Source organism: Myotis daubentonii, chromosome 12 (assembly GCF_963259705.1).
Source record: "Myotis daubentonii chromosome 12, mMyoDau2.1, whole genome shotgun sequence".
NCBI lineage: Eukaryota > Metazoa > Chordata > Mammalia > Chiroptera > Vespertilionidae > Myotis > Myotis daubentonii.
In genome coordinates, this window is record NC_081851.1 from 55,343,039 (window position 1) to 55,486,275 (window position 143,237).

The window sequence follows — 143,237 nt, forward strand, 5'->3', positions numbered from 1 at the left end:
AACGTGAATGAGCCTCCGAGCTTCTTCCAGCTTGGAGCCTCGTCATTACTACATGGCAGGATCTGCGGGAAACTGGGGCTCCACTTAATTCAAGTATTGCCATCCCTACGCCCAGCTGTCACAAACGTGACTCACAAATCCATGGAGGGGTGTTTGTCGCCCACTCTCTGCCTGCCCTGTACACGGAAGGGCACCCGCTCTAGAAATGGACGAAAGGGTAGAAGCTTCCTAGTTGAGGCCTTGTGACGCTGCCAGGACTCTTTCCCGCTGGCCTCCTAGAAACCTGTCATCATTCACAAACTTCTGTGTTAGGTAAGCCCGTGATTGGATTCCGACGCCTCCAAACATAAAACAAACTACTACGTACCCCCCCCCCCCCCCACACACCACCCTAAAGGAAAAAACAACTTGCCTATGAGACCCTATCGAGCATTCAGTTCACGCTTCAAGTCCAGCCCAATTATGCTCCCGATGAGTCCACTGGAAGTGCTCTTCTTCAGGGTCACTTTCCAGTTCTTACTTGATCTCCGTTGCAGTATATTCTATAGATAGACCGCATCCTTCTTGAAACTTTGTCACCACCCAAATGCACACCTGACCCCAGTTTCCCTGGAACTGTCATTTCCCTGAAACTACAACCGCAGGTTGTCTTTCTCTTCAGTCAGTCCAGCTCTGTTCTCCGTTGGCTCTTCGAGTCCAGGAGGGGATCCCGAGACCCCTCCTCAGTCGAACAGAATCGCTCTGTTGCAGAGTAGGTGGCCTAATCCTCTTGATGGCTGGGTGCACCTGCTGTGTGCGTCTGGGCCTCTCCGCTGGAGCTTCACCATGGGAACCCAGACACTTCCGGAAGCCCACCCAATCTGTTCCTTCTCTTCTTTGGTAACATCACCATCCACTCCCTTAGCCAAGCCAGGACCCTGGGAGTAATCCTCCATGCTACGCCCCCACTGGGTAACGCCTCTCTCTCCCTTCTAATTTTGCTCTGTTGATTCGATTTACCAAATGCCCTTTCCTCTCCATTTCTACAGCCACGGCCTCACCTGGCCATTTATTCATCAGGCCAGTATTTACTAAGCACTTTACTAGGTGCCAGGGGTTATTTGAGATGCTTAGGCTGGAGTGATGAACAAAACAGATAAGGTTCATGAATGGGGTGAGACATACAAGAGTCTATCAGTAAAGTAGCAAATAAGATAATTCAGGAGATGCTAGTTGTTATGAAGAGAAAGGCAAACAAACAAAAACCTACCCCACAACAACAACAAAAAGACAGGGACACCTGCAAGACCCTCCTGGAGTTGTGGCCCAGCTCTTCACCTCAGTCTTTGCCCCCCCACCCCCACCCCAACACTCATCCTTTCTTCTTATTCTTAAAGAGAGTAAGGCCCAGAACTTTTCCTTTTATGTTACAGTTGCCTGAATACAAATCCCCCAACCAGAAGATAAGCTGCTTTGAGGGCAGGGATTATGCCTTACTTTATACATCTCTGTGTCTCCTCAGCACCTTGGCCCAGAATGGGTGCTCAGAAAACGAGTGTTAAATGAATTGGTGAGTCGCCTGAGACCTGAATCACACTGCCACAGAAGCATCCCTGGCCCAGATCAGAATGGAAGGTCAGTGAACTCACCTATTAGAATCTAGTGGTAGTGATGCCTCATGGTAGGGGACAGGGTAACCATGAATTTGACGATCTGTGTTCATCCCTTCCAGGCCTGGGATCCCATGAAGCTGTGCCCCATGTGTAGCAGTAGTTGCTTCATAGACACTGTTTCTTGGACAGTGCCAAGTACATGTGGGCAGTTGAAAAGTACTCTTTGTTTCCGATGATGAGCTTCCAACTCAGAGCACTTTGGGTGAATTGCCAGGGTAGACTCTGCAGGAGAAGGTTGCTGTTGCCACTTCACTTTGTATTTCCAGGCCCTTGGGTATTGCACCCCACAGGGAGGGAGTTGTTGCCAGTTCCGGCACAGTCATTGTAATTAAATCCAAGTTCTGGCAAAGGGCAGTACGTAATTATGAAGTATTATTATGGTTTTTATCATTATTAGACACCCAGCTGCCCAGCCCAGGAAACCACAGTAGTAAAACACTGGGAAGCCAAGCTCCTCTCCCAGCTGGCATGAATCAATACCAGGTGTATTGGCACACAGACTTGCAGCTCCACTCATCAAGATGGGTCCTTCTGTCCCCTCTTTTTAACAAGATGCATTTTTAAATAAATGGAAAGAGGAAATGTAAAGACCTTTGCCATCATCTCTGAATCTAGTTCCTCACCCTCCCATCTCCCCAGAACGATCTCTTCTCATCTATGTATGTATTATATAAATCCTTTTCAACTTCATCCTTGACCTGTCAGCTTCCTAACCATCATTCCCTAAATGTCTCCTGAGGATGTATTAGTTAGGGTGAGAGTGCAGAGCACAGGTAAGAGTGCTTTTACATTGAAAAAAAAAATATGATACAGACTAAATAATTCAGAAAGTATAGTCAGGCTTGACAAGATATCTTCCTTTCATTAAGTGCCTACTCAATGCCATGCTCAGCATTTCACTTATGCTATCTGACTTCATCCACACCAGCCTGCAAGGTAGATTTTATTAGTCTCACTTTCTTCAAGGGCTCTAAGACTTAGTAAGTGACAGAATTGAGATGTGAACATAAAGATACACATTTGGTAACTGTATACTCATGGTAGATGTGTCCACGCTGATGGGTGAATATAGGTATCAGCCTTCTCCTCCTATCAAATTAAAAATGTTTTTTGGGCAAAGTAGATATTAAGCTGAGCACTGAAAGGACAATTCGGAAGTGATGCTGAGGGAATGGTGCCATAAAAGGAGGCCAAATTGGCCTTTAGCCTAAAATCAATCAATAAGCAAAGATTTCTTGTTCAGCAATGAGTCATATTATATTCTTCAAGCACCTTTCCTGTCTTAGCTCTTCCGAATACAGAAGTCAACCCAGGTGGCACAAGGTGTGCTGAGGATGGAGGAGGGTGGTTTGGGGAGAGAATACGATTTTGAATGCAGAACTCCTATATGGCCCATAAACTGGCACATCTAGCACTGGTTTCTGGAACAACGGAAACCATGGCAGCTTTCCGTACTGATGTTTTTAAAGGTGTGTGTAGAACAATTTCCCAGTCTCTTCTTGTTTCTAAAAAACAGCTGATAAAAAATTTAAAAAAAAATTATTTATCACTTACTATTTATATAAAGCAGTTCACTTCTATTTTTAGTTTTATAAGGGATTTAAAATAACATACATCCATTTATGTGTAAAATTTTGATCTGTTTTAAGTCATGTATAACAGTGTAACCACTATCATAACCATAACCATGAAATAGAACATTTCCATCAAGCCAAAAAGTTTCCTATGCCTCTTTTGCTATAGAAATTTTTATGCAACTTGTAATTTGATGACTCCAAAAACTGGATGTCTAGCTTCAACGTAGCTTTCAAAGGTTAGGCCCATAATTTTAACTATCTGTGTAACATATCTAACTAGACATTACAAACAGCCACCTCAGATGAAAAAATGAGTAAAAGATAAATCTTAGCTACAAGAAAACCCCCATCTCTCTCCTCAAATCATTTTTCTATATTCTTTAAGTTGGTTGAGAAAATCATCATCTACCAAGTCATATAAGCTAAAAATGTTTAAAAATCTTTACTCCTCGCTTTCTTCCACCTCCCCAAAGTGAGTCTAATCCACACATTCTGTAATCTGTCCTTTTCATTTCCACTTTCCTCCTTCAGACACTTAAACTTGCTTGCACAATCACAGAAAAAAAGAAAAAAATGCCTAACTTGTTTCTTCATGCTCCAATTCACCCACCAATCTGCCGTTGTAATTTTCTTTTGAAAACCCAGATTTGGCTGTTTCAATCCCCTGCATTCAGGGACTACTTAACTGTGTACAAAATGGTACTGAAAATCTTTCACAGAATAGGGCCCCAACCTCTTCTTCTGGACTCCTCTGCTCCCCACCACATGCAACATGCTATACATTTTCATCTTCCTTTTTTTATTAGATCTCTGCCTGAAATATGCCTCTTTCTCTACCTAGAAACTCCTGCTCACCTTTCACAGCTCCATTTATATGACTTTTCTTCAATGAATCCTTCCCTCACCTCCCCAGACAAAAAATCCCTTTGTTATACTTGACCTCCCATAGCATGTTGCACATACATTTATCACACTGAATAGACATAGTGGTAAAGTAGAACAGGAGAGATAGTCAAAATATCTGGGTCTAACTTAAAAACCTTATTCATTACTTGCTGTGCCATCCAAGGCAAGTCACATAACCTCTCTGGCCCTCAGTTATTTAATCTATAAAACTAATCTTAACAATTATAATAATACTCTACCTCATAGGACTCTTGTGGTGATCAAATGAGGTAATCATAAATGTGAATATGATTTTCATTATGTAGATATTAGATATTATAATTATAAAATTATATTTTTTGATAGATTTTTGGCTCCTCAAGTGCAAAACCAATGTCAGGTCATTGTTATATCCCTCTACCTAACATAGTTCCTAGGCCTGCCTGTCGCCTACATTGGTTTATGGCATAAGTTACGATTTCTAGTAGAATTATATTCTCACTATTAACTCTTTTAGCCTACTATCCACAATGTTTCTTCAAAAGCCAATCATGACATCCTCATTTCTTTTTATAATTATTTATTGCCTTTTTATAATTAAACTAGAGGCCCAGTGCATGAACTTCGTACACGGGTAGGGGCCCTAGGCCTGGCCGGCAATCAGGGCTGGCCAGGGTCTTCCTTCGTTTTGCACCTCCCCCTAGTTGTCAGTACACATCATGGTGAGCAATCAAACTCCCGCTCTCCCAGTTGAACTCCCGAGGGGACACTTTGCATTTTAGCCTTTTACATATATAGATAGATAGATAAATAGATAGATAGATAGATAGTTATAGTAAAAGTTCTCTAGAAAATGAAATATTCTACCCATAATAATTTTAAATTCCTTCATTTATTCAACAAAACTTTTTGGAGCCATTACATGTCCAGCATTGTTCTGGGCCAGCCGTGGGCAAACTACGGCCCGCGGGCCGGATCCGGCCCGTTTGAAATGAATAAAACTAAAAAAAAAAAAAAAAGACCGTACCCTTTTATGTAATGATGTTTACTTTGAATTTATATTAGTTCACACAAACACTCCATCCATGCTTTTGTTCCGGCCCTCCGGTCCAGTTTAAGAACCCATTGTGGCCCTCGAGTCAAAAAGTTTTCCCACCCCTGTTCTAGGCACTGGTCATACAAGAAACTTCATAGGACTTACATTATAGTGGGGACAATAAGCACAAACCAGCACATTAAGGTGTTAGTCTATATAGTTACAGGTGCTGCAGATAGAACAATGTTGAGTGCAAGGCTGATGTAACTGGAGTGATCAGAGTGGCTTCCCTGAGGAAGGGGTGTATGAGCATCAATGATAAGGAGGCAACTATACAGAAAGAAGGGCAGGGGGAAGAGCACAGACAGAGGCCCTGAGACAAGAGCAGGCAAGGTAGATGTGAGGAACTGAAAGAAGGCCTATGTGGTATGGAGGGAGTGAGGGGCAGAGGTAGAAGGTGAAGTCAAAGAAGCACACAGGAGCCAGATCAGATCATGTAGGGCTTGGAAGTTCACGGTAAAGAGTTTGAACTGTATTCTAATTGTAATAAAAATCATTGAAGGGTTGCTCTAGATTTGGATCTAGAGACAAGAGTCCCTGGAGTGGCTTGCATCCATGTTGGCTCTACAAGGAGAGAGCTTGTCCAAGAATGGAGCCGATGTTGAAGATGCTGAATAGAGAAATGGAGAGAGATAAATCAAGTCCTGGGTCACACTGTTTGAGCCCTGGATTAAGCTTTGCCTGAATCAGAAACTCTAAATTACCTTTTGATTAAACTAGTTTAGATTACGTTTTTCATCTCTGGCAAACAAAGGAGCTTTAGTTTATGCAGTGTCTTCAAACAAACTTAGGCAAATTAATCTCATCTTGTTCCCATGGCTTGACAAATTGCAATATTTCCCCAGATAATTTTCAGATTCCTCTCTTCTTGTACTTGGGGTGACTCTACCATTGCAACACACCCATCTACACACCAACCCAGAGTTCTGTTCCCCTTCCCCCAAGGACTCCTCCGGTTTATGTTTAACCCAGCCCACTGATGTTAAAGAAGGAAAGGAACAGATGGCAACCTGATTCATGTTCCTCTTACAGGGAACTAAGCCAATTTATTTTGGGGGTCAGAGCCAGTTCAGTTTCAGCAGTGAATGAAAGTTGTTTGAATCCATTCTGGTTCAGGCTTGTAATCATTTGCAGTAATCCAGTCCTTCACATGGGAAAGTATTTTGGAGGGTTAAAATTTGTTTCAATTTGAGAGAACTATGTAACATGGAATCAAGTTGCACCTGTCTTATTCGGCCTTTGTGCTAACAGAGGTAGCATATGGGCTAGATAGGAAGGTGATTAATAATATATTTAATACTAAAATAATCAGCCTAGACTGCATCCATAATAAGCAATCCTAAAATCTACCCTTGGATTTACTTTGAATATTTCCTCCAGTGGAGAGCACATTTTGAGATATCATATCATATAGTATCTACCAAATTTCTAAAATATAGGTTGAAACATCTTTTGAAATTTTTGCCTGTTAGAGAAACAAGGATCTTAGATAGGTGAAACATTTCTGTTTGAGAATTATTTTTAATTAGAGTGATATTCTGTCAATATCTTAAGGCACTAAGACTTAGTGAGCAATTTTGAGACAGGATTATTTTCCGGAAAATGTTATTAAAAATCTAGACTCAGAATATCAACAGGACCATTTTTAAACGGCTTCAGGTAATCTAATGGCTATGTTCTGATATGAAGTATCCTTTGTTTTATTGCTTCATATATATGGAACTACATATATTACATTTATTTATTAAATATATTACTTATAATTTACACATAATTTTGAAACACAAAACGCTCGGCTTATTTCAGGATTTTTTTGTTAGTGGATGGTATGCAAACAAGGGATAGAATGACAGATGCTGTCTACATATTTTACAAAACACCTCTTGTTTGTGCATGTGTAAGCAGGAAGTCAGATTTGACAAGATGCAAAGAGATGTCTTACAGATGGCACACGTGAGCAGGACAGGTCTTCCAAACTGATGAGGCTGTAAAAGCAGTTCTCATGAGTATGTGCATGTCTGTCGCATCTGTTCTGCAAAGAAATGCACACTTGCAAATATGAATTTTCAGAATTGAACCCAGGGCTAGCTGAGCTTAGATCAATTTTTCATTGGTTCAAGAGAGGCTATGACCACCAAAATGGATTGCATATCTTTCTGTGACTCTTCTGAGACTTTTCTGTTTTTACTGGTTGTGTTACTTGAAGTTAAAGTTGGAGATTAAAATCCTTTTACTTGATCCTTGAAGATATAACCATAATTAATCTTATAGCATTAAATTCATTGGTGATGTGCTTTGGAGGAAATAAAGTCATGTTCTGCAAAAGGGCTTGGATATACAGAATTTCAATGCTTCAAATGATGTAATTTTCTATAATATTTAGCTTGCCATTTTTAGTTTGGTACTCATATAATAGGAGATTTCGAAGAAAAGGCTAAAGAGGATTATTTGCTTGGTTGTGCTTCTGTTCTTTTGTTCTTTTAGAATCTAAAATTAACCAACATCTGCAGTGTCAACAAGGACTCCACATGGCATTCAAGTTCGTACTTTTCCTAAATAATGCATTTGAGGCAATGTAATCTGAGAGGAGTAGAATGCTCACCATCTCACACTTTATAGTTTCAAAATGATTGAACAGTTAGTACCTTATTTGATCCTCATGACAACATTAAGAGGCAAGGAGATCAGGTTTTTTTGTTTTGTTTTGTTGTGTGTTTTTTTTAATCCTCACCTGAGGATATTTTTCCATTGATTTTTTAGAGAGAGTGAAAGAGTGAGGGAAAGACAGAGAAATATTAATGTGAGAGAAACATATCGATTGGTTGCCTCCTGCACGAGTCCCAACCAGGCCTGGACTGGGGAGGAGCCTGCAACCGAGGTACCTGACCTTGACCACAATCGAACCCGGGACCCTTCAGTCCACAGGCCAACGCTCTACCCACTGAGCCAAACCGGCTAGGGCTAGATCAGGTATTTTTTCTTCCTGTTGAACAGAGGAGAAAATGGAGGTCCAAAGTATAGAAGAGAAATGACTATAGTCACAAACCTGGTAAATAGCAGAATGAAAATGATACCGAAGCCCTATGGTTTCTAACCTAATGCCTTTTCTACCATATTACTAGGATCGAGTTACTGACAACCCATGTTAAAGTGCCATGTTTTCAAAATAAGAGATTCCACAAACAACTCTGTAAGAAAATAAAAAGAATTCAGTACCAGAAACTAATAATAAACATGTATCTTGGTTTTTAAAGATTAATGGACTTCACTTGCTCAATTGAGTTAGCAAATGATTTCCACATAAGTTCATCTAGTTACTCTTGTGATTTCTTATCTACAAAAAAGAGTTTTCACCAAAATAATTTTTTTACTTATGAAATCACACCTCATAAATCTTTTCATATCTAGAATATTTAAAAACTTTCCTGTAAGAGATGTTGGAACTAAGTGTTTTCTTTGCATTAATAAATTATAATTTATGTCTACTTGAGTTCTGAAACATTTCATTTCAACTCAAACTTCTGTAAATTTCTACACTGTAACAATCATTCAGAATTTCTGGGACGAAAGAAAAAAGAAAAAAGAAAGTCATTTGAAGTTAAGGAATGAATTAGCTTGTGACTAATACACAGGCATAAATTTAGAAGGACCTCCTTTTTGAAAGCATAAATAACATTATTGCCAATCCATATAATATTACAATTTCTACTTTAAGATGCAGAGAAATTCAATTGCTTCTATTTCTTGAAGTTTGAGACTTAAAAATTATGAATGCTGGCGTTCTTGAAGAGGAACACTATGTGTTTGTAATTTCAAAAAGGTACTGGCATTCTCAAACATTGACAGGCAGATGTATTTCCAACAAGTGGAAACACAGAGCTCTACTGGCAAAAGGAGCAGCCAGCAAGAATTTTAATCATGATTTGGCTCAGCCTGTGCTGGTTCTGACTTCACAAAAGTGCATGTTTAGGAAGCACCTTCTACCAATTAGAAAGCTGTCAAGAAGCAACATTAGAGGTTGCTGAGCTTCCTTAAAACTTAAAAAACATTTCCCTCATTAATTGTTTAAATATGCCTCAATGAACCACAAACAAGATTTAAATTTGATATTGTCCAAACATTCTTGTGACTCTAATATCCTACCTACTCTGTGTTTAGGATTAGTGGAAATACACTAAATATTTTGAAAGGTCATCTAACCTAAGTAGAAGAATGTTATCTTTCCATGCATGCAAATACTTGAACATGGGAGTGATAAAAAAGAAACACAGAGAGAAAGAAACAAGTGTAATGATATAGAATGTATTTTGCTCAAAACAAATTGGGAAGAATTTAGGGGAGTTGGAGAACTGGGGTAGGAAAGCCTTGAGAAAGGGGAGGTTTAAATCATTTGAGTAGGCAGTAACTCCATCTGGTTAAGTCATGGAAATCTGTAAGAAGGGAGCAAGAGTGATAGAGGGGAGTGACTGTGGTGGCAGCATTCAGAGGCAATCTGATGAGAGAGACTGGGAATGCAGAGACATGAGAAGCAACTGCAAGAGGAAGGGAAGTGCCCAAGTCACCATGAGAACCCAAACTGCTGTTGTTTTCTGTTCACTTGTGATCAGATCTAGTTTTTTCTTCCCTTGCCCACTATCTCCACACATCTGCCTCCACCACAAGAAAAAGCTGTGATCACAGGCCTAAGTTTGTTTAACTTAGTTCTTATTCACCCACTGCATGATTTGTGGAAACGGGCTGGTAACCATTATTTAGCAATGACTTCAGCATTAATCAATCAGAACTGCAATGATATAACTTTGTTCCCAGTCAACCCATTTACAACCACAGACTTCTTTGGGCTACAGCGCAATAACATGGTCTCTTGGCTATTCTGCTGATGATTAATGGACTAGACAGAAAAATGTTGGAAGGGTCAATGCAACTCTCAGTGCTTTTCTGTCAGGTTGGCTTAGGGGAAAAAAAAAGCATATCAAACCATGTTGGCCAATACCTGTATGTGGTTTGCCTGAATTATAAACACAACAGTACATTCTGTTCTCTCGCAATTTATTATTAGAAGAAAGAATACAAGAAAGTGTTAGACCATGCCTATAGCCAGACAGTCCTGAGCACTCCCACACTGCCCACTGGAACGTGCCCTTTGCACACTGATATAGTAACAATTACTCTCAAAATTAGATGCAATACCACTTCCTCTTCCCTTTCCTGCCTAGAGGGAGGTGAACAGTGACTCTCAGAGGCAGTAAGAAAAGGACAGGGTCTTGCCAGCTGTTGCTAAGAAGGGTCAACGACTTAGCTACATACATATAGCTCATTCACCTGCCTCTTCCAAGTCATCCAGTGCACGTGTATCATTGCCACAGGAGGAATCAGGCTCCCCAAAGCCATCCTAAGGGTGTCTGTGGAGAGTAACTGGGCCTATAGGACTTTACCTTTTCCTCCACAGAAGGACTTTTCCTCCACTCACACCCTAAAAATGGCCTTTTGGGCCTGTGCACTCCGAGGAACCTGATTTCTCTTGTGTGAAAATATCAAGAGCCAGGAAGAATGGAACACTACATGATTTATCCCCTCATCCCTCATCCCTCATCCTGCTGGATATGCCCCAGGGTGGAGCTATTCTTGCTGTCACAGATAATTCAGCCCCGAGTGGATCAACATGTCTAAAAGAAGTTTCCAAATATGTCTAAAACTCTAGGTGCAGAAACTTATGTGCCAATTAACAAGGGAAATGTAGAATAGAACAGGTTGGGAATTAGGAAAAGCCAAGAGGCACTGTGACAGAGTAGAAAGAGCCAGCTCTGTTGGTAACTCTGTGCTGATATGCCTTTGGTTATTATGCTCATGTCCCTGTTTCCTCAACTCTGAAATGAAAGGAATTTGGTGAGAAAAGCTTTTGAGAAATACTGATTTCTGTGGTCTCTCTGTCTTTCCCCCTTTTCCTCTCTCATTCTAACTGGTTCTGTGTCTTTACCTCAGGAGAGACTTGTGGCTGAACTTCCAGGCTTTAGTTCTGAATAAACCCATCAAAGAGAATTGTGGCTTGAGGAGAACCCTATCTCCCCACACTATCAAGATCTATTCTCTGCTTCTTGGCAGCACCCCTGTTCTGCATGCCTCAGGGAGGCCATGTCTTTACCAAAGAGTACCTCGTTTCTAGAAAATAGCAGGGGGCCAACCCAAAGGGATGATGCAGATCGGGACATTCCATTATGGAGTAATGGTGAGAGGGGCCTCCAGATGCTCTTGTGCTTCTTAGGATGCCCGCTCCCTGCCCGAGCCCTCAGTGAGCGCACACAAGACACTTCGGACTGACCAAAGTCGAATTTCCTGTCCGCCCCGCAGCACTGGGGCTCCAAGTTTAAGCTGAATTCAATACTCTGAAGACTCTAAGGAACCATCAATGGTAAGATGACCTTTAATTTAGTTTGTGTCTCATTGTCTATTAAAACGAAGCCTAAACAAATCTTGCACATAGTAGTAAATCTGCTCTCTTGGGGTTGAGTTCACCAATAGTTTACTTTTGCCAGCCATCTTGTCATGCTTTTCCTGCACTGATCCTTTCTGGCCTTCATGTTTTCTCATTTGGGGTATTTTATTGCAAAATATTTTTAATGCAAATACAATGTGTATGCATGTGTGTACACATATGAGATCAGCATAATATTATTTTACATCTTGCTTTTTTTCCACTTAATGATATGTCTGAGATATAGACCTATCTCATTTTTCTTGGCTGCATACTATTCCAATGTGTGATGTACCATGATTTATTCAGTGAGCCCCCATCTAACAGACATTTCCATCACCACCCCAACTTTTTAGCAATTACAAATATATTGTACTGCAGTGAAGATACCTATATTTATATCTTTGCATATTTCAGTGAGTTTATTTTATAGACAAGCAGTGAAATTGCTAAGTCAAAAGATATGTGCATTTAAATTTTTATTATCAAATAAAACAAAAATACAGACACGCACAAAAAAACAAATATAGAGCTTAATGGATTGTTACACAGTAAGCACACTTTTAACCGTCACCTAAGATCAAGAAACAGAACTTGGTCAGCCATGTGAGAGGCCCTCCATGTGCTCTGTGGTGATCATAACTGCCTCCCTCCCCCTGAAAGTAACCACTATACTGACCTCTATAAAAATCCCTTCCTTCTCGTTTTTAGGTTTTAGCAACCAAGTGGCATTCCTGAACACTGTGATTCAGTGATGTCCATTTTTTAAAATCTTTGATATGTCTTTTAAACCTCTTTAAACTTAGTTTTCCTTTCCAAACGTTTATTTTCCATACAATTTATCTGTTAAAGAACCCCGAGCAATTTGACCCGTAGGGTTTCCTGCAGCCTGGATGATGCCAGTGCCATACTCTTGGTGCAGTTCAGCAAGTTCCCCTGCCCTTCGTATTTCCTGCAAATGTAACTGGATTTTTAGGCTTTTTGAGACTCAGGTTTTGAGTCTCACCTTTGGCAAGATAATGAGTGGTACATCAGGAGGTCTCTGTGACTTTAGCATATATTGATGCTCAATGCCTAGACCCATTAATTTATTGTGGGCTATAGGATATTCTAATTCAGTTATATATTTTTCATTTATTAGCTAGAATAGTTCTATAAAAAGATACTTCCTCCCATCTATTGTTTGTTTAATTGGTGGTGCAATTTAGATAAAAGAGGAAAAGTAAGTGCTTGATTTTTTCCCTTTGTTCACTAATATTTCCTGTCCTCCTACAAAGGTGACTTTTTATTTTAGTCATCATAAACTCATGTATTCTTCATATTTTATGGGTTTTGAGTCATTGCTATCATTACTTTTATTGCCTCTCAATTTATCTCCCTTTGGCCACAGAGATCCTCTTCCATTGGTACTTGAGTCCTTTTCACATGATCCTGGTAATTTTTGATAGCTTCTTTGCCATCTGATATGACAAAATATTCTAGGCTCATCTTGTACATCTCATGCCCCAGATCTGGAATCTGCCATTTCTCCAATAGGCCCTGGTTTCTTTCAGTAGGAAATAGTATTTCAAAACCACAATATAGGCACTAAATATGTTTATCACTTCTGTGTTAGCATGGTTTCTAGGCCTTTTTAATGGACAGAGCTAGGAGATATCTATATACTATTAAAAATAAAATACGCCGAAACCGGTTTGGCTCAGTGGATAGAGCGTCGGCCTGCGGACTGAAAGGTCCCGGGTTCGATTCCGGTTAAGGGCATGTACCTGGGTTGCGGGCACTTCCCCAGTGGGGGATGTGCAGGAGGCAGCTGGTCGATGTTTCTCTCTCATCGATGTTTCTGACTCTCTATCTCTCTCCCTTCCTCTCTGTAAAAAATCAATAAAATATATTAAAAATAATAATAATAATAAAAAAAATAAAAATAAAAAAAATAAAATACATGCTGAGTTTATTTTTATACTTCTAATATAAATTTAGAACCATAGGCTTAGGAACACAGTAGGCTCAGAACAATAATAGTACCATCACCACCATGATTGCTAAAAGTTACATTTTTTTTCGTTTGCACTCTGCATTTGCTTCTATTTTTTAAAAGTAGTTTCTACTATATCTACATTTGTCTGAGTATATAGCCACTGCATACAATACTAGCTCCCTTTTATTCCTCACTTTATCCTGATTCTACAAGTAGCTGTATATTTTAATCTTCACAAATCTTCCTACTGATGTGGCATGAGTTACTCTGAAGCTTGTTTTCTAGTAGATACACAGGAAGGACTCACAGGAACAATATTCCCTGAGTTTTTACATGCTGGTAACACTTTGTGTTCCTTGTACCCAAAAGTCAATTTTTCTGAATATAAAAATTCTCAGCTCACATTTAATTATGAATCTTAAATATGTTACTCCATTTTCTTCAGACCTAAGTGTTATTATTGAAACATTTGATGCTAACCTATTTTTTCACTTACAATACTGTCTTTTAAAAACTATATGCCAATCAGTGATTCTCTCTGATCATTGATGTTTCTATCTCTCCCTTTCCCTTCCTCTCTGAAATCAATAAAAAATATTTTTAAAAATGTAAAAATTGGCTAGATATTGCCAAACTACCTGGAGGATGATGTGCTTTTTTTGGACATTTGCTTTAAATTAGTAGACTCCTATTCCTAAATAGCAAAAAGGAAAATAGTGAATGTTCTAAGAAGAGGCTATGCATCCTATGCATTTTCATTCTGAACCAAAAGTCTGTGAATAGGTATCAAAGAGCTTTGTAAATAAGAGCTGGTGGGCTCTTAAATTCTATAGAATCTTTACAGAATGTTTATGGCTGCTCTGAGATAATTAATGCAGCTGGAGGTTGGGGAACATGCTGACTTTTAGGGGCTCATTCAGGAGGAAGATGCATATGAACCTTTCCATTAGCCACAACATCTTTGAAGTAGAAACTGAAATTCTCTGCAGGGTAAAATTTGAATATAAATATGTTGGAGGGATCTATTTGGGTATCTCTCAGACCACAGGTCACATGTCTGTTTTTTTCAGCTTTCTTCAAAAATTAAGTCAGCTGGGAAGGATAGTTGGTTTTTATTACATTATTCTATTTCAATGAGCTTCTCATTAACAACAGGCAGCTTCTGATAGGGACTTTTAGTTAGGTTCTCAAAAAACTTCCACAACAAGTAGCTTTTTTGGACCTCATACTTAGCTTATATCTTTACTGTAAAAATGAGTCCAACGCCTCTAAAATTAGCAACTCACATGGTATTGTCTAGTTAACTAGTACAGATATTTAAGGTAGAAAAAGAAAACATTCTGTATATGACTTATCTTTCCAGACTCATGTATGGAAGAGTTCCTAGTCACTGACTAATTACATATTTTAAAATACTGGACTCCTTCTTTGTACTTGGGTCAACATTTGTTCCTGTGAATTTTATGTTCACTACCGATTCACCAAAATACGATGCCGCCTACTCAGTGGCCTGATCATGTGAAGGTGAAGATCCACCTACATCTTCAAGCAGAACTACTGTCATTGAACCTATCACTGGGGAACTCAGAATGAAACTCAATAGAGGCTTTTGTTAGGGAGTCTTGAGGCCAATGATGATTCTCTAGACTAAAAGTATTCAGAATGGATAAATCAGGGAAAGATGGGAGACAACCCGGAGCACCTATACTACCAATTTTCATCTGCCTTAAGAACAACAACAACAAAAAAACTTTTCCTGAATGAATGAGTACAGTGCTGTCTTTTTGAAGATATTCCAATAAAACCTTAAAAAGTACCAGTTTCTAGGGCTAATTCATTTATTTAAATGTATGTTGCTGTCATAGTTGTATTAATTCTGCAGAATACTAGCTCACAGACTATCTGGAAGGCCCCAAAGGGATTATTACCTTCTAACAGCTTGAAGCTCATACATTTCATTCATTCCTCATCAATCTATCATATGATTCCCATTCATCCAAAAATATTAACGACTTTAAAATTGGACTCCGCAACATTGGAGTCTAGTTTTAAAAAGTTAATTATTACCTAAATGCAAGTTTCCCAATTGGCATTCATAAGGTGTGAAGTATCAAAAACTGTATTTTTAAGTTCCATGCACAGAAGATGCTGTTAATTGGCATAATTTATTTGGCTTAAGAGACCTATTTGCTCCTCACTGCATTGCTCTTCACTTCTTATCCTGCACATTAGTTGGAGAATATGAAGTCTTTTCTTTTTGTTGTGTTTTTAATATTTACCCTGTTTTTTAAAAAAAGATGAGAAAGGCCGAAACCAGTTTGGCTCAGTGGATAGAGCATCGGCCTGCGGACTGAAAGGCCCCAGGTTTGATTCCGGTCAAGGGCATGTACCTGGGTTGCGGGCATATCCCTGGTGGGGGATGTGCAGGAGGCGGCTGATCGATGTTTCTCTCTCATCGATGTTTCTGACTCTCTATCTCTCTCCCTTCCTCTCTGTAAAAAATCAATAAAATATATTTAAAAAAAAAAAGAAAAAGAAAAAAAGATGAGAAAGAACCCTAGAGGCCAGAAGGGAACATGGAGTTCAGTCAGGGAATAGAAAGAGCAAAAGAGAAAATGAAGTGTACAGGGACTAGGAGAAGGTTTGTTGTTTGATATTTTGCAGAAGCAAAGGAGAAACATTTCTTTTTAGTTTTTATTTTATTTTATTTATTTATTTATTTATTTATTTATTTATTTATTATTTTTTTTATTGCTTAAAGTATTACAAAGGGTATTACATATGTGTCCATTTTTCCCCCCGCCCTAGACAGTCCCCTAGCCTCCCCTATCCCCCAGTGTCTTATGTCCATTGGTTATGCTTATATGCATGCATACAAGTCCTTTGGTTGATCTCTTACCCCCCTACTTCCTGCACCCCCACCCTCCCCGGCCTTCCCGCTGCAGTTTGACAATCTGTTTGAGGCAGCTCTGCCTCTGTATCTATTATTGTTTAAAAGTTTATAATGGTCTCTATTATCCATGAATGAGTGAGATCATGTGGTATTTTTCCTTCATTGACTGGCTTATTTCACTTAGCATAATGCTCTCCAGTTCCATCCATGACGTTGCAAATGGTAAGAGTTCCTTCCTTTTTAGAGCAGCATAGTATTCCATCGTGTAGATGTACCACAGTTTTCTAATCCATTCATCTACTGATGGGCACTTAGGCTGTTTCCAGATCTTAGCTATGGTGAATTGTGCTGCTATGAACATAGGGGTGCATATATCCTTTCTGATTGGTGTTTCTGGTTTCTTGGGATATATTCCTAGAAGTGGGATCACAGGGTCAAATGGGAGTTCCATTTTCAGTTTTTTGAGGAAACTCCATACTGTCTTCCATAGTGGCTGCACCAGTCTTCATTCCCACTTTCTTTTTAGTTTTATTTGCACGTGTGGTTTGTTTTTTGTTTTTGTTTTTGTATGTAGATAAGTGCTTACGTGTGTATAGAAAACCAGTATCAGGGAAGATTTGCAGCAGCAGGCAAGGAGTTTTAAAGGAAAGTCCTAGACAGGTATTTGCTACAGGAAGACTGTTTTTACAGTAAGAAAGTTCACACAGCAAGGAAATGCCTGGATAAAAACATGGATTGATGACAAATGGTTGTGTAAAATACTGACCTGTTTATTATTAAAGAATTATGTAAACATCAACCTGGATATATATAGAATCATGGTAGTCTACATCTTGTGTGCTTACCACCTACTCTTTTGGGAACTATACATATATCAATACAAACATGAAGAACTAGAACAGTTCCAGAAAGGCCTCATAAATGATTTGAGGACTGGTAGCTTACCGCAGTAAGAATACTGAACAAAAACATGATTGAATTTTATGAATATGAAGTTTATATACTATATAATCAGGAATGAGTCACCAGACTATCCAACACCAAAACTAAAGGGGATAAGGAACACCTGAACTTTGAAAGAAGCAATTTTAGAACATGAAAGGGGAAATTCTCCTTTACTCCTTGACTTATAAATTTGTTATACCAAGAAGTACTAGAGAGATGAACAAAATAAATGCTATAGAAGAAACTAAGATGGCGGCATAGATAAACACCGGGAAATTGCCGCCTCCCACAACAATTGAAAAACACCGCAAAGGACAGAGTGGACATCATCCAGAACAACAGGAAGGCTGGCTGAGTGTAAATTCTACAACTAGAGGGAAAGAAAAGCACACTGAGAGCCAGAGGAGCTGCGGAGGTGAAGTGCAGAGGTATGGAGGGCGCGCGGAAAGGGGGTGGCACCTGAGGACGCGGCTGTCTTTTTGAATCACAAGCTCCCGACTGCTCTGAACTCCGGTTCCGGGAAGTCTCTGGGGACCCAGGACTCATAAGGGGAGAAGCTGCACTGTCGGGCAGCGGGTGAACTTGAGGGCGGCTTTCCCTCAGAGGTGCTTGCAGCAATTATCGGGTCACTGAGACGCTGGACTCCTTAGGGCTGGGCGGAGAATCAGCCATAGCTGCTTGCTACGCCCTTTGATTCCCTGAGACCCCGCCCTACCCAGGCTGTGGCAGAGGCTTTTGCATGTGAATGTACCTAACTGCAGCCGAGCCAGGCAGACCCGGAACTTCCAAGAGAAGGCCCAAGGCCCCACAGCGGCTTGCATTGCTTCACAGCTGAGCCTTTTCGTGGCTCCTGCTGTGTGGCCTCAGGCAGAGGCTGAATTAGCACCTCCTTAGATCCAGGAGCCACTGTACCCAGTGGTCAGAGGGGGACCATCCAGATTGCAACTCCTCAGATCCATAAAGGACACACTCAGGGAGCAGACTCAGTGAGCACCAAAGCCCCACTGAAGCAAGTCTTGCCCCAGAAGGGTGTCTTCAGCACAGAAGTTCTCCCACTTCAGACACAGCTGATTCTCACAGCCAATTGGCCTGGAGGTCAATTCCTCCCAGTGATCCTATAACAACCAAGGCACCAAGAGTGCACCAAGAGTGTCCACCTCAGGTAACTGGGGAGGCTGAGCCACTGGGCCCTACAGGACACCTGGCGCGCAGGGCCACTCTATCAACACAGGGAAGTAGCCAAAATGCGGAGACAAAGAAACAGGTCACAAATGGCAGAAATGGAGGAAAGCAAACGACTGGATATAGAGTTCAAGGCCACGTTTATAAGGTTTTTCAAGAATTTTATGGAAACCGCCGATAAATTTAATGAATCCCTCAATAAGTATAGTGAGACCATGGAGGACATGAAAAAGGACCAACTAGAAATTAAGCATACACTGACTGAAATAAAGAATAATTTACAGAGATCCAACAGCAGACAAGAGGATCCCAAGAATCAAGTCAAAGATTTGAAATACAAAGAAACAAAAAATACCCAACCGAAAAAGAAAAAAGAAAAGAGATTCCAAAAATATGAAGATAGTATAAGGAACCTCTGGGACAACTTCAAGCGTACCAACATCAGAATTATAGGGGTACCAGAAGGAGAGAGAGGGCAAGATATTGAAAACCTTTTTGAAGAAATAATGACAGAAAACTTCCCCTACCTGGTGAAAGAAATGGACTTACAAGTCCAGGAAGCGCAGAGAACCCCAAACAAAAGGAATCCAAAGAGGACCACACCAAGACACATCATAATTAAAATGCCAAGAGCAAAAGATAAAGAGAGAATCTTAAAAGCAGCAAGAGAAAGACAGTCAGTTACCTACAAGGGAGTACCCATACGACTGTCAGCTGATTTCTCAACAGAAACCATGCAGGCCAGAAGAGAGTGGCAAGAAATATTCAAAGTGATGAATAGCAAGAACCTGCAACCAAGATTACTTTATCCAGCAAAGCTATCATTCAGAATAGAAGGTCAGATAAAGAGCTTCACGGATAAGAAAAAGCTAAAGGAGTTCATCACCACCAAACCAGCATTATATGAAATGCTGAAAGGTATTCTTTAAGAAGAGGAAGAAGAAAAAGGAACTCTTACCATTTGCCACAGCATGGATGGAACTGGAGAGCGGATAAATACCACAGGATCTCACTCATTTGTGGAATATAATGAACAACATAAACTGATGAACAAGGGCTGATCCAGAGACGGAGAGGCATTGATTGGACTGTCGGGCCTTGGAGGGAAGGTAGGGGAGGGTAGGGGTAAGGGGGAAAGATCAACCAAAGGACTTATATGCAAGCATATAGGCCTAACTGCCGGGAGCCGGTCCATCCTTGCTGTTTCAAGGGACCTGGCATATATGGCATACGGTTCTTAATATGTTTGCTCACCTTCTTGGCGCTGTGTTTTAACCAAGGTCACCTCTCCGAGAAAGGTTGAATCCCCAGGTAGGGATTTCCCCCTGAAGTTAGGGAGGGAATAAAACCCCTCAACTAAGTGCCACGCGGGTAATTAATCCCTTTAACTACGAACAATCATGGTTAAACTACATAATCTTTTCTCCCTGGAATGGAGATAAGAAACGCCCTAACCTTTGTAATAGAGATTGATAGGATTGAATCAACTGGTATAAATACAGTTGTAACAAGACAAAAACACTCAGAACTCAGAACTCAGAACTTAGAACAGAATCAAGAAGACAGAACCTACACGGAGCCTGGAGACAGAAGAACTTCGCTGGAGAGAGCATGCCGGAGGATCCTGGAGAGGGACTGGCCTCAGAGCCTAGAGACAGAGCCTAGCGGGAGAACATGGCAAGGGATCCTGGACTGAACCTGACTACAGAGATTTGCAGGAGAACCTGACTGGAACCTGGACACTGAACCTGACTGGAGAGCCTGGACAGAACCTGGCTGGAGAACCTAGCGAGGGAACATTGCTACAGAACCTCGCTGGAAATCCGAAGCAGAACCTCTCTGGAGATCCGGGCTAGAGATCCTGGCTAGGCTGCTGATCAACTGAACACTATCTCCGTGTCATTCCTTCTTCGCCGACTCCGTCCACACCTTTGGGGACCCCTGGACCTGCTGGGGTTGGACCCCGGCACCTAACCAATGGACACGGACAACGGGGGGTGGGGGGGTGAGGGCATGAGCGGGGGGGCGGGGGGAGTAGAGGGTAACGTGGGGACAAGGACACATATGCAATATCTTAATCAATAAAAAATATATTAAAAAAATAAATGCTATAGAAATTTAGGGAGCTAGAGCTGTTTAGGATATATCTGTGATTTTTTAATGATGCTGTACTTTTGATTATTTTTATCCTTCTACAAAAACATTTTTTGGTTTGTTTAGCAGAGTAGTCTTCTGAACAAACATACTAGGTCTTTTCTACTATGAAAAAACTACATTTTGCCAGTATCTAACACAGTACTGGTAGAAAGTCGCCTATTAGCCTTTGCTTGAGTTGTTTCCCTCTTGTACTGGAGAGAGGTATGGCCTTTAGAAAATTGATGTTGTTGACTTAATATCTGAATATTTAATTTGGATGAGGAAGTCATTTGAGCAATGCAGATAATTGTCATTAATAAATAAACAAATTGAATGAATTGCTAATAGCAATGGGATGTTAATGTGTATGATGTAATACTGGGTTAAGACTCCTGAGTTCCATTGTGGCTTCTGCTACTGCCCAACAAATGCTTCATTACCTTTGATAAATAAAGATAAACCAAAACAGATAAACAAGGCTAACCAAGACAGACAGCTGCCTTAATAGGCCACTTTGGTATTGCTTCAACCCATATTCTTTAAATATGTGTTTAATATTTATTTAAAGACAGCCTGAGAACCACAGAGGAAAGAGGGTAGGATCAGTCTTTTTTCTGTTGGCTTGAACAATGTAGTTCTGACCCAAACTTGTACCCTCTGCTCAGCAGAAGACATCTTTAGTAACCACACTCTACCCCTCTTTGAGGGCAGGTGAGTGGACTTCTATTGTTACTTGAGCAACTTTCTTAGGAGTCTACCACCCCCAAGAAACTTCCTGAAAGGATCCTAGTAAGCATAATAATTTCCATTCATTACATTTCAGTATACATATTGACCCAGTATGCAGATTGAGTATACACTTCATGTACAGAATGATGCCTGGAGTTCCACCCTTACTTTAACTCTTCAGATAAAACAAAAAGAAGAGTGCTAGTACTACTATAGCAATAGGCATAGGTAGTCACCAGATTGGCATTCTATGAGGGCAGAGATTTTGTGTTACTTCTGTATCCATAACATCTAGCTCAGTGTGGGCAGACAGATGCGTTTACTCAATGCTGACGGAAATAGTGCATGGATGATTGAGGGAAGATAACACTGGGTCACTCTCTGATTCTCTTTATTTGGTCCATAAAGGCACCTTAATGACCACGATACTTTGTTATTACACTGACTCATGGTGAGAATCAGTTCATGTTTAAAAGAAGAGGCATCCTGGGAAGAGGGCTATTCATTTCATGCTAGCCAACAGCATAGGAATTTCAGGTTTTCAAGCCCAACCATTTAAACTATTCTGTTCTTTCTGAACAGCTCAATCTGCATTGTATTAGATTGAGCTATATTAAAAAGCCTATTTTAAACCATTTTTGACCTACAAAGAGGCTAATCATAGTGGAAACTGCATTGTTTTCAGCATGACTTGGTGGAGTACATGGAGGTCAGATTCTGGTGTTCTGTGAAACTTTAGAGAGCCACTTAACTCTCCTATGTCTACTCATTTCATAACTATTGAGCTATTATATGCAAGACTCTGTGGGGAACACTAAGATATGCGAAACACAGTTTCTGCCTCCTTTAGGCTCACAGTTTACTTGGGGAGATGAAAATTCACCTGAAAAATATTATAATCCAAAGCAGTATATGGTGCCCTCAAAGTTATTGTTTTTTTTTTTTAAGTAACTTCATCCCCAGCAAGAAATTACTTCCTGCTGCAATAATCAGGAGAGAAATATAGGAGAGGACAGTTGAGCTTGGGCTTAAAGAATGATTAAGTTTCATTAAGCAGAGAATTGGAGGAAGGCAGTTCAAGCAAGTCACATGGCAGGAGCAAAGGTGCAGAGGCTGAAAACACCAGCTATTTTTGTGTGGCTGGACAGATGGTTTGTGTGGGTGGGCTGTGGGAGATAAGGCTAGAAACCTGTTTCTTCCGTGGCATGTAGTAGGCACTTTTTCATTTGAGTTGCTACACTGAATAAATGAAATAAGGAAGACTGGTAGAAAGAACCCAGAATGGGAATCAGGAGGCCAGACATGAATTTTGTCACCAATTCTGACTCCTTCAAATAAATCACTATTGGGTGGCATTGTTTTCAACTGTCAAAGGGAGGTAATTTGTCTAGTCCCTAGGTCAGTGACGGCGAACCTTTTGAGCTCGGCGTGTCAGCATTTTGAAAAACCCTAACTTAACTCTGGTGCCATGTCACATATAGAAATTTTTTGATATTTGCAACCATAATAAAACAAAGACTTATATTTTTGATATTTATTTTATATATTTAAATGCCATTTAACAAAGAAAAATCAACCAAAAAAATGAGTTCACGTGTCACCTCTGACACGCATGTCATAGGTTTGCCATCACTGCCCTAGGTGGTTCTGAGAGTTACAAGGGTGACTTGAGCACTCAGAAGGAAAACCTTGGAAAAGGAAAACTGCTGTATCTTTTCTCCGAACATAAATTGCTATGGATTAAAGTAAATTTAGATATATTTGGTAACAACAAGTCTGTGTACCTTCTCCCTAAAATACTTATTGCAGCTTAATCTCATTTCTCACAGTGAAGTAGCTGGGGAGGTGGGAAAAACCCAGAACCCAACAACAATTTTTTTAGATGGAGGCATGGACAGACCATGTGGAAATAGCTGCTCAATGTCAAATGAAAGGCTCATCACCACACCTGAGGGAAGCCAGGGGAGGAAGCCTCCTGGAAGCAGGAGATCAGATGGAAGGATTCATTGAGCCCCAGGAATATCAACAGATTGCAAAAGCCTCCTGGTGTCCTTCCAATTCTGCCCTTGCTCCAACAGCTCGTGACCCATGCACAGGTTTCTGATGCAGAGCAGGGAGAAGTATTTTTTTCTTTGCCTGCGACTTCCCTGGAGCCAATCAACTTTGGCAGCCAGCCGCCAGGGCAGGATGGGTGTGCCTCCATCCTGCTTATTGGATGATGCTTGCTGTTTTCAGCCAGCTTTCCTCAGCTCTTAGGTCCCAGTGTGGACTCTACCAGGCCAGAGTCTAAGAACAGCTCCACATTTCCTCAATGATACTTGGTTTGATAGATTCTCCTCTGCTGACTCAAAACAGGCCAGATGCCCGCTAAGACATACCCTATACAGATCTCAGGAAATGTGCTTTTTTTTGGTGCTTACACTCTGTGGGTATGAGAAGGTTACCGGTGGGGATACCCATCCATATGGAGTTTTCATTGACATTCCTGACCAGTCATCGCCACCTGTCAGGTCCATGACCAGAGGAGCTCATTTCCCACAGTGCAGTGAATTATTCAAGACAATCTAGATTCTAGACCAAACCCTATAGAGGAGAGCCTCAAGGACTCCAGTTTTCATCATGGAGTAATTCTTCAGTAAGTATCTTCCTCCTAAGCGAACACGGAAGCCTCCATCTCAAGTTGAGCTTATGGCTGTTTCAGGAAAGGAAATGAGGACTGAGCAGAGATGCCCTGCATCTGTTGCTTCTGTTCCGTAGGCAAGCTGACTTGGGGCATGTCTCAGGTTTCTCTGATTGGGAAAATCCTGAGCTCCTCCATTCAACCTGTTGTTGAGAAGTATGAGTCACAAAGGGAGAGGTCCAACATATTGGGGAAGTACCTGACATCATGCCGAAGAGCAGTGCTGCTGGTCACCAGGTACGGACAGGATGAAAACAAACATTTCTTCCATCTAAAGAACTAGAGCCACACTTGTCTGGACCCTTGAGAAAGTTTCTCCTAAAGTTCAAGTGAATAAGAAACATTCGGTCCAGGCAAGTTCTGTATCGTGTAAATCTGTTGGTCTGGGAAACAATTTCAAATGCCCCCATTTAACTCTGGAGGGAAAAAATAACTGTCATTTCTTTGTGTGCCTATCAATATTATTCCAGAAGGATTGGCTGGTGCTCATGATATGTGTCAGTTATCACAAGATGATGAGTTGCAGGAAATTATTGTTGATGGCAGTTGAGAGTGTGTCAGTGTCCTGCTTTCGTAAAAGAAGATAAAGGTTAGGCCTGAGGTGTGATTCCAAGAAGACAAGCACAGAGCCCGAGGTTGAGCTATTAGGAGGCCTGGCATTTCACAGCAGAGCTGCCACAAGCAACATCAACAATAATTAATAACACCTCGGAATGCAGCAGGGTGTTGTTTGGCTGTCCAGAAAAGCTCTGTCAAGACAGGTGAGGGTCTGGGCCTCAGGTTGTAGATTTGCAGGCTGACGCATCCAGGAGGACCAGGGTCAGATGAGGTCTCTGAATAACAGGGATAAGGATTCTCTTGTCTGACTCCCAAAAACATAGTGAGATTAAATAGTGAGAAGCATATGGACATGCTCTGTAGAGGTCTGTCCCCCAGAAGTTTGCAGTGTATAGATTTGTGTATTTGATTATTCATAGCTTGTTTTGTATAATGATATATATTTATAGTAGATTTATGTCAAGAATGTTATTCCTTTCTCCCATTGTGGATTATACTGAAATTTTTAAGAAGCATGTTTTTAGCATCAGAAATAGTTGAGGATATATATATGACGTTTCCACTCCTCAAACAAGGTGATTCTGGGGGATTAATTTGATGTGTAAGATTTTAATTCTCTGATATTTACCTTCTAGAAATGTGTCCAAAATAATTTTAGTAAAGCACAGTTCCATAAGCAACACAATGGACACTGGAATGCTTGGGCCAGATTGTACCCAGGCTTCCTTTGTGTCTGACTATTGGATTGAAAGGGGTATTCTTTTTCAGCAACTCTTCTTCCATATTACCCCTGCCTGCTCTGTTCACTTCTTCACTGTACCCCTCAGTATTGATGGACTCATTTCCTATGGAATTGTTTAGCGCATCTGCTTTGTGACACTTCTTTTCTAGTAAGCCTAAAGCTCCCTGGCACTGGGATATGGTGTCTTGTTCACCAGGATTTCCCCATAGCAGGGACTGGTTCTCTCCCATCCAGCCTTGGACACTCATCTGGCAGAGGCACACTCTTCACCTCCTGTCTTCTCCCCGGGCTTCTTGGAGGGGGGCTGTTATTAGCTAACTGGCCTCAGATTACCATCCAACCTCGGGGTTGCAACAGGGCCACAGGCAAATAAGTCTTTCTTCACAGTAAAAAAGTTCAGTCATAGCCAAAGCTAATTCACAGACTATGGAGTCCACTGGGAATTGTCAGGTGGCTTATCCATTGAGTCTCGCTGTTCTCTCATGTGCTCTCCCTTGTCCCTCCCTTGTCTCTCTATCTCATGCTTATTTTCTATAAATCAGTCAGAAAGCCTTGAAAGTGGAAGAAAATCTTCTATATCTATCTTGAACATTGTGCACAAGCTAAAATAAAACAAAAACAAAAAAGCACAATATACTGCCCTGTTTGGTGGTGTTCAGTGGGTAGAGCATTGTCCGAGAACTGAAGGGTCGTGAGTTTGAGTCCCAGTTAAGAGCAAGTACCTGGGTTGGATCCTACCCTGGTTGAGGCACGTGGGGGAGACAACCAATCAATGATTCTCTCTCACGTTGCTGTTTCTCTCTCTCCCCCTCCCTCTCTCCTTTCCACTCTCTCTAAAAAAAATTTTTTTTTTAAATCAGTGGAAAAAAGTATCCTCGGGTGAGGATTAACAACAGCAACAACAAAGCAAATTATACTGTTAAGCCCTGACATTGCCCTTGAGTCTTTATAGTCAGTGGGTGGTGTCATTGCTCAAGAGCTGGTAAAGTTGGGAGGTGGACATAGGTGGTGGTGGTGATTGGATGCCCATTAGAGAATGTTGGAGCCTTTCTCTGAGCTTCACCTGTAGCATAGCCCAAAATTATTTGGATCCATTTTGGGGCAACTGCTTGGCCTGGAATTGTCCCCTGAGTGTATTTTGTTTGTTTTGTTTGTTTTTTATGAATTGGCTGTATTTAGCAGAGTATAGTTAGTGTTTTTAATAGACTGAAAATGATATCCAGATGCTTCACAAAAGGAGGGGTCCTTCCTCCAATTCCAGCCTGCCACAGTCATCCTGAGCCTGGTCCCTTCCCCTGGACAGTTGCCCTGAGCTCTCTGGGGGTCTACTTTGGGAGACCTCCCGGGAGCTCCACCTGGTTCCAAACCCAAGGAAGGAAGGTGAACCATTGGCTCCACATTGCCCAGGCAGCCCAACAGCTTTCTGTGACTGTTCAAGGCTTGAATTTAATCCATCAAGCTCTCCAGTCAGAGGCTTCCAGACGTCTCTTTGTCTCCTTCCAGAATTTGGATTCCACAGAGGTACAATAACCCGACGTAGGTGGCAGGCAGGATAAACGTCGAACACCAAGGTCAAACCTCTGGTGAACATCCATGTAGAAAGAGCTATAACTCAGGGCCAATACACATGACCAGTGGCCCCAGATCTCCAGTTCATTTGCCAGCAAGGGTATGAAGGGAGTAAGCTAGGCACTAGGCCTTTGGGAGTAGGCACCTTAGCTGTGGGAACAGGACCTGATTCTAAGTCCCACTGGGTGATGGGGTGAGTGGGCTGGACTGAGCTATTTATGTACTGAACCAGCAGGGCCAGTGATGTTGGACTGGGGAAGGCAGGGGAAGAGGAAACAATGTAGAGGCTGGTAATCTTCAGCCACAAAGGATAACATGTTTATTATTAGACTAGCACCTCCCTGGCACTCTGGCCAGGCACCAGCCTGAAGTGGTGGGAAAAGCACCAGATTAGAAGTCAGGAATCTCTGTTCTAGTCTGGCTTTAGCCAATAACCATTGTGAGCTCCTGGGTGTGTGCTTTTATTAACTGTTGGGCTTCAGTTTCCTCATCTGTGATGACATCAGGAGGTTGGCCAAAATCAGTGGTTCTCATCAGCATAATTTGGTAACTTATGAGAAATGCAAATCTCAGGCCCCCGCCCAGAGCTACTGAATCAGAAACTCTGGGAGTGGGACTGAGCAATCTCTGTGTTAGCAAACCTCCAATTGATTCTGATGAACAAGGAGTTTGAGAAGCACTGAGCTAAATAATTTCTAAGTGCCTGCATGCTCATACACCTTTGGATCTGTTTGGAGAGATGAAATGAATCTCTCTGTCCCTCTGTTTCTCTCTCTCTACGCGCCACACACACACACACACACACACACACACACACACACACACACACACACACCTCAAGCCACATAAAACTTGGCCACCCATAAAATACCAGTCTTCTGATCATGCAGTTAGAAGCCCCAGGAGCAGGTTCTCACTACATGTCCCAGAAACCCAGACTATGTCCTTTTTCTCCTCAGCCTGTCGCTAAAATCAGAGCCTGCCTCCGAAATGGCTACATTAGTGTTCTAGTCAGCAGGTGGCAAATTGTATGATAAATTCTTGTCTCCCTACCTCCTGCCCAATTAGCCAGAGATAAGATAGGAAGATTTAATCTTTTCCACAAGCAAGGTCACAATCTGGAATCGTAATAGAAGCCAGTTTCCATCCTGACTCCTTGAGGCTGCTCAGCAGCGATTGGCTCGCAGCAGGTGGGTCTGCCTGGTAGCAGGGATATAATAGGCAAAGCGGTGCAGGGAGGAGAACCAAAAGGGAAGAATAGCTGTGCTAAGCCTGTTGCCTTCTAGTTAAAAAAATTATAGATCTATTTATAACCTGTCTTGCTCCACAAAGGATTTGAGGCCCTGCCTTCTTCTTGGAAAACCCCTGATGCCAATACTTGGCATCTGAGACTCTGGACTTCCTGCCAGGAGCCAGGGGCCAAGTTTTGTTCACACAGCCTTGTGGAGGGTGCTCCAGGCCGTCTGCTCCAAAGCACCCCTCTACCTGCCCTTCCCTTCCTTCTGCTTGCTCCCAATAGGGAACATGTGGTCTCCATGATCCTGTTTCTTTTTGTTTTTAAGCCACATGACCTACTCCTGGCCGTACGTTTTCCCATTCAGAGCAAATAAACAAGATCCCCCAGGAAAATGTTCAAAAGCCAGCTTGCGGAGTGGTTGCCAAGGTCCATGCTTAGGGGCATTCTTTACCTTCTCTCAGTAATCTGGGCCGAGTGATTGATCACTCATCAGCTGGATACATTCTCTGAGTTGATTTGGGTTGGGAGGGCAGAATTTAAATAATACATGGTAAGTGCCTACAAGAGAACAAGTTCCATAGTAAATGCTTAATAAGTGTCAGCTAAACAAACAAAAATGGACATGTATTGGAACCATCTACATTCTCTTTGGGAGAAAACTGGCTGGTGCTGTGGATTCACCTAGGTTTGTCTCCCCGCAACACTAAGAGAAGCCTCTGAGTCCGAATCCGCAACTCTGGCCTATTTTTACATTTTCACTTATCTCCTTAGCCCCGAACAGTATTCATCAATTGAATCACTGCTAGTTTTTCTCTTTTTCACAATAAATTATTCCAGTTCCTAAATGAACCTCCCCAAAGGAGGCTTATGATAGAGGTTTAGCACATTTATGATGACCCTGGGCTAATAAAATCAAGCAGAGATAGCCTCACAGCACTTCTGAAATAAGCTCCCGCATACCACGTGGTCTTGTTCTGGCTCCTGGAGGCCTTGGCTCCTGCACTTCAGATATGCTCGGGTTGCTGGTACCACCTTTCATCACCTGCTCTGCTCCAAGCGGCCCTCCCTGTGTTGCTGTAGATGCTCCTGCTGCTCCTGCTGTTTGTCCATGATGCTGCCTGCTAGGGTTCTTTTTGAAACTTGAGACACCATTTAAATTTTTTTACAGGAAAGATCCAAGAAAAAAGAATAGGCAAGACATTTTTAAAAAAGAAAAGAGCCTTAACTTACCAGATATCAAGACATTAATAAGCTATAAAAATTAGAACTGTGTTATTGATGCAGGAATATATTAACAGACCAATGGGATACAAGAAAGAATCCAGAAAGAGATCCACACATATATATAAATATTCTAGAGGCCCGGTGCACGACATTCATGCACTCGGGAGGGGGATGGAGGGAGTCCCTCAGCCCAGCCTGCACCCTTTTGCAGTCCGGGAAGCCATGGGTCAGTCAGACAGCCGTGGAGGCGGGAGAGGCTCCTGCCACGCCGTGAGCCTGGCTTCTGGCTGAGTGGCTCTCCCCCCTGTGGGAGTGCACTGACTACCAGGGGACAGCTCCTGCATTGAGCGTCTTTCCCCTAGTGGTCAGTGCGCATCATAGCGATCGGTTGTTCTGCCTTATGGTCAATTTGCATATTACCCTTTTATTATATTGGATGACAGAGAAGGCTCTAAAGGTAGACAAGGGAGATGAGGGTTCATCAAATAAGTGGTACTAGAAAATTGGTTTCAGTTAATATGGGAGAAAAAATGGATCCCTATTAGGAACAAAAAATAGTTTCTGATGGAATAAAAATTTAAATGTGAAAGGCACAATATAAAAAAATCTTTAAAAATATTTTAAAAGAATAACTGTCAATTCAGGATGGGAAAGAGGATCTCAAATACATCACAAAAAGCACATACCATAAAGGAAATGATTAATACTTTTTTCTACATTAAAATTTAAACTTTTATTCATCAGAATTCACCTTAAAGAGAGAATAAAAAATACATATGACATATGTAATTGGTAAATAATTAGTGTCCAGAACATATGAAGGATGCCAAAGAATCAAAAACAAAGAGAAACACCCCAAAAGAAATGTAGACAAAATACATAAACAGGTGTTCACAGAAAGAAAACACAAATGGCCAATGAGATATCTATTTCATATCCACCAGATCAGCAAAAATTTTAAAGTCTAACAATAACAAATGCTGGAAAGAATGTGAAGAAACCAGAGCTCTCATACCTTTTCAGTGTGAGTATAAATTAGTGTAGGTATAGGAAAACAGTTTTGTATTTCTTGGTAAGGGGTACACTCTACAACCCAGCTATTTACATCCTGATATATACCCTGGACTCTCTATTTCCATTTCCATTTCCATATCCATATCCATATCCATATCCATATCCATATCCATATCCTTATCCATATCCACACCTGGAAACATGTACAAGAAAGTTTCGTGCCACATGTTCAAGTAACCAACCCAAATGTCCAACACTAAATGAACATGCAAATTTTGATTTGTTGATTCAATGCCATACTATACAGCAGTAACAATGAATAATTGCTATACACATTAATATGGATGAATCTCACAAAATAATAATGAGTGAGAAAAGCAAGACAAAGAAAAATACACTGCTGTTTCTTTTATGTAAATGTCAAAACCCGGAAAAACTAAAAATAAATTGTCAGGGACATAGATATGTATTAATCAGTGCTCTGGCAAGAGAGAGATGGCATAACAACCCGGGTGGTTATAATCACTTATTAAAGGGATTCTACAGCCAAAACCGGTTTGGCTCAGTGGATAGAGCGTTGGCCTGCGGACTGAAAGGTCCCAGGTTCGATTCCGGTCAAGGGCATGTACCTGGGTTGTGGGCATATCCCCAGTAGGAGATGTGCAGGAGGCAGCTGATTGATGTTTCTCTCTCATCGATGTTTCTAACTCTATCTCTCTCCCTTCCTCTCTGTAAAAAATCAATAAAATATATTTAAAAAAAGGGATTCTACAAAAATGTGAGTTTAGTTAGGGCATGTCTTCTGAATGAGGGCAGAAAATTAGCTCGTGGGGCAAAAAATATTCTTTTCATGTACAAAGTACAGAAGCGATGTACAGTACATAAACAGATATGCAGTACAGTATGCCTGTGCTATTAAAATTTAATGGTGGGGAAGACGAGTATGGAAAAAACCTGAAAAGGCTACTTAATGGGAGGTGATAATGAAAAATATGATTGAGAAACACTAGGTTTGGGAAACCAGCAAAGAATGGTACAGTGCCCTAGGGCTAACCACAGTCAGGAAGCGTTAGCATCCCCAGGCCTGAGGAGCAAGGCTAGGGGAAGATGGGAATAGCTATGTGGAAGGGCTGCCTGCCTTTGGTAGAGGATTGCAACCAATTTACAGAGGGTGACCCAGCAGGGAGGGAGCACAGGAGCAAACACCCGACCTCATTCTCCTCATCCTCAGATCTCCTGTTCGTGCTTCACTTTTGCCAAACCCATCAGGAAGTGAGGGGTCAGGGGAGCCCCTGGTGGGGCACAGGGCAGGATGGAGAAAATGAAAATGGATCTGGAGGGGCAAGTAGACATCACATAGAAAATACATAGGAAATGTGGTAAAATTCCAAGGGACAAAGGAATTACTGGTACACATTTTAGGACTGGTTATCTCTGGGCAGGAAGGGAAGGGTCTATGGGGGCTTCAATAATTTGATAATATTCTATTAAGTTGGGTGGGTGGGTTCACAAGTGCTTATTCTTTAACAATACATACATATTATTTATTTGCATATATAATCCATTTCATATAATATTTTTAGAAAGTTAACATGGTAGTAGCTAGGTAGGAGAGGTAAAATGAAAAGAAGCAATCATTGGATCTGGAGACAGAAAGAGGATTAGAATCTAGGTTTTACCACTAACCAGTTGTTTGAGATTAAGCAAATAAGTTAGCTTCTTTAATGAACCTCCTAAACTCAGCTTCCCTGGCATTTTTTAAAAATTTCTTTATTGATTAAGTTATTACATATGTGTTTCCCTGGCACCTTTGTCCAATCTGTGCACTGAGGTCAGAATCTAGTCCACAGCTATTTAAAAGTCTTGCCTTGACTCTGGAATGCTGGCAAACTCTAGCAGAATTAAGAGTTCATAAATGCAGTTTCTTAGGAACGCTGATGCTTCATATGAGATGCTTAGCAAATCCCAAAGAGATAGTCAGCATACATGTATACACACACACACACACACACACACACACGGGTGTGTGTATATATGTGTGTATGGATGTGCATGGATATGTGTGCGATCCTTTCCCCCACCTAGGCTAGGTGAGTACAAGTTGCACAGGGAGTCAGGAAGCGGCCTTCCAATTCACGGCTCCTAGAATTTCAAGGTGCACATGCTGCTGTAGATTTTATTGCTTCTCATAAATATTATCTTATTTCCCCCTCATGGGCAGTGCTCTCCCAGGGTGCAGGGGAGGCCATGCAAGTCCAATCTGTTTGTCTTGGCCTGCCCAGGGATAAAGCACAGTGGTGCTGGCCCTCCCCAGGCACTGGCAGCCCGCCAGTGGGGGAGCACAGGCTGCAGAGGGAAGGTTGGCAGGTCGAGGCACACTGGCTCCAGTGCTGGGGCAGAAGGGGTGGAGGAGGAGTGATGGAGAAATCTAGGTGATGTAGAAACCCCTTTAGCGCTCACTGGGTTTTTCCCTTTTCTGCCCTCTCACAGGGCCTGGTTTAGGAGAGTGAGAGCATGGCTATACAACTGCTGCCTCGCTGGGAAGGATGGACTATCTAATGTGCTCCTGATTCATACCCCAGGAGTACTAATCATTTATTTGCTGTCAGTGTGGCCTAGGTTCGTGAGAGATTTGGGCTGGGTAGGAGGAAGTCCTTCTTTGAGAACAGGGGTAATTAATGACTGGGTCAGAAGCTCTTAGATGGCAGCTCCCTGATTTTACAGATGCTCAAACTGTAGCCCAAAAAACTTAATTGACTCGTCCCAGGTCACACAGCTCATTTGACAGCACACCTCATGAGTCCTTTCTTTTTTTAAGGATTAAATCACCCAGGAAATGTTCATTAATTTTTACATGAAATGAGAGCAAATTAGCAACTGGATTCTCTGTCTACCAATCCTGGTACCTCGTGCAAGTTATTCACCCTCCATTTCTTCCTCTGTAGATTGGGATAAATGACACCTCCCAGGACCACTGGGAGGCTAAGTTAATGTGTGAGGCATCTATCTTGGGCCGGCACTCCAAGGGCTCAGTAAATTCTGGTTCCCTTCTTCCCTCACTATGGTTTTCTCCTCCCTGCCCTTTAAACTCACAATAAACAAAAATAAAGCAAGTTCACACTTATTTCATTGACAGGCTCACCTCAAATCCATGCTGTAATGAAATGTAAATAGAAATGTCCTAGGCAGCCCAGATAAGTCAATGGCATTGTGACAGGCATTGTGGGAAGGACACTGGGAACAGGGCTGAGGGGTGGGGTGGGTGTGGATTTACTGAGCAGGAAAGGCCTCCAGATGGAAGGTCAGAGAGACTCTCTTCACAGTTAAAAAAAGAAATGTGCTGAAGGAGGAGAGACCTCAGCGAGGGGAGGGAAGATGACCGTGGCCGCAGAGATGACTAACAATGCTCCCTTCCCTGGTGAGGACTCCGAATGCCATCGTGGGAGCTGGATTAAGCAAGGAGGCCAGTGACGACTGAATGGCCCACAGGTCCCAGGAGGGCAGCAAGCAGGGCACTCAATATCAGTCCCCAGGGAAGGAATGGGGGTGTCATAAGGGAGGGGCTGCCTGGGGATGAAGGCCAAGGAGAGAACCTCCCTCCTCTGCAGTACCATGACCTAAGGAAGGACATGCCCACCGGGTCTGTCTTTGGTGGCATGGGCAGAGAGGGGCTGGCCAGCTTCATATCCCAGCCACCAAATTAGTGATTCTAAAAACTGTTTTATCTATTATGCTTCTTAAGCTCTTTTGTCAGAGATGCTTAGCAATGGAAAGCAGACTACTTGATTTGTGTAATAGTTATTTTCACATATAGCATACATTAAAACAAAAACAAAAGTGCCATAAAAATATTAGGGTGGTCTCTTTGTAACAACAATAGGAAGCACCAAGATTTCATTGTCATGCTATGTCCTATAGGATCTGTAGGACAAAACACAACATTCATGGAAAAGTGTTAGTAAGATTGGACTGAAGAGTCACTCAGGGCAGAAATGCAGACCTGAATGCACCATGCGGGTGAATCACTCTTTAGCCCAGCTGAAGCCCAGTTCCAGTCTCTTCTTGGAAGCTTTCTTAGCAGAACCCTAGAGACACATGATGACTTTAGCTGAGTTCCCCCCAGAAAACATCAGTCTGTGGGAAACAATTCAATGGCCTTTGACCACCAGGGTTCCCAGGTGCTCATTTCCTCCCAAGAAACCTCCCCCTTTCCATTGCAGGGGAATCTCCCCGTTGTTGTGTTCCCTTCTGCCACGTGGTGGCTCCACTCTGCAGCATCCCACCCACAACCCAAACCCAGGAAACCAGGGTTGAAATGCCAGGCACCAAGGCTGCTGCAGCCCTCATCCAAATCCTCCACGCAGACAAGGCGAGGGCTTGTTTATTGTCTCTCTTAGTTCAAAAAAGTAAAGCCTGGAGTTTTGAGACCAATGGTCAATCCTCAAAGTCCTCTTCACCATTTCACCCCAGCAGGGTGGAGCATCCACCCAAAGCAGAGACATGGCACTTGCCAATACTAGATGTGAATGATTTGAGGAGGGCAGCATCCAGGGAAGAAATAGAAATGAAAACCAAGTACCTTTCAATCCAGCTCTCTATCCGAAAGGGTTTAGGAGAGATGAAGAGTCCATTTGGAGGCAAAGCAGTGCAGCCTGGAATAATTACCTGAGCCCAGAGCACAGCTCTGGCCACTTTTTAAGCGATGAAAGAGGAGGGAAGGGATTGTGGCTTGGCTGGACAGCCAGTGTTCACTCACTATTTACTGTTCTTGTAACTCACCCTGGAGGAGGGCTCTTGTTCTCTTTCTGCTGCTATTTACAACTCTTACTAGGTTTCCAAAATGTAGCTTAACGCCCTCTCTGGTAAAGAACTTGGGGTGAGTTCCTAGGGGTTGGCCAGGACTCTAGAGCTATTTGTGAGCATCATTACCACATCTCTTCCTGGAGAGATTCCTCTCACCTCACCCATCCCTGGCCAATCCTCTTTGCCCTCAAGGCCCCTCCACTTAGGGCACATAGAGTAATGTGCCTTGTCTGGAATCAAAGGGCACGATCAAAAATAGAGCGGGAGAAGGAAGAGGGCTGAGTCAAAAATGAGCATCTAAATGGATGAAGCCATAGAGATAACAGTGGTTTCGAGTTGGCAAGCCAGAGGTGGTCATGGTAGGAATCTGGAACAGGAGTGGAGCCTGCCCCTGCCCAGGCTTTCTACCGCAGGAGGCAAGAATAGACCGCAGCGGTCTCAGCTCCAGGCCCAGATACCTTAACTTTCAAATCTGGAGCTTCTGGGGACTTCTTCCTGGAGGTGAGGGCTTGTTTATTGTCTCTCTTAGTTCAGCAAAGTAAAGCCTAGAGTTTGGGGACCAATGGTCAATCCTTAAAGTCCTCTTTACCATTTCTCCCCCCAAAACCTGTAAGGTCTCTCATGCAAATAGGATCTTTAGGCCTGTCCTCCTGTCCCTAAGTTCAGGGTGTCTTATGAACCCCTCTCCCCCAGACTTTCACTGCTTTGCTCATTTGGCCATTTCCTTAAACTGCCAGTTATATTTTTTTATAAATATAGCAAATAATATATGTATTGTCATTCTAAATAAGTAAGGTACTTTATGTTTAAGTATTCATCACTTAGTATGTTCTAGACCCTTTGCTTAGGGCAGTCTATAGATTATTTTATCAAATCCACATAGCAACCCTACGAGGTAGTTATCATCATTTATATCCCCACTTTTCTAGGGGACCCAGAGAGCAGAGATGTCAACAAACTTCTGGCTCCTTGTGTGGGTTGAGCAAGTTATAACCTCTCTGTGCCTCAGTCTCCTCGTCTGTAAATGGGATGAATAATAAAAACACCCACCTGGTAAGATTGCTATGAGAACCAAATGAGCTGATACGTGTCAGATGCTCAGAACAGGGCCTGTCCTGTGTGTGTTTGCTAAATAATAAATGAACATCTAAATGGCAGCGCTGGATATAACCCAAGTGGTCTGATTCCAGAGCACCCATTCCTAACTGCTCGCCATTTCCTTCCGGATTGCATCCTGTTCTGTTTCTTCTGAAAGCTTTGGCAGAGCCTTTGATTTCCACTTTAAAAGACAGGGAAACAGCTATAGACGGTGATTGGTCCAGGACAACACACAAGTTTCTCTTCCTGAGAGCTACATGGTGACACTTTATGTATTCTTCTAGGCTAGGCTCTGCTCTGAGCACTTCACACATATTATCTCATATGGTTCATATGGAGTCTTAGGAGGTAGGCACTGTTATCCCGTTTTACAGATGAGGAAACTAAGGTGCAGACCAGCCTGACTCAGTTGTCCTATTGTCTTCTACCCAAGCCCTCCCTTAAGCCTGAAGCCAACCAGTTCTGCTGGCAGGAGCTCTGGGACAGTAAAGCTGAAAGTCCTGTGCCATGAGAAATCGCTCAGCCCTGACCAAACCAGGGCAGCTGGTCGCCTCCCCATTGCACAGCCCTGCGGCCACTTTCTGACCCAGTAGAGTTTTGTTCATGGTGCTTGGTGATCCTTGCAGCTCCCTAGAGATCTCCATAGAATAACCTCACTTCTCTAAATGATCTCTCAAATCATTTTAATTTAGCCACAACTGCATCCCTTTTTAAATCATAAGCACATAATGCGCATTATTAGGGAGACTCTTTCCTGATGGAAGAGATCTCTAGGGTTCACTTTTCTGACACACTGATGGCACATAACCAGCCAAGTCAGCAGTTTCTTCTCTGCCCTTCACAGATGACCCACAAAGCTATTATTTTTCCCTTCACATTTTCACTCTCCTAATGGTTTCCGTTCAGCCAAATGCAAGCAGCAGAATAAAGAGATCTGAGCTTGGCACTGGGGAGACAGCATGAGTAGAAGAAAGGACATGGACTTTGAGGGCGGAAAGACCCACCTGCGAATCCTGTCTCTGTCATGTCATTTTGTGTAAGTTCCTCAGCCTCTCTGAATACCTTCTGTAAATGGATAGTCAGAGGTCAGTGACGATGTATACACAGGGACTTGCATAGGGTGGGGTGTAATGGTTACTAAATGGCTGATGAAATAGGCTATGGTTTAAGATTGGGGTGTCCGATGGGCTGGCAGGATCCTGATCCTAAAATGAGTTGAGGTTTCCAGAGAGATGCTGCTGGGTGGCTGAGGCATGCCTGGTGTGGCCTCTTAGCCAACTTCTGCTCTTCTTACCTTCAATGTCACCTCCCTAGGGAAGTCTTCTTACAAATTCACAGGATCCTGTACTCCTTTATACTGCTTTTTAGAGCTTGAACTCAAAATTTGGGAAATTATTTAATTTGTCTTTCCCGCCTGCCCATAAACTCTCTAAAGGCAGGGATCATGTCTATCTTGTTCACTGTCGTAGCATCAGCAGCCAAATGAGTGCCTGGCACACAGGAGGCATTCAATAAATGCTTGTTGAGTGAAATCAATAAAGCAATGAAATGAGCATCAAAGGTATGTACTAGGGGAAGACATAGTTGTGTAAGGACGCTTAGGCAGTGGCAAGCCACTAGATGGAGCTAAATGCCCTGCATGTAAACTAACCAGCCACTTCTCAAAGGGACTCAATTTCCAGTGTGAAGCGATTCTGCTGATATTATAACATCTAGCTCTTATTGAGCACCTTGGTAGGCAATTTACAATGCATTTTATACATTTTCTACTAGAGGCCCGGTGCACAGATTCATGCACCGGTGGGGTCCCTTGGCCTGGCCTGTGCCCTCTCATAAGTTTACCTTATGTTCAAATGATTTTGGTACATTCTAATTCTTTGAAACTGTTCATCAACATATGGTTTATGTTGGAAACATGACCAAGTCTCCTCAGATCACTCCCTACCTCCCCACACTGTCCTTCCATCCATATTCTAGGTAAATAAAAGTTGGAATGTGGAATCCATAATAACGCTGATGGAGAAAGTTACATACTTAGGCAGCAACCTATAAATAAGACTTGATTTAATATCTCAATAAGAAGTGAGGGTGGCCCTATGTCTACTTGTGGTCCCATTTCTCTCACCCACTTACTGAAGTTGAGGCCATTCAGAAAGGCAGCACGGTATAAAGAAAAGAACACTAGGAAACTAAGTGAGGAAACATGGGCTCAGGTCAGACACACCATAGCTGCATGTCTTCACTTCTGCAAGTCTCAGCTCCCCATCTATCAACCTGGGAGTTGGAAGTAGATAATTGCTAAGGTTCCTTCCTGGCCTAGCATTATATGAGCCCAGTTAACTAGGAGTTAGAGCATGGGCAGTTAGTTAGTCATTAAACTCAGATTCTATACTCCCAAATAGAAATGGCCCAACTAGTCTTACTTACATAAAAGTTGAGAAGGCTGATTTCCATAGAAATTCACCTTCATGAAGTCATTTATAAATTCAATTCCGCAAAGTTGACAATATTACGTACTGGCACTTGCAAAACTCCCTGTTTCCTTTGCTTCCATTCTTGCTCCCAGCCCCGGTGCCAGGAGTTGTCCTAATCTGGAGAAGCAGTCAGGGCTCTCGAGTTGCCTGTCGGTCCGCGAGAACAGAAGGTGCTGACAGTGGGAGTAAAGGCAGGCCTTCTTTCAGTTTACTTCTTCTGTAGCCGCTCTTCACAAACTTCAGCAAATACTTTGTGATGTTGCAAGGTGTTATGAGAAGTGAAAAGCAAGCTGTGATTCAACTGGTCTGGAGACTTTGCAAACAAAAAGGAGTGATTGGTTTTGCAGCAAACTATTATGTCTGCCAGAGCCCACAGGCTGGAAGACTGACAGAAATATTTATGCAAGACATTGCCATCCTACATATTGGATTTTCCAACTAAGACCAACTTCAAATTAATTGGCCCAGCAGGTCCTAACTGATGAACTTCAGACCCCTGAGAGCTGTGTACCTCCAGGGATCTGCAACCCATGTGCATGTTCTGACTGTAGACTGGATGAAAAATGTGCTCATTCATATGGCTTACTTCTCAAATATGCATACATGTTGTGATGAATAAAAGAAATTAACTTACAATGTTAGTGAATGTATCTTAACTTTTTGTTATGTGTTTTCTTAATTAGCTGATACTAAAAGTAGAGTTATCATGATGCTTGAGTTTAAGAAAAACATTTGTTTGATGTCCAAAGGCAGTGTTCACACTTGTCATCATTTGACTTCATCCTCATCTCAGGGATATGGACACCTTCCATCAGGAGAGAACTTTTTCCCCAGTTATTGGCCCCACTTTCATGGCATATATTGGATAGTATATCACCATTTGGTTTCTAGAAACTTAAAACTAGTTAGAAAGACACGTAAGTGGCTAGTTCTGAGCACTGCTCCTCTATGGGAAATGTCATCCTAGGATATAAACTACAAGCAAGGAGTAGATATATCCCTTAGTTCACAAATGTACATAAACACAACCTGAATTTTATTTCAAGCGTCCATTTCTTTGCATTATCAGAAACTTGATCTCAGTGAACTTGATTTCAGCCTCCCCTTTCCCTAAGATTGTGTCTAGTTTCTGGGAGGGGCTAATGAGGTGCCAAGATATGCAGTAGGGGGAGGGGAGGAGGTGGAGTGAGGAACGGGTCCTCAAGGGCACCCTTCCACACTGGTATTTATTGACCCGTCCTTCACCCTGTTTGTCCGACTCCTTCAGCAAATGGAGCACCCTTCATTTCTCCAGCGGCCTCTTGGGCACAAGGAGACATGCTTCTGTGTCTCACTGGGGCAGGGAAAGCTTTGCAAGCCTTTTAAGGCCAGTGGTGACCTACCGGGCCCCCATTTCTTCTCTGAGGTCTTGTAATCTTCCTGGGGCTCTCCTGAGGCTGCGGAAACATGTCTTCTCTATTCCTAGGCCCCACCAAAACGTCTTGGATTGTGCCACCTTCCCAGGGTTAGCCACAGGACCTGGCGACATCTCTGCCCTTGGTATTTTCCCAGGAATTTACTTCATTCCCCAGGAGTAGGGAACTCTTTCTACTCTAATTATCTTTTCTTCCATACCTTTTGTCTATGCTGTTGATTTTTTCCCTTCCTCCTCCCTCTCTCCCCCCTATTCTTTCTTCTTTCTCCTAAGGGCAGCTTCTAAAACAAAAAACCAGGAAGACACTCTATTCCTCTGTCTTTTGCTATCATATCCTTCCTCTGAGATAAGAAGCACAAAATAGGCTAGTGCCTGAATGAGGTGAAGGAAGGAGGAGGGGTAAACATGGGAAAGGAATCGGGTTGATATTATTCTGCCACATAAACAAATTAATATAGATTTCATGACTGCAAAAGAGGAAGTCAGTCCCAAATGAAATGAGACACTGAGCAAAAATTGAACTTTTATAGAATCATTAAAATAAGACCCCCAGGACTGGTACAGTTTTCCTACATGCTCTCAACATTTCCTGCTGTGTAGCCTCTGGAGCTAAGTGACTTTCATACACAACACTGAAATAGAGGTATCTTTTCTAAGGATTGGGTGAGCGATGAAGGCTCCTACCGTGTTATACAGAGGCTCTTGGGCAAGTCAGACTGGGGTGTGGGGAGAGGGAAGGTGGGATAAGAAGAGGAGGCAGCTGTACACTGCCAGGCACCACATTGAGGCTTTCCTCTCATGCAGGTCCTCTGCAACTTCCCTGTCCTTGGGGCTGTTCTAAAGGCAGTTGCCTCTACATCCAAAGTTCCTGCCCCTACTCCCCCCAAGATCTAAAGTCCCTTCATTCATTCACTTATTCTTTCATTCAAAATAATTGAATTTCCATGTGGGGCTATATACTGGGGAACTGGTCTTGATGAACTTTTAGAGTCTGTTGAACAAAAAAATGGCATGAAGGCATGGGCCCTAGCCAGTTTGGCTCAGTGGATAGAACACCAGCCTCGCAGACTGAAAGGTAGTGGGTTCACTTCTTAGTCATGGGCATGCACTTCGGTTGCAGGCTGGTTCCCCGGCCCCAATCAGGGCCCGTGAGGGAGGCATCCAAATGAGTCTCTCTCACATCGATGTTTCTCTTTCTGTCTCCCCCCCCCCCCACTCTTCTCTCTCTAAAAATCAATGGAAAAATATCCTCAGATGAGGATTAACAACAACAAAAAGGCATGATCTCTGGACTTAAGGATCTTATAGTTCAGTTGGAGGAGGGAGGAGCCCATGCAAAGACAGGTGAAGGAATGATCTCAATGATGGGAAAATGCAGGTTTCCCTGGGACAGAGGCAGAACACCTCACTAAGCCTTGAGGTGTCAGAAAAGGCTGCCTGGGTAGGGCAAGAAGGAACAGATGGCACTGAGATAAGAAACACCAGGACTATGGGACATGATGGCTCTGAGCAGCCAGACAGGCTGGATACCTCTTAAGAGGGAGAGGGAACAGGGAGCAGCTGATCTGGCTCTAAACCAACCTCAAATTTCTAGTAGCAATGATGCTTATACATTTCAAATTTGGTAATTATGAGCACACACTTTTCTCAAAAAGCTAAATGCTGCATGTCCAGGCAAGAAGTTTCTACTTCCATGTTTCTAAACTTGTGCTATTTCAATCGGGAGTCTAGGGGAGGAACACACAATGCAAAAGCCACAACGTCTCCCCCACTCGCTTCTTGGAGAGAGAGTGACATATAACTTAAAAGATTCTGTATTTCAGGCAAAGAAGAGTTTGCTGGCAAAACTACACAGGACACACCAGAGTGCTGAATTAGAGCTTTTGCAAGCAATGCATTTTTACTATTAAACTCTTGGCTAAGGCTCCAAATGGGCTGCCTTAGCCGAGTACGCTCACCTGAGTATGGTGTGAGCTCCTTGAAAATACAAATTTTTGCAAATGATCAACAACAAAAAAACAAATTAACATTTATTTTATTTAAAAAATAGTGTGAGAAGTTAGGAGGCTCTTTGGCTCACTAAGTCATGAAGTAGGATTATATTTCTCCTGCTGTGAAGAGTGAAAATTAATGTCCTGTTTGGGGTACCTCAACCATATTGCCGAAAGGTCAACTCCATGTCATGGAAACAAATCAGAGGTGTATTTGGAGAAAGATCCAAACATTCCATATCCCAGAAGATATTAGTTACATTATATTACTCCTGAGTGAACGTAGTAAGAAGGTATAATCCTTGGGTAAATATCCAGAACAAACTAAAGGCATTTGGGTTACACTAAACAATAATCTAGATCAAATTACTTAATAGTTTAGTTATCAATGTAGAATAATATATGCTTTAGCCTGTGCCAGAAAGATAATCTTTAGAGATGTCTGCGTGACTCCTTGTCCTAAATTGAGTCCATTAAGTGATTAAGGAATTAAGAAACAATAAAAATAGCCTGGGAAAACAATGTACTACTACTGTGCAGCCACTAACCTTCCGTATCAATCCAAGATTTTTCCAAAAATGCTGACCATTTCTAGAACTATTTAGAACATGGGTTAGCAAACCTTTTCTGAAAGGTCCAGGTAGTAAATATTTCAGGTTTTGCAACTCTGCCATTATACACAAAAGCAACCATAGATGATCTGTTAATAACCTAACCTTTCCACCTTGCCCCAGCCCATGGTTTTGTCTTCCATGTGTGTGGTGCCCTTTAAAATACGGCTTCAGACCTTGGGGGATTGGCAGATATTCCTGAAGGCAAGCACTGACTTTGGTGTTAGTTTACCCTTTGAAATTGCACTTTCCCTGTTTCTGGCTTCTGAGGATCATCATTACTTTCCTGCCAGTTTAATTATATACATACTGGAGGCCCAGTGCACGAATTTGTGCACGGCTGGGTCCCTTGGGCTGGCCTGCAATAGGGGCCAATTGGAACTGTCTCAACCCAGTCCCAATCAGGACCGATTGGGGCTGGCCAGCCATGGGAGGTTGGCTGTGGAAGCGCACTGACCACCAGGGGGCAGCTCCTGCACACTGCCCCCTGGTGGTCAGTGCACATCATAGTTACCAGCTGGTCATCTGGTTGTCCGGTTGTAATGGTCACTTAGGCTTTTATATATATATATATATAGATTTAAAAATTACATACATACATAAATTGTGTATACTTACATGCATATGTATGAATGTAAATAAATATTTTCCAGGATTATTATTGTTGTATGGTTAAGTTTCTCTGTTGGCTAGCTTGTTCATTGTTGTTGGAAACTTAAGTCCATCTATTTGAGCTTTTCTTTTTTTATTGTTGCCACTATTACAGATGTCCCCTATTTCCCCCTTCTATTTAATCTTTTTTTAAAATGTATTTTTATTGATTTCAGAGAGGAAGGGAGAGGTAGAAACATCAGTGATGAGAGAGAATCATTGATTGGCTGCCTCCTGCATGCTCCCCACTGGGGACTGAGTCTGCAACCCAGGCACGTGTCCTTGACCTGAATCGAACCCTGGACCCTTCAGTCCGCAGCCAACTGAGCCAAACCAGTGAGGGCATATTTGATCTTTAAGTTGCTGAACTGTAAATCTTTTAGCAAGATGGAAAACCCAGAACACCACTGCCATCTGGTGGAAAAATATACTATTACCACATCTAAGTGAGACCTACTTGAACTCCCCTTCTTCTCAGTCCCCCCAAATTGTCAATAAATCCTGTCAAATCGTCTTTTCATCAGGTCTTCCTAATTCTCCTTTCATTTCCATTTTCCTAGTACTACCTTAGTCTTCTTCTTAGATTTTTTTTTCTAGAATTGTTGCTTTTGAACCAGCCTCTTCCTTTAGTCACTGTTCTTTCATTGTATTTTCCGTGTTCTTATTGTCACATCTTTCTTTTACAGTTTTACCTTAATTTGATGGGTTGGTTATCAATTTCTTGCTCATAAGCAAAACTTTTAGAGCCAATGACAGCAATCTGACTAGGGATAAGAACAAAGAGGTCCAATAAAAGTTAGATGAATTGAAAAAAGTATTTAGTGCCATTTGTTCATTTGCCAAATTTATCTGGGAGGCAGCATATGTACAGAAGTCTCCACGTTTTTTTTCTGTAATAGCATACTGATGAATGACATTTGCATGTGGGCTTACCTAGATTTTTTTTAAACTTAAAATTATATTTGATTACAAAATACAAGACCAATATGAAAAATGAGTAATTATATTGATGATGTTGGGAGCTACGGTTCTTACTGTGGAAGATACAAATGTGGAAGGGGAAAGGCAAGAAAGAACCCTGTGGGAGTGGATTGGAGTTGGAGATAGCAATAAAACTCGTAATTTTTAATATATATGTTTTCTTGCTCTTTCTAGAGTCAATGACATTCCAGCAGGCCCAGATCTTAGGTTTTAAACACCATTCTCCAGAAGAAAAGGGAATTTTGGAGAAATGGCTGATTCTAGGGCTGAGTAGGAAAAGAAAAAATAAAACAGTAAGATAAACTTGGAACATGTATGCTGGAAAATAAGGAATTTCTCAAAAAATGGTAAGAACATGCCAAAAAGACCCAAAAGCCAGCTTGAAAGGTCTCCCACTGGCCAAAGCTGGGACAATTTGACATCAAAACAAATGTAACAGACTGAATAAAATATGAATTCATGAGTTCATGCTAACATAAGTGATAAAAAGAAAAAAAACTTTTCCTTACAATAGAATGCCAACTAATAAGTGTACAAGGAATGATATTATTGGAAAAACCACCATTTGGCAATAATTGGAGTAACAATTAACTCAGCCAAGAAACATTACTGGATGCTAAATAAGGGTGTAAAAGTTTGCTGAGAAATAGAATATTTACAGTCTCAAAGTATCTCCCCACAAAATGCTTAATTCAATAGAAAAGAAAAAGAAACTTTATAGTGGAGAAATCTAGCCAACATCGCCTAAAACGAATGAAATTATACCTTGAAATGGGACAGTTGACACCATGATGATGTACTGAAAAGGACACATCATTTCTAGGACATTCCTGCCCAAAATGCAACCTAATCATTTAAGAAACATAAAAAAAAAACTAAGATTAAGGGACATTCTAAAATAACTGGCCTATATTTTAATGAGCTTGACATTTTTGGAAGACAGACTGAAGAACTGTTCTAGGAGGCTAGAGACATGGCTGCTAAATGTAATGTATTATCTTGGATTGGATCCTGGCCCAGCTTTGTTAAAAAAAAAAAAAAAAAAAAAAAAAAAAAAAAAAAAAAGAAGCCCATTAGTGGAACAACTAGTGAAATATGGAAAATATTATTGCATTAATGTTAATTTTCTGGTTTTTATAACTGTGCTATGGTTATGTTAGAAAATATCCTTGTTCTTAGGAAATACACAAGTATTTGAGGTAAAGAGGCATCCATCTGTAGCTAACATGCAAATAGCCAGGGGGAAAAAGCATTTATTCTACACCGATAAAGGGAAAACTCTTCCTTATAGAATGACAGCTAATTAATACACAAAAAAATGATGTAGTTAGAAAATTATAATTTTGTAAACATCACAGTAAAAATGTTTTTCAGATAAGAATCATCAAAGGGTGCTAATCTAGATGGGGCAGGTTTGATGAGAAATAGAATATCAACATGGTCTCAAAAATTTCTCCTTACAAATTAACCACTAATTGCAAAGGAAAAACAACCATTACACAGTGACTGGCCACATCTGTCCTAAGCGATCAGAGTGAACATTACCAATAAAGCAGTTCTGTGAGACTGGATGTGACATCACTCATAGTATTTCAACCCACACTGCATAACTTAATTTAAACATAAAGAAACATTGGGAAAGGCCAAAGTGAAGGATGTTCTATGCTTTAACTGTCTTATATTCTTCAAATACATTAATACTACAAAAGACAAAAAAGAGGCTAAAGAGTCATGATAAAGTAACATATGATCCTGAACTAGAAGCTATAATAAACAAACAAACAATTGAACAACAGATGAAACTGGAAGAGGGACTGTAGACAAGGGTACTGTTATCAATGCTAAGTTCCTGAATTTCATCACTGTACTTAGTATGCTTGTTCTTATGAAGTACAGATATAGTATTGAAGGGTAAAGTGTATGATATCTGCAATATACTCTCAAATGGGCCAAGGAAAAAATATGTAACAAAAGATAGAGAGAAAATGATAAAGCAAATATGAGAAACATTTTAAAAAGTCAAAGTGCAGAACAATGTATATATTTCTTCTATTTAAAATCCTTAAAACAAAAACACATATGTATATGTAGATATATATTTCTAGGATACTAAAATTATCAGTACTCCCCAGCTAAGGAAACTTGGAGCTAAAAATATTAGGTGGTTGGCATGAGGCTATAAAGAGTTAAGTCTCTCTTTTCTCAACCTTCAGTTCCACTCCACAGGGGGTGGGGGGGGGGAGGGCAGTATTAATAGCTTCCAGATGTTTTCTATGTATATACCCAAAGTTCTGCATATATAGGATGTAGAATTGTTATATCATTTTGATGGCTACATGTTCTATTGATATTTAATGTGAGTTGTGGAAGTCCAGATCTCGGTTAGTACCTGAGAAATGTACTTTTCCCAAAGTTGGCTGACCCAACTTTTGTGTTTGTTTGTTAATCCTCACCTGAGGATATATTTTTTCCATTGATTTTTAAAGAGAGTGGAAGGGGGAGAGACGGAAAGAGATGTGAGAAAGACACATCGATTGGTTGCCTCCCACTCAAGCCCCAACTAAGCCAGGACTGGGACCAAGGCGCAATTAAGCCTGCAACTGAGATAGTGCCCTTGATTGGAATCGAACCCTTGATCCTTCAATCTTCAGGGCTGATGCTCTATCCACTGAGCCAAACCAGTTAGGGTGGCCAACCCAACTTTTAATGTATCTGGGCCACTCTCTAACTGGGTTCCTTTTGTTGATTTTAACTAAAAGTCCCAAATTGATTAAAGCATGACAAGATACTTCCTGCCTTCACAGCTATTGCTATTTATTATATTGTAAATTATCCTTGTGATTTTTCTAGATATTAATAACAACATATCCCAGAAACACTATTTTAAAACTTAAACAGTTAAAACTTTATTTTGCATAATAATTTAAAAATAAAAATGCAATATCTATACTATGTATATCATGTTATCTATTCTACACATTTTATAGTTATAAGTATTTACACATACTATACTTTGCAATAGGGAATACTTTTTTGGTCTCCCCTAGCAGGCTGCAGATTTCCAAAGCAGAAGTCCTAAACCTCTGAAAGTAGCATTAAAAAAAATCTTTCTTTGAAGATATATATATTGGGAATCAAAATGTTTGCTTTGTTTTATTTTTTTTTTTTTGGGGGGGGGGGGGGAGAGGGGAGGTTAAAGAAGTTTCATTTTTGCTTCAAAAACTTTCCCAAAGAGTAGTGATTCATTTCTATTATATATCATCATAATGAACACTGTTCTTCTGGCTTTCATAATAGTGTAAATTTCAGGTTATGTGTGTAACATGTATTTTCTGAAATCCAGTGTATTCATTTGGATATATATGGAGTACCCATTATGTTCTTATTCTCATATAAAAGGTACTAGCACTATGACTTCAAGAACAAACTTTTTAAAATCATAAATAGAACCTGTGTTTGATTTGGGTCTTGGCTAATTTCCAAGGAACCATTCAGCAATTGTGGTCTCAGATAATTAAATACCCTGTGAAGCTGCAATTAATTAAGGGACTGCTGATTCTAAGAACTAGGCAACCAACAAGGGAATGAGGGGGAAATTATAAATCTGAATGCCAAGTTCTGAGAAAATATCAATAGTCCCCTTTTCACTTTCACAATATATGTAAGTATAAGGTAGAGGAAGAGGATAATAAGAATTATATGAATATTGTTAAATAAAAAGTGCTACAGAACTGGGACAATATTTTGTTGTTGTTAAATTTGCCTCTTATTCTAGTTCAATAAGATGCTTGTAAGGCAGATTAGTTCCATTGTTGCTATTCAGAACTTCTAGAGAGCAAAAGAATGAATCAACTTCCCTGGTTTAAACTTAATAGTCTTAAAACATGTTATTTTGTAACTTGAACATGTATGATATGCCTTGAAAATTTAAAGCAGAAAGCAAAATCATACAGAAAGACAGAATCTTCATCAATACATCTAGACAGATGTTTGCTTGTAGTTTTTGGTATCCAACACCTTTTTCCCACACATTGCACAGATGCCTAAACAAAAGAAAACACGTGAAAGTCAAATCACAATACCAACTATAATAATATCAACAAATATCTAAAACAGTGGTTTGGTTAATTTAAGTCAATTCTGAAGCTAAAACCATAATTTATAGCATCAGAAAACAGAAAAAGGCAATACATATTTTTAATGATGAACAAATTCTATTTTGCCTTAGAAATAAGAAGGATTTAACTACAATAGAATTTATAAAGGCAACTCCTTTTTCTATATTATCCAAATCAATACCAAATAAAATAAGTTTGATATGAATAGAAAGTATTAAACTTACCCTTTTTGTACGCACAGCCCTGGCAGTAATTAGAACCCGGTTGGTGCACAGAACTTTTGCAAATTCTGCAAGTGGAGAACTTATTCTTCCCATATGGATCGAATCTAGAGATTTTTTTAAAGAAAGAAGAATGTATAATTCCATAGAAACACTCTTAAATAACCTCATTTGAACAACAAGTGGGATTAATCCATGCTCTCAATTCCCTCTGTCAAACTCTACCAGCTCTGGCTACTCTATAAAATGCCTGCACACTTCTACCCCTTCCATGCAAGCTGTATGCTTACTTAATCCCAAACCAGTTTATAGCCAATGTATTTGTTGATCTATTTGTCTGATATATATGTATACACACACACACACACACACACACACACACACACACACACACATATATACATATATATATTAATATTAATATTATGGAGCCCTGACCTGTGTGGCTCAGTGGTTATAGTGTCGGCCTGTACACTGAAGGGTTGCGGGTTTGATTCCTGGTCAAGGGCACACACCTTGGTTCCCTCCCCAGTTCTGAGGGGTGAGCTCTAGAAGGGAGCAATAAGCACAAACCTCTTCCAGTGGGAGTGGGCTTGGCTTATCTGATGTAGGGATTGCTACAACAGGAAGTCAGAGAGGTGGGAGGGGCCAGATCAGAGAGGACCTTGTAAGAACATGGTAGTGGGCTTGGATTTTATTCAATGTAAAAGAAAACCAATGAAGGTTTTCAGCAAAGAAGTTACATGCCTTTTAAAGGACTGTTCTGGTTACTCTAAGACTTTACAGGGAAATAGAGAGGAAGCAGAGAGATAGAGAATTAAGGTATCCAAGTAAGAAATAATGGTGGGACAGAACTTGGCTGGAGATCCTGGCTAGAGAACCTGGCTAGGCTGCTGATCAACTGAAAAAATAAATAAATAAATAAATAAAAATAATAAATAAATAAATAAAGATTTAAGAAATGAAAAAAAAAAAAGAAATAATGGTGGTTTGGGACATGGAATAACAGTGAGATGCACAAAAGCAGGTGGACTCAGGTTATATGTTGCTAGCTGATGGGTATGGGAAGTGAGGAAAAGGAGGGAACCAGTGAGGAATTCTAGCTTTTAGGTTTGCACAACTGGATTGGACAAAGTGCAATGATGAGAAAACCATGATTAGAAAACTGAAAGAAAAAGAGGTTACCTGTTTGACATCCAATTGGATAAATCAAGTAGACAGGTGGATGTATGTTTGGAGCTCAGAGAAGTCAGAACTAGAGATATACATTTGGGAGTCCTTAACAGATAGTTTGAACTTAAAGCTATTAGGCTAAAGTCAATGAGGAGAAATTATAAATTTATATATATTAAAAAAAAGTCTAAGATTGAGTCCAGGGGCACTTGACTGATAAGAAACAGCCAGTGAGTTGGGAGGAAAGAAGAGTATGGTGTTCCAGGGCCAAAAGAAAAAAGGGTTCCAAAATAAAGACTTGTTAAAAGATTAAGTAAGGTAAAATTAAAGAAGTAGACATCGGTTTAAAGGTCGTATGTGATCTTGACAAGAACAGTTTCAGGGATGTGGTTGGGATAAAAGCCTGATTAGAATGGCTGAAGGAGACTGTAACTTAAGGGCACTGAGAAAGTATCTAGATAAGATTTTTGAAAACTTCTGCTGTAAAGGGAAGCAGGAAATGGGGTGGCAGCTGGGAGAGTTCATGGGATTTTTAAGACTGGATATTATAAAGCATGGTGTCAAGAATTGTTTTTAAGGTGGGGGACATTTTTATCTCCATTCTCATGTGAAAAGTAAAGTTCCGAAAAGTTAAGCAACTGGCTTAACTTGTGTAAGGTCACAGAGCTAGACAGTGACAGAGTCTAGATTCAAATTGTGGTCTGACTCCAGAACTTGTGGTCTTTTCACATTTCTCTGTTACCTGTGATTTGCATGATAATTAAAAACTAGAAAACATGAAAGTCATGTTTTCAGATGAAATTAAAAAATTACCATAGCACTAATATCTTCAGATATTGATATAGTGAGGAAGAACAGGGAGAAACCAGCACATCAACACTAATAAAAGAGAAAAATGGTAATTGGCGTACGAGCTACCCTTTTCATTGGCTAATCAGGGCTATATGCAAATTAACTGCCAACTAAGATTGGCAGTTAACTGCCAACAAGATGGCGGTTAATTTGCATATGTAGGCACAATGCAGGGAGGCGAAAGAGAAAGCAGGAAGAAGCCCCCTGCCACTGACAGTGATCGGAAACCCAGGGGGGAGCTAAGAGCTGGGGGGCAGGGCAAAGGCGACCCTGGGGCCGCCTTTGCCCTGCCCCCCAGCCATGATCAGAGAATCAGGCGCCTTTTCCGCCCTGGCCAGTGAGAGCAGGAAGTGGGGTGGAGCCAGCGATGGGAGCTGGGCACGGTCGAAGCTGGCAGTCCCAGGAGCTAGGGGCCCCTTGCCTGGGCCTAAAGCGAAGCCCACGATCGTGGGGCCGCTGCAGCTGCGAGTCCCCGCTGCCCGGGCCGGACGCCTAGGCCAGAGGAGTCAGGCCTGGGCAAGGGGCCGATCCTGCGATTGGAGGGTGATGGGGGTCAACGCCTGAGGGCTCCCAGTATGTGAGAGGGGGCAGGCTGGGCTGAGGGACACTCCCCCCCCCCCACACACACCCAGTGCACGAATTTCGTGCACCGGGCCCCTAGTTATAACAGAAAGCTTGGTTTTGCATGCTAGGAACTACCTGCTTTATCACAATAGAATGATGTACACCAAATTCACTTCAGTAAGCTTGACGTTAAAAAGTGGCAATTTTATATATTACTAGTGGCCCTGTGCACGAATCTGTGCGCCAGTAGCTCGCTGCTGCCCTCCTGTAGCTCCTTCCTCCCCACTCCCCTCCTCACAGCTTGCTGCCCTGCCCCCTCCTGTAGCTCTCCATAGCCCGCTTGTAGCTTGCTGCCCCACCCTCCTGCTGATCTGTGATCTGGTCGTTACACGGTGGGTGGTTACGCATCAAGGCGTAACGACTATTTGCATATTACATCTTTATTATATAGGATTGTCTATAGATGCTCTTATGCCTACCTTGCTTTTTTTGAGGTCAAAGCTTTATTTTCATTCAGTTTTCTTCCACCACTTTCTATGTCAAAACATACATGTATTTCAATGAGTTATTTCTACACATGTCACAAATAATACATACATATACCATTAAACCAGTGGTTCTCAACCTGTGGGTCACAACCCCTTTGGGGGTTGAACGACCCTTTCACAGGGGTCACCTAAGACCATCGGAAAACACATATGTTCGATGGTCTTAGGACCCGAGACACTGCTCCTCTATCCATCTCCAGGCGGGTCCGCCCACATGCAGATACGCCCACATATGAGTACCCGGCGTATTAAAGGGTTGCAGCATAAGGAAGGTTGAGAACCACTGCATTAAACAATTAAAAAGTTCCCTTTCTGACCCCCTACCAGTAGACTAGTTTATATCAAAGTTTTCAAAAATCCTCATTTACTAGCCAGGTTCTTAAGACATTACTTAATAGAAAACAATTATTTATTAGGAAAACAATAAAAATTTAGATAAAACACAATCATTTTATTTCTCAGACTCAAAGCAGAACTTTAACTAGGAAGGTGATATTGGCTAGGCTTGTAATAAATTATCTTATACCAAAAAAATGAGTAAGAAGGTGAAAACATTTAAATGATTTGTTTAAGAATACAAAAAATCAGATAAGAAGATGGTGGGGATTAGATACCAACTGTAATTAAGCTGAATCAAATCAATTACTAGGATATACTTATTGCTTGAAAGTCATTTAATAATTTTACTGTCGCCTGCCAACCAAATTAGGAACCCCAAAATGTAACTGAGAGAGCTATATAAGATATTAAATTGTTGGGGGATCCATATACAATTTAATGTTTAATAAATGAAATACTTTGTACATATAACATTTCATTTTACAAATAATCTAAAAGTTAAAACATTATTTACAGAAAGTATGGGATTCAACTTCTGTGTTCTAAAAGGAAAAATACCTGTGGTATTCCTTGCACCATCTTTCCATGTATCTGGAGTGATAACAGTACCAAGTTTCTTTTCACCTGTTATAACAAGATAGTAAAAGTAAAGGGAATTAGTATTTACTATCTAAGAAATACATTATATTGTCCAAAGTTCACAATGGTCTCAACAGACATATTATATTAGGATCCTGTTAATGCTGGGGTCAGGGCCAGTGAACTCAGACTTAAGCTATTAACTATGGGCAATATAAAACAGACTCTTAGTAAAATCTATAGTATAATCCTATATAATAAAAGGCTAATATGCAAACTGACCGAACGGTGGACCGACTGGTTGCTATGACGTGCACTGACCACCAGGGGGCAGATGCTCAATGCAGGAGCTGCCCCCTGGTGGTCAGTGCGCTCCCACAGGGGGAGCACCATTCAGCCAGAAGCCGGGCTCCCAGCTGAGGACCCCCCCCCGCCCCCCCCCCCCACCGCAAGTGCACGAATCTCGTGTACCCGCGTCTTGTAGGCTTATAATAGGCTTTCTCTGTACACTTTAAACAAACTAGGTAAACAAATCTGATAAATCTGTTCATTCCATAAATATTTACTAAACATCTATAAGCCATTTATACCAAGTATAGACCATTATACAAAATACAGAGAAAAAAAAACCCTGATGCGTTAGGTAAAGTTCTAAATTTCAAGGAGTTTCCTGATTTCTCTAACAGTAGTCCTTAACTTGGATTTTACCAGTGGACATAGGAGATAACATGAATTAGATGAAATTGTACACACATCTTTGGTATATTCTCTGTATTTATAGAATCTGGTAAGAGTCTATAGCTTTCATCAGATTTTCAAAGGGTTCAGAGAAACAACAACAAAAAAAGTTAACCATTCAATTAAAATATAAGCTAAAAAAAAGTATAATAATTGAGAGCTAAAACAATTTGAGAGTAATATACTAGGAGAAATACCATGGAGAAAGAAACAAGCTGGCTAGGGAAATCCAGGAAAGCTCTGTGGGAAAGGTAATAGAGAGGGTATGTGGCAATGGGGGTATATAAACAAAATGGATTATGTTAATTAGCCATAAGAGGACTTGAAACCCTGTCACAGAAGAGTCAGATATGTCTAGCTTGGGGAAAAAGAGACTTGGGCATATGACAGTTATTTTTAAACATACAGACAGTTTGTGAGGTCAAAAATAAGAAATCTTCTAGGTTGGCATTAGAATCACTGGGTGGCAACTATAGGGAGGAAAGACTCTTTTAAAAGCCAGTGAAGTCTACACAGACTGCTTTGAAAGTGGTGAGAATCTCCTGCCACCTTGTCTCAATACTGTAGGTATTCTTGAAAAAAAGTACCAAAGTCATTGGGTGGGATACTGACTTCCGGTTGTCAGATAAAATACAGGATGCCGTTACCTTTAAATTTCAGATACACAACAAATACTTATTTTTGGAAAGGATGTCCTATAAGTAAGTGCTTTGGGACAAAGAACTCCTCACAGTAGTTTAAGGAGCAACAAACAGAACTAAGTCATAAATATTGCATGGAATATACTTATACTCAAAATTAGTTGTTGTTTGCCTGAAATTCAAATTTAACAGGGCATCGGTATTTTTATTTGCTTAAATATGGCAAATGTTGAAGTGACTTTTTTTTTGTATTTGTTGAATATTTTAATAACAGTGAGAAAATAAGTTTTTATTTTTAAATCCTTACTTTACTGTGACATTTGGTTCCCTTTTTGTAAAAACAAGACTACTTTTATTTTCAAAACCTAGCCTTACTGTTGGTATACCAATAAGACTTTATAACCCCTTTGGTAGAAGAGTTTCTAAATTTCTTAGGCTCAGATGCAATCCTAATAATATTATCTGAAAACAATGGCTCATTTGAGACTTCAGATCAGAGGCTACAAGGTCTGTGGAAGGCGTACCTACTGGAAACTGGCCACTCTTTCCATAAGAATAAGCTCTTAGTAATAATTTTTGCAATACTCAACCTTCTCCCTGAATAAATTCACTGAATAGTCTAGAGAAAAACCTATAACCAAAGCTAGGCAAATGAGACACGCTTCTCCAGAATATTTGAATATTTGAAATGGAAGATATAGGGACCAGGACAGGTTGGTAGGTGGGCCCTGTTAATGGCAGTGCTCTAGGGAGTAGATTCATGAGGGCCCTAGAATTGTCTTAATTTCTGATATGTCATTCCTTCTTGGTTTCTGTGAAATGCCCCAGTATCCAAATATCCTTTTTAGTTAAAGAGCTATAATTAGATTCTGTTAATTAAAATCTAAAGAACCTTAACCAACAGAATAGTGTAGAAAATGTATTGGGTAAATAGGGTATCTGGGATTGTGTGTAGAATATTGCTTAATGTCTGAAAGACCTCAAGAGTTTGGAAAAATCAACTAAAATGGCAACCAAGGAGACTGTCCCCACCCTCACTGACACCACGTTTTCCTTGACATGGCAAAATCAGTGAGGAGAAGCAGCTTTGCCCGAATGCCAAACTGCATCACTGTTTTTCTGAGGACCACCGAACTTTCTCTTCCAGTCAAGTGCCAGGTGCCCAGTACTTTCCATGGTTGTTGGTTATTGTCTAAAGGGGAAACACCGTCACTGTTGAATTTTGCTTCCAGACCACAACTGATTCCTGTTAGATTCCAGTTCTTATACCTCAAATCTAAATCCATCATGCCTTATTGCCCTACCTCTAGTTGACAAGGTAATATAAAAAGTAAGACGTCTCATTTCTCTGAACTCACACATTGCATTCACCACAATTAAAATGGATATGTTTTCACTAAATTGTCTAAAGTAGCAGGTACAATGAATAGTCAGAAATGTTTTTAATTTTTAAAGTGGTATGGTTATTTACTAGTAGTAATATCAAAACTATGTCCAGGACTATCTGAACTACTGATATTTGTACACATAGTTTAAAGCACAGAAAGTGATTCTACAAAATAATTTGATAAGATACTTGAGAAGATTATTTACACATTTCATGATTACCTCTGATGCAAAATTTTGAAAAATGCATTAAAATTAATGCACTGTAGAATCACCACCTGTAAAATTAACTGTGTTAACGTGTATTCAAGTCAGTGCTCCCTTCTTCCTTACTTTCTTATTTTTATTGTTTGAAGTATTACCTATGTCTCCTTTCCCCCCCGATTGACCCCCGCCCCTCCTTCTCTCCTCCCTCCCCCGGGACCAGCCCCCACCGCCCCAGTGTCCGTGTCCATTGGTTATGCTAATATGCATGCATACAAGTCCTTTGGTTGATCTCTTACCCACCCTCCCTCCCCTGCCTTCTCTCTGAGGTTGGACTGTCTGTTCAGTGTTTCTTAGTGTCTGGATCTATTTTTGTTCAGGAGTTTATGTTGTTCATTATATCCCACATATGAGTGAGATCTGAAGTAAATTCATTCCAGCCTTGAGGGTCTGTGGGGTGAGGGAGTCCGTCAAGAAGCTGTATGGGATGATATTCTGGGTTGAGAGGAAGCAACGCAAATAGACAAAGAGGTACAAAAACAGACCATCCGGAAGGCAAAACATATAGGACAATATGATCGTTGGGGTGAGGCAGGAATAATCAAAGGTCAGGGCAGGAGGACAGAGACTAGAACCAGAGATCAATGGCGGAACCAAAAGAAAAGGGGCAAAGTTCCCGGGGAACTCCAGTTAGATTCTCCTACCTTCCTTCTCCCGCAAGAGCGACCCCTTAACTCACATTTTTCGCACACCATCCTTCCGCAACTGTTCCCTTAGTCGCAGTAGCCGGAGCAGCTTGAAAACAACAATACACGCCAGGGAAGGACACCCCTTCCGGGTTACCACAACCCACTTCCGGGCTCTCCGCCCTCCGCCGGCCTTTCCGACACCTGGAAAGCCAAGGGAGGAATAAATTTAAGAGGGAAGGCGGGACTGCTTCCTTTGCCCGCCCCTCCACTTCCGCGATTGGCTGTGCGGCCTAGGGTTTCCGCCCCCTAGGCCTGCGCCTGCGCGAAGTGTCGCACCTGATGGTGGGAGGTGGTAGCTGCCCCTTCCCTTCGGCGGGCGGGAGAGTTAGGTAAGCCCAGCCGAACGGTCCGGCACGCGGGCCTCCGGGGGGTGCAAGCAACCCTGCCAACTGCCCAGATGCCCGCGAGCCTCTGTGCCCCCGGCCCGCCCGCGCCACCCTTCCCGCGTAACCCAGGGGCTGCTCTGACGCCGCCTGACGTGCCGTGGCTGCCTCTCCGTCTCCCCTGGTCTCCACACCTGTGCTTTTTGATTATGTCCCTCAGCTCGGCCCCGCTGCCCGCACTCTGGCCGGCCGAGATTTGGTCTGAGTCCTAAGCGACCCCGTTCACGGTGGGGCCAGGCGGTTCCCGCGAAGGCTCCGGGAGCCGCTCTCAGAACGGCCTTCTCTCCCCCCGCAATGTCTGCGGACCCGGGCCAGGTGTGACCGCGGACGCCAGGGCTGTAGCCTCCCTAGGGGCGCCTGATGGGTGGCCTAGGGGCGCCTGATGGGTGGCCTAGGGGCGCCTGATGGGTGGCCTACGCTCGCTCTCAGGGCCCCACACAGGGCTGGTCTCTCAAGAGGGCCTCACACTTGACCCACTCTCCTTTGTTTGGCCCCTCGTTCATTCATTCATTCATTCATTCATTCTTTCGTTCATCATTGATTCAGGAAGCATTTGAGTTGAGGTATTGCTCCCGGTGTTACATCCAAATCCTCTCTTGCCAGCTGGGATTCTGAGAATGGCCCAGAAGGAAGTGTGCGAAGGGCTGCCTGTTGAGACAGTGCATTGCTGATCTGCTTCCGCCCCTGAGATTGGACCTCTGAGACGTTTTTCCTTTCTCCCTTCTTGCCATTCATACGCTTCTCCGTCCGATCCCTGGTGTGTGTCTTTATTTGAAATGGCGTAGCACGTGGAAGCTTGGGATCTTACGAGTGTCCTCTAACCTGTTTTAGCCCATTTCCTTATCATTAAGATATTTACCTTTGAGAATTATAGTGCGAATTAATGGAGAGTTGTTGGGTAAGTCATGGGCTTGCCCTTTTGTGCTAGCGGGCGTCCCCTCTTCTGTGTGTGTATAAGATATACTGAAATAACCAGAGTTACATAGGGACTATTACTTTAAATTAATAAGGACCTTATTTAACAATTGTGCTATGTATAAGCTCTCTGCCAGGTAATTCATAAATGTGTGTGTGTGTGTGTGTGTGTGTGTGTGAGAGAGAGAGAGAGAGAGAGAGAAAGATAGAGTAAATTATTTTCCTCCTTCCATTTGTGTTCTACTTTTTATTGGAATTTAACACCTGTAACTAACATTGTCATTTTGGTATTTCTGGAGCGCTAGGATCCCTTAGTTTAGCATAATGTTTTTTGAACTCTTGATTACACTAGTCACCGTTTGAGTATTCAAGTGTGCACTTGGTATCGCTGGGCATTTGTTAGAAGATGTGAACTACTATGATATTAGACAAGGATCCATAATGGTAAAAAATGCCAACAATTTAGCCAAAGTGTATTCGTGGAGTTTCTAGAATGCATATGTTATATTTCCAACAGGGCAGATCATTACTCCGTGCAGTTTGTTCTCACCTCTGATTTTGCCACCAAAAAAAAAAAAGGAAAAGGAATCACTGTCTTAGCACATGACCCTTTTGCAGAAACCAGTCACACATATTTAAGAAATTAGAAAATTTGTCCTTCTTAACTATGAGAGCTGTTTACTATATTAGTCTTCATGTGCATACACGCATATGCATTTTCCTATATTCTGAAACTAATACTTAGAAAATTGACTTTGGCTCATAATTATTCTTAGGTGTTGGAACATTTAGAACAATGGAAAAAGTCATTATTGCATATGATCTTCTTAATTTGTTTTTTATTAGATAGCCACTCAAGGAAACACCATGAAAAATGCTGATATCAAGAGACTACTGTATACCCATCTTTTATGCATATTCTCAATTATCCTAAGCATCTTCATTCCATCATTCTTCTTGGAGAACTTCTCAGTATTGGAAACTCACTTGATGTGGTTGTGCATCTGTTCTGTTTTTGTAACTGCCGTCAATCTAGTATTATATGTAGTGGTGAAACCAAATGCATCCAGTAAAAGAAGTTCATTATCATACAAGGTAAGGCTCATTTCTTGATAACTGATTTTTAGATAGAGGTAGTGGTTGTTGTTTTTTTATGGAAAAATAAAGCATTATTCCAGTACTCACTTGAGTTATTTACAGTGGCTAAAGAGAATGTTAGTTGCTGGAAGGCTGCACACAGCACTTGATAGAGCCTTGTTGGGCATTAATTGTGTCTTCGCGAATAATATAGCAACTATTTCATAATAATAAGGGCTATTTGTATTGTATCCTAGCAGTCTGTTATTGGTAAATAGTTCATAGATACTGGTTAACAGCATAGCTCAATACATACCATAGAAACAGAAATGCTTTTTGACTATAGTGCTAGTTGGGTGGGTAGAATATTGGCGGGGGGAGCTCTATTGAGGGCTGTGTACCTACCTGATTGTGGATAAGATGTCATCTGACTTCAGGATACCCAAATCCAAAGAACATTCAACTGTTCACACATGGGAATAAGTTATGTTTGTAAATAAAATGGAAACATGTACTGTCCTTTAGGCATTCTCTTCAGTCTTTAAATTACTCTTTTTTTTTTTTTAAGGTAACCAGATTTTTGAAATGCTGTTTCTACTTTCTTATGTCTTGTTTCGTCTTTCATGTAATTTTTGTTCTATATGGAGCACCATTAATAGAGTAAGTCTGAAATTTCTACCTTAAGCCAATTATATTTTAAAACACTTTTTTGCTAAACAAAGGGCTAATTCTGTTGATGATTAGAAAGAGACTGTGGTGTGTTTTATTATTGGATCAAGGAAGGATACTGACATCATTGCCCTTCCTTAACAGGAATAACTAAATTCATCAACTGCTCTTATTACCTAGCCTTCTATTACACAATTGCATGTGGGGAGTGGAAGGTAGATGAGAAACTATACTATACCAATAAGTGTGTGACCCAATAGTGAAATGGATAACTTAGGTAGTATTAGCATATCAGTTCTTAGTAAATGTGATTCTGAAGTGCTTAAAAAAAGTTTGTTTTCTTAAGAAAAGCCAATAGATTCCAGTATTTAAATATTTAATAAGTTAATGCTTATAGTTTAAAGGTAAAATTTAACTCAATACTTTTTCAAAACTGACAAATTTTAAATTAGTGAAAATTCATGAATATTTCTTATATTAGAATTTGGGAAACTTTAGCAGTGATTAATGATCATGGTGAAATGAGTGATTTATGTATATACACAAATACGTAGCTATGTACATAGTTATATATATTTATACATAGCTTGTTACATATACATATTAAATTAACAGATAACTCTTTTCTAGAGAAGGGAGGACAAGACCTTTGTAATGGTAAATGGATATTTCTATCTAATCCATTTTAGATTAGAATGAATGTCTAGAGCAATGGTGTGCAAAGTGTGATTCTATACCAGCATCAGCATTTTACTTAAATGCAAATTCTCAGGCCTCAGTCAGAAATTCTAGAGGTGTGGTCCTCTAATCTCTAAGTTTATCCAGCTTTTTAAGTGGCTCTGATATAAGCTAAAATTGAACCACTGCAGAGAAAGTTCCAGAGACTATTGAGGAAGAAAGTTAATTATCTGGAAATGAGGTTTCTTGCTTTGGACAGAATGGATCATAGGGTTTTTAATACTTCTGAACTCTACAATTAAAGCCAGATATTTATAGCTTACATTATTTATAGTCATAATTTTGGTAGGACTCATGTTACCTTTCAAAGGAAAGTGCAAGAAAATATTATTATATTAAATCTATTTCTAAGTAACAAAGATTATGTATGTGTACATATGTGCTCCTTTAATACTTTTTAAAAAATTAATGAAGTTTCTTTTTCCTAGGCTGGTGTTGGAAACATTTTTATTTGCAGTGATCTTGTCTACTTTTACTACAGTACCTTGTTTGTGTTTGTTAGGACCAAACTTCAAAGCATGGCTAAGAGTTTTCAGTAGAAACGGGTAAGTTTTAATTTTATATTTTAGTGATTTGAAAAATATTTTAAATTAATGTATTTTTCTATTCATGGCATCTAGCTGATTATTTCATGAGTGTTTCTCAGCTTGTATTGTTCTCGGAAATGCATTAAGGGCCCACTGCAGTTGGGGACTGGAGAGAGGGAAGGAGTTGTAAGCACTTAAGGGAGATCCAGGCTGGCAGAACTACAGGCTCCTCCCTCTGCTTTAGCAAGATCAGCTCTGCATTTTTCCATATGGTAGAATTCCACTTAGCCTTTCGTTTGAAAAGGGGTTTCTGCTACCAGAGGTAATCTTTGAAAACCACTCCTCAGGGATAATTTGTCACTGTGATAAAAATTCGACAGATAAAATTGCTTCCTTATGTATTATAATGTAGAATTGGAGTCCACAATCTCAAAATGTTTAGTGTCATAATTGCCATTTCTTGTTTAGCCTCTTTTGTGATATGACACCTGAGTGCAAGTTTTACAGGATTTTACCTCCTCAGCAGCCATATATATTTTCAGCATAGCTAAATTAAAATTTTAGCTTCTTGAAAGGCATTGAGATGATTTGTATCAGAAATGGTTGGGGGGAAAAAAAGAAATGGTTGAGTCAAAATTAATAAAAATAGAAAGTTCCTTGGTGTCCATAATTTTGTCGTGTTTATCACCCAGTGGCAAAAATTCTTGAGCTCTTATTTCTCTGTGCCATGTGGTGCAAGCTCTATGTGTATTCTTTTTTTTTTTTTTTTTGTACATGTGTGTGGATTCTGAAGTGTCAGCCATGATTCTCTCCCTGTCCCTTGTTCACGGGACAAGAATGAAATGAGCAAACAATGTGAGGCTAGAATTGTGTAAATGAGACAGTAAGTACTGTAGGAACTGAGGGGTGGGAGACCACTGAAGAATGAGTTGGAGGAGGGATAATCTATGAAGGACTTGGATTAGGAGTATGAGGTTTGGGGAGACTGGGAAAAGGGAAAAACACCTCATGCTAAGGCAATGAATGAAACCATAGAAACTGAAATGAACATGGTATTTTTGTGGGATTTGAGAGGGAACAGCCCACCTGGAGCAGAGGATGCCTGATGGGTATCGAGGCTCCATAAATTACTGACTTTTTGTTTTTGAAATGAATACTGTTTGTTCCCCCTTCCGAACCATCTAGTGTTCATAACACCTCTAGAAAAAAAAAGTGTAAGTATTAAAAACTTTTCCCCATATTGTTACCACAATATCCCAAATGGCATTGATTTCTTTTAGCATTTTAGTTTGAAAAATTTAAACAGTGGAAACCGGTTAAACCTTATTGGTTTTATTTGGTGATTTATCCAGCTTTGAATTTTGTTTCTGATAATAGTGTATTTGGGGGAGACATCTGATTCCTGCTATAATATGACATATGCAGTCCTAAAAATCTCTGCACTATGCAAACTTGGGCAATAAAAAATCTCATAAAGAAAGGTGGGAACTTAATAAAAATGGTAGGGACAGTTTTAGACATGTTAGACATGTTAAGAAATGCCTAATTATTGTAATAAATGTGGCACTTTTCCTTGGGAAAAACCTTGAAATTTGCTTTTGCAAGTAGGTGTGGCAATGGTTGCCTCTTGTAAATCATTATAACTTTGACCCAGCAATCCACTTCTAGGATATTATCATAGACTAGTGGCCCAGTGCACGAAATTCATGTACGGGGAAGGGGGGTGGGGAGGGTCCCTCAGCCCAGCCTGCACCCTCTCCAATCTGGGACCCCTGGAAGGAGGTCCTACTGCTGGTTTACAGGGATCGGGCCTAAACCGGCAGTCAGACATCCCTTTCACAATCCGGGACTGCTGGCTCCTAACTGCTCACCTGCCTGCCTGCCTGATTGCCCCTAACCACTCTGCCTGCTGGCCTGCTCATCCCCAACTGCCCCCCGCTGCTGGCCTGCTTGCCCCCAAATGCCCCCCCTCCAGACTGATCACCCCACCCCTAACTGCCCCCCGTGCCAGTGTGCTTGCCCCCAACTGCCCCCCTGCTGGCCTGCTCACTCCAAACTGCCCCCCCCCGCAGTCCTGATCACCCCCAACTGACCCCCACTGGTGGCCTGCTTGCCCCCAACTGACCCCCCTGCTGGTCTGCTCACCCCCAACTGCGCCCCCTCCACCCCCGTCAGCCTGATCACCCCCAACAGCCCCTCCCCCACCAGCCTGATCACCCACAACTGCCATCCCATCCTGGCCTGATCACCCACAACTGCCCTCCCCTCTTGGCCTCTAATCGCCTCTACCTCGGCCCCGCCACCATGGCTTTGTCCAGAAGGTCTCCTGGAAGGTCTCCCAGTCTAATTAGCATATTACCCTTTTATTAGTATAGAGGCCTGGTGCACGGGTGGGGGCCGGCTGGTTTGCTCTGAAGTGTGTCCTGGATCAGGGTGGGGGTTGCCTTGGGGTGTGGGATGGCCTGGGCGAGGGGCCTGTGGTGGTTTGCAGGCCGGCCATGCCCCCATGGGGTGAGGGTCCCCACTGGAGGGGCGTGGCCAGCCTGGGTGAGGGGCTGAGGGCCATTTTCAGGCTGGCCATACCCCCTTCAGGGTGGGGGGTCCCGCTGGTGTGCCTGGCCAGCCTGAGTAAGGGGCTGAGGGCTGTTTTCAGGCCAGCCACGCCCCCCAGCGACCCAGGCCCCCAGCCACTCCTTCAGCAGTGGCCAGGGCAGGTGGGAAGCTTGGCTTCCTCCATCGCCAGGGGCAACCCAAGCCTCCTGCTTGCTCCAGCTCCATGGCCACCGCCATCTTTGTTGGGTTAATTTGCATACTCACCCTGATTGGCTGGTGGGCGTAGCAGAGTGATGACCAATTTGCATGTTTCTCTTTTATTAGTGTAGATATATTGACATATCTATAAAATATTGACTATAGATTATTCCTTGCAGCTTTGAAAATAGTCTAAATGTTCTTTAATAAGATGGATCACATTTAATTTAATCTATACCATGGAATACTATGCAGTTGTTAAAAAACAATCAAGTCTTTATTTATTAAAATGCTGTTAAGTGGAAAAGAGCAAGGTGAAGAAATGTGTATATGATGCTACCATTTATGTAAAAAGTTGAAGGATAGAATAAATATGCCTTATGCCTTTGGAAGAATACACAGAAAACTAATATAGCATCCATTGACTGGGGAGGGGATCTGAGAAGCTAGAAGACAAGATAAGGAGACATTCCACTAACTACCCTTTGGTATCTTTTGAATTTGAACTATATTCATGTACTACATGGTCAAAATGAAAATTTTAAATGAGTAGGATTTTGCCAATAATTAACTTATTTTTCAGTAATTGAGAAAGTTAGATCTGTAGCCAGAATCTGTTAGATTTCTCTGATGCCACCTAACTTTCAGTAGACTACAAAAATATCCTTCTAAAATTTCTAACATACAACCAGATAACAGTTCAGTTGCTAGAAAAATATGACTAAAAATAATCAATATGTAATATAAAACATTTTCGTTAATATCACACAGGGCATGGCATGAAATAGTAATATGCAAAAATACTTTAATAATTTCTAAAGCATTTTCATATATGTTATATCATTTAATTCTCACAGTAGTTTAGTGAGATACTCCTATTTCACCATTTTCTAGATGAAGGTATTAGAAAGCTAAGTGATTCACCAAAGTCCAATAGCCAGAAAGAGGTAGCGATAGGACTTGAATCCGCATCGTCTGATGGTGTAGAAATTTTTAGAAGACTCCACTAGTTGAGGGTCAGAAAACGAATTCCTATCTTGTCTTCACTACTGGCCCATGTTAGACAAGCTATTTAACATTACAGATCCTCATATATAATATTAGAATAATATGAATTTGTACTTTCCAGGATTATTGTCAGAACTGATGAAACGAGTGAAATCAAATAGTAAGTGCTCAAAAAATGTTTATCTGGTGGATTAACAAATGTCAGGGAGCATTTTTGTAACTCAAACTTCCAGTTTGTTTGTCTTAGTAGCCCTTCCTGGTCCAGGTAACAGACCCAGGAGTGCAACCATGAAGAAGGAGGAACCGTTTTTCAGTTCTTTGAATGTAAAATTAATTTGAACTTTTTCGTAAGAGGGGAACTTAATTCTTCCTGTCTCCATCACACATCACTAGTTCACCTTTCTCCTAGCACTTTCATCACACTTCAAGAATCAACACTAATAAAAGAGAAAAATGGTAATTGGCGTACGAGCTACCCTTTTCATTGGCTTATCAGGGCTATATGCAAATTAACTGCCAACTAAGATTGGCAGTTAACTGCCAACTAAGATTGGCAGTTAACTGACAACAAGATGGCGGTTAATTTGCATACGTAGGCACAATGCAGGGAGGCGAAAGGGAAAGCAGGAAGAAGCCCCCTGCCACTGACAGTGATCGGAAACCCAGGGGGCCGCCTTTGCCCTGCCCCCCAGCCATAATCGTAGAATCAGGCGCCTTTTCTGCCCTGGCCAGTGATAGCAGGAAGTAGGGGTGGAGCCAGCGATGGGAGCTGGACACGGTCGAAGCTGGCAGTCCCGGGAGCTAGGGGTCCCTTGCCTGGGCCTAAAGCGAAGCCCACGATCGTGGGGCCGCTGCAGCTGCGGGTCCCCGCTGCCCGGGGCGGATGCCTAGGCCAGAGGCGTCAGGCCTGGGCAAGGGGCCGATCCTGCGATTGGAGGGTGATGGGGGTCAACGCCTGAGGGCTCCCAGTATGTGAGAGGGGGCAGGCTGGGCTGAGGGACACTCCCCCCCCCCCACACACACCCAGTGCACGAATTTCGTGCACTGGGCCCCTAGTTTAGAATAAAAAGCATGTCAAATTTTGAATGACTTAGGAAATAATTAACCCGATAGGTTAACTTGTTTAATGTTAGAGTTGGCCTTAAATGTTCACTGTTAGGCAAAAATCTTTTTAAAATTCAAAGATCTGACTCTTTTGCAGTGAAAATATGAAATACCCACAAAAAAACAATTACTTTTGTGTTATTTTGAAATTGTTCCATTATACAGTTCACATTATTTATGTTAGGTCAGGACTTTAATTTCAGAGAATTCTATTGTTATTTAAAGAGATTACACAAAACATGAATATGTTTTTTCCTACCCAGTAATTATTTACAGAAATTTAAGTTCAGATTTGAAGTTCTTACGTTGTAGTTTAATTAATAAAAGTATTTAAACTACCTTAAAGTACTGATTAAAGATTTCAGAGCTTAAAATATTTTTATTATTCATCCTGTGTTTTAGTGTATAAAACATGGTGGAGTTTTTGTTTTGTTTGTGTAAAGCTGGCCCTTTTAGTATTATTGAAATATGATCATTTAGATGTTCAGTATGAACAGGCCAATTTTGAATTGGGTTTGACATCTCACTCAGTATTTTATACTACTTTTAAGTGAAATAAGTATTGCATCCTAATTTTCTTAATGTACTTATTTGCATGTTTAAATTAAGTAGATAATATCAGTTGAAGACTGACAAACACAAAAGTTTTCATTGTGTTGGAATTATATCCCAAGAGTAAAGGACCTTGGGATATTATCAAGATTTAATACATAATTAAATAACACTATTCTAACAAGACTTTCCCTTAAAGTAAATACAAAATTATTCCAGATTTTTTTTTAAAATGTTGTTTTAAAGAGACCTTTAATGAAGGTAGAAAAGTAATTTGGTTTCTTAAAAAGTTCTACCAACTTTTTGGTGCGCTTATTACTGAATGAATGTACTCAATTTGTACTACTTTAATTCAGTTTGTTGCCTTTGTGTTATAGTTATTATGGGTTTTTTTCATTTGTAGACTTTCTTCTAAAGGAAAATAATAATCCCACTATCTTAAACCTGTATTTGTCATTGGAGTTTGCTTTTTGACTTATTAGTTCGTTTATGTTGTTAGGTAAATGTTTAAGTGAGAATCTGATCACTTTTGGTGAAGTGAAAAAATGGAATTTCTGCATAGGTGCCTGAATCTGTAGTTATCTTGCCAAGGTAAAGACAGTTAGCAGGACCTATTTGTAGACCAAAACAACAAGCCTTTTTCTCTCACCTTTGTACTGAAGTGGATTTTATGTTGGAAAAACCACTGTGGACATTAAGAGTGAAAAGGTCTGAATGATGAAAAATATATACATATTAAAAAATAGGCAATTTCACCTTAATGTGGGCATAGAAATTCAGTGGCAAAGAGGGATTGGTTTTAATATTCATTCAGTGGCTAAGGGGAAAGTTTACATAGAATTCTATAAAATATATTTAGCCACTAGTGCCGGGAGCCGGTCCATGCTTGCTGTTTCAAGGGACCTGGCATATATGGCATACTGTTCTTAATATGTTTGCTCACCTTCTTGGCACTATGTGTTTTAACCAAGGTCTCTGAGAAAGGTTGTTTCCCCAGGTAGGGATTTTCCCCTGAAGTTAGGGAGGGAATAAAACCCCTCAACTAAGTGCCAGGCGGGTAATTAATCACTTTAACTACGAACAATCATGCTTAAGCTACATAATCTTTACTCCCTGGAATGGAGATAAGAAATGCCCTAACCTTTGTAATAGAGATTGATAGGATTGAATCAACTGGTATAAATACATATGTAACAAGACAGAAAGAGACAGAACTTTAGAAGACAGAACTTAGAAGACAGAACCAAGAGAGACAGAACCTAGGCACAGAACCTACACAGAACGTTCTCTAGAGACAGAAGAACTTCGCTGGAGAGAACATGGTAAAAGATACTGGACAGAAACTGGCCTCAGAACCTAGAGACAGAACCTAGCGAGAGAACATGGCAAAAGATCATGGACTGAACCTGACTACAGAAATTGGCAAGCGAACCTGACTAGAACCTGGTGACTGAACCTGGCTGGAGAACCTGGACAGAACCTGGCTGGAGAACCTAGCGAGGGAACATGGCTACAGAACCTGGCTGGAGAACCTGGAGAACCTAGCAAGAGAACATGGACACAGAACCTGGCTGGAGATCCTAACCAGAACTTCGCTGGAGATCCAGACCAGAACTTCGCTGGAGATCCTGGCTAGAGATCCTGGCTAGGCTGCTGATCAACTGAACACTGTCTCCATGTCATTCCTTCTTCGCCGACTCCGTCCACACCTTTGGGGGCCCCTGGACCTGCTGGGTTTGGACCCCAGCACACTAGGAGGAGTTGTGTGGTGTCTCTTTTTAAAATGAAGAATGAACAGTTAAAAAGATCAACTCCATCTAAACAAGCACTGTTTTGATGACAGTCTGTCCAGCCACAGTGTTTAATGTGAACTACCTCAGGTACCTGATACAGTATTTGGCATTCAAAATATTCTATTTACTTCAATTAATATTTGGCATAATGAATTTCAGTGGAGTCAGTGTGGCCAGTTACTTGGGGCTCATTGACATGAAAATTGATCTGTAATATTGCTCATTATTTACTGAACAGTGAGCCATTTATAGTAATTCTCAGCCTTATTGACTATGTGTATACATTCCTTAATTATGAAAAAATTAGCCAATAACCATAGAATTCAGATGACTTTATTATGGAAACTTGTAAAATAAGAATAAACCAATGTTAATATTGCTATAAATTAGTTAATAGGAAGGAATTTATTTTTTATTTATTTTTATCTTGTTTATTACAAGAAACACATATAAAATTTTAAATAATGGAAATATATAGAAAGTTAAAGATCTTGGTAATCCTATCAAAGAAGCAGCTATTAGTAACATTTTACATATTCTAATTTTGTCTATGCATATAACATATGTAATTTGAAAACAAAAATGGCTACACTATCACTGCTCTTATCACTTGCTTTTTTCATTTATTATAAATGTCTTTCATTATATGTGTGTATATAAACTACATCTTCTTGCATAGTATTCTTAGTATATCTTACCCTATAAGCAATGGAAAACTTCAGCTTATTTTGATATGAACAATAAGGAACAATAAGGAAACTGATTATGTCACATAGCAGGTGGTGTGGTTCTAGATAGATAGTCAAGGTGTGGCTGTGCTTCTCACTGATACTCCTGGTTCTCATCCTTGGGCTAGTAGTGAGATGATAGCAGCTCTCATCCGTGAGTTTTCCTAAACTAATCATTGGGAAGGAGAATGGGATCGCCATTATTTAATTATTTTAATCATCAGAGATGAGATGTATGTTGGGCAGTTAATCATTATTACAAGTATTCCATACAGTTTCTGTAACTAGTTTGCTATTGAGATTATTATCACATTTTATTTTTATTTTTATTTTTTTTTGAGGATCAAACCTGCAACTGGGGCATATGCCCCTGACCAGAATTGAACCTGGGACCCTTCAGTCCACAGGCCAACACTATCCACTGAACCCAACTGGCTAGGGCTATAACATTTTTTAAAAAATAAATCTTTATTGTTCAGATTATTACAGTTGTTTCTCCCCCCCGCCCCCCCATCCATAGGTGTATGATTTTTGGCCAGACTCTTCCTGCACCTCCCACACACCCTTCCCCCGGAGAATTGTCAGTCCACTTCCTTTCTATGCCCCTGATTCCTTTCTATTCACCAGTTTATTCTGTTCATCAGATTTTTTATTCACTTGATTTTTAGATTCACTTGTTGATAGATATGTATTTGTTGTCACTTTGTTGTTCATAATTTTTATCTTTACCTTTTTCTTCTTCTTCCTCTTCTTAAAGAATACCCTTCAACATTTCATATAATACTGGTTTGGCGGTGATGAACTCCTTTAGCTTTTTCTTATCTGTGAAGCTCTTTATCTGACCTTCAATTCTAAATGATAGCTTTGCTGGGTAGAGTAATCTTAGTTGTAGGTTCTTGCTATTCATCACTTTGAATATTTCTTACCACTCCCTTCTGGCCTGCATACTTTCTGTTGAGAAATCAGCTAACAGTCGTATAGGTACTCCCTTGTAGGTAAATAACTGTTTTTCTCTTGCTGCTTTTAATATTCTCCCTTTGTCTTTTGCCCTTGGCATTTTAATTATGATGTGTCTTGGTGTGGTCCTCTTTGGATTCCTTTTGTTTGGGGTTCTCTGCGCTTCCTGGACTTGTAAGTCTATTTCTTTTACCAGGTAGGGGAAGTTTTCTGTCAATATTTCTTCAAATAGGTTTTCACTATCTTGCTCTCTCTCTTCTTCTTGCACACCTATAATTCGGATGTTGGTACGCTTGAAGTTGTCTCAGAGGCTCCTTGCACTATCTTCATATTTTTGTATTCTTTTTGCTTTTTGCTTTTCTGGTTGGTTGTTTTTTGCTTCTTCGTATTTCAAATCTTTGACTTGATTCTTGGGATCCTCTAGTCTGCTGTTGGATCTCTGTATATTCTTTATTTCAGCAGTGTATGCTTAATTTCTAATTGGTCCTTTTTCATATCCTTGAGGGTCTCACTATATTTCTTGGAGGTTTCTAGAAGATTATTGAGTAGCCTTATAAACCATGGTTTTGAACTCTATATCCAGTATTTTGCTTTCCTCCATTTCTTTCATTTGTGACCTGTTTCTTTGTCTCCGCATTTTGGCTGCTTCCCTGTGTTGATAGAATGGCTTTGTGTGCTAGGTGTCCTATAGGGCCCAGTGGCTCAGTCTCCCCAATTACCTGAGGTGGACACTCTTGGTGCACCCCTTTGTGGGCTTTGTGCACAGTCTTGTTGTAGTTAAGCCTTGATTGCTGTTGGTAACACTGATAGGAATTGACCTCCAGGTCAATTGGCTGTGAGGACCAGTTGTGTCTACAATGGGAGAACTTCTGTGCTGAAGACACCCTTATGGGGCAGGACTTGCTTCAGTGGGGCTTTGGCGCTCACTGAGTCTGCCCCCTGAGTGTGTCTCTTATGGATGTGAAGAGTTGTGGTAGATGTGAAGATGGTGTGGTAGCCTGCCCATGTGAAGTGTGAACAAGATGAAAAAAATGGCATGGCAACCCTAAAAACACACTATAGAAAAAGAAGAAAAAGGCATGCAGAAGACAAAGAATCCAGCTTAGAAGAAAACACTACACACAAAGCAAAAAAAACTACATAGTTTATCATAGAAAAATGTTATTAAGGATATGAATTTAATTAAATAAGAGCTCAAAGATGAGATAACGAAACAAAATGAGGTGGAGATTCCAAATTAATGAAATAAATTGAGAATCCAAACCACACTATTACAAATCATAAGTTAGAAACATAGATAAATTAGAAAATCAAGTTCCAGCATGGAGAAAAGATTTGAGCTAATCAAAATAAATGAGAGGTGGAGAGAGGGTTTGGAAGAACAAAGCAATTCAAGAAGAAATAATAAATATAGGGAATAGACAAAGGAAATAAACTTAAGATGAGTTAGTGCACCTAAAATGTAAAACAAAAAATAACTCAAAGAAAAGGTAGAAGTAGTTTTCCCAAATGAAGGAATTACTCAGTTTGTATATTAAGAGGCTCACTATATCCTATATAATAAAAGCCTAATATACTAAGTGTCTGGTCATCTTGTTGGCTCTTCCAACTAATCAAAGTATAATATGCTAATGATATGCTAAGGCTGCTCAACCACTTGCTATGGTGCGCACTGACCACCAGGGGCAGACGCTCAACACAGGAGCTACCCCCCCGTGGTCAGTGTGCTCCTACAGGGGGAGCACTGCTCAGCCAGAAGCCGGGCTCATGGCTGGTAAGTGCAGTGGCTTCCGCCTCCGCGGCAGCACTAAGGGTGTCCCATGGAGTGGGCCCAAGCTCTGTTAGTTGGACATCCCCTGAGGGCTCCCGGACTGCGAGAAGGCGCAGGCCAGGCTGAAGGACACCCCCCCCCCCAGTGCACTAATTTCGTGCACCGGGCCTCTACTAAAGAAAATAATTGAATGAATTGGGGTTACAGAATAGAATATATTTATTCATTAATATATTTATAAAAGATTAATATAAGCAATAGGAGTTATACAGTGGGATCTGGGCCGAAAAAAACAAATCTTTAAGTAAAAGAAAATTTCAAGACCTGAGATTGTGGATTAAGAAGGCCCATGTAGCCCTAGCCGGTATGGCTCAGTGGATAGACCGTCGGCCTGTGGACTGAAGGGTCCCAGGTTCGATTCCAGTTAAGGGTACATGCTCGGGTTGTGGGCTCGATCCCCAGTAGGGGGCGTGCAGGAGGCAGCCGATCAGTGATTCTCTCTCATCATTGATTCTCTCTCCCTCTCCCTTCCTCTCTGAAATCAATAAAAAAATATTTTTTAAATCAAGGCCCATGTATTTCCAGCATAATGTATGAGAAGACAGCCACTTCAAGACACATTATTGTGAAATTTTAGATAACCAGTAATAGATGATTCTAAGGGGTTCCAGAGGGGGGTGGTGAGGAAAACATGTTCCCCAGAGAAGTCTAGGAGCCAGAATGACTGAACCTCTCAGGTGGGAATCAAAACAATGGAGCAATGCCTTCAAAATCCTGAAGCAAATGATTTCCAAAATTATAGTCATCATTTTAAAACATCTCTAAAATCTATTTTCCATGTACCCTTTCTCAGGAATCTATTGAAGGAGATACTTAAAAAAAAAAGCGGGGGGGGAATAGGAGGAGGAAGTCTTGGAATCTAGAAAACTGGAGACTCAAAATCACTGAGAAGCAAAGGGAATTTACAAGGTGATGGTGTAGCAGTTGCTTCTGGGGAAAGGAACCAGTAGTGATAAGGGCAGGAGGAAGACTTAGATTTCATTGCAAATGCACTCTCATTTTGTCCGACTTATACTGTGTGCATGTGTTAGCTTTTCAACTGAAAAATGCTTTCTTCTTGCCAATTGTTAATAGTTCATGGTAAGTATATGTCAATTTGAGGTGCCTATTTTAAATGAACAGAGTATGTATGCATAGTGTTAACTTGTGCTTCTGTTTGTTAGATTCTGCAGCAGCTAAGATATATACCACCAATAATTTACATGCTTGTGTTTTACAGAGTTACGTCCGTTTGGGAGAATAGTCTCCAGATCACCACACTTTCTAGTTTTCTAGGAACATGGCTTGGAGCCTTTCCTATTCCACTCGATTGGGAAAGGCCATGGCAGGTTGGTTTTAGCTACTTAAAGCTACAAGATAAATGTTTTTACAATCATAAAACTGATGACGCTAACATAGATTTGATTTATTTATTTATTTATTTATTTATTTATTTATTTATGTAAATTGTTTTGTTTAATGAAGTAGCAGTGATGGTTCTATCTTCCAGGACAATTTTGCTTTTTTTCTACATATATAGGTGAATAAACAAGCTTAGTTAAAAAAAAGCTAGAAGTTGCAGGAATTCCCTATTTTTAACCTTGATATTCATTGCCTTTGTGGCCTTAGAGTCATACTTTTGTTAATGTGATTGATGGCCAAATTATGTTGATCTTGAAATATTTTTTAAAAGCATGTAGCAAAGTGGGTTTTTAAAAGGGGTACATGATATAGATGGAAGCTCATTAACATCAGGTTTTCGGTTTCCTATCCCAAAAGGATTTGGCTAAATAAGCTAGGTAAAGCACTATGAGATAAGTGTTCTTTTTATCCCCATTTTACAGATGAAGAAACTGGTACCAAGAAGATATGTAATATTTTAGAGTTCACTGAGCTAGTAATGCATATATCATTATTTAATTTTTAATGGCTTAGTAGTATGCCATTATAGAGTTATTCTAAAATTTATTTAACAAACTCACTATTGGTCTTTTAGGTATTGTCAATATTTTACTATTATAAACAGTGTTATCATAAACATCTTTGACTCTGTATCTTCACAGATTTTCCCAATTATATCCTTAAGATAATTTTCCCTAAATGGAATTGTGCTTTTAAAAATATATTTTTCTTTTTCCAACATGAAGAAAGATTTTTTCTGATTACAGAGACTGTATATACACTGTATTTAGAAAACTTAAGCAATATTAATAGTTACAAAGAAAGTAAAAATTACTCAATATCCAGCCACTTAGATGTCTTTAAACTTTGGACTTTAATACTACTATCTCCAAAATGGAATTAAACCAGATAACCAAATTTCTTCTGAGCATACTTATTTCTTAAAAAGCAAAATTGATTGAGATTGTCTTTAAAACAATTTAAAGTTATTTTAAAAATATTTGTACTTATTCCCATCAGATACCAGATAAATGAAGCATTGTTATATTTTAAAATCCTTTTTGTTTTCTCTGGTCTTATTAGGTTAAAAATTTAATATTTGGGAAACATATATTTATTTTCCACAGTCACAGATGCCACAGATAATTTTTTCATAAATTGAAGCTAGGGATCATAAGGAATATAACTAAGTGAATTACTACAAATAATGCTAGAGTGAGGGATGAAATTAAAATTATGGATTTAATTGTTGAAGAGGAGCCTGTTTTTAGGTTATGTGGTATTTCTGTTATCGAAGGTATTAAGCAGTGTTTTGGTAGACCAAAATAAAATATTAATTTATATGAATATCCACATTCCAAACATGGATAAAAAACTGTAATACTTAACTGACTTAAAACGGTTTTGTTTATTTTTTTTTAATCCTCACCCAAGGATATTTTTCCATTGATTTTTAGACAGAGTGGAAGAGAGAGGGATAGAGAGAAACATCAATGTGAGAGAAACACAAGGATTGGTTGCCTCCTGCACACGCCCTGAACAGGGCCTGGGCTGGGAGGAGCCTGCAACGGAGGTACGTGCCCTTGACTGGAATTGAAACTGGGACCCCTCGGTCTGCAGGCCGACACTCTACCACTGAGCCAAACCGGCCAGGGCCAGAAAATGGTTTTGGATTTAAAAGGTGGGTTCATTGTAAGGCAGTCCTGTTGACAATGGTCTGCTCGCAGGACTTTCAATGTGAGAGAGAATAGTGCTTTCCAAATTAACTCATTTGCATGATTTTAGCAAGAACCATTTAGCATTACTTTGACAAAAAGTTCCAGACTGGAGACTACACATCTCACCACAGACAGCTGTTCCCAGGTATGTACTGTTCGGCATAGGAGAGTGGTAGAGAATACACGGATCAGTGCAGATTTACAACTAAAGAAATATGTCCACATGGGTAGATCATCTGTATGTACTCCTATATCAGACAATAGCATTTGCTTTAGGAACATCTGGAAAAACATCACAATCAAATTCAGAGGAAAATATGGTCATTTAAAACCAGTAGAAGTGTTAGCAGGCTTTGAAAGATGAATTGTCATGCAAATGCAAATTTGTGATAAGCACAATAAATAAAAACATTAAAAAAATAGCTTGCGAGGAGTTATAACTGGCTGCCTGGGTTTAACCTTCCTTTTTTACCTGAAAGAGCCAGTAATCCTAATGGTTGTTTTTTTGTTCTAAGTGTCCTAGGTCCTCTGATCTGCAGATAGGGTGGTTTCCCCATGATATCTGTGATGACATATATCTCTCCAAAAATTATATATTGCAACACATATTTTTAAAAATTTATTTAAAAATATTCTGAATGAAATAATCTTAGTTTGTACCTTAACAGCTTGGTTTATAGTAGAGGCTCAATAAATAGTTGTGAATGAATGGAGTCATTCATATGAGACTTAAGAATGACTACTGTAAGCAATAAAAAAATAAAAAAAATAAAATAGAAGAAAAAAAAAAAAGAATGACAGATGTCTCCTAGTGGTTGGTATAGAACCAATTTCTGTACTTACACTTCTTAAACTTATAAAAATGACAACTAGGAGCAGGAATCCCCCCCTTTTTTAAGGGGAGGGTGCATCTATAATAATCTATAATAATAAAAGGATAACATGCTAATTAGACTGGATATCAAGGACGTCATTTCGTACGTCCTGGATGAAGCCGAGGCCAGAGGGAAGCCCAGGTCCCGGGTGCCTGTGGGCGGCTGGAGGGAAGCCAGCCCAGGTCCTGGGTGCCAGAGGGAAGCCAGTGCCAGCAGCTGGGGGAAGGAAGGCCTACTCATGCATGAATTTTGTGCATCGGGCCTCTAGTATAGTAATACAGTGAATGAAGTGTGTATTCTCTTGTAAACTTCATACTCTCCAGACATTTCATGTAAAGAATAGCATGTATTAAAAATTACAGCATTGTGAAGGCAAGGGAATAGTTCCTACAGCAGGGTATTAACACTGCTCATGAACAAATTTATTTGTTCTAAACTGCTGGTTCTAATTATTACCTAGCAGTGTCAGTTACCTAAGAAATACTTATATTATTTATCACATAAGTTTAATTTTTTCAAGTTAGGACATGTGATATACAAAATTATACCAATGCATTGTACTTTACAACTTTCATGACAGTTTTAAAATACTATTTTATTAAGTACAATAGCTCCATGCTTTAAGTACAAGAGGTGCTGTTATTCCTGCATTGCACATTGAGAAACTGAGGCTCAGGTGTTCAGTGACCTGACCGGGGTTATACGGACAGTAAGTGGCTGACTTGGCACTGCAGACTCAGATCTTTCTCAGCTCACTGTCCCATGCTCCTTCCCAGAAAAGCAAACTAAAACTCCCAAGTAAAATATGAAGTATTTTTTAAAGTAGCCTAATAATTATTTCAAAACTTTCTGTTGAGTATGTATAACTAGTCTCAACAAAAATCATAATTATATAATAATAATTACCTAATAAATACCTGATCATCACTTTAGGAAATCTGCAGTTTATACCCTGCCAGTCAGTGACATATCAAACTAGCTGTTCCATAGAGTATCAGAAAGTGTGGGTATCACTTTAATGACATTACAAGGTTAAACATCTATTTGTACTTAATATATACTAAATGGACCTATATAATATTGTGCATTTTATAATTAAGTAAAATGTATTAAAATTGTTGACTCTCAAATCACAGAACAAACGCCGTCTACAGCACTGAAAATAATCCTTAAAATGAGGAAACCAAAAATGTAAAGGGTCATCATATTTCTTTGGCTACTAGAACAGTTAGTAAAAATACTTGTTAGAGCGATGGGGTTCTTAACCAGGAGTCCATAGATGGGCTTCAGAGGCCTGTGAACCCCTGAATTATAGGCACTTTGTATATATAGATGATATATCTGGATAGTGCTTGACAAGGAAGCATGAATTCTGTTAGGTATCATTTTTAAAATTTATTTTTAAAGTACTTAAAATTTGGGCAGGACCTTGTTTTTTAAATAGGAGCAGCTTTAGAAATCTCAGCTGTAAAGATTTGGGGAATGAGGACTTTCTGTATTGTAAAAACTTATACAGGATGGGGCAAAAGTAGGTTTACAGTTGTGAGTTCATGAAAGTTTATTCTTATTTATTCATTATTGTATTATTTTCCATACAAACAACTGTAAACCTACTTTTTCCCCATGCTGTATGTACCCATTAGGAATATGAACTAAAAGATTATCATCAAGTATAGCTCACATGTATTAGTCACTTGTACTGTGTGACAGGTACTGTTATAGGTGTGGTTGTAAATTCCGCATAGTGCATTCTCTCATATAGTCATTACAGCAACCCCAGGAGGTGAGTTTTGTGATGATCCTCATTTTGCAGATGAGAAACCATGGCACATAATGATTAGGTGACTTACCCAGAGTCACTTATTTAACAAGTGGCAGAGTTGAGACTCATTCAGTCTAATACAAAAACCAGTGTTCTTAATCCCTATTCTGTACTACTCAGAACATGCTTTGAAAAATATCGAATAAGCCTGGTGGTGTGGCTCAGTTCATTGGGGTGTCATCCTGTACACTGAAATGGTTGTGGGTTCGATTTCCAGGCAGGGCACATACCCAGGTTGCAGGTTCAATCCCTGGTCGGGGCGAGTACTGGAGGCAACTGATCAATGTCTCTCTCATAGTTTCTCTCTCTCCCCTTTCCTCTCTCTAAAAGAAAAAAATCAATTAAAAAAATCAAAAACTACATAGATATATTAGCACATTTCGCTTTCCTAAAATGAGCAGAGTTCTACAGCAGTGCCTGATCAGAGAGAGCAGTGTGGTCTTCAGGTGGGAATAAGCTTGTGTAATTTTGAAGAGCCTTTCAACCAGAAATATATCAGTTTGTTTAACAGAGAAAACACAAAATTATAACTGTGTTATTTATTAATAATTTTTTATCTTATAAGGATGTAATTGTTTTATTTCTGAGAAATTTCCAGATGCCATGTATCCAGAACCTATACTATTAGGCCATTGTTAAAGCTGATTATTTTAAGAGAACACTGACCTTTTCTAAGTGGTGAAAAATATGAATTATTTGGTATAAATGATAATAGTACACTAAGTACGATACTTTCTTCACATGATGTAACTGTTCATTTTTAAAAAATTTTTTTTGCTTGTTTTTCCTTTATTTTTATTTTTTTCCATCACCATTTATCCCCCTTGTACCCTTTCCCACCTCTATCCACCCCACTCCCTCCCCTGCAACGTTAATTTTAATAATTTTACCTACGTACATTGTATTATCTTTGTTATGCAACAGGGTTGTTTTTTTTCTCTATTTTATGATTTAAAATTTTTTTAAACTTATAAAAATTGGATAAAAAGATGACGGTCATTTTGGTGGCAAAGACTTGTGAATGACTTCCTTTACATGAATGTCTTTGAGTTTTCAATTTTCCTTAAACAAAACAAGATAATTAATTATACATAGCCATCTCAGATTACTACAATTTGGAGAAATATTTATAGCAATGCAGTGAATCGTCTGTTCAGTAGATGATACCATGTGTTGTTTTTGGTCCTTTTAGGCATGAAGAATGTTAAATAGAAACATCTTTATATGTGCGACAAGCAAATAGTTTTAAATACAAACTTCAAGATCTAGTTATGAAATACATGATTAAGATAGGATTATTTGACAGGTTAATAGGAATTCTGTTGCCATAGTATAGGTTTAAATTTTTAAAACAATTGTAAAAATGTTAATAAGAAATTGCTTGAGAAAAAACATTATTAGTGGGCAACCTCTCCCAACTCCCTTCAACTACTCCGTTTGCCATTCCCTATCTTGGTCTACAAAAATCAGAGAAGTTACCCTTGTATAAAGAAATTCTCTTTAAAAAGTGACCATGTTACAATTAAGGATCACTCAAGAAAGTCTGATCCATCACTAGGAAACAATCTCACAGCCAGTCCAATATTTTAATTTGCTGAAGGCATGGATTTCTTGAGACATTTAATAAATGTTCAAGAAGCTTTACTTCCTCATTAGACAAAACTTTTTAAACGATATTTGTTTCATTTCTGGCATTCCACCGGAGGTGATGTACACCAACTGCTTAAAGATTGTGTGTGTGAATGTCTGTATGTGTTTAGAAACAAAGAGCCACACTGAAATTACAAAGGGATTAAAATAGAATTTAGTAACCCAAAGTGGAATTTGGCTGGAATTCCCAAGGGGTTATATTTCTCCCTATTCTTGGACAGCATGCTTTTTAACAAAGTGCAGATGCTTACACTTGGCCAATGATGAATAGACTCACAGCATGAGAAACAGAGGAAAGAGTATTATCCCAAATGTTTACACAGGGTGTTAAATTAAACTACTAAGGTAAGAAGTTCAATGCTTTACATATTTAGTAAACTATGCATGTTATTTTATTTGCAACCCCATGTGTTAAGATGGGACACTGTTAAATTAACAATCACTTAAAAAACAACAACCAACAAACCAGTATTTAATTTGGTACTTAAAATTAATAATTAAAAATCAAATGGAAGCAATGTCTAAAGTAACTAAGATAATTCACAATAAAAACCATCATTCAGGCTCTGCTTTTGGAAATATGATAATTTGAAATCGGCTAACCTAAAATGTACCCTTAGAAATAGAATGAGGGTTAAGTTAGCAAAGTGTTAAATAAGATTTCAGGGAGCCACAAAAATTACTTATAAGAACTTCAGAACTGATTATATATAAAAAATATTAACTAAGTTTAAGTTCATTCATAGGTGACCTTATTTGAAGCAGTGTATTTGCACTCACTAGTAAAATTCAAGTCACTAAGGTTTTTTTGAAATATTTTATTTCCCAGATATTTCATTTCTTTGAATTAGTTGTTCAGTGACTAGTCTGAATTTCTATGAAGACCTAATGAAGATGTGTTTCTGGAAAGAAGGCAATTTTCTACAATCTGAAAACAAATGACTAGAAAACAAATCTTTGGTTTTTAGGAAAAGTGGCAGGAAGGATTTTGCAAAAAGAAATACTCAAGAACCAAAGCAATGGAAAGGCTCTTAGTAAGCAATGGGAAACTCCAAACCCCACCAAGGTCAACAGAGTACCTAAGGCACCTCTGGTCTGGATGATACAATCATCTTTGCTTAAAGTTCTAATAATCTATGCACAGGATTGTTCCATCTTAAGAATGTGAAGCTGAAAATAAAAATAATGTGAAGCTGAAAAGGTAATGGCCAACCATTGTTAATTGTGAAGAAGAGAATCATAAGAGTTGATAAAAGTGAGTGACATTGGAGACCACCTGTTCTACGTCCGTATTTATAGATGAGGAAACTGAGGCCCGTTCATGAAACAGGTGATGACAGAACTGTGTTTCCAGGTTCCTAAGTCTATTTCTCTTAGGGTAGGACAAATTCTAGATTTTAACTTTCATTGGCTAGTAAAACAAAACCAGGTGTGAGGAGTTCAGGGATGTGAGTTTGAGAAAAAGTAAATTCCTATCAAATCCCCAAAGACAGGTTGGAAATGCATAATACCTTACTGTCTTAATTCCTTTATACCATGTGTTGGACAACTTAGCTAATATACTAATTGATTTATACAATTCCTTTCAGTTCTATCTAAAACCAGCAAACCAAAAGTAAATGAGAACATTACATGAGATTCCTTTTAAGCATACATAAGGCCATGGTACTTAATATGAACTACCGCTTCATGGGAGAAAGAAGACATCCACTGTCCAGTTCTGAGAGAAAGCTCCTGACTAGTTACCCAGTAGACTCTCTACTCTTCAATGTGGAAGATGATGCTTATGTTTTTAAAAAATCTCTACAAAGCTCACAGACAAGCCAGTGCATCCTAGATTTGTGACTGATATGAGTATTTAAGGCTGTCATTTTCAAGTATAAAAGTTTAATGTTCCATTAACCAATCTATGCAGTAGACATAGCTATAAGCTCAAGTCATGGAAATTAACAGGAGCCTACCAAAGACAAAATCATAATTTTGGCAACAGCAAGTTTAAATGTAGAAAAGGCTGGGTGAGTGGGGGTGGGTGGGGGGGTGGAGAATGCATGGATGAGATTATGCCTTTCTGAACTGCATTGGTTTGTTCACACTGAAACTGTCTAACTCTGTTGTCTGTTGCATGGTATGTGGAATAAGGCAGATCCACAGCAGAAACTTAAATAGGTAACAGATGGTAATAAAATGGTACCCCTCTAACACGGTTCTATAGCCTGTTCCCCCAGAGAAAGGTTAGAAGTGGCTCAAGTATGCCAAATAAGCTTCACAGATAACATGAAGTTTTTAAAAACAGGGCCTTTCACCTAGGGACCAACATGCACTGTTTGTAGATGGAATAAATGAACATTATTTACTTCTGGCTTGGTGTAATATTGTGAAATGTAATGTGGCTGGAACAGAATGGGTGTCTGGAAGCTGGTATTTTGTTTAACTTACACTCTGGGCGTTTGACTTAAGTTGTAGTTCTGTAACTTCTACTAGGGTTCCAATATCTATCTGAAAGGTAACATCAGTTTTATAATGGAAGCAATTGCTTTGTTATAAATTGCATGTAACATGCTTATAATTCTAGGTCATTTCTCCTTAACACAATTTAAAGTTTCGTATGGTTTGGTCATCATACACACTTCTCATTTCATTTGATATACAAGCCAATTTGGAAATTCACAAACAAAATTACCAACTTCAGAGAGCTAAATTGAGTCCAAGATTATGGCAAAGTCTGACCCAAAATTTTAATTTGTAAGTTTAGCATGTGTCTCATGCAGTTTGGGAGCATCAAACTAAATCTACAGTCGCCAGAAGCCTTGTTACAGTTGAATGCACATTAACTAAAACGTGTACATTTTTTAGTGTTTGTGATAAATGCAGTTATGACCTTATTACACTTTTGGCATTCTTTAAGAAAGCACATTAAGCTTTAATATAGAAATATTTAGGTTACACTTAACTTGTGCTCAAGTAATAATAAAACATTTGTTCTCTTTGATCTCATACATTCTCTCCTCAGGTGTGGCCCATCTCCTGCACGCTCGGAGCGACCTTTGGCTATGTGGCTGGCCTCATTATTTCACCGCTCTGGATATACTGGAACAGAAAGCAGCTTACATACAAGAACAATTAAGTGGAACAAAGGAAGATTTTTTTTGTGTGCAGATTCCATAAAGACTGTGCAGAAATGTATATGGTCTAAGCCAGGCAGTCCCATTTACAGCACTGTTTTTTATGTAGTTACATGATGTGATTGTAGCTTTTTAAACTATGAAACCCCTGAGAGATTGTACCTTCTAGTTGAAATAAAGTATTTATAATAGATTGTGGCTTCAGATGCTGTTTGCTGCTTCTTGGACCTTTTAGAAACATTCTTAATGAACTTTATAGAATTCTGAGGACAGGGTTGTTTCTCATTCAAGTTTTAAACTGCTTCAGTATTTATAAGAGGTCTGGGTAGAGCTGTAGCATTTCATATGCTTTCTTAGAGAGAAATGGACAGTTTCGTTGGCCACTGAAGATGTTTTCACGTAATCAAACAACAGTTTATACATCTTGATCCTATTCTTTTTTTTACTGTATGTTTCTTTGGAGTTAAAATGGCTATGATAGCCTCATCAAAAACAGTCTTCAATCCCTTCTGGGTTAAAGCTGAACATTCCACATAGCAGCACGCTCCTATCTGGGAGGGAGAAAAAGAACAAACACAAATACATAAAATCTTTTTCCACAACTGGTATGACACAGACACCATTATAAGGAACATTAAAAATATACTAGTAGCTATGCAAAAAGAATGAAATCAAAATACTCAGAGATAGCTAACTGTTAAGTTACTAGTACTGTATATATCCTTCCAGACATTTTGGGAATAATTCATCAAACATTTACTGAGTACCTACCCTATGCCAAGCACTGCTTTAGGTGCTGGGGATACTGTCAGTGAACTAAACAATTGAGCCAGGTCCCTGCTGTGTGATGCTTACATTTGCTTAAGTTAAGATCTGGGGTAATATTTAGGTTAACACTTAAATAGGGATGGTGGCACATGCTCTGGAGAAAAAGATAGCAGAGTGAGGAAGATGGGGAGAGCAGAGGGCGGTGGTGGTGGTCGGAAAGCTCTACAAGGTGACGTGAGCAGTGAGGGATAACTAGAGGAAGCATATCTAGGCAGATGGAGCCCAGGTGCAAAGGCCCCGATGGAGGAGCTTGCTTGGAGCGATCCAGGAACGCTAAAGAAGCCACAGTGGCAGGAGTGAGTGAGTGAGGGTCAGGGAAGGGTGGTGGATGGCAAGAGATGAGGTCAGTGAGGTGGCCTTGAGGCCACTCTAAAGACTTTGGCTTCTACATTGGGGGAAACCATTCATTCATTGAAAATGTAATGAGCACTTTTATTTGCCAAATGAGAGAATATAGTAAAGAATAAAAAAGTCTCTACTGGTGAAGCTTCCATTTTAGAGGGAGAAGACCATGAACTAATAAATACAGAGGTAGAATGTCACAGGGTATTATGTGGTCTGCAGAAAAATGGAGAAGTGAGATAGGTAATGAGTAGGGATGAAATCAAAGCAAGGTCTCATTGACAAAGTGATTGAGCAGAGATCTGAAAGGAGAAAGAATAATGTTCCAGAGGGAAGAACATTCCAGGCAGAGCGAGCAGCAAAATTCCAAGCCCTGAGGCAGAAGGGAATAACAAGGAGCTCACGTGCCTGAGTAGGCAGAGAGGTACCAGGGGCCACAGTGAGGACTCTGGCCTTGACTTCGTGAGCTGGGAGCCCCTGGTGGATCCTGAGCAGAGCAGTGATCTGGTGGGGCTTATATTTTAAGACTCGCTCAGGATATTGTGTTGAGCACAGGTTAACACAGGGCACAGAGAGAAATGGAAAGGTGAGTTAGAAACGCACAGTAATCAGGCTAGATATGGAGGGGCCTGAACCTGACTGATAGAAGCGGCGGAGCATTTGGATTCTAGATATATTACGAAGGTAGAGCATTATGTAAGAACAACAAGGTCAAGTGTGAGTTCAAGGATTTTGACCTGAGTAACTGGGAGGACAGGCTTGGAGGGTAAAATTAGGAATTGTTTTGGACATGTTAATTTTGAGATGCTTAGCCATCAAGATGGACTTGTCGGGTGAATGGCTGGATAAGCAAGTCTAGAGTTTAGGGAAGAGTTTCAGGCTGGAGATAGCAATTTGGGGGTCTTCAGTAGAAGATTGTTCACACTACAAGACTGATAGAAGCTCACCTAAGCCTGGAGAATGAATGTGGGTATAGAAGAAAAAATGTCCAAGAAGTTGAATGCTGATCCCTGGGTCCTCCATCATTCTGAGACAGGGAGATGAAGGGATAGAGGAAAGGCCGACAAGCGGGGAGAAAAACCAAAGAGAGAGCATTCGAGGAAGCCAAGTGAAAGTATTTCATGAAGGAATCAATCAACTGTGCCAAATGCTGAGAGGCCTAAAAATGGGATCATATTGTTTTGCAACCACTTTTTTTTCTTAAAATACATAATAAATTTGAACATCTCAATGGATATATTAGTATAAATTTTTAATAGATGCGGGGTTTCTTTTTGTGTTTTTTTTTTTTTGCCTTTATAAACAATGCAGCAACTTTGTAGCCATCTCTTTAAGAACATCCAAATAATTTTCTTAGGATAAATTCCAACATATGGAATTGCTTGAACAAGAGTGTGCATGACTTTAAGGCTTTTGCATATCATCAAGACTGTTTTTACTCAACGACCAACAGTACAATAGAGTGCTCATTTCCTTGCACCCATGGAAGAGGGGTTATTGTAATTCATTTCTCAATTTTTAGGCCAACTTTATAGGTGAAAATCGAACTTACATTTGACTACTAAGGAGTTTTAACATATTTTCTATCTTCAATGGCAATTTGCATTTTTTGGTGAATTTTCTATTGATGTTCTTAGCTCGATTTTCTATTGGGCATATAATTCTTTGTCTGTTTAATTCATATGCAAGGGGTTCCTGTATACTAAGCATATTAATTTATTTTTCTGCCATACGTGTCAAGTTTGTTATATGACTTTTAATTTTATTCCTGGCATTTGATGTATTACATTTTTATGTAGTTAAATCATCAATATTTTCATTTATGACTTTGTGTCATTTAGAAATCCCTTCTCCCCAAGATTACAAAATGAATATATGAAATTTCTAAAGTGATTTGTTAGTGAAGCTATTTATCTTTTGCTGTAGGAAAAATTGTCCTCCCAAAACTTTTCCTGCTCTCTTTTGCCTCCTGATAGTACATTTTAAAGGAGCTTATTAGAATCTGTTTCCACCAAAGTCCTATTAAAGTCACATCGAAAAAATAGAATCCAATAATGTTTGGGCCCAATAGAGAAAAAAGTAAGCCTAGCTTTGGGATGAGGAAAAATACAAGTTAAAAGATATTATGTGCATCAGAGTTAGATCTTTTTTAGAATGTTACTATTTCACATCTTTCATAAAAAGACTGGAAGAAAACTCAACTCATTTATTTCAAACCTAGCCATCATTTTTGTTTTTAACTGCAGATTTAATCTGTCACCCAATGCCGCTCCACTACCTACTCCATGAGTGTTAACTGATGACAGAGCCTGATCTGGTGCAGTACCAATATGTAAGTGATTAAGAAGGGCTGAAAGATCAGCACCTTTTTATGATGCCTCTATCTACACATGACTTATTAAGAAAATATTGTTGGTGGTATAAGAGTCTGGCTCTGCCATTATTACCTGCGGGACCTTGCAAGTTACCTGACATCGCCACACCTCCGTTTTCTGTTCTGTAAAATAGGGAGCTCGTCAGACCTACCTCGGAGTCAGTGCAAGGATTAAATGAGATAATGCATGGAAAGCGCTCAGCACAGTGCCCGACATACAGTAAGTGCACAATAAATGTCAGCTCCTAGTATTACTTTAGCTGTTTTCACACTTATTTGTAAATTCTGTAAAGGTTCCATTACCTCTTTTGCTAGTTTCTGTCCTTGTTCCACACATATAGGCTTTTCTTTCATATCATTCAGTCTTGCTAAAGTTTTGGGGTCATCACGGAGATCAATCTAATGAAGAAAGGTCAATAATATCCCATAATAATTACAAGTCTTTAAAGATGAATCAAAGCATGGAGCCCCACTTAATTCCCACATACCAATAAAAGATTAAACAAAGGATCTTAATTTTTTAAACCAACTAAGATAATTGCTTTCTTTCAGCACTGTATTTTCAAAAAATGTGATAGATTTTCGTATAACTTACAACTGAGCTTAAACACACATATTATTTGCTAAACCTCAGGACCATTGGTCTGAGAGCAACACCACAAGATAGACCAGAGAGAGTTTTCTTAAAACGGTAAGATCAAAGCAGACATACCTGAGTTCCTATTAATAAGAAGGGTACATTTGGTGCGTATTCCTTAAGTTCTGGTACCCATTCCTCTTTCACATTTTGAAATGAGGCTGGATTCACCACAGAGAAGCATATAAGGAAGACATCAGTCATTGGATAAGATAAAGGCCGCAGACGATCATAGTCTTCCTATGGAAGGAAGAAAAACCTAATTATTTCTATTTCTTTAATTTACTCTACTATGTCCATTACATTAACATGGTCAAAGACACATGTTAGGACTATTCCACAAGTGAAAAGTATGGCACGCTACATAAAACAAGATAATGTCCACTTGTTTTTGTTATTTCTCCTTTTGAAGTTCTGAACACCAGTGGGGTAAAAATATGGCAAGATCATTGACAACTACAATGAAACTTGGAGAAAATATATTGCGATTACTAAAGCTGTCACTGGAAACATTTTTCACTGAAAAGTCTGCACGAAGAATTGATTATAGCTAGATGTAGTATAAGTGTTAACATTTATAATAACTAACATGTACTGAAAGTTTACTGTGTCAGGGACTGAGCCGTATGCTCTCCCAAGTATAACTTATTAAAGCCCCCTAACAACTATGATAACATAGGTACCATTATCCCTGCTGAGAAAATTGGGGCACAGAAGTTAAATAACTTGGGTGGGGATGTATAAGCCAATAAGTAAAAGAGATGGGATTTAAACCCTGGCAATTTTACTCCAGAGCCTATGCCTTACCCACCATACATTTTCTTTGAAATCTTAAATCTTTGCTTTCCCTATTAATATAGGTTTTTAATTGTGTGTGTGTGTGTGTTGTGTGAACATTTAAAGATAGAAACATATAGAGGAAATTCACACAAAAACCCTTTCCTCTCCAATTTCCATTCCCTTCCTGAAATGGAGATGTTTTCATGTGTATCTTTCCAGTTCTTTTTCTATGCATGTATATACCTACAACTGTACACATTCAAACTTCTGCACTAGATGAGACTGTGCAATCCATGCTGTCCTGCACCCTTCGGTATGTCTTGGAGATCTTTCCAGACCAGAATGGTTAGACTGCCGTGAAAGTCTAAACTGCGGCCTGAATGTGGGGCTAAAGGAACAACTATTAAGAACACTTTGCACTCGGAATTTCGGCAGCAGTATTTCCCTCGTAGAACGCTTTTTCTTGCATGTTATCTCCTAACATTTTTCTCAGTGCAATGTTCAACTCAAGCACATTAACATCTCAAAATTTTTTTAAAAAAATATATTTTATTGATTTTTTACAGAGAGGAAGGGAGAGAGATAGAGAGTTAGAAACATCGATGAGAGAGAAACATCGATCAGCTGCCTCCTGCACATCTCCTCCTGGGGATGTGCCCGCAACCCAGGTACATGCCCTTGACCGGAATCGAACCTGGGACCTTTCAGTCCGCAGGCCGACGCTCTATCCACTGAGCCAAACCAGTTTCGGCAACATCTCAAAATTTTGACTCTGGAGTTAATCCTTCTGTTTCTCTGTGATTCTTCCATAACCCGGAGCCCTGGGCAATAAAAGATTCCTCAGGCGTTGGCTATTACAGGACAAGAAGGGAAAATCCGTCCCCAATCTTCTTCACCCTTTATTTTTAAAAGTGAAGGCTTCTAGTTGGTTTTTAATAAAGCAGTGCTCTGCTACTAAGAAATTAATAAACAGCCCAGCCGCAGTTGCTCAGTGGTTGAGCGTCCACCTAGGAACCAGGTCATGGTTTGATTCCCAGTCAGGGCACGTGCCTGGGGTGTGGGCTCAATCCCCAGTTGGGGGCATGCAGGAGGTAGCTGATCAATGATTCTCATCATTGATATTTCTATCTCTCTCGCCCACTCCCTTACTCTCTGAAATCAATAAAAAAAATACTAATAAATAAATAAATAAATAAAGTAATGTGGGTATGAAACATTGCACCCCAGCCAATTAATATCAGAGGACAGATATTAGAATATGTCTTTAAAAATCAGTTTAGGGTTAAGTGGTATGATTAGGTGCATTAAATATACTTTCTGTACTCTGCTGCCTATTTCAAGCTGATTCTTAAAGACATCCTATCTAATAAAGAGGAAATCTGCTAATTGACCCTCACGCCATCGCAAAGATGGCAGCACCCACAGCCAATAAGGAGGAAATATGCTAATTGACCGTCACGCCCTCAAAGATGGCGGTGCCCACAGCCACAGGATGGCGATGCCCAGTCCCCTCAGCCCTGCTGGGGCGGCAGGCACACGGCAAGGCCGGGCCCGCCCCCAGACAGACCTGGCTGCTCTGTGCACCTGCCTCCGGAGTCCCCCAGCCCCCTCAGCCCCCTGCCACCCAGGCCACCCGAGGCTCAGGTAACCAGGGCCGGCTGAGGCTTGCACTGCCGGGAGTGGCAGCAGCAGAGGTGTGATGGGGTGTCACCTTCCCCTGATCACCAGGTGGCTCCCATCCCTAAGGGCTCCCGGACTGTGAGAGGGGGCAGGCTGGGCTGAAGGAACCCCCCTCCAGTGCATGAATTTTCATGCACCGGACCTCTCGTATTCTAATAAGGGGGGAAAGTGACAGCATTTAATCTCAGCATCCACCCCGCAACTCTACATTCCAGAGAGAATACATAGCATGCTCAGGGAATGGGACACTCTTGTTCAAAACCTCTCCTCATCCATATTTAGATTTCCAATTTTCACAGAATTAGAAATGGGGATACTATCTCATAGGATTATGAGAAATAAATGAAAGAATGCAACTCAATCCCTCAGCATAGTGCCAGGAATGTAAAAACCTCCAATGCTTGCACATAAATTCTTCATCCCATGGGAAACTGACTCTTCTATCCTCCATAAAGCCACACAGCATCCCAGCAGTCCCACTCCAGACCTGGTTTTGCATCTCTCTCCAACCAGAGAAGAAACTCCTTTAGTGAGAAATAAAATTTCTACACTGGCATCAAAACACACAAATCAAACTGAGGTCTCTTGAGGACAGCATCATTTTCAGATTAATAAAAGAGAATATTATTACTGTACTAATTAGTCACTTGAGGACTCAGAGCCTTAAGACTATTCAAAATGTAAATATATATATATATATATATATATATATATATATATATATATATATATATACATATATATATATATATATATATATATTTCTAAGAAAAACAAATGAGATTTCTAAGTGAAATTTTACTTTTCAAGCACATTTACTTCATCTGGGAAATTGGATGTGCACTCTTTCTCTAGAAGGGTATTGCAAAGAATAAAAAGAAAATGAATGCACAATTCTCTGGATATGCTTAATAATATTAATGCAAATATTCTACAGAACATAAGTATTGTATGTTTGCTTTCATAATCATAGTGAGGCCTGACTTTCCTCAATGAGAGACATGTGGCACAAAGAAATTAGACTAATCACTTCTAGATATTTGTTAAATTGCAGATTTTGTTAAAATGTGAAGGATTTGGGTTATAAAAACAAAGACAAAGACAAGTACATTTAGAACGCCTTAACAACAAATGTTACCTCTGAAGTCTGAACTACCTAAAATGAACTCTGCCTGTACTCTCCAACTAAATAATTGGCAGTTATTATAAGAATGAGAGCCTTCTGCTTCCATCTAGCCTGAGTAATTAGAAGTCTAATAATAGCATATTAAAAAAATAAATTATCTCCTATTCATCCTGTACCCTGCATCATATAAAATGGTTTATATCCACTGTGCAGTATCTTGAGTGAACTTAAGGTGAAATTCTGGATTTGAGGATGAATACAGTTCATTTCTAGCTATCTAGTTTAAATGTGACAACACAAAGAAAGTTAAATGTGGAACAACTGCCCTTCATTTTAAATAGCCCCATATCAAAGTCAGTAACTTCCCAAAGACAACTCTCTAGTGGTCTTCTTAATTAACAAACCAATTATATTTTAGTTCTTTAAAAGAAGATAGAGTTTTAGACATTTCAGCATGGTAACTGGAACCTTCTCAGGAGTAGAGAAAACCATATTAAAGATAACTGGTCTTCCATCAAAAACATGAAAAACAATCATGAGTTTGGTCATCAGGATTATTAGAGTGCTTAGTAAAAGCTTTAGTTTCTGACCAACTGGCTAAGTACCAGAAGTGTCAAATTTTTTAGAAATGTCTTTTGGTAGCTTAGTGATTAAGCTCTCGGCTTTTGTCAAGAGTCTTTGATCTGCGATGATGACAGCCTTAACCCTGGAAAAATATCACACACTTACAAACTGACAAGGATCCTCAGACAAAAAGAGGCTGAATAAAAGTGTTCTGAGAGGAAAGAAAAGACCTTTAGGTGTAACAGAACTGCAGCAAGTGACCATCAGGAGGGATATCCCTTTCCACGTATAGGCAGCCAGCAGTGCCCATGACCATCCCCACTTCGAAACGACCTTTGTCCCCTTCATGAGGACCTGGTGCTCTCTCCTACTTTAGTGAATTCTCTTTAAAAGACATATTTTTTTAGCATGTGTATGCCTATTTAAAATACATATCCAAATATGAATTTTAAGTAAACCCACTCACATCAGATAACACAGCCCCTCCCATGCGTTGTTAACTGGTATGCTATCACACACCAGTCACCTAACATCAATTAGCAAAAATTTGAGGTCACACTGCTTGGGAGACATAAATACAAGGAATAATTCCTCTCTGGAGCTTACAGTTTAGTTGGGAGTTCAAGATATAGACATATAAAATGATAGGCATATATAATAATGGGAAAAATAATAGTGGAAACTGGTCAAGTGAACATATAAATGCTTAACCCCGCCCCTCCCCCCCAAAAATTAATAAGCACCTACTATGTGTCCAGAATAGTGTGAAGTGCAATCATTAGGGAAATGAAGAACAAGATTCTGATCATATTTGATTTATATAACACCCTTATAATTTATACATTTGCAAAGCTCTGTCATAAGATACTTGTATGTTAAAAACAAGGCAACCAGCTCAAATGAGCAATAACAGTACCCACTATGTGCTCGTGCACCTCACTAGAACTTTGCAGACCTCAAAGCCGTAGCCTAGAAGAAAAGAAATTTCAGTCCTGGTGTGGGAACATGCATAAGGTCAGCATGGAGGAGGAAGAATTTGACAGGTGGAGAGACACACAAACAGTTATAACAGTCCCTGTTCTAAGGGAGTTCATGGTAATGGAGACAAATATGGGTGAACACTATATTACATGTCAGAATGTGGTAAATACCAAGAGTGGTAATTAGGGGATGCTAAAAGACTTCTTAGAGGAGGTGACCTTAAAGAGTGAAGGGGATTGGCTCATATATGACCTACTAGCAAGGTGGCCTTGGCCAACTCACATACTTCTTAGACAGTCAGTTTGTCTGTAAAATGGGAGAACATCAGTGACAAATGTTTTGAAGGCTATACAGTGCCCTAAGAACATATTATGTACTCCCGAATAATCCAGCATGTTACTTTAAGAGATAGTCATTTATCAAAACCTACAAGAGGTTTCCTCTGTTAACAACCTTGAAAGATAAAATGTGGGACCACAAGGGAATAATTCTTTAACTGACAAGCCCAGACTTCTAAAGTTTAAAACAGCTTCTAACTACCTTAAGAGATGCCCCTGACAACTGGTGGTTTGTGGTATATAAAGGAACAACTTTGTCACTTCCAAAGCACACAGTAGTAATCTCCATCTGTTTCTCGTGAGAAGCCCAAAATAGGTATCAGGCATGGCTCCTGTAACACTGGAACCCCGACAATGATTCTTAGTACTAACAGTCTATGAAACATCATTTCCTTTGTGTGATCCTGTCACTTCTGAGTTCATTTTACATTTGACTTCGTGAAATGAAAATATCACTTTTCACCCCCTTAACAATAATTGTGTTTTTTCACGGAAGCTGGGTTATGTTCCTTTGGGCAGCATTTTGATAAGTTTGGTTCCAAATACATGAGTGATGAGTGTATTGAATTTGCCTACCACCTCCTACTACTACGGAACTAAAGAAAATTTGGGTAGGAAAAAGAATTTTTTTAAGTGCTATAAATTCCTAAGAGGTAACTGTTTTTCAAAAACTTTTGAAATAGTTGGCTTGTTTGTTTGTTTTGTTTTCCCTCATCTTCAGTTCAGCTGTGAAATGGTATTTATGTATATATCACTGGCCTGATCAGCTTTCAGTAAAAGAATTCTTGAAATTGAAGTTTTAGCTTCTAAATTTCAGTAACTGTCATCATATATTTTGATTTATAATAAGTCAGGCTCCATTGATTTACCAATTATTTAGAAGTTAGTGAACCAAATCTTCGGCTTTTTTTCCCATCCCTATCTTCCTTCTGACTGCCTGACTGACCCTAACTCCTGGGTAGGTTGGCTGGAGGAAAAGGAAAGTTGAAATGTACAATCCGCCAGAGCACTGGCCCAGCCCTTGTCCAACAGTGCCATTATGAACCAGCACTTCCTCTTTTCTAAAAGGAGGGGCTGAGCTCGATCACCACATTACATGGTTAAAAATGCTCAAAAGAACACTTTTTACCCTAGTGAACAGCCTTAGTAACAGATTTAATGTGGGAGGAGATTTAACCGATTGGGTAAAAATCAAGCGTTAGGATTCTGTTTTATCTAAGCTGACCCCACAAGACAGGGGATCAAGACTTAGCTAAATATGGCCCTCAGGCAAGCTGTAGTTCCCCATCTGTGAGGGGAGAATAAATATAGCATACACATGTGAAGATAAATGAGAGAGCTGGTCAAGTGTTCTGAGCAACAGACAAGCCTGACTTGCCAAAAAAAAAGACAAACCACAGCTTCGGAGCCAGCGCAGTTTCTTCTGTGCGTGGTGAGATGACTTCCCTCCGTGGTAAAGGATTTAGAGCTGAAACTCTACCCTGTCTGGAGCTATAATGACCAGTCTCTTTCACTAAAACAGAGGTCAGCTGGCCTAAGGCACGCAGACAGAAGGTAAATGTCAGGTCATGCTTCCATGCGGTCTACTCCTTTTCTAACTTTCTTGGCACAAATTCATGCTGATGGAATATTCATTCATTCATTTATTCTAACAAGTATCTGTCAGCTCAGGGCTGAGCACTGTGAATGCTCTAGTGAAAAACAGACAGGGCCTTGCCCCAGTGTGACAGGAGACGGCAAGTGCCTCCCAACTAGGGAAGTGCTTCTGTGTCCCGCCGGGCTGTTTGGAAATGTGGGAGTGTTTTTGATAGTCAACATGAATGAAGGATGAAAATGGGGGGAGGAAAATGAATTTTTTTAAAGTGCTATAAAATCCTAAGAGGTAACTGTTTTCCAGAAACTTTTAAAATATTTGCCCCCCCCCCCCCCCCACCAACACACACACACACACACACACTCTTCAGTTCAGCTGTGAAACGGTATTTTTATGGTGTCCCTATCGGCGTTCGGCGAGCCAGGGTATTACCATAACCTGTGTGCATGACTGGTGAGTGTACCGCCTGGCATTGATGAGCATGGAAAACCCTTTTATAATTACTTGAGTCTAGGATCTAACTCTGGTGCACGTAAAAGTACAAAGTATTTTTTGCACAGTTTTAATGAATTTCTAGGAAGGTAATTTCAGTGCAAGTTGAAAGAGAAAAAATAGGCTGTATTTTATTTTGTTTAAAAGATTACAGGAGTTGCTTACCATTATAGAAAATTGCACACCACCGGCAATATTGCTCTCAATAACTGAATCACCAATAAACCACAACTCTTAGTCAACATCTGTAGCTGTTATAATTCGTGGTAATTCTACCTCTAGGTAGACATAGGCATCTGACCACTTCATTATAATTTCTGGAGAACTCAGCTCTAAAAACTTAGGAGTTTAATACTGAAATAAATATTTTTATGATGAATCACTTCCCTTTTATTTCTCTTTCCTATTGCTGCTAGGATGTTATATTGATTTAAAATCAGGTGCATTAGAGAGGTTATATTACTTGTAGATTTCACTCAAGGATAAGTAAAGGAGAAACATTTTTCATAAAAGAGGGGATGAGTCGGATTTGGTTGAAGCACTGAGCTAGGCATTCAACAAATAGGGACAAAAAGGACTCTAAATGCAAATTGAAATACGTGTGAGGAAGGAAAAGAGCCGGGTACTAGGAGAGAGATCTCAGAGGGAGAGACATCTAACCTGAGATCTGAGGGCGGGTTTACGGAGCCAGATACAGGACAGTGAGTGCAACGGCCTGAGGCACAAAAGCCCTGGCTTCTGTGGGGGGGGGGGGGGGGGAGGCAGGGAGACAGGTGGTTGGAGAGCTAGCAGTCCTATATCATCAGAGCCTACTGCAATGGAAAGTCACCCAAAAGGTGAAAAACGGGAGTCATGTAATTTGGGGAGTTTTTGTTGTTTTTTACTTTGTTTTTGTGGTGTTTTTTTTTGTAAAGGCAATTCAGGCTGCTTTGTGGAGAATGAATCAGAGGTGGGCAGGAGTACAAGGAGAGAGAGTATTACAATAATTCAGGTGAGAACATGGTGGCTTGGATTGAGTGGCAGCAGGTGACAGCTAAAGAAATGGGGGATTCTAGATAAATTCTGGAAGTAAACTCAGGCTTGAGTGATGGGCTGGAAGTGTGGCTAGAGGTCAGGGAAGTCTCTGGAATAATCCGGGGTTCGGCTTATGTAGCTGCATAGGGCTTGTCTCCTACAGGGAGATGAGGAAGACTGAGGGTGGAGAAGCACATTAGGGAGAAAATGCAAGAAGCCAGTTTTGGACACGTTAAGCTTGAGATGTTGAGAAAACTGTCAGAAAAGTGGATCTGGAGGAGCTCTCTGCCTCTTGAGGTCCAGGCTCCTGCTTCAGATGCCTCCTTTTGGCTAAGCCAGAAAAATCTCAAATTCAACATTTCTGAACTAAATTTATTCCCCTTCAAATCTGCAACTTCTCCTGTGTTCACCAGCTCGGTAAAAGATATCACCACTCCATCAGGCTCCAGCCGGACCCCTGGAGGTCCTCAGGATCCACCCCAAACACACAGCACGTGAGTCTATTGCCCAGCCAGCCTCACTGCCCTTTCCCTGTCCACATGTCTGGACCTGGGCAGCTCCTCCTCGTCTCTCAGGCTTTGGTCTAGAAATCTCTTCATCCAACAAATCTTCCATTTAGATTAGGTATCACTAAGTACTTCTGCAGCACCCCAGGCTTTTTCTGTCATTCCCCTTCTTACGCTGTAATAGGATTGCCTCTTTTCTTCTCTGTAATCTGCACAGGACTCCCTGAGAGCAGGGGGCTCTTCTTCAAAGCCTGGCTTATAGTCACTGCTACTCAATGCTTATTGAGTGAATGAGGGTAGCATGTGGAAAGGTGAAATCAAAAAGACCAACTGCAGCCAGATCATGGGTGGCTTGCACAGTGCTGGCCGGCACCTCCTTTCACCAGGTACAAAGCTGGAGAAGGTGCATTGGGTACCTGACTTCTCCAGGAACAGGCTAATTTCTCAGGTTGCCGTCACCACATTCAGCCAAGAATCAAACGGCCTCCTGTGATCAGGGCTATTCTGTGGTGCACCAATGGGTCCAACTCACCTGCCTGAATAATGGGCGCTCTAAAGAGGAGAGCCTCAGAGTGGGCACACTTCCAGCATTGTAGTTCCTGCTACTATTTTTACCTCTGCCTTCTACTCATTGTCTTGACATTTATTTTGCCTAAGTATGAAGGACTATTGTTGGCTGTCAACGAAGCCTCCTTCTCCTATTTCCTTCTTCTTCCCCAAACTGGATTTGTTCAGGACCCCATCACGCCTTCATCCAGACACATGCCCCTAACAGCTAAAAGAATTCCTGGTTGGATTAAGCCAATCATAGAGGTTCATTCCCCACCCCCTGACCAAAGGCATTTGTTCTCAAATGGGCACATGAGCTAAGTAGTCCAATCAGAACGAAGTAGCCTCTGGATTATCCAAGGGACTCATTCCCTGCCCCCTCCCCCAGTCCCCAACCTACCAAAGTCATTGGTTCTCTGTGGGCACATGGCCTAAGAAGTCCAATCAGAAAGAAGCAGTCCCTGGATCATCCAAGGTGGCGCCTCATTCACCCCTTTCTGCTGCTATCCTCTGCTTTCTCTCTCTTCCTCTCTTCCTCCCACCCTTCCTCCTTCTCTCACTCAGTATATAGCTGCCATTCACTGGGCTCTGCCTCTGCAGATCATGAAGACTGTTCAGGGACCCCCTCCGCATCAGCAATACTGTGGTCCCTGAATCACACTGCAGTGCATGCTGCCCAGGACTAGCTATTTAGAGGGAGGCACGTGTAATAACCAGGCCTCACACTTCCCAGGAGCATCCCTCTCACCCTTTTCAACACTTGGCCTACAGAGGACCCTTGGGCATTGTGAATGCAGGTTACCTGGGCCTCCCATTGTGGGGTCCAGGGGAGGGGTCAGCCAATACAGAACTGTAAGTAATAGATGGGCCAAATCCGGAAGAAACATCATTCTCCTCAGCTGTGAACTAACACCTGCCTTTGAGGCTGGGGAAGAGGCTTACGAAGACTAAAGTCTCTCACTGGCCTTTTAATACACCAAGACAAGAGGCCAAACAACAAGAGAAGACCCCAGGAATGACACTCTGGCTTTCTCCATGCCCAGATGCGGCAGCCAAGCTGCATGGAGGAGTTAAACCATGACTAACAAACCCACTTGGAATCTGAGTGCTTAAACCACACTCCTTGGCCCAACATGCAGTGAAATTTGCCATCTGACGATGAGAAAGTCTTCTTGGCAGGCAGGCAAAATCAGGATGACCTAATGCAGTTCACAAATACACAGCCACAGAACAGGCCCTTAGAAAAATACAGCTTCTGGACTGATGAAAATGTTTTGGAACTCGATCAAGGTATAGGTTTGCAACATTGTGAATGTATACTAAATGCCACTGAATTATATGCTTTATTTCATTCTTTTTTTATTTTTCATTAATTTTTAGAGGGTGAAGGGGAGAGAGAGAGAGAGAGAGAGAGAGAGAGAAAGAGATACATTGATTGGATGGTGCCCAACTGGGGATCGAACCTGCAACCTAGGTATGTGCCCTGATTGGGAATTGAACCAGTGATCTTCCAGTGCACAGCATGATGTTCCAACCAACTGAACCACACCAGCCAGGGCTGAATTGTACACTTTTAAATGATTCATTTTATGTTGTGTGCATTTCACCGAAATTTAAGAAAAATACAGGTCCATAAGCGTGCAAAGCTGGAACCTTGCAAGTACTCACATATATGCACACGTGCACACACACACAGAGTAACAGAGATTTCTCTGAAATTCAGAGAGGTGAGGCACACAGCAGAAACACCCTGCAGGAAGTCCCCGGAGCCCAACACAGGGCTGCCCAGGACCCGCACTGATCCCGTGGCAGGCTTCCCCGTTGCTGAGCACCGGAGCTCAGCTTATCCTCCTTCGTGCTTATTTTATACCAACCCCCTGACTGTTCTGCATTTCTTCCTTCATCTTCTCCTGCCAGCTCTGGCCCTCTTGTACTCCCGGAGGCTCCCAACAGAGCCCCTCCATCCTCTAGCAAGTAACCGCATCACATTAGTACAGCCGTGCTTAACTTCACAGCTCCGAGAATCAACCATGTGATTAGAGGAGAAGGAAGAGGGGCTGAAGCGGAATCAATTGCCAATGGCCAATGAATTACTCAATCGTGCCGACTCCACGAAACCTCCATGAAAACCCGAAAGGACAGGGTTTGGAGAACTCGGGGTCAGTGAACTCGTGCAGGTGCATGACCAGCGGAACCTCACTCTCTGCCTCACCACCTGAAAAATGGTTCCTAGAGCCAGGGGCAAGATGCCATTAACACAGACTGACGGAAGAGAATAAAAAGGGAAGGCCAGGGTTACTCAGCCATAGAAAGAAATGAAGTATGGCACATTCTTCAACACGATGAACCTTGAAAACATTATGCTAAGTGAAAGAAGCCAGACACAAAGGTTACATATTCTATGATTCCATTTAAATGGAAGCAAATCCATGAAGACAAAAAAATGGATTAGCAGTTGCTAGGAGTTGGAGGGAAAGGGGAATAGAGAGTGACTGCTAAATGCGTTTCTTTAGGAGGTGATGAGAATGTTCTGGAATTAAACAGCGCTGATGGATGTGCAACTTTGTGAATATATAAGATCCAATGAATGTGAGTTATATTTCAATTTTTTAAAAAAGGAAAGAGGAACCCGCCAGCATGGCTAGGTGGTTGAGCATCGACCTATGAACCAGGAGATCACAATTCGATTCCCGGTTCAATTCCTGGTCAGCGCACATGACCAGGTTGCGGGCTTGATTCCCCAGTGTGGGGGGTGCAGGAGGCAGCCGATCGATGATTCTTTCTCATCACTGATGTTTCTATCTCTCTCCCCCTCCCTTCCTCTCTGAAATCAATAAAAATATATTTTAAAAAAGAAAAATAAATAAAAATAGAAAAGGAAAGAGGAATAAACTTATACAATAAGCAGTCTGGTCCACCAGGAATTCTGAGTGATCGCTTCTTCATGAACACCAGCCTGCCAAGGTGTGGCTGCTTCCACACTGGCCTGCGAGGTCAGGCAGCAGGATGTCAGGGCTCCGCCAGGGCCACAGGCAGCGTTCAGTCTCCCCTCCTATCGAGGCAGAGCTGAGCAGCTCAGCCCAATCTCTGCACCTTCATTCCTGTGCTTCCAACAGAGGGCCACAGGACACCCTGGAGGGACACTGGCCTCCAACACACTGAAGGCTTCCTAAAGATCCAGACTTACTAGAGAACAACACACACTCTGACCAAACAGCCCTGACAGCCTTTCTACTAATGGGCCCCTTGAGTGAAGAAATGAGCTCTATTGTGCTTAAACGAGCAATGCACTAGAACAGTGGTCAGCAAACTCATTAGTCAACAGAGCCAAATATCAACAGTACAACGATTGAAATTTCTTTTGAGAGCCAAATTGTTAAAACTTAAACTATATAGGTAGGTACATTGTTATTAACTTAATTAGGGTACTCCTAAGGCTTAGGAAGAGCCACACTCAAGGGGCCAAAGAGCCGCATGTGGCTCGCGAGCCGCAGTTTGCCCACCACGGCACTAGAACAACCATCAGTAACCTGATGTCATTGTTTAATTTACTGACTGATTTTTAGAGAGAGAAAGGAAGGGAGATAGAGAAAGGAACATTGATTTGCTGTTTCACTTATTCATTGGTTGATTCTTGTATGTACCCCTGACCAGGGGATCAAACCCACAGCCGTGGCATAGCGGTATGACGCTCTAACTAACTGAGCCACCCGGCCAGGGCTATAACCTGATTTTAAAGACTTTCCGTCATGTACAGACAGATCAGAATTCCTTTCAAAGTGAACTGATAAGAAAGCCAACATGGAGGTGGGAAAGTCATGGGGAAGGTTCTTTCCCTAAGTTTTCTGGCAGATTTCCCTAAATCCAACACATACCTGGTTTCCTACTGGGACCCCCCTCCACCAAGTGCTTTGTGCCCCATTACCATCTGGGTGCTGAATAAAGATTTACACGTGAGTAAAACCAAATGCTAACAGACAATTTTCTCAGTTGGAACTGAAAGAAGGGGTTCAACCTGAAGAGAACCTCAGGAGCACCTTCTCCCTTTCTGCAGCTGGATGGAGACAGAGCTACTTCCTGCCAGACACAGCCCCCTCCCCATCCCTGCAGGGCCCAGGAGTCCCCAGAAACACCTTAAGGTCGTAAATGTGAGCCCCGAACCAGCCTGCCTGGGAGGACAGCCCTTTGAAAATTAAGCTGGGGCAAATGGAGTTTTAATTGAACTGGACAATCAGAATTAAATGCTCTTTCTCAGCAGTGGCTCTTAGAGGCAGCACACTTTGAGCCAACTCATTTGTAACCCCAACCATTAGGCCATTTGAAAGCGGATGTCTTTTTCTACACTGGAACAGTTTAGAAGAGAGACGGGGGGGGGGGGGGGGGGGGCGCGCGAGAAGAGAGGAGGATGGAAGGAAGAAGGAAGAACTAATTTTAAAGTGGTGTGTGTGTGTGTGTGTGTGTGTGTGTGTGTGTGTGTGTAGGAGAATGGAGGAATGGAGGAGGACAGCCAGAGAAGTAATTCCTGCCAAGATGGGTGTCTGAGTAACAGCCCTTCCTCCCACCTTTCCTGGTGTCCTGCCTGAGGAGTTTTAAAACAAAAGGACCTCATCGCCATCTGTTGCTCTGGAACTAATTTAGCACAAACCACACTGGCATCCTCTGTAGGGGCAGGCCTGTCACCACCCAGAGTGCTAACCTCAGCTACAGAGAACAGAGTGGGGCCCAGGCCCCAGCCTGTCTGGCTGCTTAATGTACAGGAGAGAAAATAGCTTAGTAAAGAATACCCATGGAGCCTACTGTGTGCACAGCCCTGGGCCCGACAGCATACCAATGGAGCCAAGGGAGGCTTAGAAAGTTCTGCTTCTGTGTTTTCCTGGCCCCATCACCAGGAGAGCTAGGAAGGCTGGATGCTTCAATTCATTGCAACAAATATGGAGAGTCACAACCATGCGCAACGAACTAGAAAGGAGGTGTGTTTGGTGGGGCAGGGCTTAAAAATAAATAAATCTCACACTCAGGGACAGGGGGTACGGTGAGGGTGTGTGTGTGTGTGTGTGTGTGTGTGTGTGTGTGTGTGTGTGTGTTGGAGGAGGGGGAGGAAGGTGGCTTGCTAAGAGGAGGTACGTAAGTACACAAACATTCATGAACTCCCTCTGTAGCTCTGACATCTCCACCTGCATTGGAATGGAGAGCTCATAGTAACAGAGATGTCCCGAAGTTTCTGATTCAGGTCTGAGGTGGAGCCTAAGAATTCGGATTTCTAACAAGTTCACTGGAGATACATGTTGGTTTGAGTTGCACATCTGAAAACCAGTGCAGGAAGTCAAATCCTTCTTAAGCATCTAGTACATGTAAGAATCCAATCTGAGCAACTTTCTCCATTAAAAATTGACCTGGAGAACCCCTTGGTCCACTTAGCTCTTAGGAGCTGTTCATCTCCTTGGAAGGACAGACATGGCTGCCTCTGCGTCCCCAGGCAATAGGCACCCGCTCCTCTCCCATCACTCACTGTTGGCCCCTTCACTGAACTGTGAGCTCCTGGGGGCAGGGCCGGTGCCTGACCTGTCTTATAAGCCCTGCTCCTGGCACAGGGCTCAGCCCAGATCTGGTGCTTGGGGATGTTTGCTGACTGACTGCATGAATATTTTCATCTGGTCCTGACAGCTGGCCAGGCAGGAGGAATGGGAGCTCACGCAGAGGTGGTGCCAATGGGGACAGCCCAGGAAGGCAAGCAAAATGCGTAGCGGGCGACAGAAAACATTCTGGGTGCATCCAGGGCATATTCGAGTGGAAGAAAGACAGATTTGAAATGGCAGTTTTCACCTAAACAAGAGAACTCTTGGAGAAAAGAAAGACTTGGGGCAACTGCTTGGGACAGAAAAGACACCTGTCACTTGCAGGCCGAAGCTGTCCTGCTCAGCAGCCCCCAAACAGCAAGCTAATGCCAAACGAAGGCTGGCAGGCAGAGCAGGGGTGAGAGCTCAAAGGGCAGGGAGGCAGCCCTGCCGAAAAGGCTATACTTCCACACAAATGGCACCGAGCCTCCCCCACACCCTCACCAGCCATTCAGCCACCAGGCATCTCTCTTTTTAAGCAAGAGTTGAGGTTAGTGAACAAACTGACAAAACACCCTCATCTTCCCAGGTAGAAGGGAGTTTTTCTTGGAGCCACTTTAGCAGCAGCCCCTACTGTCCCACTTACAGACACCACTCCACCAACTCTTCTGTTTGTAAAAGCAATGCACTTCTCACATGAAATATTCAACAACAGAATATATACAACTAAAAGAGACATTTGACACTCACTGCCAAGCTGCTTTGTGTAATTTAACATAACCCGGGACCTGAGCTGGACTGGACAGCCTGCCCTGTAATCTTGGCCTTTTACCAGCTGTGTGGCCTGAGCAAGTCACTTAATCTCGCAAAACCTACAAAACGAGGCGGCCATGTGCTAACCACTTTACTTACGGAGAAGGTGAGAAGCCCCAAGTGCAACACGCATTGCAATCTGTAAAATGCAACATGCTTTGCACTCTGTAAAAACGCCACTCAATGACCAGTGTGTCATGACTAAACCCCGAATTCTGTCCTGAGTCCAGGATGGACTGGAGCACTACTCTCTCACCAGCCTCTTGAAAAGAAACTGCAACAACAATAAAGGCCCCTTCCCCTACTTTTTGTCCTTTTTATTAAAATCAACAAGCAACACAGCCCCAGATTGATATCTCCTAATTACCAAGTTGTCAGTTACGGGGTGAAAAAACTCCATAATTTAGTTATCAACCCTACTCCACATGCTGACACTGACAGCAGGGATCTGAGATCCAGAAAAAGACACATTTGAGACACCCCCCCTGCCCACACTCCTCCCCACCCAGAATAGGAGCTCCCGTGGGCCCTCTGCCTGGCAGGACCCCCTTTAGTCCAATGCTTCCCAAGCTTTCACTTCATGCTACAGAGAAAAGAGATGCCATGTTCAGCACACAGCGGGTGGGATGAAGGGGCCATGGGTTAAGTGACCGAGGTTGGACTGCTCAAGTCAGAAGGGACAACCTGAGCCCGGGGCTGTCTGTCCCAGGCTCCACCCAGCCTCCATGAGCCCGAGAAAATCCGTTATCTGGGAGCTGAGCAGCTCTGATTTGATCCAATGGCTCCACAATACAATCCCCTTTATACAAATAAGGAAACTGAGGTTTTGAGAGGCCAAGCTCCTTGCTGGAAAGTGGGCGCTGGCGGTTCAAAGTCGGGGCCCACAGAGGTAACCAGGGTACTCTACTGCTTCCCAACTCTTCCTGCAAGCCTAGACCTCCCAAAAGGCTCACCCCTGCCACCCCTTCCCAGCTGGGACCGGGCAGCGCTCGGTTGCACATAATGAGCTTTCCCAGGTGCACAGGCGGACCTTTCTGCGATCGGATCCCCCCTTTCTTCTCCACAGAAGATCAGAACACAGAGAAGGCCCTGAATCCACACCAACTGCCTTGAACTGGTGTGGCGCCGCCCAGGCTGGCCTGGCCATCACTCTCAGCAACCACAGGCTGAGCATCAGGCCATATGGGGCAACTACACCTCATCCCTACCCCTCACAGCCACCCTGCAAGGTAGACATCATCTCCTCCTACAGGGAGGGGAGGGGGATCACAGGGGTGAGCAGCTGGCCAATAGTCTCACAGCTACAGAGAAGAGGACCTGGGATGCAAGGTTGGTCTGGAGCAGTGGTCGGCAAACTGCGGCTCGGCAAACTGTGGCTCGTGAGCCACATGAGGCTTTTTGGCCCCCTGAGTGTGGCTCTTCCACAAAATACTGACTTCTGCGCATGGGCCCCAAAGTTTCAATGGCACTATACGTGCGCACCCGCATGTGGTATTTTGTGGAAGAGCCACACTCAAGGGCCAAAGAGCCGCATGTGGCTCGCGAGTATTTTGTGGAAGAGCCACACTCAAGGGGCCAAAGAGCCGCATGTGGCTCGCGAGCCGCGGTTTGCCGACCACGGGTCTGGAGGATCTAAATCCCACAAGAATCCATCACTGCCAAGCTGCCTCCTCCCCAGGAGACCGGAGACCTGAGACCTGAGATGCAGAGGCCTTAGCCTGAGAGACAGCTCTGGGGGGACGGACCCACTGGTGAAAATACACGCAGGTTCTGGGTGGGGATGAAATTGATGGCCTGCTGCACACCTCCATACCGTCATTCCTTTTAACCTTCCAACCTACTACTGGGTTAACAAAGCTTTTTTTTTTTTTTCCCCCCCAAGAAAGGGGTTGTGCCTGAAATTATTCTCTAATAGCCATAACCTTAGTCTTTGGTTAACCTTGTAGCAAAAATGAGTTGACAGCCAAATGAGAATCAACTCAACCTAAGGGATATCTGATGTATGCCTTCCATGCCCCAGGTTCTGGGCTAAGTACTGGAAATGTGGCGGAGAAAAACAGACACAGTGGTCTGTTCCCAGGGAGCTTCCGGAGAGCAAGAACCGGCCAGGAGGTGCTGCAGGCAGTGGAGCTGGGAGATCTCTACTGAGGGAGCTGGGAGACCTGGGGGAGCTCCGATGGCCCAGCCATAGCCATCCTGCCACCCCATGCAGCCTCCCTGGCTGGGTGTCCCCTCACTTCCTCAAGCAAAGCAACTGCCAGCCCGAAACTAAAAAATAAAAAAAGGAAGAGCGAACTGCTGAGAGCCAGGAAAGCTGCTCCTTGACCCCTACTTTGCCAAATGAGGGCAAAACCAAGCCCCTCCGAGTGAAAGGAAATTCAGCAGAGGCTCACGAATTTCAGTTTCTTTAAAAAGACATGTGTGGTCCCTGGTTTTGTTTCTGTGTACCTGCTTCTCTTGTCTCCTCCTTGCAGTATTGCTCTTCTGCACTGGAGGCCTCTTGGTAGGAACTGCTGCTGCTAACACGTGTGTCATTGCTAGAAACCGATACCCCCTGGAGAGCTGCTTTGTTTTGTTTCCTTTTAATACTGAAACCCCAAATTCCACAACAAAATCGCAAAAACCCGGCTCTCCATTAGGCCTCTGACCCAGGAGCTTTACAGCAGTGCTCCCCACCTTTCCGATACCCTGGCACACACTGAGAATGGCACACTGCCCCACCCCCTGCGCACACCTGTAACACCCATTCCTGATACACCTGCTGGGAAACTTTGGCTCCCAGAGTGTGTAAATGTCACCAAACCTCAAGAGAATCCTGGCAGAAGTGGAGAAGCCAGATGGATCAAAGAGTCAGGAAGGGGACGGGAGGCACAAAGAGAAACCAATCAGATCTGATGGGACTGCCCCACCCTGAGGTCCCTGCTGCCTGCCTGAGCTGGCACATCCCAAACCCATATCCGAGTCCCAGGGGAGGGAAACACAGGGCATTCAGTCGCTGCAAAGGCTTTGGAGTCAACAAAGGCCGTCCACCTTCCCAGCAGAGAAGGAAGCCAGCATTCCATGTGACGTGGTGCAGGCTGGAGATATAAATAGCTTCTAAAAAGGTTAGCAAAATGCACAGATGACAAATCTACAGTAGGTTACTAAGGGAAACCAGGATGCTTAGTGCCAGCATCCCACCTGTTGCAGCTGATGTCTGGAAGGAACCCTGTGGCTCCTCCTAAACTCTGCCCCCTGGGCCCCTCATGGATATAATGTGGGGCTGCAGGCACCTGGAGCCTGGGTGACATGAGTGGGCATTTCCTACGCCCGACTGATATTCCCCGCAGGCCTTTTCCAAAGTAAAGAAAACTTTTTTCCTAATCACATCTCTGCTTTCTGTAAGCCCAATTTCCTCATCTGGGAAAAGTCTACCTGGGAAGATAGAGTGAGGAACAGAGCCTAAAGGTGGGAGGAGCCCTGGCCCTCCCCTTTCCCCCTTCCCATTACAAAGGGCCCTTGGGGGCGGCCCCAGGAAATGCAGAAGGCGGGGCCTGGCGGGGAATTCTGAGGCTGCCTCCCAGGGAGATTCCCTTCTGGTGGGGAAGTGCTTCCCTGGGTATCCAGAGGGCTTACAGGGCAGCCACAGATGCTAGGCTATGTTAGGAGAGAAACAGATCTCGCTTGTCACTAAAAAAGCAACCCCAAGCGACATCTGAATTAAGGGTATTTATAGCTCTCATGGATGTGCCCTTAAACTTGTATGCGTTGAAGTTAACAGACATAGCAATGGCACGCCCAAAAGCACACATATAGACTTCCACACACAGAGGCAGTGGCTAAATCTGGAACTCTAGAGAACCCAAACTCACCCCCAACGCACCCTCCAGAGTGTGGGTATTCCAGGGCCTGGGATAAACTGGGCGTCAGTCCTCTCTCTTCAGGGTATCAAGTTCTGCCTTCCTGCCAAGGATTAAGAGATCAGCCTGGAGCCAGAAGCTCAAGAGCAGCTTGCCAAGCAGGTCCCCACCTCTCAGCTGCACAGAGAGCAGGAGCTCTTCCCACTTCCCGTGTGCTTCCAAACAGTGCAGAGGCAGAGGGAAAGTCTCGCCTCTTCAGCCCTCCCTGAGCAGACAGTGGGGCTGCTGCAGAGCCTACGCTGATCCTGAAAGCCAAGCAAGAAAGGAGAAGCTGCACAGAGCCCCGGGCCGGAAGCCAGACCCCTGCACAAGGCACCAGTGAGGAGGAAGGCCTTGGCCTCAACTTCCACTCCAAAATGCTAGGCAGTCAAAATGCCAGCTGCTCCTGGACCACCCAGGGGCTTGGCCAGGAGAGGGGGCATCCCTTTAGCAGGAATGCCAGTGAGTGTGTTGGGGATGTTGAGGGATGTCCCCAGGCAGAAAATGTGATGGGGACCAATACTGGCCAACACACGCACATTCCTATTTCTTCCTCTTCCTCTCTCTCTGCCTCTCAGAGGTCTCAGCAGAGGTCAAGAGAGGAAGCAGCCTGCTCTGGAAGGCAAAAGCTCATCTACTATAGGCATACCTCAGAGATACTGTGGGTTCCGGTCCAGACCGCCATAATAAAGTGAGCTGTAACCTTTGCTGGTGGAGGGCCTTGCCTTCCATTTGTAAAAAAGTGCAACCTCTGGGAAGTGCAATAAAGCAAAGCGCAATGAAATAAGGTATACCTGTAGTCATCTCTTGAGTTCCCTAATACATAAATTGGGCAAATGTTTGCTTATGGCTTTGAACAGGGGTCCTCAAACTTTTTAAACAGGGGGCCAGTTCACTATCCCTCAGACCGTTGGAGGGCCGGACTATAGTTTAAAAAAAAAATCTATGAACAAATTCCTATGCACACTGCACATATCTTATTTTGAAGTAAAAAAACAAAACGGGAACAAATACAATATTTGTATTTGCATGTGGCTCGCGGGCCGTAGTTTGAGGACCCCTGGCTTTGAATTTCGCTGGGGTCCAAGACCAAGAAGAATAAGTACATAGACTACAAGTTCCAACCAGAGGGAGGTAGTGTTGCTGTTATTCAAATACAGTGAGTGCATGAGGGAAAGCATCTGTTTCCAGTGCTGTGAGCTTCTTCCTTATTCCCATTTTGTCTCCCAAAGTAGAAGCAACTGAAACCTACACAACCCACTTTTTTCTCAAATTCTATACTGAACTCTTAGTTTTTCTAAGTTCCTGTTACATCACTGAGGGTGCAGGCTCTGATTCGGAAAGAAAACCATATGACACAACAGGGCACTTAGAGCAGGGAGCACTGGACTGTGTCTGTGGGTCAGTCCATGATGCGGACTGTGGGAATCAGGAAGTGCGAAGCTGGATCCACACCTCTGCTGAGAACAGAATAGGATCTGGAATCCTAGTGGGATTGCTATCAACTCCAGGCATAATACACTGTCCTCTTCCACCTGCAATCCCTTCCCCCCACAAAGCTGCCCAGGGTGGAATATGATAATTTGTCGTAATATATTATACATCTACTATGAGTGAAGAAATTTACATACATTAAACAATATAAGCTGGTCTAAAACACTGCAGTATAGAGTCTAATTATCCACATTTTTACTAGATTACAAAGAAGGAAAATAACTTAGCTAGAATCACATGACTAGTAGAGCAAGAGAGAGATCTGAGACCCCTTTGGTTTCAAAGCCCATGGCCTTTCCTCTACTGCCCATCAGGCTTAAAAATTCTCGTGTGTGTGTGTGTGTGTGCGTGTGTGTGTGTGCATGCATGTGTTTATCATTATTTATGATTAACCTGATACATATTCATAGAGGCATGGGGTCTTCATGACCAAATACAACATTGAAATCTCCTACATAACATGCATAAACAGGCATCTGATCCAGACACTTGCCCCTATGCTGTCATCAGTCATGGCAGATCCTTCTCATAAATTTATTCTTTTGACCTGCCAGGTGCTTAGCACAGCACTAGGTACACCATAGGCACTTGCCATTTAATCTCACTGGTGATTCCTTTGCTAAGATTGCATATTACAGTAGTAATAAATCCTTAGATGCTGAAAGATGAATTATCACTAACTTTGATGCAAAAACAAAAGTCTCAGACACTGGGAGAAACACCAACTTGACCAACAGAGGAGGTGTCCCACCCACTGGGCAAAAACATTAATATTTGAACCTCACTAATAGGTTGACTCCCCCACTTGGTATATATCTTACAATCTCTATAGGAAACAGCAATTATGATGACATATGGAAAGCCCTGATTTTGTGAGTGGGCCCTAACTTTGAGTAACTTTTTGGATCGGGGTTCTCTATTCTCTGTAAAGGTGGCTTACAGCCCCCACTCAGAAAATGGCTGTGAAGATTTCAAATACTCCCAGACAGTGTGGCTCAGTGGTTGAGCATTGACCTATGAACCAGGAAGTCGTGGTTCGATTCCCAGTCAGGGCACATGTCTAGGTTGTGGGTTCGATTCTCAGCAGGGAGTATGTAGGGGGCAGCTGATCAACGATTCTCTCTCATTCATTGATGTTTCTATCTCTCTCTTTCCCTCGCCCTTCCTCTCTGAAATCAATAAAAATATATATTTTTTAAAATTCCAAATACCATGTCTACAGACATATAAGCAATTCAATCAACCCAGGTGGTATCTCGGCACCTCACATGGCTTTCTGCCTCAAGTAGGACAGAGTCAGACCCATGTCCTAAACAAAGCAAGACCTCTCAGGAGCTGCGACCTTAGGTCAGCAACCTCACCTCTCTGAGTCCCAGTTTCCTCATCAGCAAAGATGAAGCATCACCTATCTCATAAGGTTGTTTTGTGAAGAAAACATAATAATATTTGCAAGTGGTCACCCCATGCCCAATATATAGAAGCAACTCAGTAAATATTAGTTGGGTTTGAATGTGCACAGAACAGCTCTGACATATACATGTCCTGTTGAATAGGGACCATGGTAAAAACAAAACAAAACAAAAAGTCGTGGTGACAAGTAAAAGAGAAAAGGAAAGAAGGGGTAGTGACAGAAGTTAAAAATAGAGACCATATTTTAAAACCTGACTCCTTTCAACCAATAATTTTAACTTGTTGTTTAAAAGTAAAGTGCACTGCTTAAAAGTTGGTCTCCATGCATTCTGATAGCTGGAAAGAATAACAACCATGCAAGCAACCAAAAAGGGCCCAGAAGACCTGGTTGTACTGACTTGGGTCGGTTTGGACAAAGGGGGCAGCCTCAGGCACCCCCCACTGCAACCGTTTCTCAACCCTCAGAAGCTTCTCTAATGTGACAGTTTAGAAACCAGAGGTCACATCAAGGAACCCCCCAAACAAGACATTTTTCAGAATCTAACCTGGTACCACAATTCTGAAATCCAAAACTAGAAAAGCCACAAAGAACAGCTCCCTTTTACTGAGCACCTACCTAGTATGTGCCAGACTTGGTGCTAAGCCCCCATTTTACAGATAAGAAAGCTACTACTGAGCATCCCCCAAAGATTCTCGCTACGTCTCAGCTGCTCACATATCCTCAAGGACCCAAGTCTGCATGACATGTGGAAACTTCTGCTTGAGTCTTCAGATCTAATCACAGGGCTGGATTCTGCAAAACTTCATCATACAATCTAGCCCCACAGCAATAGTGGGTCTGGGAAGAGGGTGGAGCTGGGTCAGAGGAAGAGAGAAGAGACCTTAAACCTTTAGGAGACACCTCTAGTTTGCAAATAATGGTCAGAGGCTGCCAGGAGAAGTGTGCATTTCCTTTCTACAAAATAATCTCTCCCAGGAAAAAAAAAAAAAGCCAGTCACCTGGCCTTCCTAGGCAAAATAAATACAGTCCTTCCAAGATTCACACTGAACTCCTAACCCTTCCAGCCCCTCCCAGCCCCAGGGAGCGGCTAAATGGTTGTTGTTTCTTTTCTTTTTTTCCCCTGTGGTCCCCTGGTAACACCACAAATTATGTTTTCAGGGACTCCAGTCCCAGAGTGCAGTGATGTTGTAATAAACATAACCAGGACCAAATGCCTTCCCATCATATTAGATGATGCCATTTTCCACCAATCAGGCTCCCCCGGCAGGCAGGCCACTCACCAATGAGGGACCAGACAGAAGCTGTGAGGGGGAGCCCTGGGCATCTGCAACCAAAAATAAGGGCGCTTCACGATTGGCTGCTGCCACTTTGCAACAGGAGTTGGGACCCACACACCAGGCACCACACAGAAGGCACACACACAAGCAAAAACTTTCACAGCCCAGGCGTTCACATGGGGTGGGCTGGTCTGGGGTTTGTTGTTGGGTTTTTTGTCCTTTTCCTAATTTGCTGACTTGAAAAAAAGAAATAAAGACGACCCAGAGCAGCCCCTCGCAGACACGCCCTCCCTCCTTAGACACCTCAGTTTCCAAAGGCCCTTCGCAAGCACCCTGAATCTAGAAAGGGGAGGGGGTGTAGGCCAGGGGCCAAGACACTCACCTGTCCGGCCGTGTCATAGAGTCCCAGGAGGTACTGCTTGCCCCCTACGGTGACGCTGACTGCAGGGGCAGAAGTGGGGGCGGGGAGAAAAGCTCACAATTACTTAGACGCTGGGGCAATTTCGCTTCCCACCAGGACCTTCCACTCCCAACCCAGCCGGAGGCCGGAGGGCACTGGAAGGGAGATGTCACCCCTTTTCCCTAGTGCCCGGCTCACTCTGAAGTGGCGTGAGGTGGGGGTGCGATGCCCCTCCCCCCCAGCTACAGCCTACACCCTTCTCCCAAGTCCCGCAGCCCCGTGTCTCCCGCCCGGTCCCCCAAATGTTTTCCCGGGGGCTGGGGGCAGTAGGGGAGGCGGTGGTTGGGAAGGTCAAGGAGGTTGGTCCAGGACGCCAAGGAGGTTGGGAAGTGCGGGGAGCTGGCACTGAGTGCGCAGGGAGGGGAATGGGGGTAGGAAGAGGGGTCCCATCTGCCCGCAAAGGGGTGGCCGGAGGGAAAGCCTGGGGGTGGGGCTGGCGCCCCGAGGAGGGCGCGGCGGGGGAGGGGTGGGGAGAGCGCTCAGGGGAGGCGGCGAGGGGGCTCCGCCAAAGTTGCTCCAAAGTTCCCGGCCCGGGGGCCGCCCTCGCCGGCGCCGCGCTTACCGGCGTAGTGGTCGAAGACGGTGGGCACGTACTCCTCCGGGAAGGCGTCGTTGGCATAGCTCATGAGCAGGCACGTCTTGCCCACCGCCCCGTCGCCGACCACCACACACTTGAGCATCAGCGCGCCGGGCCCGTGAGCCATGCTGCGGCCGGCCGGCCTCCGGGCATGGTCCCCCCGGAGCCCCTGCCCCGGCCCCCGGCTCAACCCCAGCCCGCCTGGGGGGTCCGCCGCCGCCGCTCCGCGCAGCTGGGCCGTCCCCCCGGCCCCATGCAGCGGCTCCCCCCGCCCAAGGGGAGGGGGCGGCGGGCCCGGGGCGCAGCCGCCGCCTCGGTCGCTGCCCGGATCCCCGCCCGGGCCCCGGTCTCCGCGCCCGCCCGCTGCCCCAGCTGCTCGGCGCCCGCGCCCGCTCCCCGACCCGGCCTCCCCAGGAGGATCCGCTGGATCATAAGACCGTCCGGCCCCGGGGGAGACCGCAACTTTGGGGAGGGCAGGGAGGGGAGGGGCCAGGCGGCTGTCCCCGCCCCGCGCGGGCCCGGGCCCCCTCCCCGCTGCGCCCAGAGGAGGGCGGTCCTAGGCGCCTCCCCCGAGTGCGGGGCGCCCGCCCGCGCCCGCCACCGGCTCCTGCGCCCCGCCCGCGGCTGCCACGGGCCCAGCCGGCTTGCCCTAGCTACACTCCCCGCGAGGGCAGCGGAGAGGAGGCGCAGGGAGGAGGCGCGGAGGAGGAGGAGGGAGGGGAGGAAGGTGAGGCGGGGGAGGGGCCCGGGAGGGGAGCGCCTGGGAGGAGCCGAGGGCTCCTCGCGAAAGTGCCCGCAGCGCCCGGAAGCGTCCAGAGGCCCCGATGCTGGGAGATGAGGAGGCCTCTTGGGGAACGACGACGACTCCAGCGATGACGCAATAGTCATGCAAAATTATACATATATATTTAAACTCCACCCGGAAGGCAGGATCCATCGGCCTCTACGTGCACAACAGAACTAGAAACCGGGACGGAAGGAAGACCAAGAGGATTAAAAAAATTTTTTCATAAGGCGGGTACGGTGATGGGGGAGGGGCAGTGGTCGACCCTGGGCTAGAAAGAAGGGACCCCTGGCTGATTGCTGGGGCCCCCTTCCCACGACCACCCAAGCCGTTCGCAGCAGAAGCTTGAATCCTTTCCTTTGAAACCTTAACTGGTGACTAAGGGAGTTACAGCATCTTGAATCATGGAAGCACCCCAGAACCAGCCAGAAAAGGGAGACGCCGCTGGCTTTGGACCCCACAAATGTACCTTGGTTCCCCCTGGAAGAGACATTCTCTGAGGCCCCCTTGCAGCCCCCAGTAGGTTGTGATCCCTGAGGAGCCACACACTATGGTGCTGTAAGCCTTGGCCTGTGATCTAGGCAGCAACCCCTGTGCCCCTGCTGGGGCAAAGCTGGGAAAGACCGGGCTGCCCAGGGCCCATTCACTGACCAACAGTGCTGCTTTGAACATGAGGCACTGGGGGAGAGGGCTGGCAGAGAGCAGGTACTCTTGCGCTGACGCTGCACCCCCTGCTGACATGAGAGAAACCACTTCCTTTCATTGATTCACAGGATTAGAAAACGCTGTGTTGAGAGGCAGTGCAGAAGTCAACCGGACCATCTTCCTTAGACTCCTTAGGTGGTAGGTAAGCAAACAGACCTAGAGAGGTGGAGTGGTTATCTCAAGGCTTCCAGCCAATTCCAGCACTCAGGGACACTTCACTTTGGGAAATGCTCACTGTTAGGTCCCTATGCCTCTCTTCTGAGGCCTCAACTCTCAAACCCCAAATCTGACTTCCATCGTCCCAGGAGGACGTCCTGGATTACTGGTAGTTCCTTGTGGAATCACGCTCAAGATCTCACCAGATCCCTCCAAATGCATCCAAGTGCGGGTGGGCATGTGCATTGCCCGCTGCAAAGAATCTGGAAGAAACTTTGTATGAATGACAAGAAAGGCAGCTTTGAAGTCAGATCTTGGTTCAAGGTCACCTTCTGCCACTTAGAAGGGAAGAAAGGAGGACTTGCTCCCTTTGCCTATAGGACCATTTCTTCAGGCAGCATTTGCTGAGTCCCGTATTCTGAAAGGAAGTTCTATCTGAAGAGGTTAGGAGCTACTGGAGTCTACTCAGCCAGGAGAGTGCATTTGGTCCCTGATGCTAGTTAGAGGCCCACTTCTCCAGGCCTCAGCTTTCTCATCTATAAATGTGAGCGCATCCATAAGAATGAGAACAGGTCTCACCCCTGAGAACTGTAGGGTGACTCAGAATGTGTCCTGTTTACAGTTTTAGGACTAGAGGAGAAGCAGTTGTTGGAGACATGGGGAAGGCCTTTATGAGGATGACAAGGTCTCTCCCAGGACTGGAGCAGAGGCTTCCCCAGTTCAGGACTCTGGCCTCCCAGTTCCTATTGGGACAGGCATTTACTAGGGATTCAAGGAGCCGGAGGATCAGCTCCAGAACCTTGAAAAATGTCAGGGCCCCCAGGTCCTGGATGGTCTGGGAGAAGCTCTGAAAAAGAGCACTTCACGTGGGGAACTGATGTCAGATGAATCATGCAGAGGTGACTTCATTGGTGATGATGACTTCATCCCTTTGGCCCATAGAAAAGCCAAAATTGACTGCCAGGAATACTCAGTGCTCTGGGTTGATTCCACTAGTGTGTATGTGGAGTGGGAGGGCGGGATTATCCTGGATGCCCCAGATCAGCCCACAGATGGGTAAACTGGAAGGACCAGACAGGTTTCAGCAGAAACCTTTTTCTTATGGGCAAAAAGGATAATGCCTCACGTGGTCAAAACAACAACAAAAATAATTCTCAAATTTCAGGGACTTGAAAGACAGAAATCAACTTTGTTTCTAAGCATCCCCATAGGTTCTGTGCTTGCTTTTTTCCTTTTGGGTCAATTGCATATATCAAAACATACTATACTCTGTGTGAGAATCGGGAAATCTCTCCTTAGCCTTCTCTTTTTCCTGTAGTTCCTACTCTTCGTTGATTCATCCAGTACTTCATTTAACAAGCATTTATTGGGGTTTACTAGATGCCAGGCTTTATTCCTGGGCAGGGGATAAAGAGCTGGAAAACCGCAATCGCTGGAGGGAGAGGCAGAAAGGAACTGATGAGCAAATAGATAATTACTAAATAATGTGATCAGTGCTGCCGTAGAGGATAAAGAACAGACTTCTGAGAGTGCAGGGGAGGCTGTTAGTACCTAGCTGAAGAAGGATTTGCAGAAGGGTGTCATTGGCCTGTGGTTTAAGAGGCTCATAGGAGCAAGATAAGAGTGCCTGCAAAAGACAGCCCCACACCAGGGCAAGAAGGAACAGCACACTACTTCCTGGGAACAGTGAGCCAGCTAGGGGGACAGAGTGCAGGATTAGTGGTGCCAGGGAACTGCTTTGTATTTTATTGGGAACTATAATATTGATTGTGCTTCATGCAGAGGTTCCCATTTCCGTCACACCTACCTTCTGTCTTAATCTGTTCTGGCTGCTATAACAACATACCATAGACTGGGTGACATCAACAACAGGAATGTATTTTGCATATTTCTGGAGCTGGAAGTCTGGGATCAGGATATCAGTGTGGTTTGGTGAGGGTTGCAGACTTGTGTCTTCATATGGGAGAAGGTATTAGGGAGCTCTGTCCAGCCTCTTCCAAGGGCACTAATCCCATTCATGAAGGCTCTGCCCTGGTGACCTAATCACTTCCAGAAGGTCCCACGTACTAATACCAATACTTTGGGCTTTAGGTTTTAACATACAAATTTGGGGGAACATGTTGAACTTATAATGCCTTCCTAATGTAAGTAACTTGGAAATTGCACAAAATATACAAGACCACTGTTTTCTGCATTTGGACAGCACATGGCAAGGGACAGTGATTCCTAAAAGAACAGAACAAATGAGGCAAGCTCTGCTATCACCCTAACTTTTTACTGGAAGTACTTTCTGAATTGCAGCATAGTGAGGGGGAACTGAAGTAGATGACAGTGGCTTTGCTGAATTGAGAAGATAGCTGAGGAGACTGTTCAAGACAAAGTACCAGAATGGAGGGAGTATAGCAACATGATCCTCTTGAGTCTGCTGCTGATACTAAATTGTACATTCCTAGCGTGAAACTTCACAATGCTAGGCAAAGAACTGCCTGAGAACATGAGCTACTTGGTTCCCAGGGCTCACACAGAGTTAGGATGTGTTTGAGTTCCAACCAGCCAATATGAAGGGACTTTATAGAATGTCCAGAGGATTCAGTAGAAACTACAGGAGGGGTGCACATTTGTAGAGGGGCCATATTAGCCCTAGAGTAAAAGTGACTCTAGGTGTCCCCCCAAACAAAGTTTATAAACAAGCCTCCTAAAGAACAAGTTCATCCACTATTACCATAAATGCCAGACAAAATGAATTTCATCATTTTTAAGGAACAGCAACATAATAGAGACATTCAACAACATAAAATTCAGAATGGCAAGAATTACTAGACATGCAAATAAGTAGGAAAATGTAATCAGGAGAAAAACCAGTCAGTAGAAACAAACCCAGAAATGAGAGATAATGGAATTAGCAGATGGGGATTTTAAAAGGTACTATAAATATACACAGGGATTTAAAGAAAAATGTGAATATGGAGAGGTGAAGAATGGAATTTATGAAGAAGAACCAAAACGAACTTCTAGAATTGAAGAACACAATACCTGAAAGGAAAAGTTCACTGGCCGGTTTTAACAGCAGATTGGACATGGTAGGAAAAAAAAAGTCTGTGACGTTGAAGACATAACAGTAGAACCTATCCAAACTAAAGCACACAGAGAAAAGGCCTAAGAAAATAAAACAAAACACAATTGCTGTGTCCTAAACTACATTCCTAAGGCCTTTAGTTAAAAGGTAGACATTTCCAACAGATTCCATAGGGGGCAGGGCTAACCGTCAACCCCTTTACAACAATGTAGTAGAACAGGTTATAAAAGAAATGAAATCATTTCATGTTGGTTGGTCAAAGCCCCCTGCCCTGAACCCTCCTCCCCCAGGTGTCCCAGACTCCAGGCCTTTCCCTGGCTCCCTCTGACCTCCTGATTCAACATAAAGGGTTAATGCCTGGCAGAACCCTGTTGCAACTGAGGCAGGACAACTCTGGTTGGTTAGCTGTTAATTGTTTTGAGTGTTATCTCTGATTACGGGACATGTTAGGACTGTGGGAGCCTTCTTGGGCTTTCAAGTCACTTTCTGAGAAGAATAGACTCAACTAGAGGATCTGGGCAAATTCATCCAAATAACTTACATTTTTAAAATTCGTATTTAGCTCTGTGTTCTAGGAGTGTGGTCAGGACAGGAGGAGGTACCCCTCAGGACAGGCCACAGAAACACTCTGCATCTTCCCTTTCCTCTCTCTTCTCAAAGAGGGTTGCAAACCTCTAAAGTTGTGACAGTCTACAGGGAAGACTGTTTCCTCATCATCCATCTATTCATCTACCTATCCAACTATAGTTATTATTAAGTGACCTCTGTGTGCTTGACTCTATGGGAAGTACTAAGTGAATCAGAACTAGTACTTTCCCCAATAAGGTCATCACGGAAGTCCCTACCCATGGTGAAGGGCAGAGTGGAATGGATACACTCTCTTCCTTGTGTCAGGCATTGAGATGTGCCTCTTAGCAGAGGTGAGGTCAGCCAGGACCTCTCAATTGAGAATTAAGTCAACCATAAAGCAATGTTTGGCATCTGAATATGTCCCCTGAGCTGAGGACTGTGTGTTTCTGAGCAAGCAGAGCATCTGCACTCTTTGGGGCTGTTCTGGCCTATAACTCACTGGAGGCTTGTCCTGGGGCTCCTTGCTCTCCTCATCCTTTCTCCCAACCTTCTGTAGGCTCCCTGGGCTCTGGCCTGGGCCTGCCTCTCCACAGACAGCTCAAGAACTGTGGTTCTAGGAAGGGCAGATGAGGGGCAGGGTATTTTGTGAATGGCATCTGACATTTACCTAGCACTTCACAAAGCTTGCTCACTCCTTACAACATCTGGCTTTCACAGCTCCATTGACAAGGCAGCAGAATTCCTCATTAATATCCTTATTTTATAGATGAGGCTTTGTGTCTTTATCCAGATGGAATTCAGGCAGATTTTGAGCCTTTATCCAGATTGCCTGGCCTATGAGTGACATCAGGACTGAAACCTGAACAGAGAGGGAGGAAGGGGGAGAGAGAGAAATCGATCAGTTGCCTCCTGTACACACCCTGAGTTGAGGATCAAACCCACAATCTAGATATGTGTCCTGACCAGGAATCGAACCCTCAACCTTCTAGTGGACTGGACAACGCTCCAACCAACTGAGCCACACTGGCTAGGGGAAGGTGTGAATTCTTTTAAAAATATATATGTTTTTATTGATTTCAGAGAGGAAAGGGGGGGGGGAGAGAGAGAGAGAGAGAGGGAGAGAGAGAGAGAGAGAGAGAGAGAGAGAGAGAGAGAGAGAGAGAGAGAGAGAGAGAAACATCAATGATGAGAGAGTATCATTGATAGGCTGCTTCCTGCATGCCTCACACTGGGGATCAAGCCCACAACCCAAGCATGTGCCCTGACCGGGAATCAAACCGTGACCTCCTGGTTCATAGGTGGATGCTGGGCAAGGTGTGAATTCTTAATGTAAATTATTTGAGGAGAAATGTTTCTTACCCTGTCTGGTTCTGGCCCATGCAGGCATTAGCTTTCTCCTGCCCTGACCAAAGCCTGCTTTGCACTGGGCGTGGAGTTCTTGGATTAAAATTGTATGTGTCCCCTTACTCATCAGCACTGAGAAAGAGTTGAAGCTTTCTGGGCACTTTTGATTTTCTCTCTGATGTCTCCATTTATTTCCAGACCAAATGAACTCTCTGGCTCATGCTCTTCTCCCTCAGCTTGCTCCAAAGGTAGCACAGTCTCTGCTTCCCACATCCTCACTTGAGCTGAGCTGCTTGGCTCAGTGAGCTGCAGCAGGCTGCCAGGGCCTGCCCCTGACTCATTAAACCTGCCAGCTGGCTCTGTACAACATTTCCTTCTACCCCAAAGCCCGTCCTTGTGTTCTTGTCCAAACCCTCACCCAGGCAGTCTCGACATGGCACTTATTTGGCTTATAGCCAGACTCTCCTGCCTTTGCTAATCTTCTTAAACCCAGGTTTGGCCAAGTTCCAGCCCTGCTCAGAAGCCTTAGATGGGTCTCCTTTGCCTAGTGCCCCAATCTCAGTCTGACATGTCCAACCTTCCCAGCTGAACACCAGTCTTTCTGGGCACTGCTGACACCCACTGCCACTGCAGGCCTGCTTGCTGCTGCCAACCCAATCTACTCTCTGCACCCAGACCTCCTACACATCCCCACAACTGTGCCATGGCCCACAGCATTCTCCCCATCTAGAGGCTCTCTCTTTCTGCTTATCTCAATGATCAGTCCCACAATAACCATTTTTACTCCTGCCTCCTGGGTTGACCCCTTACCCCAAGACCACTCCTTCAGCTGACGCCTACAGCAACTCATCCTGTGTCCTCTCCTGACTCTTATCCCATCCCATTTTGGGTGCCAAATACCTTTCCACATTTCTGAACCAAGATTCTCTCGATTGCATAGTCAGGTATCCATAACAACCCAATCGATTCTTGTCTATTTGGATAAATTCTTCTTAATGAATACTACCAACTTGCTACTTTTTTTCTATGTTCTTTTAGTATTATTATTATTATTATTATTATTACTAGAGGCCCGGTGCATGAAATTCATGCGGGGGGGGGGGCGGTGGTCGTCCCTCAGCCCCGCCTGCAACATTGCTATTGTCCTGCGCCCGGCCTCTCGCCAGAGGCCCCTCCCTCCACACAGCTGGAGCGTGGGATGCTGGGCTCACGCCGCTGAGGCAACGTCGCTAGTGTCCCCCCCCTACCCCCACCCCCCACCACTATGGGCACCGCCATCTTTGTTGCAGAGTGATGGTTAATTTGCATATTACTCTTTTATTAGATAGGACTTTTAAATCTTTATTGGTGAGATTATTACAGATGTCCCTCTTTTCTCCCCCATTGCTCCCCTCCACCTGGTTCCTGCCCTGCCCCAGGCATTTGCCATCTTATTGTCTGTGTCCATAGGTAATGCATATATGCATATAAGATCTTTGTTTCATCTCTTCCCACTCCCCACACCCTCCTTCCCTCTGAGAATCGTCAGTCTGTTCCATTTCCATGCTTCTGATTCTATTTTATTCACCAGTTTATTCTGTTCATTAGATTTCTTATTAGTTTATTTTGATTTTTAGATTCAATTGTTGATAGGTATGTATCAGTTGCCATTTTGTTGTTCATATATTTGATCTTTTTCTTTTTCTTCTTCTGCCTCTTCTTAAAGAATACTATTCAACATTTCATACAATACTGCTTTCATATAAAAGCTAACTCCTTTAGCTTTTTTTCTCTTGTCTGTGAAGCTCTTTATCTGACCTTAAATTCTAAATGAGAGCTTTGCTGGGTAGAGTAATCTTGGTTTTAGGTCCTTGCTATTCATCACTTTGAATATTTCTGGCCTGCATAGCTTCTGTTGAGAAATCAGCTGACAGTCATATGGGCACTCCCTTGTAGGTAACTAACTGCTTTTCTCTTGCTGCTTTTAAGATTCTTTCTCTGTCTTTAGCCCTTCGCATTTTAATTATGATGTGTCTTGGTGTGGTCCTCTTTGGGTTCCTTTTGTTTGGGACTCTGCTTCCTGGACTTGTAAGTCTATTTCTTTCACCAGGTAGGGGAAGTTTTCTGTCATTATTTCTTCAAATAGGTTTTCAATATCTTGCTCTCTCTCTTCTTCTGGCACCCCCATAATACAGATGTTGGTACACTTGAGTTTATCCCAGAGGCTCCTTACACTATCTTACACTATCTTCATATTTTTGGATTCTTTTTTCTTTTAGCTCTTCTGGTTGGGTGTTTTTTGCTTCCTCATATTTCAAACCATTGATTTGATTCTTGGGATCCTCTAGACTACTGTTGAGTCCCTGTATATTATTCTTTATTTCAGTCAGTGTACCAGTATGCTTAATTTCTGACTGGTCCTTTTCCTATTTTTATTTTTTATTTTTGGCATTCTCACTAAGATCATTGAAAGTCTCACTAAGTCTCTTGGAGGTTTCTAGAAGATTCTTGAGTAACCTTATAACTGTGATTTTGAACTCTATATCTAGTAGTTTGCTTTCTTCCATGTCTTTCATTTGTGATATGTTTCTTTGTCTCCATATTTTGGCTGCTTCCCTGTGTTTGTTTCTATGTATTGGGTAGAGCTGCTATGGTGTCCTTGAATTGATAGAGTGACCCTATAGGACACAGTGGCTCAGCATTCCCAATCACCTGAGGTGGACACTCTATGTGCACCCCTTTGTGGGCTGTGTGCACAGTCTTGATGTAGTTGAGATTTGTTTGCTGTTGGCATCACTGGGAGGAATTGACCTCCAGGCCAATGGCTGTGAGGACCAGCTGTGACTATAGTGGGAGAACTGCTGTGCAGGAGACACCCTTGTGGAGCAGGACTTGCTTCAGTGGGGCTTTGGTGCTCACTAAGTCTGCCCCTTGAGTGTGTTGCTTATGGATGTGTAGAGTTGTAATCTAGTATGGTCTGACACTGACCACTGGGTACACTGGCTCTTGGGTCTCCAGGGAGGAGTAAAGTCAGCCCTGTCTGAGGCCCCCTAACAGGAGCTACAGAAAGATCTACAGATTCCTCCTCTTTGTATCAGGTTTGAAAAGGCCCAGATGAGGCCCAGCTGTGAAGCAAGGCAGGCTGGTGCTGGTGCTGTGTCTTGGGCCTTTTAATGATAGGCTTGGGGCTTCCTGACCCAGCTGCAGCTTGTTAGGGATTTTCAAGGACAGGCCATTCGTATGCAAAATTTACTCCACACAGGTTGGGTGGGGCTGCAAATTGGATGGGATAGGGTCTCAGGGAATCACCAGGGCAGAGCAAACAGAAATGACTGCCAGTAAACTCTGCAATTGGGAAGATCCCAGCATAGGAACAATGATCCCTACAAGCACCTCCATCTGGAAGAAAGCTGCCTCCGAGTTCCTGCCCTGATGCCAGACAATCTAGTTCCTCCTCGTATGTGTCTGTGTCCCTCAGAGCCTCGCCCTAGCACTGGAGCTCAGAGGAAGTGGGAGCTGGTAAGTTCAGTTTGTGTGCAGGCCTTTTAAGAGGAGCAGCTGGGTCTCCAGCAGCCTCTGTGTCACTGAGCCCCAGTCCACACTGGTTTTTACAGCCCATAGTTATGGGGACTTCTTTTCCCAGCTCTGGGACCCTGGGCTGGAGCGTCTGCTATGGGGTTGGGACCCCTTACCCCTTCAGGCGTCCTCCACAGAGAAAGTCTCCCTCCCAATTATAAAAGCGGCACACATGGGTGCCGGACCAGCCCATTCTGCGCCTCCCTGTCTCCTACCAGTCTCCGTGCGCTTTCTTCTTTACGTCTCTAGTGTAGGACTTCCATCAGCCAGCTTTCCGGCAGTTCTGGGTGATGTTTTATCTGTATTTTAGTTGTAATTTTGATGTGGTTGTAGGAGGCGGCCAGTACAGGCATTTGCCTACACCTCCATCTTGGTCTCTCTATCCCAACTTGCTACTTTTGCCAGGTGACTTGCCTCCAAGTTAAGGCACCTGTTGTCAATGATGGTATATCTCAAACCACCCATGACACGGCTTACCTATCTGTAAGTCAATGAATTATAAGAGTCTGTGATGAACTAGGAAGGGGGCTTAGACACTAAATCCCTGCATTCACTTAGCTTTCTTAAAACTGCTAACACTGAACACTGTCAAGTGATTACCTGCTTACTGGTTTCTCTCCCCCATTACATTGTGGGCTGGTGTCTGACTTGTTCTCTGTTTTATCTCCAGTGCCTACACCTGGCACATAACAGAGAGTCATCAAGCATTTGTTGAGAAACAAAAAAAGGGATGCGGCCTTCCCACATGTTTAGCATTTGAAATCCCCCAAAGGAGTCAGTATTTCTCTCAATTTCCTCACCCACTTCCTGGGCTCTGCAAGTTGCCGGTGCTCCTGACTCTAGAAAGTCCCTTCCCTTCCTCGCTCTGCAGTCTTCAAGTGTCTGGGGGCCCAGGTCGGGCTGCCTCTCTTCTGGCCAGGGGTAGGGAGCCCACACCCAGATGTTTGCCCTTAGACTTGCTTACAAATCCTATCTGGAATGAAGACCAGTTGCTTGAGGCTCTGGCAGGGCTCCAGGCCGAAGGACAGGTTTTAAGTTTTGTGCACCAGGCACTCCCGCCAGCCCCTCCTCCCTTTCAGTGGCTGGGGATTTGCATTTCCTTCCCCAGGCTCACACAGGCTCACCAGGCAACTGTGAGGGCCCAGAAGAGATCCCCAAACTCACATTTCCTCTAAGGACCCTCCTATGCCCACAAATACAGAATCACCAGCTTTGAAATGTCTCCCTCATGTCATAAGGAGGGCCTTTTGGGGATGCTGGCAATGTTCTATTTCTTCACCCGGTTACAGGATATTTGTATATCATATTAAGTCATGAAGCCATACATTTACATTCTATACACTTCTCCGTATGTGTAATATATTTCACAATAAAAAAAAAAAAGACAAAAAAAGAAAGTCCTGCCCCTTCCCCAACTCTTAATCTGATTGATCCATTTGAACCCATGCCTCTCTGTGCCCAGCCTCTGCTAGAGGAGATCCTTGTCTTCAAGGAAGTTCCTGGAAGAAGCAAAGTCACTGAGAAAACAAGACACTGAATCCAGCTCTGATTCTATCTTGGAATAACCATGCTGTCGTTGTTTTGAGGAGGAGTTCAGAGGTCAAGGAGGTGGTGGGGCTCAAACTGGGCCTGAAAATATAGGTGGGACAAGAAGCAGAGGAGGGCATTTTAGCTGAGAAATTGGTATGAGCAAAAGCCGTTAGGTGGGGTGGAGCTTGATGAGTTGGGCAGGGAATGAAAGACCCTGGTGCTGAATAGTTTATAGGAGGAAGGCCGTCTTAAAGAGCCATAAATGCTGCTCTCCCCCACTCCCCCCCATCCCCTACCCCCCCTACCCCCCGCCGCCGCCAGGCCCCAAACAATGGCAAAGTGGATGCCACTTACAGCGCAAGCCTGCCTCATTGGAATGGAGGCATACGGGCTCTCACGCAGGAGCAGACATGTGGGATTCTCATTTCTCAGTTTGTTTTGTTGTTTTGCTCAAGCCACAGGCCCATTGGCCTCATAATCCCCATTCCAGACAGACTAAGAGTTACAGCTGCCAGATGCATTACACGGGCACCCACAAGCCTGCAGAGGCGCTTGCTCAATCCTGACTTTTAAACCTGCCCCACCTTGCAGCTGCCTTCAGGGTCCCTGCACTGATCAGCTGTTGAGAAGTGGGAGGGGGCAGGAGAACTCAGGGCTGAGTTTCTGGATGGTGACTGTGACAGGCTCTGAGGGGATTCCACCCAAGCCCTGGAGCCCTGGAATCCCGGGACTTCACCCACCATCACCCAGGATGTGGCCGGCCACCTGAGGCTGTGGGTGAAGATGCCATGAAGTGCTGGGAGCTTCCCAAACTCCAGGCAGGGCTCCTGAGTATAATACAAGGAGGCAAGACTAGGCTGTGTTTCCACTCCCTAAAGACAAGTCAGTCACAGGCACTCTGTATACACAGAGTGACTGTGAGGAGGAACGAGGCCTGACGCAGAGAAGAGACACTAATCATGGTAGTTAGAGTAGTAGTAATGATGATAACTACCAGGCATGAGGATTAAGCTAAATATTCATTTATTTTATCTTCACAATAATTCTATTGGGGATGTTATTATTTACATTATACAGATGAGGCTTCAAGTGGTGAGCTGCTTTACCAAAGTCATACAGAACGGTAAGTGCAGCACTGGGATCTGACTTCGGCAGTCTGACCCCTGAGCCCACCCTGTGGAGCCTGCGCTGTCCAGGTCAACCTTGTCTAGGCCCGGAGAGGGTGTCCTCCCTCACCCCTGGAGCAGGCCAGCCCCTGTGGTGGGTGTGGCCCCCTTAAAGACCATCTGGCAAATTTTGCTCGCTCTGGTTTCCCATTAAACTGCTTTTGGATTGCCTTCCCACATACGGGAGCCGGGAGCCGGGGAGGGGGGAGGGCGGGGGGCAGGGAAGGCCAGGATCTGCCAACACAACAGCTGTATTTTTCATTAGTAAATTAATAAACTGGCTGCCTGGTTCACACACGTATCCATTTCTGATATCCCGGTTAAGGTCAGCCTGCCCCACACCTGAAGCCCACAGTATGCCAACTTAATTGAGATTCTGAGCGTGCAAGGGAAGCCCCCGGCATGGCCTGTGTGCCAAGGAAATCCCTCTTGGCCTCCTCTTGCAGACTTGGCCAGCCTTCCCCGGTGACAGCCTGGCTCTTCAGATCAAGCTGCCTGGGCAGACTGCGAGGGTCGCCTGCAGAAAGAAGGAAGAAACAGTGCCAGGTTCCACTGTGTGTTCCAAGTTCCACATTCTGCCTGCGGACTCCAGGCGCCGGAGCAAAGGCTGGCCCTTGGCTGAGGACTGGTAAGGGTTTGTCTGGTACATTTTTCCTTCTACACACATAAGCTGGGGCTTCCTGGATCTCCTGCTCTCTCTGCTCACCCAGGGAGCCTTTTTTCTCCCCTAACCATTTAGTTGACTCGTCTTATTTAAGAGCAGAGAATGTTTTGCTCTATTTACAAAAGTGCAGTCTTAAAAAAAAAATTACATCCTAAATTAATGGGGGGAATTTTCCTTTTAATTTCTAAGAGCAGTTTGTAATTTTGAATCTGGAGCCTTGGTCTTTGTCACCATCACGGGGTCATTTTTCACCAAGCTTGGTGCATCTTTCTGGGACAGCATTCTATTTTGTTATTGTGTTAAAAACAACAACACATAACATGAAATCTACCCTCTTAACAGATTTTTAAGTTACAGTACGGTATTGTTAGTATTGTAAACTATAAGCACATTGTTGAATCTCTAGAACTTTTTCATCTTGCGTGACTGAAACTCTATACCCGTTGCCATCAACTCCCCAACTTTCCCTCCCCTTTGCCCTCGGCAACTACCATTCTATTTTCTGCTTTTATGAATTGGTCTACTTTTAATACCTCATGTAAGTAGAATCATGCAGTGTTTGTCCTGTGACTGGCTTATTTCACTTAGCATAATGTCAAGGTTCATCCATGATGTAGCAGCTGACAGGATATCCTTGTCATATTTTTATGTCAAAATAATATACTGTTGTATGTATATACAACATTTTCTTTATCAATTCAACTCTCAATGGTCCTTAGGTTGTTTCCACCTATTAGCTTTTGTGAATAAGGCTGCAATGAACATGGGGCGGGGTGGCAAATATGTCTTTGAGGTCCTATTTTCAACTCTTTTGGATAAATTCCCTGCAATGGGATTGCTAGATCATATAGTAGTTCCATTTTTAACTTCTTAAGGATCCTTCATGCTGTTTTCCATAGCTGCAACACCATTTTACATTCCCACCAATATTGTACAAATTTCGCCACATCTTTCCCAACACATTATTTTCAGCTTTATTATTTTTTGGGGGGGAGGGGGTGAATAATGGACACCCTAACAAATGTAAGGTGATATATCATTGTGGTTTTGATTTGCAGTTTCCTGATGATTAGTGATGTTGAGCATTTTCTTATATACCTTTTGGGCATTTATATCTCTTCTTTGGATAAATCTCTATTCTTTAATTTTTTTTCTTATTGAGTTGTAGAAGTTTCTTAGATACTTTGGATATTAATCCCTTTATCAGGTATATGGTTTGCAAATATTTTCTCCCATTCCATAAGTTGCCTTATTGCTATACTGATCATTTTATTTGCGGCACAGATTTTGAGTTTGATATAGTCCTATTTGCTTTTGTTGCCCATGCTTTGGGTATCATGTCAAGAAGCCATTGCCAAGACCAATGTTATGAAGTCTTTCCCAATGTTTTCTTCTAGGAGTTTTATAATTTTAGGTTTTATATTTAAGTCTCTAATCAATTTCAGTTGGTTTTTATGTATGCACATATTTAATTTTCCCAATGCCATTTGTTGAGGACACTATCCTTTCTCCACAGTCTTGGTACCCTTGTCAAAAATCATTTCACTGTGTGTGTGTGGGTTTATTTCTGGGCTCTCTGTTCTGTTGCATTGGTCTATATGTCTGTCTTTATTGTGCCATACTATTTTGGTTACTGTAGGTTTATAATATGTTTTGAAGTCAGGAATGTGAGACATCCAGCTTTGTTCTCTTTCAAGATTGCTTTTGGCTATTCAGAGTTCTTTGTAGTTTCATATGAATTTTTAGGGTTTCTTTTTCTCGTTCTTGAATTTGTAGTGAGTTTTGGGTAGTATGAACATCTTAACAATATTGTCTTCTAATCCATTAACATGGGATGTCTTTCCGTTTATTGTGTCTTCTTTAATTTCTTTCAGCAGCATTTTGTAGTTTATAGTGCACAAGTATTTAGCTTCCTTGGTTGAGTTTATTTCTAGTACTTTGGTTTTTGTGGGTGATACTGTAAATGGGATTGTTTTCTTAATTTCCTTTTAAATTATTTGTTGTTAATGTATAGGAACACAACTGATTTTGTATATTGATTTTGAATCTTGCAACTGCTGAATTTGTTTATTAGTTCTAGCATTTTATTTTTGTGGAATTGTTAGGGTTTTCTAGATATAACATCATGTCAGCTAGGAATAGAAATAATTTTACTTTTTTCTTTTTAATTTCAACGCCTTTTATTTCTTTCTCTTGCCTAATTGCTACAGCAAGGACTTTTAATACCTTGCTAATAGAAGTGGTAAGAGTGGCATCCTCGCTTTGTTCTTGATCTTGGAGGGAAAAACTTTTATTTTTTCATTGTTGAGTGTGATGTTATTTCCTTTTACTCCTAGTTTGTTACGTGGTTTTATTATGAAAGGGTAGTGAATTTTCTCAAATTCTTTTTCTACATCTATTGAGATGGTCATGTAATTTTATCCTTCATTCTGTTAATGTGTTGTATCACATTGATTGATATTTGTATGCTGAACCATCCCTGCATCCCAGGGATAAATCCTACTTGTTCCTGGTGTATGAACCTTTTAATGTGCTGTTGAATTTGATTTACTAGTATTTTGTTGAGGATTTTCACATCTGTGTTCATCAGGGGTATTGTCTTGTAGTTTTCTTATAGTGTCTTTGTTGGACTTTGGTGTTAAGGTAATGTAGGCCTCATAAAATATATTTGGAAGCATTTTCCTCCTCTTCATTTTTTCATGGGGGGAGGAAGTTTGAGAGGGATTGGCATTAATTTTTATTTTTAGTAGAATTCTCCAATGAAGTCACCTGGTCCTGGGCTTTTGTTTGTTGGGGGGTTTTTTGTTTTTGTTTTTTAATTACTGATTTAATCTCCTTAGTAGTTATAGCTATGTTCAGATTTTCTATTTCTTCATGTCTATTTCTTCAGTCATGGTAGATTGTATGTTTGTAGGAATCTACCCATTTCTTCTAGGTTTTCCAATTTATGGCATACAATTGCTCATAGTAGTAGCTTGTAATTCTTTTTGTTTCTGTGGCATAAATAGTATATGCTTTTTTGTGTATTGAACCATAACTGCCTAGAAAACTTCTGGACTAGGTCTGTCCTGATTGTCTCATTATTATTTGATGACAAAAAGGTGGTAAGTATAATAAAGAGAGAACTCTAGGAACTCAGGTTCAAGTCTTTCTTCTTCTGAGGTATGACCTCAGACAGGTAGCTTTCCCTCTTTAGGCATCAGTTTCCTCATCTGTGAAATGAGCAGCCGATAGATGGTCTCCAGGATTTTTTCTTTGGATGTTGACTCTCCTTCCTCCCCTCATGCACTCCACAGCTAAGGAAGTGGAACTCCTAAAACTCTGCCCTAATCAAAGGAACCAGAGGGTCTGCCAGCTCTCCTTCCACCTCCCTTTCCAGGAGCAGCCATGGCCCTGAGTGATGCCGACGTGCAGAAGCGCATTAAGTACATGATGGCTTTCATTGAGCAGGAAGCCATTGAGAAGGCAGAACAAATAGATGTCAAGGCTGAGGAAGAATATAACATTGAGAAAGGATGCCTTGTGCAAACCCAACGACTGAAGATTATGGAGTATTATGAGAAAAAGGAAAAGCAGATAGAGCAGCAGAAGAAAATCCAGATGTCCATCATGAGGAGTCAAGCAAGGCTGAATTTCCTGAAAGCCCGAAATGACCTCATCTCAGAGTTGCTAAGTGAAGCAAAGCTGAGACTCATCAGGATTGTGTCAGACCCAGAAGTCTACCAGAAGATGTTGTATAAACTGGTGCTACAAGGTCTGTTCAGACTGCTGGAGCCTGAGGTGATTATACGCTGTAGGCCACAGGACCACCTCCTGGTTGAGGATGCAGTGAAAAAAGCCATCACTCAATACAAGACAGTCTCCCAAAAAAGTGTGAATGTCCACCTTGATCGAGAGGTGCACCTGCCTATGAATGCAGCGGGAGGTGTGGAGGTCTACAGTAGCATTCAGAATATAAAGGTTTCCAATACTCTAGAGAGTCGACTGGATCTCTTAGCCCATCAAAAGATGCCAGAAATGCGAAAGGCCTTATTTGGAGCCAATCCCAACAGGAAGTTTTTAATATAAACCTCTGGGAAATGAAGCTCATGCTGAACTTCTGAGCCATAAAAGCATGTATTAAGGCAAAGAAACTAGTCATGTTTCCTCTTCTTTGTTGCTCTGATATCATTCTATCTTCTTTTAAGAAATACCCTTTGAATAGCTAAAGGCATTCTACTTTGGAATAAAGCCCGACTTAATGCTTAGAAATCTAATTCCAGTTCATCCATCCATACCACAGCTTCTGCTCAGTTCTGCAGTCTGGTTGAAGGGAGTAAAGACAAGATGTCTGTTCTTTAGCTCATCCTCATGGTGAGATGTGAGTGGTATTTTTGGCTTATGGGTCTGAGTGCTCTAAATTTCTTTAGTAAGTATGTGAAGAATGTTTTCCTCCTTTTATTTCAACAGCCTGTACTTAGGTTGTTTAAAGAGATTTAGAGATCTTCCTCTTGTGTACAGGGTCAACTCCATGGGCATATGTGACCGGTGCAGTCACTCACACAGGGCTCCCTGCTCAAAACAGTTCAGTGCTTGGGGTTTAATTTTCTGTAACCACTGCCTTGAAATTCTGTTTAAAATTTTTTTTTTAATTTTATTGATTTCAGAGAGGAAGGGAGAGGGAGAGAGAAATAGAAACATCAGTGATGAGAGAGAATCATTGATCAGCTGCCTCCTGCACACCCCACACTGGGCATTGAGCCCGCAACCCAGGCATGTGCCATGACCAGGAATTGAACCGTGACCTTCTGGTTCATAGGTTGATGCTTAACCATTGAGCCACGCCAGCTGGGCCTGAAATTCTTAATTTAACTTTGAATGTGTGTTTTGTAAGTGAAGCCCCATGTGGCTTCAGAGCATGAACTATTGCTTGGAGCCTTGGCTCATACATGGTGCAAACTCCCAAAGCCTACCCATCTCCCTCGGATGGGTTCTTAGCTACCACTTCCCAGCTTCCTGTGTCCCAGCCTTCCTCTTCCTCACCCAGTAATATTGCTGCCCTCTGCCCCTGGTGAGGTCCTAGTGTGCATGCAGGGAGGGTCAGAGGGGGGGTGTACATGCTCTGCAGGGTCTTATGACTGGGCATAATAGTGGCCATCAGCACCCTGGCTGTCAGCTCCATTCAGCAGGTGACTCAATGAAGGTGAGCATCTTGCCCACCAGATACTGAGCACATCCTGGTGTAGAGGTTTAAAGACCCTGGGTTCACGTGTCTTCTGTGGGTTGGGTCAGCCAGCCTGCCGTAATGGCCGATGCTGTAATGGCAGGACTTCCCTGACCCCAGCCAGCACATAGCACATAGATCTGTGGGAAAGAAGACACAGCAGTTGTCAAGCTACTGGGCCTGAGTCTCAGGGCGGGAACTTCAGGAGCTTATGAGGGTCTGTACTTGCCCTGCCAAGTATCCCCATGACCGACAGAGTTCCCATCAAACAGCTCAGTCAGTGCCTGAGGAGACTTGGGGTCGTCTCTTCCCGCCAGCTTGATGAATATTCTGGGAGAAGCCAAGAAATACACACTGTAAGTTTGGTGACTCTCCATTTGGGCATGGCACAATATGAAGATAAATAATAAAATTCATGCTTATGATTTAAACTTTTAATTTTTATTCCCTTAGTCATTAACATTGTAAATAAAAACGATGACAAATCAGAAGAGAGGCTGCAGAAACAAGGAAAAAGCTTTATAGTTTAGTCCCTCTCCTTGCACTTTTTGAACAAAGGACACCACCTTTTCACTTTGCATTGGGCCCTGTAAATAATGTGACCAGCTCTGCACAGTATGGTGATTTAGAGCCTAATGTATTAAACTCTATAAGTTAGAGTTTAACTTCTATATTAAAATCAAATATTTTTAAAGAGGAAAAACCCCAAGTAACTGCCAACAGCAAAGGTTGGTTTGTGCTGTAAGGACTGTATAAGGTACAGAAATTTAGGGACAGGTTATTGCTCAACAGGGTGCCTCCCAGAACCAAAGGACAGGACTCTATCTTGGTCTCAGGAGAGGGCTGGACGTGGGGACCAGGAAACCATCCGAAATTCCCTGGGTGGCCACTTCATTTTCTTACTTCAAGGAGTGACTTTCTCTACTGCGCAGCTTAAATGACGGAGTAAGCATGCCCCACAAAGTTTACATTCCCAATTTTACATGTTGTGGTTCCAGAAACAAATGTGCTTCTCTTGGAGTTTGTTCCGCTTTCCTGAGAGTCCCTTTGGCCCAGCTCAGATCAGATGTCCTCCTAGGGTCCAGTTGGTATTCAGTTCTCAGAGAAAAGGGGGTCTTTGTCAGCTAGACAGAGTCTCCAAAGGGTATCTTCTATGTGGGCCCTTGCGAGTTACGAATTCTCTCATTCAATAAACGTTTTCTGAATGCCAATAAAGAGCTAGCGAGGCCCTGTGCTAGGTGCTGGGGGGCAAAGAATGCGATCTGGTCCTGTGCTTTCGCTAGTCACAGACTCACAAACATTATCATGAGGATCATGAAAATGATACAACGTGGAAAGGCCAGCCTAGTGCTATATACAAGGAAGAGAGGGTCATAGAAAGCTTCTGGGGTATTGGCAATGGAGCCAGGGAAAGTCCTCCAGGAAAAGGGGGGAAAGCATATGCTAAGGCCCCAAGGAGTGAAAAAGCAAGTGGTGTTAGAGGAATGGTGTGTGGTTCATTGTGATGAGTGTGAGGGGTGAACGGGGAGTGACCATGTTGAAGCTGGGAAGGCACAGGAAGCTTGATGAGGTGGTGCTGCATGCCCTGCTTAGGAGTTACACTGATTCTGGTGGGGTGGTGGGGAGGAGGAGTGTAGGGTCATTGAAGGACTTTAGATAAGAATGAAATCATGGAAACTGGACTTCTCAAAGATGATTTTAGTGTCACTGTATGTGGAAGACACATTGGAGGGAGGGAGAGACTGGAGGTAGAAGCCCCATTAGGAACAATCTATCAGCCCAAGTGAGAGATGATAAATACCCTACCAGCTCTTGTGTGAGGTCATCAAATTCATTGATACATAGACTGGAAGAGATTAGAGTCAGTGACCTGTATGTCCTATCCACTCCCGCCTCTACTCCTCCTACCTGTCCAGGCCCCAAGGCTTTCCATCACAGTTTCACACTGCCTTACATTTTTTCTTTTTAATCAGGGTTCCCCTACTCTCAGAGACTTCTGCCTTCTCTCCTCCCACCTTCTCTCCTCCTACCTTCTCTCTTTCCACCTTCTCTCCTCCTGCCTTCTCTCTTTCCACCTTCTCTCCTCCTGCCTTCTCTCCTTCTGACTTCTCTCCTAGTCATCTTTCCAGGCCCAGCATAGCAGTCCCTTCCCAGCAGACCCAGCCCCCAGCTGCTGCTCCTTCTGACACCTGGAACCCCATTTCCTGACGTCACCCAGGAGTGTCTGCACCCCATTGGCCTACCCGAGCTCTGGCCCCCTAAACTGGCTACCATCCATTACTGGGGCGTGACATTAATTCATCTCCAAAAAAATTAATAGTCAGGTTTTATGAAAAGTTTAGTGCCTGTGGGGCAACATTTCCCTTAAGTCCCATTTAAATCTCTGTTTCTCCCCAATTTTCTCTCTCCCAAAGCTGCCAGGCACTCTCTCTTTCCCCTCAACCTTCTCCTTCTCAGCCCTCTCAACCCATGGGCTCCAGTCTCCTCCCTCATAATGGCCCCTCAGCAAAACATAGACTGGTGGCCCACCATGCCTGGCAGCCCACAGTCCCGGCTGTAGGACAGCAGCTCCATCGAGTACTTCACCTTCATTTACGAGGAGCCTCTGTTTCCACTTGTCCCACCTTCCTAGACTCAGCTCCACGTGGGCAGGGACAGTGTGTCTCCTTCCTTCTTTGCATTCCCTGATGCCTCATTATTTCTGTTGGATGTGCACGTCGTAGGTTCTGAACAGACATTTCTGATAGCTATGTCCTTCTTTCCTGCCTGGCTCTGCTTCCTGAATGGAGGCCTCCGGAGTCTCTCTCCTCTTCGCCCCCTAGATTGTGCCACAGAAAAGGGCAAGGATGGGAGATGGGGGCAGAGGTAGGGAGAATGAGGGCCTGCACTGTAGTCCAGGGATGGTGCTCGACAAGAAAACCCTTCTCTTCTGCTCCCTGGGGAAGGCTGTGGATGGGTGGAGCCTGAACTCAGGCAATACTATGCCCCTGCCTCACCTCTCAGGGTTGGTTACCTCCTGGGCAAACCTGGGGCCCTAGTGCATCTCTCCCTCCCTCGGAAATACATGGGGGAGGAGGTTTGCTTTGGGCCTGGGTGCAAAGTTAAAGGCTGGGTCAGCCTTAGGGGCCTCAGCCATGGGAGGCGAACCTTAGCCTTTACCTTTCTGTAGCCCCAGCGCTAGCCTTGGCCATCTGGTGGGCTGTTTGTCACCATTCTGATAGCTGCACTCCCATAGGGGTCTCTGCTTTAGAAATGCATGCACTGGCACTTGTTAATTGGCTGGTACAAATGTACAGGCATCCTTTTTTAAAAAAAGTATGTATTATTGCAAGTATTACATATGTCCTCCTCCCATTAACCCCTTCTCGCCCACCCTCCCACCCCAAGCCTTTACCACCCTATTGTCTGTGTTTATGGGTTATGCATATATGCATACAAGTTCTTTGGTTGATCTTTTCCCACCCGCCTTGTTAACTGTCCTATCCTCAAGAAGGCGCCTTTCTCCTTTTAGCTCCTCATTCCTCGTGAGCAAACTGTTACAACCACAGGCAGGCCCAACCCTCCCCACCCCTTTCCTCATTAACACTTCCTCCTGAGGTGCAAGGGAAGCTGTTTGCTGCAGATGCAGACAGAGGCTGTGCTGAGTTAGGGCAAGGCTGCTTTGGTAGGCTCACTGCCTGCTGGGGGAGGGCTGGAGGGTCTGAAACACAGCCAGCTAGGCCCTGCCCCTCACGGAGGCCTCCACCCCAGGAATCTTGTTGGCAAGGGTGACTGGTGGAGGAAGAGTACAGAGTTAGTTCTGATTTTGAGCTGCCTGGAGAGCCAGAAGCAAAGGGGATGCTTGAGCATGGACTGCAAGCTCAGAGAAGGCAGGGAGAGCAGACCGGCAGAACAGAAAATGCCGCAGGGCTTCCTCTCTGTCTCCGGGGTCCCAGGGTCCTGGAAGTGGGTCAGCAGATCTACTCTAGGCCAATCATACCCACCTCCCCCCCACCTCTGGGAAGCAAGTGCAGCTCCTTACTGAGCTCTCCAGGGGAAATTTGCTCAAGTCTGCCCCTTGCTATGCTTTCCTCTGTTTCTGTCCCTCTATATCCTTCTAAATCATTACCTCATCCTGAAATCACACCTGTTATTGAAGGTACTGGGAAAGGACCGCGTCCATCCCACCTTTCTAAACTGTTCTAAAGCACGATAAACCTGCACTCTCTCGTGGTGCCCAATGCTTTCCTGCCCTATCTCACAGCTCACCCACCCCGTGGCCTTTTCCTGCAGGTCAGCGGCCCTTTATGGGGAGGCAGGCTACTCCACTCTCTCTGCAGACACAGCGAAAGAATCTCCAAATCGGAGAGACAGTCCTGGCAGACTCTTGGCCCAGTCACCACACCCTCCCACACACACTTGGCGTGATAGAACTGAGCACATTCTTTTGTCACTGGGAGATAAGCCCATACAGGGTGATGTGTTAACTCATCCTGGTGGCTACAAATCTGGGTGGATTCACGTCCCAGAGGTTCCAGAATGTTTAGACCTTGAAGGAATCTTGAGAGCCAAAGGTTCATTTGAATCCGAAGCTCAGAAGAAGCAAGGACACTGTTCAAGGTCATAATCAGCTAAGACACTTGGGACTGCAAAGAAAAAACCTGAAAAGACCATGTTGTTGTCATTCATTTTATGAAAAAGTTACCATATAGAAGCTCCAGAACTTCGACTCCCTGCAGGTCAGATATGTAGCAAATACATGGCCATAGCTGGATCCTCAGAGAATCCTTCCTTTCTCTTACCAGGTTGTTCTGGCCTCAGGGCTCGGTTGTAATGAAGGCGCACAGAGAAGGAGTACCAGTGGGTGACTGCACGAGGGATGTGACTTGAGGGAGCCCAGGAAAAGACTGGGACCTTGTGGGAGGTCAGGGCACAGGGGGCATGTTGGGGAGCAGAGCGGGTAGGAAGGTGGCACAGTACCTAGCCCAGAGCTGGCACAGAGCAGGTGCTAATGGAGCTCTGTGAAAGGGAGGAGGGGAGGGAGATAGGGAGTGAGGAGGGGAGAAAGAGGAAGCAAGATGCACTGGGCTCCATTGAAGGAAGGGGAACAATAAAGAGTTTGAAGAAGAGTCTTGTCTTTTCTGGTTTGGCGTGTGAGCCCCGGGTTTTCACTTGGATAAATTCCAATCAGCAGCTCTCTCATTCATTTATTCATTCATTCACTCCACAAATATTTATTGAGTGGTTACCAAATGGCAGGTGCTCTACCAGGCTTTACATCCCTTGCAGTGAACAGGACAATTAAGGCCCCAGCTTTCCGAAAGGAATATTCTAATGTGACTCATGGGATGGGGGTACGGGGAGGCGTCAGGACTGGGAAGAGGACACCAAACAAGTGGGCAACTGGCGATTTCAGATTGAGCTCAGTGCAGGGCTCTGGGCAGTGAGGCCTTCCCTGACCCCTGCTCAAGTAGGGCCCCTGTGCACCTAACGCCCAAGAAGGAGCTGGCTATGCAAACAGCAGAGGAGGAGGCTGGGAGTGGGGAGAAAGGAAGGGCATTCTGAGCAGAAGGAACCACAAATTAAGGCACCGAGGCAGAAAAAGCGATGCCAGTTTGAGGAGCAGAGAGGAGGCCAGTAGAGCTTCACTCAGTGAGTGAAGGGGAGAGGGGAGGGAAGGGGGAGGGTCTTATGAATGGCACACGACGAATTCAGGTTTATTCTATGTACAGTGGAAAGCCATTGAGGACTTGCAAGCATGGAAGGGCCATGCCTTCATTTTATTGTGTGAAATGTACCAGCTTCTCTGTTAGGTTTCTAATATAACACCTGCCCCTCCCCTTCTTGGCACAAAGGAAACCACACTGACCCCACAGAAATATCAAAGCAAGTCAGCCAGTCACCAGCCAGCTCAGACCAATGCACAGGTATTTTTATAGGTAACACTTTATATTCCCCCTGAAAAGCCCCCTGTAAGTAGCATTTGGGGCCAATGCCATTCCTTTTCTTACAGAAAGTACCATTAACTCCACTTTATCTTCAGTAGCAGGAGCTGCTAGCGTTCAGGTACTCCATGGTTTCCACTTCAAGGTGGGAACAAACACTTAAATGCACTAATGACAAGCATCACCCCATCCAAGCACTGCCACCTCCGTTTCTCCTCCTTAGGGGCCCACCCAGCCATTGGGGTTGGTAAACGCGGGCTCAGCCCCATGTCTGAACTTTCTGTGACATTACTGCATCGGTGGGATCTTCGGGTTTCTCTGAGCTCTTTATAGCAAGTCCCTCTTTTTGGTCCACTCAAGTCGCGACTCTTCCTGACTCCTCCTGCTTCTGGAACCTTTCCCCACCTGGCTCTGGAATTCTTGGACTTGGACACATCTTTGGACTCTCAGCCCATTGGTTTGTTTCATGTGCTTTGGAGTTTGGGCTTATTTCCCCAGAGGGGGAGTTACTCCTTTGCCCGTGACTTCCCAGGTTTTTGCAACTTTGAACTATGGGGTCACTTGACCCCCAAGTGAAGTGGAATCAGAGATTGGGTACTGGCTCTGACCCCATGAGAACAGAGAGATGGGGTAAGCAGGAATGGCACTAGGTGTGTTGAACAGATGACAGAGCCTGGTTCTATGGAGTCATCGCCTGGCCTTTGATTCCCTAGGGCTTTAGATTAGGCTCACTCCTACTCTCTCTAGCTGTTGTGTGAACCTGGCAAATCCCACGTTGTTAAATAAGGGACCATGTTCTCTGGGGCACTTCAGCTTCCCGGGTCCCCACTGCTAGCTTCACCCACTGCTGTTGACCTTTGACCTCTTCTGATCTCTCTTCCCAGGTTTGCTTCTCTGGTGCCCACCTGGTTTGCAACTGGCCTTTGACATATGCTGGCCTATGGGGTCACAGTTCCTCTTCTGAGGGCAGTGAGCAGGACTTGTACCCCCAGGGGAGTGGGGAAGGACAAACTGCAAATCTACTGACCTTCTCTTCATCCAAGGGCAAGGCATGTTTTCTGGGAGCCTGTTTTGGGGATAAGGCAGGCTGTGTGTGTGGGTGTGGGTAGATGGGTTTGGAGGGTGGATGGAGAAAGCCTTAGGCGTTCCCACTCTGAAGACAAAGAGCATAAATCGGGCGTGCTTCCTGCTTCCAGGCTCTGACCCACTGGAGAGAATCCACACTTGCATCTCAGAGTTCAGGGTCTTAATATCTGTAGCTTGTGTGCTTCAGGCAGTGCCGTGCAGCCCTTCACAGAGGAGAGGTGTGGCTTACAGCCACCTGGGGCGGGAGGTTCTAGTCCCAGGGTTGCCACTTGTTTGCTAGTTTTCTCCAAGAAACTCACCTTCTCTTTGCCTCACCTTTCTTATCAGTAAAATGGAAGAGAAAAGGCCTAGTCTCTTTGGGGTGTTTTGGCAATGAAATGAGATAAAACAGAAAGGAAAAAACAGATTCCCATGTGTTTCATGCTAATTTTGATCACTGAACCTTAACTCAATGAAAATATTTTTATTGTTATACAAGAAATAGGAAAACATTATAGAAGTTTTAAAAGTTTTAAAAATCCTGATACAGTTACCCTTTTCTATTTTCTTTCAGATTTTACAGTGATATCCTCAAATAATTATACATAATATGCCTACCACTTTATACTGTGATCTTTTACATAGTGATACTTGATCTTTGGTAGCTTCATTTTACATGCCTGAAAATTATTGTACCTGTCACCTATAATAATAAAAACATAATATGCTAATTAGACTGGATGTCCTTCCGGACGTCCTTCCTTCTGGACATAGCCGCAGTAAGGGCCGAGGCAGAGGTCCCTGCACGAATTTTGTGCATTCGGCTTCTAGTGTTTTATAATTTATTTAACCATCCAAACAATAATTGACATTTGAGCTACTTTCAAATTTTCATTATAATAAATGATACTGTGATTGGCACATGGCTTTTTAGTGGAATTTATCTATATACTAGAAGCCAAGTGCACAAAATTCATGCACTGGGGGGGGGGGGCTCCCTCAGCCCAGCCTGCACCCTCTCGCAGTCCGGGACCCCTCAGGGGATGTCCACCTTCCAGCTTATCTATATATAACATTTTGCCTATTTGTTAAATTAATACACACACATTGTAGAAAAATTTGAAGATCCAGAAGAGTTTAAAGAAAATTTATCTCACTGGTGATTGTACCACTGGAGGTACCATCAAGGAAATGTGGAGTCTGTTCTATTTGTTTCTTTACATATGTTGTGTGTAGGAGCACACATGTGGATACACATTATTGACCTGATGGTGTGTATGTACCGTGTTGCATCCTGGTCTCTACAAGTTACTATTGTGGCAGGCAGCTGAGAGCATGGGAGTTAAGAGACTGGACTCGAGATTCAGATACTCTGACTTCAAATGCTGCCCCTGCCACTTACTCAGTTAAGCCCTCTGAATAAACTCTAAACCTCAATTTTCATACTTTATTAGCTAGCTAACCTGAGGAAGTTCCTTCTCTAGGCCAGTTTTTAAAAGCATAATAATAGTATCTGTCTCCTGAGGTTGTAAGACTCAATCCATATCAAGCATTTAGCAAAAACATCTGGCACATAAGTCAATGCTCAACAAATACTCCCCATGGCCATTTTTTCATGCATTTTCCATGACATGAAAATGTTTTGGAAATCACTATTTATAATGACCGCCCAATATTATATTGCTTATTTATACTGTAACCTAGTCAATTTAATCATATATGCATGTTTTTAGTTTCAATAACAAGGCATGGATTTTATGCACTTAAACCTTTGCCTCAGTTTGGATTATTTCCACAGGCAGGCATTCTGGAACTGGAATTAATGGGTTAAGGAGTATGACGATTTTTAAAAGGCTCTTTAATGCTTATGCCAAGTTGCGGCGGCAGAAAAGATTTTAAAGAGCCCGGGGCTTAAACATGGTTTTCAAACTGCGGCAGCAAGAAGTGCAATCATGGACTTTTTTTCTCTCCCCTTCAATCTTTCTTTCCCAGATCTTAAGTTGTAGGCAGAACCTTCAGGGTCCTAGACTTTTGAGACGGTCCCTTGATGTGAAAGGGGCCAGCGCTCGCTCTGGAGAGGGAGGAGGGAGAGATACTAGTTTGAATGTCACAAGCCCAGACAGTCTCGGTAATTGTACCACAGTTGACAGTGCAGCAGCGGTCACGTGACCTGAGCATGACCTCATAGCTCCCCGGCTCCGCCGCGCGCCCCGCCTTCCCTCCTCCCCCCCTCCCCCCTCCGCCAGCGGACCCAGCGCGCGCAGCAGGCGGGGGAGGGCGGGTTCGTCACTCCCGGCTAGCAAGTGACCTAAGGAGGCCTGGGAATTAGGTAACTGTCCTTGGTTTCCTGGGCGAAGAAGAAGGGGGACGCTAGGATGCCCAGACCTCTGTAATCACTCGTCAGCGAGAAAATGTAACAGCACGATTAGCAAGTATTTGCTGAACGCATCTGGGTATCCAGGTCTGGCTGCAAGCCAGGCTTGGGGCCAGACTCTGCAAATTTCATCTCACTCAATTCTTATTAATCCACATCCTTCTTACTGCTGAGGAGAGAGACTTGGAAACACAGATGAGAAAACTTAAGGCCTAGCTGGGGAGTGAGGACGAGCCCAAAGCAAGAGAAAATGGGAGGAAACAGTGGGTGCCACCACAAGGCTGGGGGTGGGGGTGGGGGCACTGAAAGCTTCTGGAAGAAAGGAAGGGTTGAGGCCACGTGGGAAGAAGTATGATGGGCATTTGTAGTAGAGAGCATGGGATTTTAGAGGAAAGCTTAGAATAAAGCAAGAAAACAAAAAAGATCGAGGAAAAGTATTGATAGGATGAAATGGGCACCCGTGAGAGTCCTACTTCCCCTTTGAGGGTGCCCACAGGTCCCCCAAGATTTAGGGAACGCTGTTGATTGCTTTCACTGTAGGCACACTCTACTCGCAGGCAAGAGCCGGACTGATGACCCAGGTGTTTTAAACGTTTTTCTTGCACCCTCCTATGTATCTGCACATTTTTAGAAGCAAACATTCAAAAATTCTTCATAGTATAAATACTTACATAGGGTGTGCCTTCTGATGTATGCAAATATTGACTTTTTAAAATAAAACTGGTTTAGTACCCTGAAAAATGTTTCTAAATGAAATACTATAGGATTGGATACCTCCATCATCCTTTTAAAAAATACATGAAGTTCGTCCTTAAATGTGGACATTTCATCTTTCTCTTTTCCTCCTTGAATTTATACCTCCCCTACAGAACTTTATCCTAACATGTTTTATGATTGAATGTCTTTTATGTAGCACCTCATCATATTTCTCTCCAACAAAGCTGTGTATATAAAATGATTTTATTTTTAAAATTTCCTGTGACCATAGACTCTAAATGTTAGGGAACATTTTGTCTGGGTTTGTACCATGACAACTAGTACACAATTAATCAAAACAAATGCTATTAGAAAATTTAATAGATACTAAGGAAGCATAAAAAATAAAGCTTAATTGGAAACGCATCTCTTAATGAGATGAAGCTATTTTTTCCCCCTACACTAATTAGTTCGTATATCCTTGGATGACTATTACTCATTGCTAGAAGGGGTTAGGGTTCAGCATTCTATTTCTGATGTGGGGTGTGTGTGTGTGTGTGTTTTGTATTTTTTTGTTTTGTTTTTAATAGATACAAGAGCTGAGCTCAGAAATCGTTTCACATACATAAGTACAAAGACATGAAAGGAATTTTGTTACAACAATGTCTCTCAATTTTACTAACCCCTTTTGAGCTGTATGCCAAAGAGCACATGAGTGAATCATCAAAAATCTTATCAGTCGACAAGTGGAATAGGTTCTCCTTCATTTTGAATTAAAGGAGAAAATCAGAGGCTCGTTGATGTGCCCAGTTATTAGTCTCTCCTCTTTTTCAACATGGATACCAGGATTGAGACTGTCCCCTTCTGGCACCGTGCCTTTCTCTCCACATCAATGCACATGGTAAGATTTGGGATGAGTAAGAAGTGCGCCTTTCTTTGGGGAAGTGGGAGGAAGGTGATCATGAGAAACAGCAGGAACCCTCGTCCGAGAGGTCAGACAGGACACCTGAATGAGAGAGTGCTTGACAAGTGGAGGGCTTGTGTGAGGCCTTTAAAAGACCCTTTGGAGAGTCTTCATGTATCCCCAAGAGCACCTGAACCTTAGTTTGATTTGGCCCATTGCTGGATTGATGAACAAAGGAAGGGAAGGTAATGGGTGAGGGGTTCCTACAGGTTCTGAAGGTCTAGTGGTAGGAGGGAAGGTGCTCTAGGTAGAGGGGACCTCCCTGGGGTAGCCGCCTCTCTGTAGGGCCTCTCTGCTGAGGTGGCAGAGGAACAGTAACCTGCATCCTAGGTACACTGGATGCTGTCTGTCTCCCGATCCAGATTCTTCTCTCAGCCTTCCTCCTCCTTTTGGTTCAACCTGCTTTGAGCTCTTGAATGAACTTCCTTCTCGTTCTTCCATGTGGGGGGTCTCTGCAGGGCAGGGTGGGTAACCATAGACCAGGTAGAGTGGAAAGGAACATAGTGGGACCAACAAGGGCCAGAGAGAGCTAGAGCCTCCATCAGACCCCAACAGAGAACTGGCTCTTTGCTGGCCTGCGTCTCCTCTCCATCCCAAGTCGTGCTCACTCATGAGGCTTTGGCTGGCCTCTGTGGTGCCTTTGTGTCCTTAGGAGAGGCCTCATCTGGGCAGATGCAGCCCCATGAGCCTATGAGGTGGAGAGCACAAGACAGCTTTGTACGAAGAAAAAGGCTCCCTTTCCTCTGGACAGACGCAGCTTCGCGCATGGGGCATGGCTTGGCCAGGGAGAGTGGGCTGCATTTCAGCTCGCACTTGTCCCCTCATCTGGGCACCTGTGAGCATTGCACACTTGCACGACCATGTTGGATATGCTGCTGGTTCCCGCCTCTCTGCCTTTGAGCTCACTGTTCCCCAATGCGGAGTGTTGGCCTTCCAGCTAGTTTAGCCCATCTTACCCGTGCTTGGAGGCCCAGCTCAGGTGCTGCCTCCTCTGTCAGGAACCAGGCTCCTTCCCGGACAGTCGTCTCCCCTCTGGACAGTCGTCTCCCCTCCCCCGGCTTCCTGCAGGACTGTCAGTCTATACCCATTAATTACACTGAGAATGGTGGGGAGTTACACTAGAGCAGTGGTTCTCAGGGAGCAGTTTTCACCCACAGAGGATGATTGGCAGTATCTGGAGACATTGTTTGTTGTCACAACTAAGGCAGGGAGCTTGACACCGGTATCTAGTGGGTGGAGGCCAGAGATGCTGCTAAACATCCTGCAATGCACAGGACAGCTCCCCTTCCCACCCACCCCCACCCCAAGTGAAGAATTATCTGCCCCCAAATGTCAGTAGTGTCAAGGAGGAACTCTGGCTGAGATGATCTCTAGACTTGAAAAGACTTTATGTCACACCCTAAATAATATTTTGAGTTTGTTTTTTTACAATGTGTTATTTATTTATTTTTAATCCTCCCCCCGGGGATATTTTTCCATTGATTTTCTAGATAGAGTGGGAGAGAAAGGGAAAGGCAGAGAGGAATATCAATGTGAGAAAAACACATCGATTGATTGCCTCCTGCATGAGCCCTGACCAGGGCCCCGGGCCTGGGAGGAGCCTGCAACCGAGATATATGCCCTTGACCAGAATCAAATCTGGGACCCTTTGGTCCGCAGGCCCACGCTCTATCCACTGAGCCAAACTGGGTAGGGCTACAAGGTGTTTTAATGGCTTCAGTGTCAGTGGTACTTCCTCAACCAGATGGTGAATTCTTGGAGGACAGAGACCATGCCTGAAGGGCACCAGCACCAGATCCCCCCGGGTTTTGGGCTGTCAGGAAGATGTAGAAGATGCTCTCAGAGTTTACTTATGAGCTTCTGCTAGAATTTCTTGCCAATTGGACT

General features: G+C 42.8%; 4 protein-coding genes across 7 annotated transcripts; 2 read left to right on the forward strand and 2 right to left on the reverse strand.

Moving 5' to 3' along the window:
• Positions 1–1,501: 1,501 nt before the first annotated feature.
• PIGF (phosphatidylinositol glycan anchor biosynthesis class F) lies at positions 1,502–82,508 on the forward strand. 4 transcript variants are annotated; one of them, XM_059659930.1, is made up of 6 exons: positions 56,883–57,033; positions 58,849–59,097; positions 59,648–59,739; positions 60,915–61,031; positions 72,957–73,065; positions 82,193–82,508. In XM_059659930.1, the coding sequence occupies exons 2-6, from the start codon at positions 58,870–58,872 to the stop codon at positions 82,304–82,306; spliced, it is 660 nt and encodes a 219-aa protein (XP_059515913.1). In that variant the 5' UTR covers positions 56,883–57,033; positions 58,849–58,869; the 3' UTR covers positions 82,307–82,508. The 4 variants fall into 4 exon arrangements, with proteins under 4 accessions (XP_059515911.1, XP_059515910.1, XP_059515913.1 ...); XM_059659928.1 differs by lacking the exons at positions 56,883–57,033; positions 72,957–73,065 and adding an exon at positions 1,502–1,614; XM_059659927.1 differs by lacking the exon at positions 72,957–73,065 and having other exon boundaries at positions 56,882–57,033.
• CRIPT (CXXC repeat containing interactor of PDZ3 domain) lies at positions 47,773–56,845 on the reverse strand. Its single transcript, XM_059659933.1, has 5 exons — positions 56,695–56,845; positions 52,966–53,031; positions 52,000–52,054; positions 48,935–49,038; positions 47,773–48,635 (listed from the first exon to the last, which is right to left on the reverse strand). Exons 1-5 carry the CDS (start codon positions 56,708–56,710, stop codon positions 48,571–48,573), a joined length of 306 nt encoding a protein of 101 aa, XP_059515916.1. The 5' UTR covers positions 56,711–56,845; the 3' UTR covers positions 47,773–48,570.
• On the reverse strand, positions 79,552–112,047 carry RHOQ (ras homolog family member Q). Its single transcript, XM_059659932.1, has 5 exons — positions 111,560–112,047; positions 110,920–110,978; positions 86,561–86,725; positions 86,152–86,247; positions 79,552–82,855 (listed from the first exon to the last, which is right to left on the reverse strand). Exons 1-5 carry the CDS (start codon positions 111,699–111,701, stop codon positions 82,700–82,702), a joined length of 618 nt encoding a protein of 205 aa, XP_059515915.1. The 5' UTR covers positions 111,702–112,047; the 3' UTR covers positions 79,552–82,699.
• A 16,379-nt stretch (positions 112,048–128,426) lies between these two features.
• Positions 128,427–129,215, forward strand: ATP6V1E2 (ATPase H+ transporting V1 subunit E2). Its single transcript, XM_059660743.1, has one exon. The coding sequence runs from the start codon at positions 128,512–128,514 to the stop codon at positions 129,190–129,192; it is 681 nt and encodes a 226-aa protein (XP_059516726.1). The 5' UTR covers positions 128,427–128,511; the 3' UTR covers positions 129,193–129,215.
• The last annotated feature ends 14,022 nt before the right edge of the window (positions 129,216–143,237 follow it).

Bases quoted from the DNA above. Each gene is read 5' to 3' on its own strand.
- CRIPT (XM_059659933.1), bottom strand. The intron at 52,055-52,965 runs GTATTTTTCCTT...GTTTTGACATAG, and splicing joins TGGTGCAAGGAATACCACAG to AAAGTGGTGGAAGAAAACTG. The intron at 49,039-51,999 runs GTAGGCATAAGA...AAAAATCTCTAG, and splicing joins TTGACCTCAAAAAAAGCAAG to ATTCGATCCATATGGGAAGA.
- PIGF (XM_059659928.1), top strand. From the start codon at position 58,870: ATGAAAAATGCTGATATCAAGAGACTACTGTATACCCATCTTTTATGC. The intron at 59,098-59,647 runs GTAAGGCTCATT...TTTTTTTTTAAG, and splicing joins GAAGTTCATTATCATACAAG to GTAACCAGATTTTTGAAATG. The intron at 59,740-60,914 runs GTAAGTCTGAAA...TCTTTTTCCTAG, and splicing joins TATGGAGCACCATTAATAGA to GCTGGTGTTGGAAACATTTT.
- RHOQ (XM_059659932.1), bottom strand. From the start codon at position 111,701: ATGGCTCACGGGCCCGGCGCGCTGATGCTCAAGTGTGTGGTGGTCGGC. The intron at 110,979-111,559 runs GTAAGCGCGGCG...CTGCCCCTGCAG, and splicing joins CGTCTTCGACCACTACGCCG to TCAGCGTCACCGTAGGGGGC. The intron at 86,248-86,560 runs GTATGTCTGCTT...TTTCTTCATTAG, and splicing joins TCTTATTAATAGGAACTCAG to ATTGATCTCCGTGATGACCC.
- ATP6V1E2 (XM_059660743.1), top strand. From the start codon at position 128,512: ATGGCCCTGAGTGATGCCGACGTGCAGAAGCGCATTAAGTACATGATG.